This window comes from Eschrichtius robustus, chromosome 8, assembly GCF_028021215.1.
Source record: "Eschrichtius robustus isolate mEscRob2 chromosome 8, mEscRob2.pri, whole genome shotgun sequence".
NCBI classification, from domain to species: Eukaryota; Metazoa; Chordata; class Mammalia; order Artiodactyla; family Eschrichtiidae; genus Eschrichtius; species Eschrichtius robustus.
This window is the reverse complement of record NC_090831.1, coordinates 2,107,228-2,251,406: the sequence shown is the minus strand read 5'-3', so window position 1 is coordinate 2,251,406 and position 144,179 is coordinate 2,107,228. Positions and strand designations below refer to the sequence as shown.

Here is a 144,179-nt window from a genome sequence, read left to right as displayed (position 1 = left end):
TCAGGTCTGTCTCACGATGGGCTGGATGGGCTCCCTGGTCCACTGCCTGACTCTTCCGAGTTCCAGCACGTGTAGTCGGAATAGCAGCTGGATGAATTCCTCTTGTTGGTTCCATGAACTATGGAGTTATTGGAACTGGAAAGACCTAGTGGAGCCCCTAGAACTGTCCCCATCTATGAAAATAATAAACCAAAAGCAACATTGCATTTCTGGAGGGATTTAGGAGATTAATGCCATTTTCAAAGACTAGAAGGATGAAGGCTAGTGATTCCTCTCCCATCATCATGCACGCATCTCTCCGGCCTGGGCAGAAGACGGTGGACCTTGGAGAATGACCGTCCAACTCCATCAGGTGGGATTCCAGTTGCAACTTCCTTTACAGTTGTTGTTTATTTACTAGAATAAATTAAAACAGCCCCTGATACGTGGTCCACAGCTGCTGATCTGGTGAATGCTCTCATCTTTGTACTTTTAGGTAAAGTCCACCAGAAGCAGTTTGTTTTCAGCTGGCCAGCCAATAATAACACTTTTACTGTCCTACTGCAAGGCTGTGTCAAATTCCAACTCTGTCATCATCTTGTCTGCAGATAACTTGACCTTTCCACTCCACAGTGCACCAGGCTGACCCACTGTGTTAAAGGCACCGTGCTGACTGCAGTGCTAAACAGGAATTACCAAATTCTTCACACAGCTTTGTGAGACACAGACGTGTCAGAAGGTTGGATGCAAGCCCCACAAGATTTCAGGATCCTACCACCTTGGTGACATTTCTAGGGGTCTTGTGATCTGGCCCATGTTGATTTCTTTCCATGACTGTAGAAGAATTTCTTCACCTGGCTTCTTCCAGCAAGAAAGAGGTGCAAAGCCGAAGAGGGGCATTCTCTTGATTTTGGAGTCAGTATTTATTTCTACTGATGTGTTTCTCCTGCTAATTTACTAAGTACCCTGGCAAGCTGACAGTTTTGAATGAGACTCAGAGCAAGTGATGGCTCTGCAGCTGCTGCAGGCCACTGCACGAGCTGCTCCCACCACCAGCCATGGGAGTGCTGGACGGGTGTGCGTGAGAAGGGCTCGGGCGGGTCCTGAAGGCCTGGGGAAGTTGATTGTACACGATATATTGGAAGCATCCAAAAGTGGACAGTTACAGCCACGCTCACAGGTAGTCCCGTAAGAGCGGTGAAGGGAAATCTTCTCAAGAGATGGAACTTTGAGCAGTGCCGTTGTTTTTCCACTTGGTCAGAAATGAGAGTTGACTACAACTATGGAGCTGCATGGATTTTTAAGCAATAAGCAAAAGTTTAGTGGGACAAGATTGGAAATTTGGTGACAAGGAGGAAATGTTTGTGACTGCATCTCTCAGAATACGCACAGAGCGTGGAGGAATGCACACTAAAGGGAAACTCAGCTGAGAGAGCTTTGACCATCCAGTACACGAGATGACTGTTCTGTGGACAGTGGTCCGCCTCTCCTTGCCACGAACCAAGTGGCCATGGTGACAAAGATGGAGGCTCTGCCTGATATCAAGACACAACCTGGCTGCAGTCTCTTCTGAGTGCCTGATCTTCCAACAGGAGAGTCCAACAAGGAGCCCCCATTACAGCAGCATTTACCAGGGAGACAGCCAACCACCTGGATGGCAGGTCCAGCAGCATGGGACCAAGGCCATCCTGAAAGGGGCCATGCTTTGTTCATACTGGAACTGGGTGCAGATTTGCTTTCCAGTATTTCTGCCAAAACCACCACCTGCGAATTTAGCAGATGCCGTTATTGCTGTGATTATAGTCCTCACAGCATTGCTACTGAACAGGGAACTTACTTTACAAGAGGTGAAGCATGACAATAGACTTGTGCTCTTACAATTTGCTAGTTTCACCCTGCTCCCCATTACCTTGAAACATCTATAGTGACAGGATGGTGGGTTGGTCTGATGAAGACTCTTCTGGTGCCACCTGAAGAGATCACCTGGCGGCTCAGGTAATGTCCTCCTGGGTGTGACTTATGCTTTGAATCACCAACTAATAGCAATGGCCACACTCTCCTCATTGATTTTACTCCTATAGAATTACAGTGATTATCTGGAGAAGGGCATGGTGGGAGAACTGTCCCTACCTGTATGACAGTAGTATCTGGTAGTGTCACTTCTATAGTTAAGACCCACGTGCATCTCCAAATCGTGCGTGTGTTGGGGGGTAGGTGACAAGAATGGCTTCTCACGATTACACCCCAGACCAACTAGCAAACATTAGCTTCTGGTCTCTGCAATTATGGACTCTGCTAGTTTAGAGGCAGTATTTACCAAGGGAGAAATGCGTCTATTAAACCGTGAGCTGGAACTTGCATCTCACGCTCTCGAATCAATGCGTAAGAGGGAGCTGACTGTAAGGTCAGAGTGATTGACTCTAGTGTTCCAGAGGAGACTGGGTTTCCCCAGCACTGTGGAAACAGGCGGGAAGGCTGGGGTCCTCCGTGGCAAGTCTGAGCACCCCGGTGTCCTGTGGCAGAGTGAACCGAAGACCACAGTGCCCAGGATAGACAGGCTGGTGATGGCACAGGATGCGGGTGTAACAGCTGTGACAACGCGCCTTCCCCACCTTCTGCCATCAGGGGTGACTGACCGACGGACCCACGGCCGCGCTCTGGATCCCCCACTGTTTGCCCTGGCCCCGCGCTTCCTGCAGGCTGTGTCCCCCAGTGACCGAGCTCCATGGAGCGCAGAGCTCGGGCCCGTTATCCGCATACATGGGGTTTCCTGATGGGCGACTGTGACCTGAGGGCTGCCTGTCACCCAGCCTGCTCTGTCTTGGACCCTTGCTGCAGCCTCCAGCTCCACCCAGGGCCTCCCCTCCTTCCTCCTTGCCTCCTAGGGGTCCAACCTGCATCTTACCCCAGGCTCTCTCAGCCTCTTCTCTCTTTCTCCCCTTTTTCTCTCACACACATTTTCCCAAATAAGTCTCTTACACATCTAATCTTATTTTTGTGACTGTTTCTCAGGAGATCCTAACTAACCCAAGGAAGGCCAGGAGCCAGGAGTAGTCGGAGAACACAGGCAGTGAGGTGGGGCTCAGGGACTTATTCCCTGTGCAGCCAGTGGGCAGAGAGGGTGCTCACCGGTGTGCCGTGTGCTTGCAGGTGTGAAGATCTGAAGGATGAGGGGACAGTGATGCCAGCAAGGTCAGCTGTGTTGGCAGGATACTGTTGAGTCAAATGGATGCTTTGAAAAGGAATAATGAGAAACAGATGATTGAAGACCGTGGGTCAAGCCAGAGGGCCCCTTTGTAGCCACAGAAAGACTCCATTCATTGCACTGGCAGCAACCAGGAGGTTGGAGTGTGAGGGTGTTTGGTCAGAGGAACTGGAATATGAAATGGACTGTGCAGGGGTTCACTGAGCAGGACACTTTTTTGGGGTTCCCCTGGCAAGGACCCTAGGTTATGCACAGACTTACTGCTGGGGGAGCGGTGCTCTTAGAGGCCTGGGGAAAGTGATGGGCCCCACTGAGCAGAGTGGAAGTGCTGGAGCCGCCCCGGGAAAGTGATGGAGCAAGGAATGCAGACGTAGGGATACAGGAACTGATAACTGACATGAGGCTGAGAATCCCAACAGAGCACTGTGTCCCACAAGGGGGCTCAAGGGCACGCCATTCACAGGGCCATCAGGGACGTGAGGGTCTGAGCAGTACCAACATCACTAAGCACTTCATTGGTGGGTCTCCTCTGCAGGCCAGGACGGAAGGGAGGAGAGAGAGACAGAGTAATGCAGTAATAAAGCCTGACGGAATGCCTAGCTCTAGGCACAAGTTGATCACGGACCCAGAACCGCCCACTGGGCACTGAATCTGGGCTGACCCGGCAGCAGTCCATTGTTGCATGGAAGTGGTCCATTGAGGACTGAGTCCAGACAGGACCAGCAAGCCCAAGTACACTGCAAGAGCTGGCGTCCCAACCCCCATCTTATCCACAACCATTGCACCAGGGCCCTGGCCCATGCTCACATCAGTTCAACCAACTCAGGGATGAGGAAAATCCCAAGCTTGATTTATGGGTGCACTGGCTCCGTCAGTGAGCGCAAGCCAGAATTTATGAGCAGCTGCCCATTTCAGAGGTTGCAGAAAGACTGGAGAGGGGACACTCCATACCTGCTCCTTGTCAGTGGTCCACAGGCTGGCTACAGCCAGGGGCCTAGAAGGAAAAAGCCTGGAAGATTGGATACAAAAATGTCTGGAGCAGGGACCTGTGGACGGACACAGGGGCATGGGCACAAGTATGAGGACGTTGAATCTCATGTTAATATCCAGCCAGGAAGCTTGTGCCCTGGAAGAGGCCCTGAACAAGCAGGTGGGTAAAATGTCCCAGCCAGGTGACACTTGCCAGCTTTCATCACATGGATACATGGACAGAATGGCCAGGGTAATGAGGTGGAGCTACGTGTGCTCCCGATGGCACGGACCCCCGCTTTCCCGGACTCTTCCAGCTCACGCCACCTCTGAGTCCCTGGTATGACCCCCCTCCTCAAGGACACCAGCAACTGGGTAACACCTTGATGACATTCATCTTCCAACGGTCCGTCCTTTCAGGAATGGACTACCCACTGCGTAGTCAGCACCACTGCCCAGGGTGCCACTCCCAGCCTGGCCCCGGCCATGGAATCCTGCACAGAAGAGTAGCCAGCCAAGGGTGGGACCATTCCATAGCATAGAAGGTGCAGGAGTGGACCCCCACCACCCAGCAGGGCAGCAGAAGTGCCACCTGCTTCTCCACTGCTTCTGCAGGTGGAGGGCGAGTGGGAGGCCAGCTCCCCCTCAGTCTGCTGAAACCAGGGGTGGGGTACACTTTTCTGCTGGTGTGTGCCCAGGGTAGGGTAGGAATGGGCAGAAAAGTCTTCTGTTGTTTGGTCACCCTTTTCCCATCCTTTGGCCTTGCTTGGAGCACTTTTGTCTGTGCTATTGATGGGCGTGGTTTCTAGGGGAGACAGTAAGGAACCAGGGAACTCTCTGCAGTGGTCTTCCCCAAATCCCACGGAACTTAGGCAGCCCCCTGCTTCTTTGCAACTTCCAGAGTCTTCTTTTGTTTCTGTTGAGTGATGTCCAGGGTTTTTAGTACAAAGAGGGAGAATCTTCGAGGAAGGGAACTACTGTATTTTGGCAGAACCAGACGTCTCCTGAAGTATAATTTGATTATCTTAATATCTTCCAAGTCTCAAGTGACTTTGCCTCTTCCATTCCGGACATTTGTTATTTGTACCTTTTCTTTCTTTTTGTTCTTGGTCAGTCCATCAGATTTATAATTTTCACTATGACATCTCATTTGTCCACTGGGATATTTGGAATTCTATTCATTTGCAACATATGGAGACTTTTTACTTAGCTCTTCTTACTGATTTATAGTTTAACTGAACTGTTGTCAGGAATTACAATCTGGATGATGTTAGTTCTTTATAATGTGTTGAGACTTTCTTTATGGCTCAGCATAAAGTCATTGTTTATAAATTTTCCACACGTGCTTGTAAAAAAATATGTATTCTGTAAGTTTTTGGGTTTTTTTAAAATTATTTATTTATTTATTTATTTATTTTTGGCTGTGTTGGGTCTTCGTTTCTGTGCGAGGGCTTTTCTCCAGTTGCGGCAAGCGGGGGCCACTCTTCATCGTGGTGCGCGGGCCTCTCACTCTCGAGGCCTCTCTTGTTGCGGAGCACAGGCTCCAGACACGCAGGCTCAGTAGTTGTGGCTCACGGGCCTAGTTGCTCCGCGGCATGTGGGATCTTCCCAGACCAGGGCTCGAACCCGTGTCCCCTGCATTGGCAGGCAGACTCTCAACCACTGCGCCACCAGGGAAGCCCTCTGTAATTTTTTTAGGAAGAATTATGTACATGTCCACTAAGTCAACTTTGTTAATTAAGTTATTCAGGTTGGTAAAATGTCTCTGAGTATTTTGTCTCCTATTCATTTTACCAGTTATATATAAAAATATAAATTATAGTATATATTCTTATCAAGATCTAATGTTTATTTTTTACCATTTTATATCCTTATAGTTTTAAGAATGCAGTTGACATAAACATATTTTCAATCAAACGAAAACTGAAAAAAAAAAAAACACCACCAGTAGAAATTCACTAAAAGAGATACCAAAAAGTATTCTTCAGGCAGAAGAAATATGATTTGCAATGAAAATGAAAGAAGGAATAAAAACCAATAAAATAGCAGATACAGGGATATAGCTAAATGAATAATGACTATCAGAAAAATAATAGTCAAGACTTGTCGGATATAAAACACGTAGAATTAAAATACTTTAAAATAATGGATATATATAAGGAAGAAGTAAATGGAGTTAAATTGTACTATGGCTTTGCCTGTAAAGTGATAAAAGCATCAGTAAATATTACATCTTAATAAGGCAACTACTTATGTATACTACAGTCTGTAGGGTACTGTTTCTGTATATGAAATTCTAAGTTGGCATTTATTTTTCTTCAGCACATTGATGATATTCAGCTGTCTTCAGAATTCCATGGTTTCTTTTGATACCAAAAGAAGAATTATACATTCTGTCCAGCTTCTTTTGTTGCTTTTGGCAGGAAGATTTTTCTAAATTATCCAATCTGCCAATTCAAGAATGTGAAGTTCTTAGCTTTAAAAAGAAGATTTTTGGTTTTTATTTATTTTTAAAGAAGTCTTCCTCCATGCTACAGTGGAGGAAACTCTAGTGAAAGTTTGCACTTAAGGTTTATTTACTTACTGTTAAACCCTATTTCTAGTTACACAGTTTAATGAACACTGCATTTAATTTTATATATATATATATATATATATATATTCTGGCTGCACTGGGTCTTTGTTGCTGTGCGTGGGCTTTCTCTAGTTGCAGTGAGTGGGGGCTACTCTTCGTTGCAGTGCGGGCTTCTCATTGCGGTGGCTTCTCTTGTTGCGGATCATGGGCTCTAGGCACGCGGGCTCAGTAGTTGTGGCTCGAGGGCCCTAGAGTGCAGGCTCAGTAGTTGTGGCACACGGGCTTAGTTGCTCCGCGGCATGTTGGATCTTCCTGGACCAGGGCTCGAACCCGTGTCCCCTGCATCGGCAGGTGGATTCTTAACCACTGCGCCACCAGGGAAGTTCCACATTTAATTTTAGAAACAGCACAATGAAAATGTATTGTCATCACAGTCTGTACCATGAGGCAAGTTTATATTATAGATACTACTTCAGTGTAATGTCCATCCTTTATTTAAATAAGAAGTGAAAGTCATAGTACATATTGAAATAAGCCTCAAGGATTATATTTAAATAATTCAAAATATTTATAACATTTTTAGTATTTTTTAATGATACACATGTTATTATTCTTGTTTAATTTACTTTGAAAGACTGAACTATTTCAAAAGTATTCTTTTAAACGTAACTCTGTGTGGAAGTGCAAAACCCAGCTTAAAAAATAGTTTACTTTATAAATCAGCTCGACACACATACCCATGAAACAATACATACACATTGGGCCTAATCATATAAATTCAACATCACGTATAATTAAAGTATTATAAAACATTTTCCTGGCAACTATTATATATAAATAGGATAAAAGCTAAGATATTATATGTTTTAAATTTAAACATTTGAGAGGCATAGAATAGGGGAAAAATGAGTCCTAAATTAAGACATTCACTTTTATTTAATTAGAATCTTCAAAAAAAGTTTTATTATAAAATATTGACTATATTCCCTGTGCTGTACATTAATTACATCCCTGTGACTGATTAGTTTCATAACTGGTAGTTTGTATCTCTTAATCCCCTTCACCTATCCTGCCCCTCTCCCCAGCCCTCTCCCCTCTGGTACCCACAAGGTTGCTCTCTGTGAGTCTGTTTCTGTTTTGTTTGTTCATTTATTGTGGTTTTTAAATTCCAAATATAATTGAAAACATACTGCATTTGTCTTTCTCTCACTTATTATTTGTCTCTCTCACTTATTTCACTGAGCATAATACCCTCTAGGTCCATCCATGCTGTTGCAAATGTCAAAATTTCATTCTTTCTTATGTCTGAGTAATATATATATATATCTCATCTTCTTTATCTATTCATCTGTCCATATCTTGGCTATTGTAAATAATGCAATGAACATGAGGGTGCATATATTTTTTAAATTTAGTGTTTTCATTTTCTTTGGATCAATACCCAGGAGTGGGATTGCTGAATATATAGTAGTTCTATTTTTAGTTTTTTGAGGAAACGCCATACTGTTTTCCCTGGTGGCTGAACCAATTGACATTCCTACCAACAGCACACAAGGGTTCCCTTTTCTCCACATCATCACCAACACTTAATCGTTGTCTTTTTCATAATAGCCGTTCTGACAGGTGTAAGGTGATATCTCACCGCACTTTTGATTTGCATTTCCCTGACAGTTAGTGATGTTGAGCATCTTTTCATGTGACTGTTGGTCATCTGTATGTCTTCTTTGCAAACATGTCTATTCAGGTCTTCTGCCCATTTTTTTAATCAGATTTTTTGTTTCTTTGTTTGATATGGAGTTGTATAAGTTCTTTATATATTTTGGATATTAACCCCTTACTGGAAATATTCTTTACAAGTATTTTCTCCAAAATGTTTTAATTTCAATAGTCTCATATTTCCAATGTATTAAGCAGTGAACACTTTTATATGGACCTTGTGCTATGTAAATATATAAATATGATCTATTCTAGTCTGTGTGTTTTTTACAAATATTAACTCATTTAATTATCTTAAGGGTTGGTACTATAGTCTCTATTTTACTGATGAGCAGGGTGAGAGTTGGAGGTAGGTAGCTTGGACTTGATCAACATTCAGTAAGTGGTGGGACTGGGATTAGAACCAGCCTCCAATGGCCAAAGTCTTAACTGCTAAGTTACGTAAAGCAAAGAGATTGCAAACATCTATTAAGGATACATGTTCAAAGGCTGCTCTGCCCTTTGTTTCTGGTGATTTTGATTCTGTGGATGTGGAATAAGGCCTAGGCCAGGGATGGGACCCACTTGCCTATGCCTTTTCACTCCTACCATCCTCTGCTGGTCCCAGATCCATCCCTCCAACTAGCATGTTCTAGCCCTTGTTCCTAAAAGCATCATGGGCATTCCCTTTAGATCAATTTCCTCATCTCTTTTTCCCCAACAGGAATTCCCCAAGTATCTTCAACACTGAGCATGATATTCTCTATCTGTCAGATAAGCAGGAAAATGTTGGTTGGAAAATTCTTCATTATTACACTTGGTAGATAAAATCGACATTGTCTGATAAACTTGCACAGGACATGAACACTTACAGGCAGACTCGCTTTCACTAAAGGACTTTCAAAATACATCATCACTCTCAGTCTATAGGAAAACTGTGTGTAATTCATAAATGTAGTAAATACAATCCCTGCAACAGTCTGTTAAAAATGAGAACAGAAACCTATGGTTTTATATTCATCTGGTACCTTGTAAGTCATCACACATATTTGTAAATTATGCCATTTAAAATAATTTGGTTTTGTTTTCGTTCTGTTTTTTTCATTTTCAAATACTGGGTCCGTGGAATCAGTATCTAAAATTATTTTTTAAAATTAATCAAATAATAAGTAGTAAATAACACAATTAAATACATATGTGTATATACGCATGCTTATACTTATAGCTATGAGCAAACAGTAATAGACTTTATGAATTTACAGAGACAAATTAGAATGACAGAGTCCTGAGTAGCATCTCTCTCAGTCTGCTCCACACACCTTTCACTACTTCCATCTGTCTTTCTTTGATGTCAGACATCGAATTTTGATTCTTACTTCAGTGTCACTATTTGTAAGATCTGTATTTTTTATGGTACTGATTCACCATAATTAATCCAAAAGAAATGCCTACTCAGTGACGCATTTCTTCTTTTGTCTTTTGCTTGTTTTGTTTTAATCTGATCCTACTTATATTTACATTTATACTTCAGATCTCAGTGAATTCAGAGGGTAAATGTTTAACCATGTGTTTAGGTGCACGCATGTATGGGAAGAAGCTTCCAGCTGGAAAATACAGATAGTTCTGAGGGATATATTGAGGGAAATTATCTCGCCCAAAGACTACATTTTAAAATGTACTTTCTTTTTTTTTTTTTTAAGAAAGGGATTCATTATATACTGTAATTTTTGAGCTTTTAAATCATATTCCTCAATATTTTAAAGGTTTCTAACATACTTTTTAAAATCTATATTAGTCTAAATTTCAACCTTTCCATTTTGGTTCCAGATCCAAATTAATCATTCCCTTTACATTCCCCCCTTATTAGTATATAACATTATCTGTCCTTTCAAGAGTAGGTATGTTGTTTATTGTACTAAAAAAGCCCATTATGTTTCTCTTAAAGACACTTTTTTTTAATTGAAGTATAGTTGATTTACAATGTTGTGTTAATCACCGCTGTACAGCAAAGTGATTCAGTTATACCTATATATACATTCTTTTTTAATATTATTTTCCATTATGGTTTATAAGATGATATTGAATAGAGTTCCCTGTGCTATACAGTAGGACCTTGTTGTTTATCCATCCTATATATAAAAGCTTACATCTGCTGACCCCAGCCTCCCACTCCATGCCTCCCCTAACCCCCTCCCCCTTGGCCACCACCAGTCTGTTCTCTATATAAAGACATTTAGTTTTTACATAAATAGAGGACAAATTTTTATTCTTACTTCGGTGTCACTATTTGTAAGATCTGCATTTTTTGTGGTATTGATTTACCATAATTAATCCAAACCTACAAAAAGATCGATAGGAAATCATATTTTATATGAATCTCCTTTATTGCACTGATGCCTATTTTTAAGTAGGAATGCTTTCTTCTAGAGAAAAAATTGAGGGAGGGTGGGAGCTGCTGGACTGACCTGGCCAGGGTCTGCCAACTGCTGCCCAGAGGGACCTTCTCAACCCCTCAACCACTCCCACCGCCACTGGAATTGTTTGCACTGGGGACAGTCTTTGGTTTTGTTTTGAGACATAGCATGTGCTTTGAAATCACATATTTAATATCATATTGGGTTGGCCAAAAAGTGCCTTCAGTTTTTAGGTAAAAATAAAAGACACATTTTTCATTTTCACCAAGAACTTTATTGAACAGCATATTTACCTTTTTGTTCCGCTACCTTCTGCCATTTTTCAGGCAACTTCATAATTCCATCTTCACAAAACTTTTTATCTTTTTGAGCAAAGAACTGTTCCAGGTGCCTTTAACAGTCTTCCAGGGAATTGAAATTTTTTCCATTAAGAGAATTTTATAAAGACCAAAATCAATGGAAATCCGAAGGTGCGAAGTCTGGTGAATTCGGTGGACGAATCAGAACTTCCCAGCCAAGCTGTAACAGTTTTTGCCTGATCATCAAAGAAACATGCGGTCTTGCGTTATCCTGATGGAAGAGTATGCGTTTTCTGTTGACTAATTCCGGACACTTTTCGTCGAGTGCCACTTTCAGTTGGTCTAATTGGGAGCAGTACTTGTTGGAATTAATCGTTTGGTTTTCCAGAAGGAGCTCATAATAGAGGACTCCTTTCCAGTCCCACCATATACACAACATCACCTTCTTTGGATGAAGACACAGCCTTTGGTGTGGTTGGTGGTGGTTCATTTCGATTGCCCCACAATCTCTTCCGTTCCACATTATTGTAGAGTATCCACTTTTCATCACCCGTCACAATTTGTTTTAAAAACGGAACATTTTCATTACATTTAAGTAGAGAATTATAAGCCAAAATACGGTCAAGATGGTTTTTTTCGCTTAACTTATGTGGAACCCAAACATCGAAGTGATTAACATAACCAAGCTGGTGCAAATGATTTTCAATGCTTGATTTGGATATTCTGAGTATGTCAGCTATCTCCCACGTAGTATAACGTTGATTGTTCTCCATGTCTCGATTTGATCGCTGTCAACTTCAACTGGTCTGCCCCACCGTGGAACATCATCCAGCAAGAGATCTCTGGCACGAAACCTTGCAAACCACTTTTGACACATTCGATCAGTCACAGCACCTTCTCCATACACTGCACAAATCTTTCTTTGCGTTTCAGTTGCATTTTTACCTTTCTTGAAATAATAAAGCCTAATATGCTGAAAATGTTGCCTTTTTTCTTCCATCTTCAATATTAAAATGGCTACACAAAAATTCACCAATTTTGCTGTCTTTTTTAAAATGCACGCTGATATGACAGCTGTCATATACAGTCTAACAAAATTGTTTCGAATGAAGTTAAAGACAACTAAGCGCTAGTAGAGCCATCTTATGAAAAAAAAGAGAACGAACCTTTTGGCCAACCCAATATAATGTGTGAAGATTACATTTATAATTAACTTATGTGAGTTAAATTAAACTGAAGTTTACGAGAATTAAATGAAAAAACGTGTGCAGAGTATAACTAACCCAAGAAGGCACTTAATACTTTTTTAAAGTCATTGGTTCCATACAATCTTAACTTCATAATTCAATCTCTACTGTATATCAGGAGGTAGCAAGATTTTTTATTTTAAATTATAAATGACAACACTGATACAAGTTAATAACTTTAAGCAAAAGTTCAAAGTGGAATTTAATGCCATCCCTGTTTTTACTGACTTAAGGACTCTGTAGGTGTCCTAGACCAAGAGTTCCATTGGCCCAAAGGCCATACATTTCTTGGTCATCAAGGCCTAAACCATACTTGACCTATAGGATACACTCAAGAAATATCTGTAACATGATATCACTGGTTGAAGGAGGTCAGCTGATGCTCCTCCAGAAGAATACTTGATGCAGGTTGTACCACCCATTCCAGCCCTGACTGTGCCCCATGCAGGGAAGTGGGACCAGACACACGTGGCCTTGGTTCTATCACTGAAACTCAGACACGTCATCTACCACGTCTTAATTTCCACATTGAGACAGCAAAGTTGACAAAAGGAAGAAATCAGATGAGAGAATCTGAAATATCTATTGTAGTACATGTCATATAATTGGCACACAATAAATGGCAGTTTACTTCATTTAGTTTCAGGAAGGTGGGTCCTAATATTTGGTCATATTTTATAAATTTCAGTGCAAGGACCATACCTAAACAAAGACATAAAAACCACTACTGATGCTTGAATACTCTTTTAACAAGTGATCTAGATATAGTTTGGTTAGGAGTAAAAGTATATGACGAACATTTAGACTAGGGAGTCATATTTTGTGAGGAATTACCTTTCAGTCTCACAACTGTTGAGATTGCCTTAGTAGAATTAGGGGAATCTGTGGCTGTTTGTTCCCTATATTTGTGTGGATTAGAGAGGAAGAGCATTTTGGAAATGCCTGTATAATTTCTAAAGGCTTTGCTTTAAAGGCAAATGATAAGACTTCCAAGTCCCAGGCTCTGGTATAAAGCACAGTCTGTTTTTTTTTTTGTTTGTTTGTTTGTTTTTTAACATCTCTATTGGAGTATAATTGCTTTACAATGTTGTGTTGTTAGTTTCTGCTGTATAACAAAGTGAATCAGCTATACCTATATATATATCCCCATATCCCCTCCCTCTTGCATCTCCCTCCCACCCTCCCTATCACACCCCTCTAGGTGGTCACAAAGCACTGAGCTGATCTCCCTGTGCTATGTGGCTGCTTCCCACTAGCTATGTATTTTACATTTGGTAGTGTATATATGGTCAATGCCACTCTCTCACTTCGTCCCAGATTACCCTTCCCCCTCCCTGTGTCCTCAAGTCCTGTCCTGCCCCTAGGTTCTTCAGAACCTTTTTTTTTTTTTTTAGATTCCATATATATGTGTTAGCATACAGTATTTGTTTTTCTCTTTCTGACTTACTTCACTCTGTATGACAGACTCTAGGTCCATTCACCTCACTACAAATAACTCAATTTCGTTTCTTTTTGTGGCTGAATAATATTCCATTGTATATATGTGCCACATCCATCTTCTTTATCCATTCATCTGTTGATAGACACTTAGGTTGCTTCCATGTCCTGGCTATTGTAAATAGTGCTGCAATGAACGTTGTGGTACATGACTCTTTTTGAGTTATGGTTTTTTCAGGGTATATGCCTAGTAGTGGGATTGCTGGGTCGTATGGTAGTTCTATTTTTAGATTTTTAAGGAACCTCCATAGTGTTCTCCATAGTGGCTGTATCAATTTACATTCCCACCAACAGTGCAAGAGGTTTCCCGTTTCTCCACACCCTCTCCAACATTTATTGTTTGTAGATTTTTTGATGATGGCCATTCTGACCAGTGTGAGGTGATACATCACTGTAGTATTTTTTAAAATTAATTAATTCATTTACTTACTGGCTGTGTCGGTTCTTCATTGCTGCACGTGGGCTTTCTCTAGTTGTGGCGAGCGGGGGCTACTCTTTGTTGCAGTGTGCAGGCTTCTCATTGTAGTAACTTCTCTTGTTGCAGAGCATGGGCTCTAGGAGTGCAGGTTTCAGTAGTTGCAGCACGCAGGCTCAGTAATTGTGGCTCGCAGGCTCTAGAGCACAGGCTTAGTAGTTGTGGTGCATGGGCTTAGTTGCTCCGCGGCATGTGGGATCTTCCTGGACCAGGGCTCGAACCCTTGTCCCCTGCATTGGAAGGCGGATTCTTAACCACTGAGCCACCAGGGAAGTCCCCCTCGTTGTAGTTTTGATTTGCATTTCTCTAATGATTAGTGATGTTGAGCATCCTTTCATGTGTTTGTTGGCAATCTGTAGGTCTTCTTTGAAGAAATGTCTATTTAGGTCTTCTGCCCATTTTGGGATTGGGTTTTTGTTTTTTTGATATTGAGCTGCATGAGCTGCTTGTATATTTTGGAGATTAATCCTTTGTCAATTGCTTCATTTGCAAATATTTTCTCCCATTCTGAGGGTTGTCTTTTCGTCTTGTTTATGGTTTCTTTTGCTGTGCAAAAGCTTATAAGTTTCATTAGGTCCCATTTGTTTATTTTTATTTTATTTCAATTTCTCTAGGAGGTGGGTCAAGAAGAATCTTGCTGTGATTTATGTCATACAGTGTTCTGCCTATGTTTTCCTCTCAGAGTTTTATAGTGTCTGACCTTACATTTAGGTATTTAATCCATTTTGAGTTTATTTTTGTGTATGATTTTAGGGAGTGTTCTAATTTCATTCTTTTACATGTAGCTGTCCAGTTTTCCCAGCACCACTTTTTGAAGAAGCTGTCTTTTCTCCTTTCTATATTCTTGCCTCCTTTATCAAGGATAAGGTGACTATATGTGCATGGGTTTATCTCTGGACTTTCTATCCTGTTCCATTAATCTGTATTTCTGTTTTTGTGCCAGTACCTTACTGTCTTGATTACTGTAGCTTTGTAGTATAGTCTGAAGTCAGGGAGCCTGATTCCTCCAGCTCCGTTTTTCTTTCTCAAGATTGCTTTGGCTATTCGGGGTCTTTTGTGTTTCCATACAAATTGTGAAATTTTTTGTTCTAGTTCTGTGAAAAATGCCATTGGTAGTTTGATAGGGATTGCATTGAATCTATAGATTGCTTTGGGTATTATAGTCATTTTCACAATGTTGATTCTTCCAATCCAAGAACATGGTATATCTCTCCATATGTTTGTATTATCTTTAATTTCTTTCTTCACTGTCTTGTAGTTTTCTGCATACAGGTCTTTTGTCTCCTTAGGTGGGTTTATTCCTAGGTAGTTTATTCTTTTTTTGCAATGGTAAATGGGAGTGTTTCCTTAATTTCTCTTTCAGATTTTTCATCATTAGTGTATAGAAATGCAAGAAATTTCTGTGCATTAATCTTGTATACTGCTACTTTACCAAATTCATTGATTAACTCTAGTAGTTTTCTGGTAGTGTCTTTAGGATTCTCTATGTATAGTATCATGTCATCTGCAAACAGTGACAGCTTTACTTCTTCTTTTCCGATTTGGATTCCTTTTATTTCTTTTTCTTCTCTGATTGCTGTGGCTAAAACTTCCAAAACTATGTTCAATAATAGTGTTGAGAGTGAGCAACCTTGTCTTGTTCCTGATCTTAGTGTAAATGGTTTCAGTTTTTCACCACTGAGAATGATGTTGGCTGTGGGTTTGTCATATATGGCCTTTATTATGTTGAGGTAAGTTCCCTCTATGCCTACTTTCTGGAGAGTTTTTATCATAAATAGGTGTTGACTTTTGTTGAAAGCTTTTTCTGCATCTATTGAGATTATCATCACAGCCTGGTTCTTAACTCAAGCCCGTCATTCAATGGAATGAAACTTGAGCTGGTGTCTGAACTTTCTGAGCCTACATTTACTTTTCTGCAAAAAAAGAGATAATGTTAACTACTGCCTGGGGAAACTGCATAATTCTTGGCTTAAAATATGCATTTATTGATTGCCTAATAGTGGATTATTTCAAACTACAAAATAAGTAACTCTGTTATATATAGGATGCTAATAATTTCATAGAAAGACATTACTTATTGGATACTTTTCACTCGTTTTCATATTAATTGTAGGAAATACATGCTTCCAAAGGAAATAATCCCTGAAATCAAGTAGAAATAAACATAGAATTGTATTCATTTGATAATGTAAGTATAATAAATAAAGAAAATGGGAAAACAAATATTCCCATAAAGTATACTGAAAGGCAATAGGCCTGAAATTAATTCTAGGAATTTTTAAAAATAGGAAATTAATCATTAAATGTTATTGAATATTAAATAAAGTTGAGAAATGTTTGTATTTCTTGAAACTTGAATTTAAAACTTAGATGTCAATATTTACAATTGTTTTTATTCATCAGACTGCGTCAGTAATGTACTAAAATTACTGCAGGTATATCCTTTGATTTTTTTTAAATTAATTAATTAATTTATTGGCTGTGTTGGGTCTTTGTTGCTGCATGTGCGCTTTCGGTAGTTGCAGCGAGCAGGGGCTACTCTTCAGTGCAGTGCACAGCCTTCTCATTGCAGTGGCTTCTCTTGTTGTGGAGCATGAGCTCTAGGAGCATAGGCTTCAGTGTGGCACATGGGCTCAGTAGTTGTTGCTCACGGGCTCTAGGGTGCAGGCTCAGTAGTTGTGGTTGGTTGGGGCTTAGTTGCTCCCTGGCATGTGGGATCCTCCTGGACCAGGGCTCGAACCTGTGTCCCCTGCATTGGCAGGCAGATTCTTAACCACTGCACCACCAGGGAAGTCCCTCCTTTGATTATTTTTGATAATTCTGTGTCTCAATAATGTTGCAGCCACTGGCTTTATATACTTCTCTGAACTTAACGGGTAGGAGTTAAACAGAATATAGTTCTTAGACCATAAAACGCCCATGTGCCAAGCAGTTAGAGCAGATTTTCACTTACATTTTCTGAATGTTATTGAAACTCTGGTTGAGCACTCTCGGCCAGCATGACTGTCCAGTGTCACTTAATGTTCAATGGAATTTATTACTTTTAAAATTAGGCATTTGTACTTAATTTCCACATTTCTGTGTTAGGTTAGAGCAGCAGGTTCTTCACAGTTTGAAACTGGTGAAATATAGACAACCATCACTTTTTAACACTTTTCCAACAGGCTATGGAAACTTGTATTTCTGCACTGATAACTCAGTTCATTGATTAATTAATTCATCAGATACCTATTGAGGTGTTTAATTATGTTATGTAAAAAAATTAAAATATTCAGAAATACTCAAAACTGTGAAAGAAAGTCAAAGATAAGAGATTTATATTCCAAAAGTTGGAAATAATCAGTAAAGAAATACCAAAACTGTGAACTTGACTTGTTTTATCATCAGTAAGTACAAGTGTCTCCTCAGTATAAAAAATTACATTCAGCATCAGAAATTTTACACCAAAAGCCATTTGTTTCCTGACTTGCATCATAAATGGCCAATGACTGTCTCATGGCTACTCACCCTAAACTCTGCAACATTGGGGACTGGGTAGGCCGCAGGTTCCTGGCCCTGGACCTTTGAGGTCTTCAAGTCAACTGAGACACCAAGAGACCACCGGGCAGGCAAACAGTAATGGGAGCTTTGAGTTGCTCTTCAAGAAACATGTTGGCCTTAAACAAGGGCAGCAAATAACTGAATTTGTATATTGACAACAACTCAATAAACCTTTAACATAAAGGTACTGGGTGATATTCTGGAGACGGAATGGTCCATAGCCTGAATTAAAGAGATTTTAGAGTAAAGAATAGAGCAAAAATAAAATGAACTATAATGCAAAGTACAATATGATTTCAAAATCATGCTAGAATACACTATTCACAACAGCCAAGACATGGAAGCCATCTAAATGTCCATTGACAGAGGAATGGATGAAGAAGATGTGGTACATATATACAATGCAATACTACTCAGCCATAAAAAGGAATGAAATTGTGCCATTTGCAGCAACATGAATGGACATAGAGATTATCATACTAAGTGAAGTAGGTCAGACAGACAAATATCATATGATATTGCTTATATGTGGAGTCTAGAGTATGACACAAATGAACTTATCTATGAAACAGAATCAGACTCACGGACCTAGAGAAGAGATTTGTGCTTGCTTGCCAAGGGGGAGGAGGGGTGGGGGAGGGATGGATTGGAGTTTGAGATTAGCAGATACAAACTATTATATATAGGACAGATAAACAACAAGGTCCTACTGTATAGCACAGGAACTGTATTCAGTATCCTGTGATAAACCATAATGGAAAAGAATATATTAGAAAAAGAACATATATATATATATATATATATATATATATATATATGGATGACTGAATCACTTTGCTGTACAGCAGAAATTAACACAACATTGTAAATCAACTATACTTCAAAAAATAGAAAAAATAAATCATGCTAAAATAAGGTACCAAATGAATAGTATGGCGGGGTATAAAATGACCGTCCAATTAGGACTAAAGAAGCTTCACAAATAATGGCCTTTGAGTTTGATACTGAAAAGTGGTCATCTCTCCCTGCGCTGAAAAGGCAGGGGTAGGAGGTAGAGGCAGGTTCAGAGCCCAGTCTGAGACGCCCTGAACCTAAGGTGCTGAGAGCCAGCAGGGCCGGGTCAGGGTGTGGACCAGGACCCACATGTAAAGATGCTAGCCTGCCATGCCGAGGAGTCTGGCTGTTCTGTGTGCGATTGGGAGCATTCAGTCAAAATGGAAATCTATGTTTAGGAAACTAAAATCGTAGACTGGGGAGGTTGCTTTGGAGTGAGGAGCATGGAACAGTTCTACTGTGGAACCATAAGGAGTGGCAGCTGGAATGTGAAAAGTACGAACCGTAAAAATGCATTTAATCTAGAATAAGTGAGTTGCTCGCTCTAAACCAGATTATTCAGGAAAAATGACTGCATCAGCCATCGGAGTGCTAGTAAGTGGGCAGGTCTAGTAAGAACATTATGTTGCAAATTATATTGGCCAGAGAAGCCATATGCTGTCACCAATGGTGCCCACTAATTGGGACACCTGGAACTGTCCCCTTGTGCCAATGGGATGACATCTAGGTCACCTTTGTTAATTTTTTATTAATTCTAAAAGGTCAGATGTGTCCTCCAGTGCAACACAATAACATCTGACTTTTTAAAATTAATAAAAAGCAGACTTGCTCTCTTGCCTATTAAAGCAAATAGAGTGAGTTGTTAATATTTGCTAATTTGGCTTGTGTCTATACTTTTGTTTTCTCTATGTTTCAGTAATCTATATTCAAAATAATCAATGCAGTTTTCAATAATGCTTGTTGGAAACTGTATTTTTCATGTTTCAACTAATGGACACATTAAAAAGTCCATTTCAATGCTTAAAATCAAAACAAAAAAATCGAAAACATCCGAATTCTCTGAAATTTTTTGGACATTTTTTTAACATTGTACACATACAACACTTACATTGGGGGAGTGAAGAGAAGAGCTTATTAAACTTATTCATGATGCCACAAATTTTAAAATGTATAAGAATTTGTCCCTTTATGTTTTATTGCACACAGGAGATGAAAACATTGAAGGTATGAAAAGATTGAAAAGAAACTAATCAAATGTGAGTTTCAAGGCATATAAATTCCTTGAAGTCAAGCATACGCTCACACCTCCATCTGTACTGCAGACTCTGGCATGTGGCTAAGGATGCAGCTAACGTTTGTTGTGTGCAGTAGTGAAATATGAGCTTCTGTGAAATGTACAAGTACTGATGGATCCATCCACCAAGGAAAGAGCCTGTGACTGAAAGAATGAATCTAATTTGAAAATCTAAAACATCAGATTAGAAAATTCCAGAATCACTCTATTGCTTATACAAGTAGCTTCAGGTTTTCAGATATTGATATAGGTTGAATAATTTGAAATAAATTCATGTAATACATTGGTAAGCATGTTTTCCTTTTTTTTCACTTGAATAAACCATTCAACAACATTTATTAGGTACTCATGGAGCCAGCCTATTTGAATTTTAAGAATTATGGCTCTCCAATCACTTCTGCACTAGAATTTTGAGGCTCCCTTTTCAGTACTATGTCAAAACCGTATTTTGAAATCAATATCTTGGACCCATACTTTGCTCTGTTAGAGCAGTTTCATCATTAGGAATCTCAGCAAAATGTTCTATGGAAAGAGAGGAGGAAACCAAAATTTCCCCTGATGTACTTTATGGATGTGAAAGTCTAATATCGACAGCATGAAATAAAGAAACTGAGAATCACATGTTTCTCTTGGACAACAATCAAATAGTATCATAGTATCCAGGTTCTGCCTTGTGTTTGGTTATGTATCGTCCTTATGTGGAAAGAGGAGGGGCGGGGGTTACTTTACTGTAATAACGGCCCTGGGGCTCCAGCCTGGAGCATGCCTGGGACAAGGGTGGGTCACACGAGTTGAGACAATTTCACAGGATGGTGTCAGGTTCACGCTCTCTGTGCAACAAAATACCAGGTTTCCTGGAATTCTCACCACGTTTGAGGAGCCATCACCGTGATTTCCAAGCTCACTGCCCACCTGGGAGTGGTGACATCACCAAGGGGAGCAGGGAGACTCTGGGCCCCCTTGATGGGGTCTCTCTAGTTGCAGCATGTCTGCTGGGGTGAGAAGAGGCTGCTTGTGTGCTGAGACATCCCTGCTGACCCACCTCCCCAGGATGCTGGGGCCATTTGTTGACAAAATCATACCTTGATATAACCTCGGCTCATAAAAATCTTCCCTTGGATGATGGAGAGATGGCTGATTTCTAGTAGCCTTTAATACCAAAAAGTAAGTTCTGGAAAGCTGATCACACCTGAGAGTGTCTAGATGGCATTCCCCTGAGGATTTGCATGGAAAGCTGTGTGCAGAGCCCATTTGGCCCAAGCTGTTCTTGATAAACAAGATAAAAAAAATAAGCATATGTAAATTTCTTGAGGATTCAGTTAGTGGTGGCTTTGCAGTTACTAAGGTCCACAATGGGTCAACATTTTATTGATGACAAAAGTATCCATTTTTCTTGGGTATTATTCAAACGTTAATGACTAAATTATGTCTTCTGTATGGAATGAAGCCTCTCTGACCACCCTTTGCTGACCTCTAGTTCAGCCCCCACCACGATGCACAGTGATTTCTTATTTGTGTTGCACCAGAGGCCAAAAGTCCATGAAGGCAGGAAACCATGATTTATTCCTTTTTTTGTGGTCACAATAATTTGTACTTAGATGCATAATTCAAAATTTTGGAATCAATAAATGTATGGGGGAAAAGCTTTTAAAGGCATTAAATAGTGACCATAGTTCTGCCTTTTCTCCCTAAACCTATTAAAACTCTGACTACTTTTTCATCAATGTGTCAGGTGTTGATGTGATTGATAAAGGCAGAAATATTCTATAACATGCACTGATCAGATCAGCGGGATTAGCAGTGGCTTCTTTCATCCAAATGAAGAGAAGTGGAGTTGGTTTGGAGTGACCTGTAACTCCAGGAATGTTGTCTGTGACCTTCGGCACTGTTGTTTTAATATATTCAACAGAACTGCTTTCTCACTGGGCTCTGGCACAGTGACTAATGCAGGGCTCTCATTCAGGATTCGACTGTGCCTGCCATGTAGGAGAGAGGATCGTCCCCAGGAGAACCACAAGTCCATGGACTAGGGAGGTGGGATGTCCGTGCCACATGTAGGTTGCAGGTATAGACTTGTTCAGGGGTTCAGTTTCCCTTACCTCTCCTCCAGAGGAACAGGGGTTCCCCTATTTGACTGTGTGCTTCCGCATGAGGTCCCAATGATGCAAATAATCCAACCTATCCTGTTCCTCAGTCTGGGGCATGATGTAAAGTCATGCTTAGAAGAGAAAGTCAAGTAAGTGAAAATGAAATATCTGCGCGCATCCATCAATGGCCCACGACGTGGGAGCTTTGAATGAACAGAAAAAGTGTGTATTAGTTATCTTTGTACCTGCATCTCCCAAATGACTGAGAATGGAGATACTAAAAGCAGTAAGTTACAAGAAGGAAATATTATATTTGTGTGAATTCCACTGGATCTTCTAAGGATTGACACTATATATATCTCTGTAATGAAAGAGAATTTGGAGAGGATCTCAGGGAAAATCTGTTCCCTTATCTTATGATCCATTAATGGATGCACTATTCCAAGATTTGAAGGAGAATCAGCGACCACAAATAATACCACGTGATGGAATCAGAAATGCAGAAGAAATGCAGGTACGCAGCGAGGACAGTTGACAACACAGCATTTTTAATCTGTATCTATAGAAAACATTTATAGAAGCTCTCTAATAGAGGGATTATAGAAATACATTTCATATATAATAGTGTACTTTAGTGTACTTACTGTGAAAATAGCACATTTATTTAGAAGTGGACTTTTTTGCCCAAAGTTCTTGTCGATGTTTTGAAATATGTCCATTTCCTTCTCCTGCAGTTGTTGTGACCAAGAAAAGAAAAAGTACCAACAGTTTTCCACGATTCCTCATCAAAAGTCTGCTCCTTTCGTTCGATATTTCCCAGAGGCATCCAGAACGTTCAGATAGATCGGGAAAGGATCCTAGAAAACATCTGTGGTCCGTGCGGCCAGTCCTACATCTGCCGGCACTCGTGCCTGGTGCACATGGCTTGCCTCTCAATCCTCCAGGTGCCCTCCTCGTAGGTGCAGTGACAGACGGTGCACTCGTCCGTCTTCACTTCCCTCCCAGCGGGGATGACAGCGGTCTCGGCAAAGCAATTTGGGCCTGGAAAGAAGAAACAGGTTGCACTTAATTAGGGAGTTAGCTTTACCCTGAATGTTTTATCCACTCCCTTTCAGGAAGGACAGTGAAAAAGTTACCATTTCAGGACTATGAAGTGTTCCCACTTTTTTCCTGAAATGAAAGCCATGTTATTTAAAATGACACAAATGAGCTTATTTACAAGACAGAAACAGACTCATAGACTTAGAGAATGAACTTAGGTTACCAGAGGGGGAAGGGATATTCAGGGGGTTTGGAATCAAAGGACATGTACACACTGCTATATTTAAAATGGATAACCAAAAAGGACCTACTGTATACCACAGGGAACTCTGCTCAATGTTATGTGGCAGCCTGGAAGGGAGGGGAGTTTGGAGAATGGATACATGTATATGTATGGCTGAGTCACTTTGCTGTGCACCTGAAACTATCACAACACTGCTTTTTTTTTTTTTTAAATCACAACATTGTTAACTGGCTATACTCAAATATAAAATAAAAAGTTTAAAGAAATTTAAAAAATAAAATTTTTATGAATGACCATCCTGTGTTTTTCACCGACTGTGATTTTCAATTCGGGGGCCTTCTACACGGGCCGGATCTGCAATCGTTTGATTCAATTAATTCCAAGTAATCATAGAAAAACGTGATTAATGGGGACTTTCAGAGAACCAGGCTTATTAGGAGAGAGAGCAGAAACAAGCGAATTGCTTGACGTGACATAAATCCAGTGTTACTACCACACCTCTTAGAGCAGGTTTCAAAGGTCAGCTTACGGAACAACCACCTGGACGGCTCTAGAAACATTGGTTAGTGGTCCCACCACTTAGCACTTCTGACTCAGGTTTGGGCTGTGACCAGGGAATCTGCTTGGATAAAAAGTGCCCAGGTGATGGTGATGCTGGCCTGGGGCCACACTTTGAGAGGCACTGTCTCAGCATGAGCCAGGGGTACATCGTCAACAGTCTTCCTTGAGAACTGAAGACCCCTCGATTCTTGATCAACATCACCTACCAGCTTCTCCACCAACAAAGGTGCCACATGTGCATCTTATTCCATGTAAAATCCAGGACACGAAGAAATGGGTATCAGGGAGATTTCCAGGGTGAGTTTTTTCGGTTGAAACAAATGGTTTCTGTGTTACAGTTCATACCCTCAGTCATATGGGAACAACCGCTCAGCCTCCAGACCTTTCTCTGAAACGGAGACGTCGGTCCTTACCGCAGCCTGGAACACAGGGCTCTCACGCTCATCCTCCCTCCTTTGCTTCTACAGCCTTTGATAACGTGCTCACACCAAAGCACGTCCAACGACACTATCAAGTCATCAAAGAGATGAAAAATGTTCATCTACAAAATTTAAAAAAATAAATGAATCCACCAAAACTCTAGGATAAAAACTGGCTTTTTTGTAATTCTAGTCAGAATAATTCTAAGCAGAGTAAGTCATGCTTCAGTGGCTTTGTCTTCTGTGTCAGCCAAGTGGCGAGGATCAGGGCTCCTGAAGGTGGCTCTGGAGACCTCACCCCCGGGTACCACCCCTTCTCCCACCAGGAACTCCGCTTTCCTCGGGCCCCTCCACTCAGACCCGCCCTAGTTTCCCCCCCTGACCCCCGCCTGTCTCCCCAAGACCTCGAAGCATTAACAGTCATCCAGCAGAGGAGGACCCCAAACACAGATCCAACCCGGTTTTCTTTCTTGAGCGCTGCTCCTGGGTTTCCAGAGGGTAGTGGTCTCTGCAGGTTGCTGACACTCCACGCTCACATGCCTGGAACCACTGCCTCTTCGGTCCCACGTGATGGCTGTGTTGGTGGTAAAGTCACTCCTGCATCAGCTTTGGTGAATCAGGATACTTGAACTCCAGACCCTCCCACCTGTAGGCCAACAGGAGGTCCCTGATCTCCAAACCCCACACCCAGCCCACCTCCTGTTCCTCGGCCTTGGACTGTGTCCTTGGCTCTGTGAGGTCAGAGGCCAAAGGGCCACAGCAGCAGCTCCAGGTGGGACCCACCCTGTGAGCACTGGTCCCACTCAGCTCCTGGGATGCCCTGACTTTGACAGTTGACATCAGGTCTCTTTGGTGTGCTTTTTTCTTTGTTTCTTTTTATCTCTTTTTCAGAGTTTAATTTGAGGGTCCAATCGCCTTCTAATTTGCCCTAATATTTATCAGTGTGCTTTGCACATAGAGGGCACTCCATAATTGCCCAGAAAACCTGTACCTTTAGCTACAGATATTCATGGAGACTTACCTGTCTCCTCTTCAGAAAAATCTGGATTGGGACCACTACTTACTAGTTATGAGATCTTGGACTAAGGGATTTCATTGTTCTGAGCCTTAATGGCCTCATCTGCAGAATGGGAATGCCATACCTCACCGGGGTCCTGAGGATTAAACTAGAATAGATAGTACACTTCTGCCCTTAAGTTATTCAACAATTCCTATCCCTCTTGCCTGAATTAATCTATGTCATTGTAGTAGTCACTTCTAATGAGTTTTTATTAGTATTAACTTATGTCTATTTTTTAATTCACTGTAGGACTTTGGATCTTTCTTTTTCAATGATTTGCAACCACTGCAGTCTTTATTCTTTTTTACATTCAAATTGTCCCAATTCGGCTTTTGAGTGGCCCCAGCTTTAGGCCGCTCCCCTGTCCTTCAGACACACTCCCTCAGCTGCTACCAGCCTCCTCCACATCTGTGCCAACAACGCATTTTCAGCTCACTTTGCCCACATCTGGAATCAGCCTTTTCTCCGAGGGGCCCAGATTCCTTTGGTGGAGAGGAATATTGAGGATCCAAGGCCAGATTATTGCAAGTGCTCATTATTACTGGGGTGTCACTGCATCCAGCCCCTCTCAGTGGGCACAGGTGGGGACACACACACACACACAGGTTTTAAATTGTGAGTTGACATTATTAGGATTCATAATTCTTTCTTCTTAGATTTTATATGTGTACATCTTTTCTCTTACAATGAAACACTTCAAATTGAACATATTTATTTAAGTAATTGATCCTATTAACTCTCTGCTTAACTTTACTTAGATTTTAAATTATGTACCTCCTCTTCCACTGAGACTCTTGTTTATTAAAATCACCAGCATATTCACCTATTTCCTCTCTCTCACAGTTACGTAAAAGAGTTTTAAAATGACACCGTAAGTGCTATTCCTATCTAACAGTAAGATTTTCTTAGTTCTTACAGTCGGTGTCCTTTGTTCAAAAGTCACCCAGCTCTTCTCTCCGCGTGGCCGTATGAACCGTGGTGTATAGCGTGAGGCTTGTTTGTCTCACTGTGCTCTCCCACCCCAGCCGCTGTGATGACCAGCTTCACTAGCTCTTATGTATCCCCTAGTGTAACTTTCTTTAAAAGAATAAGCAAATTATTATTTATTCGTCTTTCATAAAAGGTAGCATACTCCTAACTCTACGTACTCAGCTTTTTTCACTTAAAAATATGTCCCAGAGGGTCACTTCACATCCGTACACAGGGCTCTTGTGAGGCAGCGCCCCTGTGTCCCCGTCACAAGCAAGGTCAGTGGGCATTTGGAAACCAGCTTCCCAAACCCCCCGCCGTGTATAGGAAATGCTTAAATACTGAGAGCATTTATTATCATTTGCTTCAGGCAAGGAAGAGATATGGTAAAGTGAGGCTCACAAGAAAGTGCTGGTAGTGTATTAGTAAAATCTGTATTCACAAAGAAAAGCAAAATCCAACAAAAACACCACGTATTCAACAAAAACACCTAATCCTAGAGGTAGAAAGCAACAATTTACACTTTGTCTCATATAAGAAAGTGTTTGTTTCATAAGCTTTCAAAATACTTATATATAAAGTCATCTCCTTATTACTGCTTAATGAATAGTGAGAAGAAACCCTGATTCTGGGTCTTCACTGAGCCTCAATTTTGGATTAAACTCAGGTCGAAGGTGCTACAAGCATCTGGACTGTCAGGTATTTGTCTCCCAGGCCTGTGATTAAAAAAGAGTAATTATTCCTGGTAAGAGATTTTACTATGACATAATTTGTAAAATTTTGACCGTTGTTGCATCTGGATTATGTTATAACCCCTTTCCTAACCCCTCGTAGAACTGTCTGTGTAGGCTTGGACACCACGTGGGGACACTTTCGTCTGACGTGGCAAGACTGAAAGGAGGGGAGAGGGAACTGTGTTCCAAATTCGTGCATTTTGTTCAAGTCACTTAACTCTTTTCTCTGTGTGGTTGTATCAGTGACACAGAGTTAGGCTGTACAAGTGTCGACCCTTGAAGAATTTATCAAATAAGCTTGCTTCATAGATATATAACTGAATCACTGTGCTGTACACCTGAAACTAACACAACACTGTGAATCAACTATACTGCAATTAAAAAAAAAAGAAGAAAAGTAAGCTTTCTTCATCTAAAATGATTTTAGTCTGAGTAGAGGGTTATTCACATGACTTTTAGAATTATATGCACTGTTGCTATTTTTTCCTGCTTCAAATATTTACTTATGATATAGTTCCACAAAGTTACTGCTCCTGTACTTTGTAAATTCTTTTTGAATCAAAACCACATAAAAGTGTTTGGTAAATTATGAACATTTCACTAAAATATAATTTCTACAACCTATTGATATTTCTATAACAAATTCCAATTACTGAAAATTTCTAAATCTTCCATCTTAAAAGCAATGTTCCTATAAATTAACCAAATTATGAGACTCTTGTACCCAACTCCCTCTGAATATGTGTGTGTACACACACACACACACACAATTATTTTCCTATGAACCATATTACTTTAAAAATTTTTTATTTTGAAGTTATAGATTCCAGTCAAACCAGGAATTTGGTACTACAGGGAGAACCCATGTGCCTTTCACTCAGTTTTCCCAAGTTACATCTTACATAGTTATAGCACAAAACCAGTGGGAGGAGCTGACAGGTACAGTGGGTGTGTGCACACCTGTGTCATTTTATCATATGCGTAGTTTTGTGTGACCATCACCAGACCAAGATCCAGAACCTTTCCATCACCGCTGAGATCACCCTCATGCCTCCTTTCAGAGTCACTATTATCACCCTTCCCACCCCCCCCAACCCTAACCCTGGAAATCACTATCCTTTTCATATCTATAGTTTTGTCATTAAAAGAATGTTATATATGTGGAATGGAACAGTAAGTGAACTTCTCAGGTTGGCTTTTTAAATTCAGCATAATACCCTTGGGACCCTACCAAGTTGTCGAAAGTACCAATGGTTCATTCCTTTTACAGAGAAGATGTTTCCATGCTATGGATGGACCCCACTGTATCCATGCACCTACTGATGAAGATTTTGGATTTTTTCCCAGTTTTTTGTCTATCAAGGATAAAGCTGCTATAAAAATTCACGTACGTGTTTTGTGTGAACATAATCTTCATTTCTCTGAGATGAGAGCCCAGAGTGCAATTACTGGAGCCTACAGCAGTTGTAGGTTCAGTTTTATGAGAAACTGCCAAAGTGTTTACCAGAGTAACTATGAAATTTACATTCCAATCAGCAGTCAGTTTATTTGCATTCTCAATCATAATTATTTTAAAATTCTGGTTTGATAATTCCAACATGTCCTATCTGACTCTGGTTCTGGTCTCTTCAAACTGTTTGTTTTTTGCCTTTTAGTGTACCTCGTTAATTTCGTTTTGAATGGTTACCCATGATGCACTGGGGAAGAGGAACTACTCAAAATAGAACTTTAGTAACCCTGACAGCGAGGTGGCGGGAGGGTTCTCAGTCCCATTATTAGGTCTTAATCTTTTCGTATTTGCTTCTGGATTGTGAGCTTCACAAGTGTTTCTTAGCCCCCCACCTTCCCCCTTGGTTGTATGGATGGCTCCGCGGGCTGGAGTTGGGTATTTCCCTTCCCCCACTTCAACTGCGCTTTGATGAAACCTCAGCAGGTTAGGCTCTGGTCAAGTTTCTCCTGAGATCAGAACTTTTTTAAAAGAACAGAATGTTCTGAAATATTTCAAAAAGGATACGTACCCCCTTCTTCTGTGAAAAGATGTCAAAGTTCACGTAACTGTGCAGACCCTCCATGTCTGGGGCCCCCGGGGTTTTGACTCTCAGCAATTCGTCGCGTACAGGTTAGGTTTTCCTGCCCCGGCGCTGATTCGCATGGAGGTCTCTGCTCTGGTGAGTTTGATTCTCTACATCTGTCTCTACGTGTCTCCAAATTTTCGGGAGATTCAGTTTGCTTTGTGACCTTACTTCTCTGATGGATCTGAGAACTGTTACCGATTTTTCCATTTGTTGAGCTTTTTACTTGTTTTTAGGATGGAGAGGTGACTTGAAACCCTACTGATTGATTTTTGAGCCAACTTTGCATTCCTGGGGAAAAAAAAAAAATCCCTTGTGGTCATAACATAAAATTATTTTTATATATTGATGTATTTGATTTGCTAATAAGAAATGTTAAGAAACGCTGTTTATTTATTAAAGATATTGGTTTGTACTTTTTAAAATATTGTCTTTGTTTAGTTTTGGTATCAGGGTGACACTGACTTCATAGAATGGGTTGGGAAGTATTTCCTCCTCTTGTTGGAAGATTTTATAGAAGTGATATTAGTTCTTTAAATGTCTGGTATTTTTCTCCAATGAAAACATCAGGACCTGGAGTTTTGAGGGGACTTTTAAAATTATGAATTCAACTTCCTTAGTAGCTTTCATACAAGATTATCTGTCTCATATTGGGTAAGTTGAGGCAGCTCATATTTTTCAAGGAGTTGGTTCATATCCTCTAAATTGTTAAATTTATGTGTGTAGAACTGTTAGTATTCCTTTATTATCCTTTTAATTTCTGTGGGATCTGTAATGACATCTCCTGTTTTATTCTTAATATTAGTAATTTGCATCTTCTCTATTTTTTTTTCCTGTGTCATGTTAAGGGTTGATTAGTTTTGTTGATCTTTAAAAAAACCACCTTTTTATTTCATTAATTTTCACAACTGAATTTCTGTTTGCAGTTTTATTGACTTGTTTTGTTTTTATCATTACTATTTTATTCTTTTTATTACTTTCAGTTTGTTTGCTTTTCTTTTTCTATTTTTTATAAATTTATTTATTTATTTATTTATTTAATTTTGGCTGCCTTGGTCTTTGTTGCTGCGCATGAGCTTTCTCTAGTTGCGGCGAGCGGGGGCTACTCTTGGTTGCAGTGCACGTGCTTCTCATTGTGGTGGCTTCTCTTGTTGTGGAGCATGGGCTTTAGGTGCGTGGGCTTCAGTAGCTGCAGCGTGTGGGCTCAGTAGTTGCGGCGTGCCTGCTCTAGAGCGCAGGTTCAGTAGCTGTGGCACACAGGCTTAGTTGCTCCGCAGCATGTGGGATCTTCCCAGACCAGGGATCAAACCCCTGTCCCCTGCACTGGTAGGCAGATTCTTAACCATTGTGCCACCAGGGAAGTCCCTGATTTTCTTTTGCTAGTTTCTTGAGTTGGTGATTTACATTATTGATTCGAAAATTTTCCTCTTTTCTAATGTAAGCATTTAGTTCCATAAATTTCCCTTTCAGTTCTACTTTAGCTGTGGTCTCATAAGTTTTGATGTGCGGTAGTTGTATTTTCATTTTCATGAAACACTTACTTTAAATTTATAGACTTGAAGCCCAAGAACCACTAAGAAACTTGAAAAAAAAAAACCACATATGATAACTTGATGAGCTAAAATATAAATTACTGAAGAGAATCCTGATGTACAAAAGCAGACTCTGGTCACTATAATTATTCAGTGACAAATAAAGCCATATATATATATATGACTTCATTAGTAAGTAGGGGAATAGAGAGAAACTGTTTTTAATCTTATTTAATCTAATTATAATATCTGATATTTATATGGTACTTTAAAAAATATGATGCATGCAGAAGAATTTTATAAATGGAAATGAGATTTAGAGGGAATAAACATTAGTCCAAGTCACATGGCTCATAACTAGTTATTGATACATTAAATTCTATTGCTGGCCTGGCTGTTACTCAAGGACGCTCAGGCTAAAAATGGCTAATTTCAAAATGAGCACAGCATATAATGCCTTTTTTGCCTGAGGAACAGTTGTTCAAGCAGGCAGTTGATGGGCGTTTGGTACCCTGAACTTTTCTGTGCTGCTCTGACTTCAGGGCAAGGAGTCCCCACCTGTCGTTCACATCACCTGCACAGTGACTGACTCGCAGTGTCAGAATAGCTTGTATCAGGCCCAGCCCAGGACCCGAGGTGCTGGCGGGGGACTCAACACCAAGGAGGTCTCTCATCCCTTTAGGAGCCCCACATCCAGTCTCCCAAAATGCAGAGTCTGTGTCAAGCCCCCAGTTTTGCCCTAGTTACCAGTGTGAGTGAAAAAATGTCGCTGCCATATCAGTACACAAAGGATGTTGCAGCCATCAAGCCGTCACATTACAGCTGCCCTGACGGTGAGCCCTGAGGGAACTCAGGATGGAAACAGGATGCCTGCCATCTAGCAGTCAGCCACTGCAGCCCACCCCCAATAGTGCACCCTGAGGGGACTCAGGATGAGAAAGCACAGGACACTGGCCTCAGATGGCTGAGGTGCAGATCAAAGGGATGATTTCAGTGAGCCCAGATTCTTGCACCTTCCCATTCATAGAAAAGTGCTAAATTCCTTAACTTGAGATATCTGGTTTTCTTTAATTAACAGTAATCCTTTGATGTTCCGACTACCTGGTCTTTTTTGCAAAAACCCCTATGTACCCTGGCTCCCCCCTTACCTCTTTGGAGCAGTCCTTCAGGCTGCGTCCCGGGCTTAAGTTCTCAGTGTTGTCCTCCAAATAAAACATAACTCTCAACTTTTAGGTTGTGCATTTTTATTTTCAGTTGACACCAGCACAATCCAGCCCATGATATCATGTGTCCACTGACCTGACAATAAACTGGGCTGAGGCTCACAAATTCCAAACCAAGCCTGAACCTGCGGGGACATCTGTAATTAAGCATCCCTCCTGGGTGCTCCTGTGTCTCTGGCAGAGCTGCCTGTCACAGTGCCACCCTCAGGGGCCCCCAGGGTCTCCCCGCCAGGGAGGAGGGAGGGTCATAGCGCACTGCACGCAGCACAGAACTGGAACTCAGGGCATGTACAACTGAGTTACAGTTTTAGAATTAAATAATGAATTGACAGAATGAAAATAAAACTGCCATGGCTACACAGAAGGGTAAATTGCCAACGTGCTTTAGATTTTTACACGGAATGGTGAGTCACAAGAAGACAGGGCGTTAATGAAGAAAGGCCTAAGTGGGTGCCTGGGGGCACCTCCTCCTCCCCCATCAGGGACTAAGCACTGAGGAAGAGCCCAGCACAGCAGGACGGCAGGGCAGCGAGGGAGACCCAGGCAGCCAGGAGCCCAGCATTCATCTTCTAGATCAGTGACACCCCCTTCTGCTCTGCCTCATCTTTTTAGCAAACCGTCTACTGAATTCTTAATTTGTTATTGCATTTTTCAGTTTCAACTTTTTCAGTATCGCCCAGTTCTCAGTGAGATTCTCCAACTTTTCTTCTGTCTTCTTGTGCATGTTAACCTGTTACTTTAAAAACCTTCTGAAATAGTCACCATATCTTGATAACCTGTGAGTCTCTCATTTCCTATTTTGCTTTTCTCTTGGTTTGGGGTCATTTGGTATTTCTTGGCTTGCCTGGCAATTTTGAATTAAATAACAGATACTGTGAAAGCGACATTGTACGGGCCCTGGATAGAGCCTTTTGGCTGACAGAGTACAGGAGGGCTACAGTGATCTGGCTGTGAATGGACTTGAGGCTTTTTTCGGGCTGGTCTTTTCCAGTCCCCCCTCACTCCTAGGGCACAGCCTTTCTTGAAGTCTTGGTTGAAAACTCCTGCTGTTTGCTGGGGCCCCTCCACACGCTCTCCTCAGCACTGTAGTCCTGGCAGGTCTCTGCAAGCTCCAGCCACCCAGGTGCTGCTTTCTGCTCGGGTTCTGCTTCTCTTGCCTGGCATACTGCAGCTTTGCAGTGTGCAAATGCCTTGAAGGAAAATTACATGAAGAATTTTGGCCTCACTTCTTTGTGGTTCCCTCCTCTTCTCAAATGCAGCCTCCCTCTCAGTTCCCAGCTGCCCTGGCAGCCCCAACACCAACTTCCACCTCCCAGCTCAGCCAGAAGCTGCCACCCTGGGCTACGGCTTTCCGCAGGACATCTGTCCCTGCTCTAGATCCTGCAAATGCCCTGAGCAAACACTGGGGAGATGAGTATGGAACTTAGCTCAGTGAGACTGCCTTTTCTGTGACAGCTAGACCTCCAAGTCCTTTGCACTCTGATATCTTCAAACCATTTTCTTTTTAAAAATTGCATGTATATTTTACCCAAACCTTAGAGTTGATCTCAGTGGGAGAGTTTTTCCACACACTCTATCATGGTGTGAATGAAAAATGTCACTGCCACATCAGTAAACAAAGCATCATCAAACCATCAAACCATCACATTACAGCTTCCCTGACGGTGAGCCCTGAGGGAACTCAGGATGGAAACAGGGTGCCCGCAATCCAGCCGTCAGCCACTGCAGCCCACCCCAGCGGTGCACCCTAAGGAGCCTGGGGATGAGAAAGCACAGGACACTGGTCCCAGGTAGCTGAGGTGCAGAACAAAGGGATGATTTCAGGGAGCCCAGATTCTTGCATCTTCCCATACGTAGAAAAGCGCTAAATTCCTTAACTTGAGATGTCTGGTTTTCTTTAATTAACAGTAATCTTTTGATGTTCCCACTACCTCGTCTTTGTTGCAAAAACTCCTGTATATCCTGGCTACCCCCTTGCCTCTTCAGAGCAGTCCCTCAGAGCTACCTGAGAGCCTGTCTGGGCTTAAGTCCTCAGTGTTGTCTGCCAAATAAAGCAGACTTCTCAATTTTTAGGTTGTGCTTTTTTTTTTTCAGTTCACACTAACAATTCCCAAGTGAGAAAGGAGAAGATGATAAGTAGCCCTGTAAGATACGATGTTAACCTGTAAAAATCGGTCAGACGTTTTCACTGTTTAGGCGAGTGGGGATGGTGACTCAAAGATGCTATGGATTTATTGATCTATAAAAGTCAGACAGCAGGTTATGGAATTTAGCAATCTCCTATATGCACTCCTTTCCCGGATGATTCTATGCATCCCTGTATTTGAACAGGTTCTTTTGTCTTCCTGCTGGTTCTATCCTTAGCAAATTAAACACAATTTTGCATGTGTTGTCTATCCATTTATGTAAAGATATAATTTATATCAGGATTCAGTTTCACAGTTTATAGCAAGTACATCTGACCAACAATTATTAGGAAAATTATAGGTACAGCGTAAATGTATGTGGTTCTTTATTGCTAGGAACTCTTGCTTGGCTTTGCTTACCCTCCCTTTGTTCCTACAGGAGATGCGGGGTGGGCAAATTGAGGTGGAGAATGTTTGCACCACAGATATTAGACCTGGGAGGTCTTTTATTCAGACTCCTTCAACCCAGAGATGGGAAAGCTGAAACCTAGAAACATCAAGAGACTAGAACTGAGATTGTACATTAGACTTTCTTTTGCAAAGCATGGATTTGTCTCTCAAGCGTTTCTGGTACAATCTAACATGCCAGCTGGCCTGCCTGTTTCAAAATTGCAAGTGTGAATGACGACCACAGGGCACCCATTTGCTGTTGCCAAAGGCCTACTAAGGCTTTTTGAATTCAAATGGAATATTTTTAAAACATGTAAATCACGTTTTTCATTTATTTCCAATTTAGACCATTTCTCCCAATACAGTTTTAGTGGTCGCCGTGGAAAGCCGGTGTGGGAGCGTTGGAGCTCCTGGGACACACTGCTCACTCTCAGGGTGCAAGCAGTGTCCACACGGATGCCCTTGTGTGTCCCCAGATTCCATCCAGGCTACCACCCTGCAGCTGCTTCCTGGTTTCCTCCCCTTTGATGGCTCTAGGTCTCAGCTCCTGGGACCTCCTCCTTCAAGGGCCAGTCTAATGCCCGAGCTCCCAGATTCTGCCAGCATCTTCCGCCTTCTTCTGCAGTCTGTGTTTCCCTCTGATCCCTGCACAAAAGGCACAAACATTCACCTATGTGGGGAAACACTGGCGCTGTTGCCAGACTGTTTAAATGATTCATCACCTTACTCTCGTAGTTAGACCTAGCTTTATTCAATACTACAGCACGTCATCAAGTTTAACCTTCAAAATAGAAGCCCAAGGAGCATCCTGAAAAAATGGAAGAAATGGCAGCTCCAGGAAATAGCTTTTTTCCAAATGCCATTAATATATCTGTGGACCAAAAAATGTCACCTGCCCTTCCAGTAAACAATGAATGTTGGGGCCACCAAGCCATCAGCCACTGTGGCCACCCCAGACCACAATGGGCCCTGAGGGGAATTCAGGATGAAGAAAACCAGGATACTGGCCCTAGGTAGTCAAGGTGTGTATCAAAGGAATGATTTTAGTGAGCCCAGACTCTTGCATCTTCCCATACATAGAAGAACACTAAATTCCTTAACCTGAGATAGCTGGTTTTCTTTAAATAGTAATCTTTTGATGTTCCAGCTGCCTGCTCTTTGCTGCAAAGATCCCTATGTTTGGCTCCCCCCCTTACCTCTTCAGAGCCATCCTTCAGAGCTATCTGAGATGCTACTACCTTCCAGGCTTGAAGTCCTGGGAAAGTCTGCCAAATAAAGCATAATTCCAACATTCAGGTTGTGCATTTTTTTCAGTTGACATATCTAAAAAGTCACCTGAAACATACACAAGGTCAGCAGTGAATATGAAGTGAACGTTGTGAGATCAGAAATGAGGGAACAGCCCACCATGATGCACCGGCAGCAACAAAAGGTACACGGGCCATGGACATCTGGTCTCCCTTGCAGTTCCGTGTGTGGACAGTGACGTAGCTGGCCTGTCCGCACATCCCAGCCATCCAGGCACTAGGATGAGCTTGTGAGTCACCCCCGAGGCGGTTCCTGGATTGGTCGGACCCCCCTCATATCGGGCTTGTACAAAGGCCGAGAGGGTCTCATCAATATTGAACGGTAAGCTTTGCAATCAGTAATAATGTTATGAATTAGAACAGAATCTATACTCATAATAGAATAAAATGTATTGAAACCACAGTTTTCCTAGCCTTCTTCAACACATAAATTGATATCTGAACAAGAACTGGATTTGGGAAATCAGTGAGTGTCTAAACCACAGCTGCAGAGCTGACAACATGGATCAACACTAAGTTATTGTGAACAAATAAAGAAAAGTAAACCAAGCATTGCCTATTATGTCACATGAGCCAGGATTCAACCTAAGGAGGAAAGAGAAGAAAGGAGATCTAGTGATGGTCTGGAAGGCATTTAACAACTGGCTCTCAGATAGAAAAAGCAAAAGGAAAGAAGACCCAGGAAGCAGAACTGCCAGTTATACTTTCATCAAGTCCACCCCGGAGCTGCTAACACGTGACTTTGGAAGAAGTCACAGACTTGGGAACAGAAGTGACCTCCTGGGCATGAAACCCAGGCTGCTCAAGTAAGAAAAACTTGCCCTTAGCAGGAAGGTTGTTCGATGATTTTATCTAATTCGATTCTATGGGAAGACAAAACCTACGGCACACAGGACAGAAAATTATGAGACAGTTTCAGTAGACCCAGAAATAGTCTGCTTCATTGAGAGTTTCCTCTTTTATTAATAAAAGTTCCAATTGCACAAAGTATTCTCCTATACCTTTAAATTCAACTCCACAGCTAGTATCTTCTCTTTATTTTCCCTAGTTTTATAAAATCAATGCTTTTCATCTTTTTCTTTATTTGACTTGTTAGCAGTCATAATTTTATTGATTTGGTCGAAGATAGTTTTTGGTTTTATCAATTCTATTTTTTAAAATTTTCTAACTCATTATTTTTCTATTTGTTTTACTAGCTACTAACTTCTGTGTTATTTTTGGACTTTTTGTTTTTCTCTCCTTTGGAATCTTTGCTTGATTTATTTCTATCCTTGTTTAGAAATGGAAATATTTAAGACAATGATTTCCTTGAAGGATAGTACACATTCACAGCTGACTAGCTCGATGGTTTGTTGTGTAGAATCCCTTCCTTCATTCTGCTCTCGGTGTCCCTCTAGTTCGAACTGGCCATGTTCCTGCTGGTATAATCCCCTCTCCATTCCCGGCTTCTGCTGAGACGGCTGATTAAATCCACAGCTCACCAGGATCACTTTATCAAATAGTTTTTCAGCCGCACGCCTAGTATTCTCTTTAGAACCAGCTTTCTAATTTTCTGAAACATGGATAGGCTGAGAATGTTCCAAACCTCCAAGTTCTGATTCCCTTTTGCTTAACAATTCTGTCTGCAGTTCACCTCTCTCCTGAGACCTGGCTGTCCTAACCCCTACAGCATCAAAGTGCTTTTCTCACCATCAGGCTCCGGGGGATTGCTGGCCACTGCTCTCTCCTCTGCACAGGACAGATCCAAGGCCAGTAAAGACTTTCTCTTCTTTGTTGGACTCTTTCTTTCTTTACTCCAGAAATTCAAACATGAACTACTTTATGTCTGCATACTGGACTCTTTTCACTGATGCTTGGTGAGGCATTTCCATTAACAGACTCAAAAGTCTCTTTAACTAAGAACATTTTTTTTTGTTGTTAATTTGTGTTCAATCTGTTCACTGTTCTGATGTCTCGTTTAGGAAGTGAGATTTCATGCTCTTCCTGACTTCTCTGTCAACGTTTTCCTTTCCATCTTTACACCGTTTGCCATGTCCACACCTCTAAGCTAACTCACTTCACTTCTCCACTGCAATATTTAAACACTGGAAAATAAAATTTTAGTTTTCTCATTAGCTTTCCTAATCTCCCTGAATTACTTTAAATCTAATTTCATAGATAGATCATTCTTTTCAACGTTTATTTTGAGAACCTAAATTACCTTTTATTCCAAATTTGTTTCCTCTTTCTTTTAGTACATTTCTTTCAGTGCATTTATTTTTGCACATGAGTTTCTCTTTTTGGATCCCTAGGGCACCTGGTCATGCATCCATCACCCTGAGCTGCTTCTCCACGGCAGGGCCTTGCTTTGATGTCCGGCCTCTGATCTGGGAGGAGTCTCTCTGGACCAGGTTTCTGCTTGAGGGTACGGATCACCTGACTTACCATTCTTCCCTCTCTCCTCAAGGTCAGACACCTCCTTGGCCTCCCTCTTCATTTCCTCAAAGATGTTTCTTTTTGAAAATTTCTTGCCTGTCTAATCCTGTCTTGGTATCTCTGACTCAGAGGGCCCACACTAGCACAATGAGGAAGACAAAGTCCAGGTTACAAGGTCGGGGGTGGGGGCAGGGAGGGGGTGACATAAAACACTTGAAGGCGTGTTGAGAGGACTGAGCCTTGGGGTGGCTTGCTGCTTCTGAGCAGGTAAGGGGGAGGAATATTCAGACAGGAAAGAGATGCAGATGAAGCTTATAAATTGCCTTAATTCCCTTTTAGGAATTAAAGTAGAGAATCAGATTCCTTTTAATAATTTTTTGCCTGTGCTTCTGGAATGAGACAATTCTGATCTCATGGCTTTAGGGTCCCACATTAATCTCTTCGTCTGCAGTCTGGGGGTGTGGAAGCTACAAGCTTGCCAGGAATCGACACAACGCTGTGTTCCAACACCTGTCTCATCTCTCCCTCCCTCCCTCCCCGGTCCCTCTCCACTCCTTTCCCCACACAGCTTGCAGAGTTGTATCCAAACTATTATAATGACACTCTAAATTACAGGATGTATGGGGAAAGAGACTAGAAGAGAACACAAAAATGAAAACAGTGGATGTTTTATTGATAGGAAATAGTAGCATGTTGTTCTCCTGTTTTCTAATTTATTTTTTATTGCCATAATATACTTGTAAATGTTTTAAGGCAGGGTGGCAGGGGGATGGGGGTGGGGAATGAAGCCAGGCTCTACAGAACAAATGGAACATTCCAGAAATCTATCCTACTTCTATTTGCCAACTTTGGACAACCTCCCTGTAAGGGTGGGTCACTTCCCTTAGTTTTGTTTTCTGTTCAATCAATAAAAGAATAGAACAAATATTGATTGTATCACCAGTTTGTTCTCCAGTTTTATGGCATATGTAAATCCACTCTTAAATATTTGTATACACTCATTCTCCATGTTAAATAATTTCTAAAACAGAAAAATAATCTGTGAGTAGCAGTTAAGCAGGCATGTGGTGCTTGGATGCTTACCTAGGGGCTGTTTTCCTTTCCTCTCAGGCACATGAAATGATGCGAAAATACAATTTATTTTTAAGACAAGTTTCAACAAAGAATAGAAAAACTTAATCAGTTGCAGATTATACCAAATAATAAAAACATTTATTTTAGTATTTGTTCATCCTTTCTAATATATCTGTAAATTCAACTTCAGATATATATCTCTTTAATAATACAAAAATAAATTACTAATTATTTCAGTTAACATTATTGTTATATAAAAACAATTTCAATCATTATTAAAAAAAAAGAGAAATTTCCCTTCAAAAGCTTATTTATGGTTATGCTAATAGAAATCTAACCAAAGACATTTAGGGAAAAGTGATACGTCCTAGAACAGTATCATGGTGGTATGTTTCAAGGACACAGGCAAAGCATGATAGATGCAGACAATAAGAATGTCTCAAAGAAACTGTAGAGAAGAGCAGTTTGCACCCCCCCTCCATATGTCTCTTTGGCATGAGGATTAATTTAGGCTGATTATTTTGAAGACACAGAATGTCTTACATTTTTTAAAAAATTAATTAATTAATTTAACTTTGGCTGTGTTGGTCTTTGTTGCTGCTCATGGGCTTTCTCTAGTTGCAGCGAGCGGGGGCTACTCTTTGTTGCGGTGCGTGGGCTTATCACTGTCGTGGTTTCTCTTGTTGTGGAGCATGGGCTCTAGGCACGTGGGCTTCAGTAGTTGTGGCACGTGGGCTTCAGTGGTTGTGGCTCGTGGGCTCAGTAGTTGTGGCTCATGGGCTGTAGAGCACAGGCTCAGTAGTTGTGGCACACGGGCTTAGTTGCTCTGTGGCATGTGGGATCTTCCTGGACCAGGGCTCAAACCTGTGTTCCCTGCATTGGCAGGCAGATTCTTAACCACTGCACCACCAGGGAAGCCCAGAAGGTCTTTCTTTTTACCTCCCCCTTAGCTGCCTAAAGCTTTGAGATGAAGGGACTGTCCTTGGAACAGAGTTATCAGCAGGGAGGGATTTCTGCAAAAAATTGGGGTAAGGGGTGGGGGTGGGGGGGAACTGGCAGAGCCCAGAGGCCAGAGTCCACTCTGTGTCCCACTGTCCCAGCAAATATTTGTTTACCAACATTTGCTTTTCCATCTCCACGTGAATTGCCTTCACCCCCTTTGAATTTCCAAGCCACTACTCCCAACATCCTCTTTCGTCTTTAGCTGAAGACGGTATTTAAGGTGAGGGCCTTGACCATTTTAGCAAGTTACTCAGTTTTCCTGGGTCTCTCCCATGTATACATATTATTAAATTTTGTTTATTTTCTCCTGTTAGTCTGTCTCATGACCATTTTACTCTTAGACCAGCCAGAAGAACTTAGAGGACATTTTCTTCCTCCCCAATAAAACTATGGGACACATTTTGTGGGTCTTATCACACATATCTTGTAATTACATAACTAAGTAGTTTTCTAATTATTTCCCAGGATAACCCACACAACTAAAGCCATAACAGAAGACAAAGGGATATAGAGGTATGATAGGGGTGTGGACTAATGAGCTCTTTATTTTTTAAACATTCTAATAATTCACCATTATTCCAGATTTCCTGTTACCCCAAATATAACTTCTGCCCTGGTCTTGTGAATGTCTCAAGTAGGACAAGCTGTATTGTCAGATGGGATGGAGTTGCTATGTAGGCGGGCAACACTCCAAAGATGTGAACTAGTAAAACCAAAAGAGAAACAGACTTGGAGAGCTGGGGCCAAACTGGACTCTCCTCTCCTCAAGCTCATGTACCTTCACCTCCTGGGCCACTTGCTCCTAAGGCTCCAGGACAACTGCAAGCATGTGAAACACAAAACTGGGTCCCAGGGCCCAAAAGAACCAGGACCAGGAATGGGTACTTCCGAGCAAGGCCTCAGCCCCCAAGGAATGGAAAAGGAGCCAAGAAAGGGTGAAACATTTGAATGGATCAATTACCATAGGAAAGCTGGATAAAAAGTCTACTATTCAAAAAAGATGCCAATGCCAGGTAACCTGATGGTTGATTTTAATGTAACCTTTAACCCTAGAGCTATTTAAACTATTCTGTCATAGGATAAAATAAAGAGACCCCCCCAGTAATATCATGAAGCCAGGAAAACTTTAATTCCAAAGTCTAATAAAGATGGTAATGATGTACTGAGAAATGCAAGCATGGTTCAACATTAGAAAACTTATTAACATGTTTTATACTAATACCTATAACAGCAAATCCTTTATCATGTGAAGTCATTTAATAACATTTAGCAGATACTCTTAGTAAAACACTGCAAAGACAGAAAAGCTCTGAAATAAAAGGAAAGCTGTTTAACAAAATCTAATGAGAGTTGTCCTCTTGAATAATGAGGCACTAAAATCATTTCAGTTAAAATCAAGGACTGGGGGGGGGGCGGAGTCAAGATTGTGTACGAGGAGGATGCAGAATTCGCGTCTCCACACAACTAGGGCACCTACCAGGCACCCGTGGGGGACCATGGACACCTAAGGGGATGGAAGGAACCCCAAGCAACCAGGTAGGACGTGGGGCATGGGGGGAGTGAAGGGGAAGGAGAAGTGGAGGTGGGACAAGACTGGCACCCCTGAGGGGCAGCTGGGGGAGGGGAAGGGATCCCACACCCAGAGGGGGAAATTGGGGGACCATTGGGATGGCAGAGGATCAAAAGGGAGCATGGCCAGGTTTCTCCTGCCCAGGTGGACCCCCAGGAACCTGCTGAGATCCCAGACCTGATCCTCTGCCCACTGAGGGCCCCTCCAGCCACACGGGTCCTGAAGGAGAGGGAGGGAGGGAATGGGGAGCAAAATTAAAAGCCAGACCTCTGGGACCAGCACCCCTGAGGGGTGGCTGGGGGAGGGGATGAGTTCCTACACCCAGTGGGACCCACCCACATTTAGGGGTCCAGCGGTGACGGGGGAGACCCTGGGGGAGATGGTGGGGGAGGGGCGCAAAGGAACAGAAGGGAACGGGGCCAGTGCTTTCCCTGTCTACTAAGGCACCAGGGAACCTGTTGGGCTCCCTGTCCTAATCCTGTGCCCTCAGAGCCTCCCTCCTGTCATGCAGAGCCCAAGTTCCACCACTACACACCACCAAGGGCCCCACCTCTATACTCGGAGACCCCCTCAGACAAAGGGCCTAAACCCCACCCACACACCCTCACTCAGGGCCCTACCTCCAAACTCCAGAACTCCACACTCCAGAGGCCCTCCTTTCACATGCTGCCGCTCCCCTTCTGCACAGGTCCTAAGCAGAGGCCCCGCCCCACGCTTGAAAGATGCCCTGCCTAGGCCCTGCCCCCCAGGGCCTTTTCCGGCTGCCTGGGTCCTGAGCCTAGGCCCCGCCCCATGCTCAAATGTCACACCACCACCCGCCTAGGTCCTGCCCCACCCAAAAACCCACCCCTGCCTAAGTTCCACCCCTGCCTAAACTCTGCCCCCATAGCCAAGGCTTTATTATTTTTTCTTTTTTCATCTTTTAGATTGGGGTTCTGTTTCACCTAGTGGATTCATTGTTGTTGATTCATTTATATTTTTATTTTTTCTAATAAATCTTTTACTTTTCTAATTTTATTTTATTCTTTACACTTTGTTATTGTTCTCTCCTTTTGTCTTGTTCCCTGCCCCCACCCCCCATTTTTTTTTCTCTGTTGTGGTTTTATTTTACCATGTTGCAGTTGTTTCAATTGTATTTTTATTTTTTCTAATATATTTTTTATCTTTCTAATTTTATTTCGTTTTATTCTTTGTTATTGTACCACTCCTTTTTTAATTTTTCTTTCTCTTTTTTTCTTTTTTTTGCCACACCACGCAGCTTGTGGGATCTTGGTTCCCAGGCCAGAGGTCCAGCCCCAGCTCCTATGGTGGGAGCTCTGAGTCCAAACAGCTAGACTAACAGAGAACTTCAGACCCCAGGGAATATTAATTAGAGTGAGGCCTCCCGGAGGTCCTCATCTCAGCACCAAGACCCGGTTCTATCCAACTGCCTGCAAACTCCAGTCCTGGACACCTCAGGCCAAACAAACAGTAAGAGGGGAATAGAACCCCACCCATCAAAAAAAAAAAAAAAAATGAAACGACAAAAAAATACATTACAGATAAAGGAGCAAGGTAAAAACCTACAAGACCAAATAAACAAAGACACAATAGGCAACCTACCTGAAAAAGAATTCAGAGTAATGATAATAAGATGATCCAAAATCTCGGAAACAGAATGGAGAAAATACAAGAAACATTTAACAAGGAACTAGAAGAACTAAAGAGCAAACAAACAGTGATGAACAATGCAATAACTGAAATTAAAAACACTCTGGAAGGAATCAATAGCAGAATGACTGAGGCAGAAGAATGGATAAGTGACCTGGAAGATAGAATGGTGGAAGTAACTGCTGGAGAGCAGAATAAAGAAAAAAGAATGAAAACAATTGAGGACAGTCTCAGAGACCTCCGGGACAACATTAAACGCACCAACATTTGAATTATAGGGGTCCCAGAAGAAGAAGAGCAAAAGAAAGGGACTGAGAAAGTATTTGAAGAGATTATAGTCGAAAACTTCCCTAACATGGGAAAGGAAATAGTCAATCAAGTCCACGAAGCCAGAGAGTCCCATACAGGATAAACCCAAAGAGAAACATGCCAAGACACATGCTGAGACATTAATCAAACTATCAAACATTAAATACAAAGAAAAAAATATTTAAAGCAGCAAGGGAAAAGCAACAAATAACTTACAAGGGAATCCCCATAAGGTGAACAGCTGATCTTTCATCAGAAACTCTGCGAGCCAGAAGGGAGTGGCAGGACATATTTAAAGTGATGAAAGGAAAAAACCTATAACGAAGAGTACTCTACCCAGCAAGGATCTCATTCAGATTCGATGGAGAAATCAAAAGCTTTACAGACAAAAGCTACGGGAATTCAGCACCACCAAACCAGCTTTACAACAAAAGCTAAAGGAACTTCTCTAAGCGAGAAACACAAGAGGAGAAGAAAAAGACCCACAAAAACAAACCCAAATCAATTAGAAAATGGTAATAGGAACATACATATCGATAATCACCTTGAATGTAAGTAAATGGATTAAGTGCTCCAACAAAAAGACAGAGACTGGCTGAATGGATACAAAAACAAGACCCTTATATATGCTGTCTACAAGAAACCCACTTCAGACCTAGGGACACATACAGACTGAAAGTGAGGGGATGGAAAAAGATATTCCATGCAAATGGAAATCACAAGAAAGCTGGAGTAGCAATACTCATATCAGATAAAATAGACTTTAAAATAAAGACTGCCACAAGAGATAGGAAAGGACAGAACATAATGATCAAGGGATCAATACAAGAAGAAAACATAACAATTATAAATATTTATGCACCCAATATAGGAGCACCTCAATATATAAGGCAAATGCTAACAGCCATAAAAGGAGAAATTGACAGTAAAACAATAATAGTGGGCGACTTTAACATGCCACTTACACCAATAGACAGATCATTCAGACAGAAAAAAAAATAAGGAAATGCAAGCTTTAAATGACACAATAGACCAGATAGAGTTAATTGATACTTTTAGGACATTCCACACAAAAGCAGAAGAATATACTTTCTTCTCAAGTGCACATGGAACGTTTTCCAGAGTAGATCACATTTTGGGTCACAAATCAAACCTTGGAAGATTTAAGAAAACTGAAATCGTACCAAGCATCTTTGCCACCCACAACACTTTGAGATTAGAAATCACTATACAGGAGAGAACCTGTAAAAAGTAAAACTACATGGAGGTTAAACAGTGCACTGCTAAATAACCAACAGATCACTGAAGAAATCAAAGAGGAAATCAAAAATTACCTAGAAACAAATGACAATGAAAACATGATGATCCAAAACCTATGGGACACAGCAAAGGCAGTTCTAAGAGGGAAGTTCATAGCAATTCAAGCTCACCTCAAGAAACAAGAAAAATCTCAAATAAACAATCTAATCTTCCATCTAAAGCAACTAGAAAAAGAAGAACAAAGAAAACCCAAAATTAGTAGAAGGAAAGAAATCATAAAGACCAGAGCAGAAATGAATGAAATAGAAACAAAGAAAACAATAGCAAAGATCAATAAAGCTAAAAGCTGGTCCTTTGAGAAGATAAACAAAATTGATAAACTTTTATCCAGACTCATCAAGAAAAAAAGGGAGAGGACTCAAATCAATTATACTAGAAATGAAAAAGGAGAGATTACAACTGACACTGCAGAAATACAAAAGATCATAAGAGATCATAGAAGAAATGATATGCTAATAAAATGGACAACCTGGAAGAAAAGGACAAATTCTTGGAAAAGTACAACCTTCCAAGATTGAACCAGGAAGAATTAGAAAATATAAACAGACCAAATACAGGTAATGAAATTGAAAATGTAATTAAAAATCTTCCACCAAACAAAAGTCCAGGACCAGATGGCTTCACAGGCAAATTCTATCAAACATTTAGAGAAGAGTTAACACCTACCCTTCTCAAACTCTTCCAAAAAATTGTGGAGGGAGGAACACCCCCAAACTCGTTCTACAAGGCCACCACCACCCTGATACCAAAACCAGACAAAGATATCACAAAAAAAGAAAACTATACACCAATATCACTGATGAACATAGATACAAAAAGCCTTAACAAAATACTAGCAAAAAGCATCCAACAACACATTAAAAGGATCAAGTGAGATTTATCCCAGGAATGCAAGGATTCTTCAATATACACAAGACAACCGATGGGATACACCATATTAACAAATTAAAAAATAAAAACCAAATGATCATCTCAATAGATGCAGAAAAAGCTTTTGGCAAAATTCAACACCAATTTATGATAAAAACTCTCCAGAAAGTGTGCACAGAGGGAACCTACCTCAACAAAATAAAAGCTGTGTATGACAAACCCACAGCAAACATCATTCTCAATGGTGAAAAACTGAAAGTGTTTCCTCTCAGAGCAGGAACAAGACAAGGATGTGCACTCTTGCCACTATTATTCAACATAGTATTGGAAGTCCTAGACACAGCAATCAGAGAAGAAAAAGAAATAAAAGCAATACAAATTAGAAAAGAAGTGAAACTGTCACTGTTTGCCAATGACATGATACTATACATAGAAAATCCTAAAGATGCCACCAGAAAACTACTAGAACTAATCAATGAATTTGGTAAGGGTGCAGGATACAAAATTAATGCACAGAAATCCCATGCATTCCTATACACTAACAACAGAAGATCAGAAAGAGAAATTAAGGAAACAATCCCATTTACCATTGCAACAAAAAGAATAAAATACCTAGGAATAAACCTACCTAAGGAGAAAAAAGACCTGTACTCAGAAAACTAGAAAACACTGATGTAAGCAATCAAAAAGATAACAAAAACAGATGGAGAAATATACCATGCTCCTGGATTGGAAGAATCAATATTGTGAAAATAACTATACTACCCAAAGCAATCTACAGGTTCAATGCAATCCCTATCAAATTTTCAGTGGCATTTTTCACAGAACTAGAAAAAGAAATTTTACAATTTGTGTGGAAACAGAAAGGACCCCAAATAGCCAAAGCAATCTTGAGAAAGAAAAACGGAGCTGGAGGAATCAGGCTCCCTGACTTCAGACTATACTACAAAGCCACAGTAATCAAGACAGTATGGTACTGGCACAAAAACAGAAATACAGATCAATGGAACAGGATAGAAAGCCCAGAGATAAATCCATGCACATATGGTCACCTTATCTTTGACAAAGGAGGCAAGAATATACAATGGAGAAAAGACAGCCTCTTCAATAAGTGGTGCTGGGAAAAATGGACAGCTACATGTAAAAGAATGAAATTAGAACACACCCTAACACTACACACAAAAATAAACTCAAAATGGATTAAATACCTAAATGTAAGGCCAGACACTATAAAACTCTGAGAGGAAAACACAGACAGAACACTGTATGACATAAATCACAGCAAGATCCTTTTTGACCCACCTCCTAGATAAATGGAAATAAAAACAAAAATAAACAAATGCGACCTAACGAAACTTAAGTTTGCACAGCAAAGGAATCCATAAACAAGACGAAAAAAACAACCCTCAGAACGGGACAAAATATTTGCAAATGAATCAACTGACAAAGGATTAACCTCCAAAATTTACAAGCAGCTCATGCAGCTCAATATCAAAAAAAACAAACAACCCAATCCAAAAATGGGCAGAAGACCTAAATAGACATTTCTCCAAAGAAGACATACAGATTGCCAACAAATTCATGAAAGGATGCTCAACATCATTAATCATTAGAGAAATGCAAATCAAAACTACAATGAGGTATCATCTCACAGCAGTCAGAATGGCCATCATCAAAAAATCTGCAAACAATGAATGCTGGAGAGGGTGTGGAGAAAAGGGAACCCTCTTGCACTGTTGGTGGGAATGTAAATTGGTACAGTGACTATGCAGAACAGTATGGAGGTTCCTTAAAAAACTTAAAATAGAACTACCATCCAACACAGCAATCCCACTACTGGGCATATACCCTGAAAATAGCATAATTCAAAAAGATACATGTACCACAATGTTCATTGCAGTACTATTTACAATAGCCAGGACGTGGAAGCAACCTAACTGTCCATCGACAGAGGAATGGATAAAGAAGATGTGGAACATATATACAATGGAATATTACTTAGCCAATAAAAGAAATGAAATCGAGTTTTTTGTAGTGAGGTGGATGGACCTGGAGTCTGTCATAAAGAGTGAAGTAAGTCAGAAAGAGAAAAACAAATACCGTATGCTAACACATATACATGGAATCTAAAAAAAAAAAAAAAAAAAAAAAGGTTCTGAAGAACTTAGGGGCAGGACAGGAATAAAGACGCAGACGTAGATAATGGACTTGAGGACACGGGGAGGGGGAAGGGTAAGCTGGGATGAAGTGAGAGAGTGGCACTGACATACATACACTACCAAATGTAAAATAGATAGCTAGTGGGAAGCAGCCGCATAGCACAGGGAGATCAGCTTGGTGCTTTGTGACCACCTAGAGGGGTGGGATAGGGAGTGTGGAAGGGAGACACAAGAGGGAGGGGATATGGGGATATATGTATATGTATAGCTGATTCACTTTGTTATACAGCAGAAACTAACACAACAATGTAAATCAACTATACTCCAATAAAGATGTTAAAAAAATTAGTAAACAGCTTGGAATATCATTATAAAACTGCCGAGAAGTAAACAAACAAACAAATGAAAAAAATCAAATACAAAATCTTAATATCAACCAGAGAAAAATAGAGCAAAAAGCAGCCTGAGTGTAAAGTTGAACACTGGCAATCAAAAACAATGAAAAAAAAATCTTCAGAGTTTTGAAAGAAAATGACAGTTAAAATAGAGGATACACTGAGGAAACATGATTTAAAAATTCTTTACATGAATTCAAGAAGACTTTTTGAGGTTTCACATATACCTGAGATCATGCAGTATTTGTGAAAGACCATTTCAAATGAACAAGTACTGCAGAAATTCATTACCACCAGGCCCTTACTTACAGGCAATCTTCAAGCAGAAAAATTAATTTCCCAGAAGGAGCTCAGATTGGCAGACACTCAAAAGAACAGCAGAATCATAAATATGTGAGTTAATATAAATGATCGTTGTCTGAAGAAAATGACAATATTAATGTATTGCTGTACATGCAACAAAGTTGGAGGCATCACGTTTCCTGATTTCAAAGTATATTACAAAGTTATAGTAATCAAAACATACTGGTATTGGCATAAAGAGTGACATATGGAACAGATTGAAAAGACCGGAAATAAACCCACACATATATGCTCAGCTTATCTTCCACAAAGGCATGAGAATACACAATGAAGAAAGGATAATCTCTCCAATAAACGGTGTTGGAAAAACTGGAATTACACATGCAAATGGATAAAATTTGACCACTAACTTAAGGTAAAACCTGACTTAAAGGTAAAACCTGAAACCATAAAACTCCTATAAGAAAACTTAGGTAAAAAGTTCCTTGACAGTGGTCTTGGCAATGATTTGTTAGATGTAACACCAAAAGCACCAGGGGAAAAAAAGCAAGAATAAACATTGAGAGTATATCAAATTGAAAAACTTCTACACAATAAAGGAAACAACAAAATGAAAACACAACCTACAGGGTGAGAGAAAATGCTTGCAAACCATATTTCCAATAGGGGCTTAATATCCAAAATATGTAAGGAACTTATACAGCTCTGCAGCAAAGACAAACAGATGACCCAATTTTAAAAACTGGCAGAGGACCTGAACAGACACTTTTTTAAAGAAGAAATACCAATGGCCAAGAAGTACATAAAAGTTGCTCAACATCACTAATCATCATCAAATCCATGATGAGATATCATGTCACATCTGATAGGATAGCTATTCTTAAAAAAAAAAAAGTTAAGTGTTGGCAAAGGTGTGGAAAAAGAAAGGGAACCCTTGTGCACTGTTGGTGGGAATGTAAATTGATACAACTGCTAGGGAGAACAGTATAGAGGTTCCTCAAAAATTTTAAAATAGTACTGTCATATAATCCAGTAATCCCACTTCTGGGTACATATCCAAAGGAAATAAAATCACTATCTCAAGAAATACCTGCACTCTCATGTTCACTGTATCATTATTCACAACATCCAACATAAGAATAAACCTAAGTGGTTATTGATGGATGAATGGATAAAGAAAATATGATATATATATACAATGGAATACTACTTAGCCTTAAAATAAAAGGAAATCCTGCCATTTACAACAGCATGGGTATAACTAGATGATATTATGCTAAGTCAAATAAACCAGACATAGACAAATACAGCACGATCTCATATGTGAAATTTCAAAAAGTAGAACTCATCGAAGCAAAGAGCAGAACTTTGGTTCTGCTGGAGGGGATAGGAAATGGGGAAGTGTTGGTCAAAGGGTATAAACTCCCAGTTATAAGATAGATAAGTTCTGGAGATCTAATGTAGAGCATGGTGACTATAGTTAATAATAAAGCATTGCATATTTGTGATGTATCTTAAGTGTTCTCACACACACAAAAGAAACAACAAGGTGACCATGTAAGGTGATGGATAACTTGAGCTAATGGAAGGGGAAGACAATAAAAGACCCCCAGACAGCCAAAAGAAATCAGGAAAGGAGAAGAAAATCTACTCCAAATGATATAGGATACAGGATGCTGACCCCTGTGACACAGGAATACATATTCTTTAACCACACTCACAAAACTCAGAGCACATTCCAGGGGAGGGGAAGCAGATGGGGCAGGCACAAGTGGCCACCAGTGGTGGCGGGAAATGTTGGAGGCGCCTTTGGACACCAGCGCCTGTTTCAAAATAATACTAATAAAGGCTTCCATAAAAGCAGCCGATGCCTGAAAGTGACGGTGACTCTCCAGGGTATAAGTTAGGACCAGATATGAGGTTCTCTCTGTTCTCCCTCCCTGATGGATAAATCACAGCAACTACAGACCAAAATTGTCCATCCATGAGTCTGGATTTTGTTCATGGTAAGGCCTAACAGAGGAAGGCAAAGGATGAGTGGACGAACACGTGACTCGGGGAATATCTCTGAGCACCACCTGTGTGCCAGGAAAGCGCCACGTCCTTCTTCCCAATGTATTTTCTCATTGGATATTCACACCCCAGTGACGGATGCTGGCAGCAACATCTTTCCTCCCGCTTCCTTCTGGCATCATCTCTCATTCTGGCAGAGTCTGACATTCAAATAGAAAGTTCTGCAACTCCAGGGTGTCCTAAGGAATAAACGTGGTTAAATGCATTTGAACCCGCCAAGCCTGTCAGAAGGAATTGGGCAAAACCACCGTGAAATGGGCACATCAAAAGCATCGCACTGATAAATTTAGACTTTGTGTTTTAAGTTGACTTGGCAGATTGTGTCATATTCCTTAGATATGAAGGCTGAGCAAATAACGGAACTCTACCACTGTAATTAAGAGAATCGTTTTCAAGCTGATTAAGCCATATTTATGCATACCAAATGAAGCCGTGTTGACAGGTAATGATTGAATACAGAAACAGGCTGTCAGGAGAAAGGAAGGAAGAAGGGGGATCTGAAAATGGGATAAAATGTCAAGGCTTCTGAAAAGGAAATTCTTCCCCTGACCCCGCCCTGAAGCTGCTCTTTGTTAATGCTCATATACTTTCTCCAAATAGGTATTTAGCTGAAGTTCTAAATTAAATATGAATTAGGTAAAAAGCATATCCCTGAATACACCTTGAGAATTACCTTATATTTAGATATGAGTTTGTGGTCTTAGAAGAGCTTTTACACACGTTTGATTATTTTTAGAACTCTGTGAGGCAGGTGCCATGGTCCCACTTTACAGATGTGGAAACTGAGGCTCATGGCTATTAAGTGACTCGTCAGAGGTGTCAACCAGAGGTGGCAAGGAGAAAAATCAAAATCTGGACTTTTAAGTGAAAATCATATGTATTTTCCACTGCATCAACCATAACTGCCGCCCATGTGGAAAAGTGCCTCTCCCCCCGTATTTTCTAATTTTCTTGGACAGTACATCTTAGTGTCCTTCCACATAGACATGACTTAGTCAACCACTGACCCTGGAGTCCAGGTCCTCACCGATTACTCACACCCCTGAGACAGCTTCTGTATAAATCGTGGATTATTTCCTTAGAATGAACTTCTAGAAGTAGAATCCAGATCACACCTTCTAAACGTTTCTAATACTTTACATACATTGTCAAGTGGTGTATGATTTCACATTCTCGGTGCAGAGGATGATGCCTGAGCACACACAACGCTGGTGCCTCTGCCCCTTCTTGCAGCTATTTGTTAGCTGTTGTAGAAAATGCCAAGCTGAAAACTCCGGGCGTGTGTCCTGTCCTGGTGGGTTAGGGTTAGGGTGACACATACTATGGACACCGACGACAGCAAGAGCTACTGTCGGGTGTTCTGACCTGGGCCGGGCAGGGGGCCAGGCATTAAATACATATAAGTGATCCCACCCTCATCCTGTCCCGTCAGATGCCCAAGACTCCCTCACTGTACAGAAGAGGAAGGTGGGTACAGGGGTAACGTGGTGACCCTGGGCCCCAGAGCTAAGAAGGAAAGGGGCGTGTTCCCTGCACTCGGAGTCTCCTTCCATTAATGGAATAATCGCTCAGACAGATGTCCCACCCCAGGGCGCTCCCCAGGGACACGGCTTTCCTAGACTGTCGCTAGCTCAGCGCAGGGGCCCCACATGGTGAGTGGGTTGGATCCAAACGCTTGTACCTTTCCCTGTTATTTAAGTTCATCAAAAACTTTTCTTTTCATAGAAACAATATCATAAATAGTTTCTAGTCTTGTCTCCAAAACTTATTTTACCCATCTGAAACGACCTTAGAATGATAAAACCTATTTCAACCACATCTTTGCACAATTTAAAGCTCATTTCCATAGGAAATGGGAATTCCAGGAATCTGGCTCCCTCCTACAAAAAGGGGCGGGTGGAGAGCAGGAATCTTCAGCAGAGGTCAGGCTGGAAAAGGATGGCCCACTCTCATCATCCCATGTCGCTTAGAAGGAAGGTGGCCCGGCCCAGGGCTGCCAATGGGGTCGCTCCATGTGTACAGTGAATTTATAAATCCCAGAAAAGAGAACAGAATACCATAAATGCCCTAAATCCTCCCACCCAGACCTAGCAACTCTATCAGCTTCTAATTGTTTTACGTGTATGTGTGGGTGTGTGCAGTTATTTGAGTTTGCTCTTTCCAAACTTCGGCTACAACACCCAGGGTGAGGGTCTCTTCTGCCCATGAACTCCAATCCCATTCTTTGCCCTTCCCCAGAGAAAACCTGTAGCAATCTATGCTGTGTGTGCTCTGGCTCCATCAACAAAACTACATACACACACACACACACACACACACACACACTCCAATCACAATAGTGCATTGATTTTAATCTGTTGGATTTTTACATTTAAACAAGCATATTGTAATATATATTACTATCAGAACTTGCTTTTTAAAGTTTTACTTGGTTATATGTTTGACATTTCTCCACGTTGACATAAATTCAAATTCTGTAGAGTGGTACATTATATGAAAGAATGGACCATAATGAACTTATCCATTCTTCTACTGATGGCCACTACATAGACTGTTTCCATTTTCTGTGTTGTTAAAAACAATGATTTAACAAATATACTTGTTCATGTCTCCTTGTACAAAGTCCACGAGGGCCTCTCTCTATGTACCCAGAATCAGAAACGCACAATCACTGCACATTGCCTTGCTATACACATTTACAATTTTAAAATATTCTGCCAAACGTTTTCCCAAAGCAGCTCTTCCGCTGCACGCTCGCCCCAGCTGTCTGCAGCATCGTTCCCCCACCCCAAGCCAAGTTGTCTCATTCTTCAAAATAATGGACGAGAATTAGCTTTCTTCTGTATTGTTTTGCAGTTCCCAAAAAACTACTCAGGTTGAACACTGTTCCGTATAATTCTGGTCATCAATATCTCCTTTCTGCTCCTGCCCTTTTCCCAAATATTTCTTCTTACTAATTTAGGGTTTAATTCATTTTGGGTACCAAATCCTTATTTTCATGGAATTTTTGTATTTTATTACAGAAAAATATTACATATATTTTTTATCTTGATTGAGAAAAATTTCACCATCCCTTATGCTACAGATTCTCATAGACTGAATGACTGTCTTGCACATGTGGAGTCCTAAACCACCTGGGATTGGTGTTTTCATACAGGATGAGACTCTCTGAGCACCAGGGATCAGATCGCTGGCAGCTGCCCTTATGGGCCTTTTTCTCTCTGGGTTCCAGCGGGGACTCCGGGTTGGGATGGGCTGAGCCAGGAAGTCTCTATACTGCAATATCCCCACTCCTGGCTCTTACAAATCATCATTTTGTAAATCTTTTTCTTTTGGGATGTTCCTGTGAATCTTTTCTTCCTTCAGATGCTTTTCTGGCTGAGGTACATCTTCTCTACATCTTTCAGCTGTAATCTGAGGGGATCACACGGTCTTGGTTCTTATAAATGTAAAAATGCCTTCACTTCAGCCTTATTCTCAAAAGAGAGTTTTAATCACTAACGAATTTTAGTTTACAATTCTTTCCTCACCGCACTTTCAAAAATTTAAAATGTGTGTTGCCTGTTCACGTCCATTATTGTTGAGGGCAAGATGATGTCACTTTCGATTGTTGGTGTTTTATAGGGACCTGCACTTTCTCTCTGGGGCTTTTCAGGAATTTCTCCTGCTGCAGCATCACTGGGATGCAGCTGGGTGTCCTAACCGGACACTTGGTGGACCCTGTGAAGTGAAGACCTCACATCTGTAAGCTCTTCTCAAAACTCCTTCATCAGTTGCCCCCTGCCTCTACCCACCCCCCCCTTCACTAAGGGAGGCACTTGTCACTAGGCAATTGGAGTTTTACTTTCAATGACCATATATTTCACCTGTAGCTTTTTTTTTTTTTTTTTTTTACTTCTTTCTATATCTTAACTACCTTTTCTGTTTCATAGTCTGCTGTTTTTTAGACATGTGTTATTCTTTCATTAGTTTTAGTTTTGTTTAGTTTTATTAATTTCTCCTACACATTGTCTTATTCTTTCTTGTCTCCTTCCTTCCTCCCTCCTTTTCCCCCTCTCTCTCTGTCTCTGTCTATGTATATATGCACATATATGTGTGTTTGGGGGTGTAATTTCCCTTAAGCCTGATTATAAAATGCATTCTACTTTCTGTGGTCTCTACTTTTTTTGAAGAAACCATTGATTTGTTTCAATTTTTTCCCCCTTACCTAATCTAAATCCCCTGCCTCGTATTTGCATAAACCAAGGTATCATCCTAATGTGTTTCCTTCCATAACAGTCCATTCTCACATCATATAGGAACAAAATGAATAAAAACATATAGAGGTTTTTGTTTTGTTTTGTTTTTGGCCATGCCGCGCGGCATGCAGGATCTTATTTCTCCGAACAGGGATCAAACCCGTGCCCCCTGCAGTGGAAGCACTAACCACTGGAACACCAGGGAAGTCCCTAGAGGTTTCTGTTTTGTTTTGTGCAATGCCTCTCTTAGGAAAAACAACTTTTTTAAAAATTTATTTATGGCTGTGTTGGATCTTCGTTTCTGTGCGAGGGCTTTCTCTAGCTGCGGCAAGTGGGGGCCACTCTTCATCGCGGTGCGCGGGCCTCTCGCTATCGCGGCCTCTCTTGTTGCGGAGCACAGGCTCCAGACGCGCAGGCTCAGTAGTTGTGGCTCACGGGCCCAGTCGCTCCGCGGCATGTGGGATCTTCCCAGACCAGGGCTCGAACCCGTGTCTCCTGCATTGGCAGGCAGATTCTCAACCACCGTGCCACCAGGGAAGCCCAGGAAAAACAAATTTCTTTCATTTATTTTTCTACCTAAAAACACATCATGGAAACTCCACCAAGTAACTCATCTATCACTAAGTCATCTCTTTTAATCACTCTATATTAGCTCATGAATGTATGCACCATATTTCTTTCAGTCTTTCCACTACAGGTGAGCATTCACCATAATTTCTTATTTTCTCTGATTACAAGCAATGCCATAATAATAATAATAATAATAATAATAATAAAAAACCCATGGCACAGACCTCCACATGCTGGGGTTTTCACTGCATGGTGGTCCCAGGGGTTGAACTGTTGGGTTGAAAGGTACGAAATTTCAGTTCTAGGCAACCACACTCTCCTATTTACCCAGAAGGCAGTAAGAAGTCTCATTAAGATATCAACAATAGATACCACCACTCACTTTTATTTTTACTACTCTTTTATTTATTTATTTGGTTGTGCCAGGTCTTAGTTTCAGCAGACGGGCTCCTTAGTTGTGGCATATGAACTCTTGGTTGCGACATGCATGCGGGATCTAGTTCCCTGACCAGGAATCGAACCTGGGCCCCCTGCATTGGGAGTGCAGAGTCTTACCCACTGCACCACCAGAGAAGTCCCTACTACTCAAATCTTGCTATAAATTGATATTGTATTTCTTGATCACTTTATTTTAAAAATACATTTTTCATGTCCATTTTGGAATGTTCCATTCTCTTGACATCCTTAGGGGCAAATCTCCAATTTGTTGGTTCTGTAGTTTATTTTTCACAGCTTTGTATTTTTTTAGTATGTTTTATCATTTTTGATAAAAACTCATATTCCAGAGGAGTTTTCTTCTAAAAAAGCCCAACTTATATCCTGGAGCAGTTTCATGGTCACTTTAACCTCGCACTAGGGAGTTCACCTGTTATTAATCAGTTTTTTGATAGTTTCTTGAATTAAGTTTCCCCCATAAAGATCATTATGAAAAGAAGTGGTTCTAACTTCCTGCCTTGAGGGTGACTCTTACCCAATCATGACTTACTATGCATAAGGCATTTTCACCAGTCTACATTGATGGGGGGAAATTTTCTGTTATTTCCTCATAGTACTGTCATGGTTTCCCAACTCTTGCTTTGAAAGGGGAAGCTACTCTGACCTTCTAGATGCACAGGGAAGCTGCAGCCTCAGCTCACCTGTGCAGGTGTGAAAATCTCAACCCTTAAGACATGTCCTATCCTTTATTACTTAAGTAACCGTCACCACTATCATTTACTCATCTTTTAAAATTTTTAGTTTTCTATAGAGTAGAATATACAAATGTTACAGGTTCATGAATATTTACACATGTACATACTTGTGAAGCTACCACCCTGGTCATAATATACAAGGTTTTCTATGTCCCCAAAAAGTTCCCTAATGCTCCTCACTGCTGTGGCACTATTCTCTATTCTCTCACCATCCATTAGTTATCTTGTTCTTGAACTTCAAATAAATAGAATCATAGATTACGTACTCTATTTTTAAGGTTTCTTTTATTCAGCATACTATTTTTGAGACTCAACCCCTGTCTTGCATATAAGAAGCAGTTGATTCCTTTTGATAGCTGAGTGGTTCTCTGCTGTATGAATGTGCCATAGTTTATAATCCATTCTCCTCTTGATGGGTGCCGAGGCTATTTCCAGTTTGGGGCTATTCTGACTAAAGCAGACATGTGCACTGTTTCTCTTGGGTGTGTATCTAGGAGGAGAACTGTGTGTGTGGGGAGGCATGGGGTTAAGTTTGCCACATCAGGTTAGGAGAGCGCCATCTGCTTTTCTACAGTAATCAAAACAGTACGGTATTGGCACAAAAACAGACACATGGATCAGTGGAACAGAACAGAGAGCCCAGGTATAAACCCACACACCTACAGTCAACTAATCTTTGACAAAGGAGGCAAGAATATACAGTAGAGAAAAGACAGTCTCTTCAGCAAGTGGTGTTGGGAAAGTTGGACACCTACATGTAAATCAATGAAATTAGAACATTTCCTCACACCATACACAAAATTAAACTCAAAATGGATTAAAAACTTAAACAGGAGACATGACACCATAAAACTCCTAGAAAAGAACATAGGCCAAACATTCTCTGACATAAATCATACCAATGTTTTCTTAATCAGTCTCTGAAGGCAGTAGAAATAAAAGCAAAAATAAACAAATGGGACCTAGTCAAACTTACAAGCTTTTGCACAGCAAAGGAAACCATAAACAAAACGAAAACACAACCTACGGGGACTGGGAGAAAATATTTGCAAATAATACAACTGACAAGGACTTAATCTCCAATAAACACAAACAGCTCATATAGCTTAACAACAGCAACAAAAAACAACCCAATCAAAAAATGTGCAGAAGACCTAAATAGACACTTCTCCAAAGAAGACATACAGATGGCCAACATGCACATGAAAAGATGCTCAAATCACTAATTACTAGAGAAATGCAACCCAAAACTACAATGAAGTACCACATCACACCAGTCAGACTGGCCATCATCAAAGAGTCTACAAATAAATGCTGGAGAGGGTGTGCAGAAAAGGCAACCCTCCTACACTCATTGTGGGAATGTAAATTGGTGCAGTGACTACAGAAAACAGTATGGAGGTTCCTCAAAAAGCTAAAAATAAAGCTGCCATATGATCCAGCAATCCCACTTCTGGGCATATATCCAGACAAAACTCTAATCCAAAAAGATACATGCACCCCAATATTCACTGCAGTACTATTTACAATAGCCGAGACATGGAAGCAACCTAAATGTCCATTGACAGATGAATGGATAAAGAAGAAGTGGTATATATATATACAATGGAATACTACTCAGCCATTAAAAAGAATAAAATAATGCCATTTGCAGCAACATAGATGGACCTAGAGATTATCTTGCTAAGTGAAGTAAGTCAGACAGAAAGACAAATATCATATGATATCACTCATATGTGGAATCTAAAATATGACACAAATGAACCAGAAGCAGACTCACAGACACAGAGATCAAACTCACGGTTGCCAAAGGGGAGGGGACAGGAGGGAGGGAAGGATTGGGAGTTTGGGATTAGCAGATGCAAACTATTATATAGAGAATGGATAAAAACAAGGTCCTACTGTATAGCACAGGGAACTATATTCAATATCCTGTGATAAACCATTATGGAAAAGAATATGAAAAAGAATAGATATACATATGTATAACTGAATCACTTTGCTATACAGTAGAAATTAACATAACAATGTAAATCAACTATATTTAAATTTTAAAAAGAATTTAAAAAGAGAGAGAGAGCACTCCAGCTGCTTTACATCCTTGTTATCACTTTCTATCAGCAGGCTTCTTAATTTTAACCATTGTGGGGAAGAACGTATCCTTTTTAAAGACTATCTTTTATTTTAACTCCTTTGACCAAAAGATATCGAAATAAGGATTTAAAATTTTGCAAAAGGATCGATATAAAAATCTAAGCTATTTAAAACTTAGAAATAACCACAACACAGAGATTGTAGCACCTATTTTATAGTATCTGAGACCATTCTTTTTTCCTATCTGGAATTTTCCTACCCTAGTGTAGGCCTTAATTTTCAAAATCTTTCATCTATCTGGAATACTTTCTCCCACCTTCTCCACCTGGACAGGTGAACATAGCCTTTCAGACCCATCGACCATGCCTCCCTGAGGCCCTTGGTGGCATGAGTCCTCCATCCACTGTGTTATTCACAAATGTTTAATTTACAGCAATTATAACGTGGAATTATGGTCAATGTCGCCTCTCCTCCTAAACTTCCAGATTACACCCACAACTTACTGCAGCATTTAAGCACCTAGCATTCCATGAATATTCACAGAAAAAATATGAACGAACGAGTAAATGATCCCTCACTTGTAGGGTTTTCAAAAATTCCTTGTCATTCAGAAAGATAAACAACTGCCATTTTCCTAAGTTGTAGCTTATTCTTCTGGAAATTATGTTCCTGAAAACCCTACATAAATTCAAGACAAGAAAACTTCCTTCCATATAACGCCTTTCTCTACCTCCCTACATGAGATTATTTAAATGATGCATGTGAATGCTTAGAAAAATTGGTCATAGGTGTATGATCACCCACGTACAGCAATATTTGTAGGCATTTTCTCTACTAGGTGATTCTGATGTTTTATAAAATATAAACATAATCCACTTATAGACACAAGTAGACATAGTGGCCCTGAATTAGAGGCACGTCATCTCACAAACACTAATAAAGTGTTGTCATCAGCTGATTTGTGATCAAGGAAATAAACCACCAATGGATATTTTGAAATGTGTACAAAATTAATTTGGCAAAAGAGGATCAAACCTGGTGCCCGCTTTAAAACAGAGAATACATGTCTCCTACTAATTAAACCTAATCATTCCCTAAGCTCTATAGAATCCACGAACGTTACCTCAAAAGATAAGAACACAGTTATTGTAAGGGAAATGGATTATTACCTGAGTCCTTCTCCCCTTTGATGGAATTTTCCCCAAATAAAATCCATGCTGGTGTAGGCACTAGGCACCAGAATCCACTTGGGCAGGTCTTCTGATCTTCCTGCTGCTGTACAGGGGGCTTGGGAGGATCCCCATGGCCTCAAGTTAATGGTTGATTGATAGGTGTACCTTAGGACCAGTCTCCTGTGTCCTCAGCCCAGAGCTCAGAAGAGCCAGAGCTCTGAGAAGCGAGTGCCTCGGGCTATCTGTCCCTCGGGCACAGTCCAGGCCTCTGTGAGCCTTTAGCTGTCCATCCATTCATTTATATTTTTTAAAATTTATTTTATTGAAGTATAGTTGTGTTACTTTCTACTGTACAGCAAAGTGATTCGGTTATACATATATGTATGTTCTTTTTCATATTCTTTTCCATGATGGTTTACCACAGAATATTGAATAGAGTTCCCCGTGCTTTACATTCATTTATTTTTAACAAATGAGTAGTAAGTGTCAGTACATGGGGCGTGTTTTATTTAGTGTGGTGCATCTTTTCCTGACACTTTTCTTAAACTGGGCTGTGCTCCCCCAACCCCTCCTGTCTGTGCCGAGCAGCAAATTTTGACACAAAAAAAAGTTAATGAGAACTCAGCCTGTTTCATTTTCTCCTAATTCTTCCCTCCCAGCGATCTCCAGGAGTGGAAATTCTTTAAATATGTATTTCAGTGATATCTTGGTCAATATCATTTCCCTGTGGAATTGTTAAAGGATGTGGGACAAATAAAGGCTCAATCTCTTCACAGGAAGTTGCTAAAATGAAAAAGCTTTCTTCCCACGCTCTTCTGTATCCATTGGACCCTAGAGAGATGGCTCCAGGATATTTGCGGGACCACTGGGTATTGCCATTTAAATTTCATGAGCCATCTGTCTCCCCTGTGTTATAAGAATAATGATGTCTCGGTTCTGGATGATCCTTGCTCTGGGCTAAAGGCTCACTTGGGGTCTCTTAGCAAGAGGAGGATACAGACAGACTTCTGGATTTCTCTGTCCTCAGAGGGAAGGGGCTATGCCTCCCTGGCCCCTGCCCACTGGAACCACCCCAGGCTTGTTCCTGCCTCAGGATGTCCAAGTTGAAAGGAAGCAAATGCAGATCCAATCCAGCAACAGAGGGGCCAGCAGGTCCTAAAGCAGAGCTGCACTTTGCACAGAGCCCCAGCTGCCAAGGTGGTGTTTACGACCATCCTGTGAAGTAGCGACTCGTATTTTATCCCCTCCTTCTAACGAATGAGGAAATACTAGCACCCCTGACATTGGCAGTGACTCGGAGAAAAAACGTACCTCTGCCTCCTTGGTCCCCCCGACAGGAAAGAGGTGAGCCAAAGAAGGAACTATTTGGCTTACAAGCAGAATTTAGAGCAAAAATGGGAAAGCCAGAACCTTCTGGACTTGAAAAATAAAAGTTTCACATGTCTAATACCCCCAACTGGCAGAAGAGTCTCAAAGGAAGAAATGGCCTTGGAAAAAAACATAAAATCAAGGCATGACTGTAAGGTCTTTTATGAAGACCTGAAAAGGACTTCAGGCGGTGCCTTGTGGGGTCTCCGCTGGACAGAAGGCACTGAGGGCCACAAGGACGTTGTACCCCAGCACACAATGAGATGCTGCCCACAGTAGGGGATTCCTGGGCCCTGAGACCAGTGTGGTCCTGGATGAGAATTGGGAGGAGCTGGGAGGAGCTTGTTGCTTGAGTGTTGGAGGAGGGTAAGTCACTGGTGCTGTGGCTGGACGGGGCTGGACCACTGCCGGGACTGCCTGCTCTGCCGACGCCTCTCCGGACCGCATCCCTGCAGGGTCTCCACCAATCTGCTTCTCAGCTTACCCTGTGCCTTGCTTTGGACAATGAGACAGTAGGAAGGGACGCACAGGCAGGTTGAGGGCTGTCTTCTCCTGCTGCTTTGCAGAGCCCGGAGCCCCTCATGTGAAGAAGCCTGGGCTACCTGCCTCCCTGATGGGGAAGGGCCCCCATTCTTTTGTTTTGGCCACACCACGGGGCTTGCGCAATGTGGGATCTTAGTTCCGAGACCAGGGATTGAACCCGGGCCCTCAGCAGTGAAAGCGCAGAGTCCTAGCCACTGGACCACCAGGGAATTCCCGAGAGACCACCATTCTTAGAGGTCCTATTTTTTGTTGTAAACAATTGTAAAAGGTACATGCTTTTGGTCATGTTTTCTAACTGAAACTTTTGTGTGTGTAGAAATATAATTGATGTTGTACATTGATTTTGTAAGAATATGAAGTTCAGGAAGAGGGGACTATTTTTACTGTGCACCATGAGGTAAGGAGAGACCTTTAAGAACACACGGAGAGAAGCCCCACTGCCATCGCCACCCACAGAGTCATGAGCTACAGAAAAGAAGTCTTACCTGAGCCACTGAACTTTGTGGTGGTCGGTTACGCAGCAAAAGCCAATTGCTCAGTACTCATGTCATTCCCATTTTTCAGCTGAGAAAACTGTGGGCTGAAATTTTTAAGTAACTTATCGAAGATTACAAAATGGATGGGAGAGAATCCATGATTTGATCCAAGGTAATCTGATTTCAGAGTCCAACTCATGAGTCACCACCCATGGTCCCCTCTTCCTGAACTTCATAGTCTTACAAAATCAATTACATTTCTACACACAAAAAAAATCCAGGTAGAAAACACCACGTAAAACATGTCCCACTTACAATAGTTTAAAACAAAAAATAAGACCTTTAAGAATAAATAGAGAGTGGTGTCAGCAAGATGGCAGAGCGGGCAGCTCCACAGTCCATTCCCCCACAGAAACATTGGAAAACAAGCAGGAACTGTCAAAACCAGTTTTGCTGGAACTGTGGACAACTTTCAAAGGTTTACAGCAACCAATGAATACTGAAGCCAGAAAGAGGCAATGTACAAATGGAAGAAAAGCCCTGTGGTGTCTTAACTTGCCCTCCCCACCTCAGCCGCAGTGTGGAAGAATGCAGCTCACCTTCCCTGGGTGGGAACTCAGCCCCTGGTTCCCGGGGCAGCAGAGCTGATTGTATTTGCACGTTACTGTGTGTGTCTGTTTGAAGCTGCCTGGGCCTACCTGAAGGAGACACACAAGGTCTCTGCTTCTGCTAGCTCAGAACCCACGAGGGCAGAAAAGCAGCAGACACTGTAAAGGACAATCAACCTGCAGCCACCGGGGTCAACAGATGACCCCTTTGCTGGATCAAAACATGACAGGCAACAGGCCACCTAGATCAAGGGAGTAGGAGCCTGGGAAGAGTTTACATGGCATGTTAAGGCAATCAAAAGTGCGCATGCTCAAGGGGGTTCTAGAAAACCACACACATGCCCAGGGCAAGATACATGCTCAGAAAATTCCTGAAAGGACCCTAAGCTTTCATTGCAGGCTGATCCCTAAGCTCAGCAGAAGCCCAGCTATGGACTGAAGTAGGGCCCCAGCACAGACTGAGCCAGTCTGCAGAGACTGGGGTTTCTTTTTTCCTATCTCTGTTCTCAGATAACATAGGAAATCCTGAAGAATCCACAAGAACGCTACTAGAGCTAATAATTGAACTCAGCAAAGTTGCAAGTTACAAGATCAACACACAAAAATCAGTTGTATTTCTAAACACCAGCAAACAATCCGAACAAGAAAAAAATGTAAGTTAGCAATTCCATTTATCTAAAAGGATAAAATATCTAGGAATAAATTTAACCAAAGGTATGAAAAACTTGTTCACTGAAAACTATAAAACATTGCTGAAAGAAATTCAAGAGGACACAAATCAATAGAGAAAAATCCCATGATCATGGCTTAGAAGACTTAATATTGCTAAGATGGCAACATTCTCCAAAAGAACCTACAGATTCAACACAATCTCTATGAAAATTCCAACAGCTTTTTTTTTTTAATAGAAGTTGAGAGACAAACCTTAAATTCCTATGGAATTGCAAGGGGCCCCAGCTAGCCTAAATAATCTTCAAAAAAAAAAAAAAAAAGAAACTCACACTTCCCAATTTCAGAACTTAATACAAAGCTGTAGTAGTCAAAACAGTGTGGACTACAAAAAACAATGGAACAGAATTGAGAGTCCAAAAATAAACCCACGGACTTCCCCGGTGACGCAATGGTTAAGAATCCACCTGCCAATGCAGGGGACACGGGTTTGAGCCCTGGTCCAGGAAGATCCCACATGCTGTGGAGCAACTAAGCCCGTGCACCACAACTACTTAGCCTGTGCTCTAGAGCCCGCAAGCCACAACTGCTGAGCCCGCGTGCCGCAACTACTGAAGCCCGCGCACCTAGAGCCCGTGCTCCACAACAAGAGAAGCCACCGCAAAGAGAAGCCAGCACACCACAACAAAGAGTAGCACCCACTCGCCGCAACTAGAGAAAGCCTGGGTGCAGCAATGAAGACCCAACGCAGCCAAAAAAAACAAAAACAAAAATAAACCCAGACATCTATGGCTAATTGATTTTTGACAAGGATGCCAAATCCATTCAATAGCAAAGAATAGTCTCTTCAACAAATGGCATTGGGACAAGTAGATAACCACATGCAAAAGAATGAAGTTGGACCCTTACCTCACACAGTATACAAAAATTAATTCTAAATGGACCTTTGGCTTAAATATAACAGCAAAACCCATAAAATTCTTAGAAGAAAGCAAAGGTGTATGTACATCTTCATGACCCAAAATTTGGCAGTGGATTCTTAGATATAACACAAAAACATGAGCAACAAAAGCAAAAACTAGATAAGCTGGATTTTGTCAAAATTAAAAACTTTTGTGCATCAAAGGACATTTTATCAAGACAGTGAAAAGACAACTTACAGAATGGGAGAAAATATTTGCACATTGTATATCTGATAGTGGCTTAATATCCAGAATCTATATTACTCCTATAATTCAACTATAAAAGACAAACAACCTAATTTTTAAAAATGGGTAAAGGACTTGAATAACTTCATTGTTACTTATTTACTTGTTTATTTATTTTTTAACATCTTTATTGGAGTATAATTGCTTTACAATGGTGTGTTAGTTTCTGCTTTATAACAAAGTGAGTTAGTTATACATATACATATGTCCCCGTATCTCTTCCCTCTTGCATCTCCCTCCCTCTCACCAATTTACTTGTTTATTAATCTCCCATCTCCTTTCTGCCTTTCCCATCCTGGCAAACACCCTTTTCTGAATATAAGATCCAGGAGAGCAGGGAACTCATCTGCATCATTTATCCATCTATCCCCTGTGTCTAGAGTGGGAGGCTTGCAATAAATATTTGTTGAATGAACTGTATGAATGAATGAATAAACTCTCCTTTTGTTCCTAAAAAGAACAACAACAACAACAAAAAAAACTGCAAGTCAAAAAAACTGCAAGTCACAGTATTCGGGACAGATAGCGTTACTGGTGGGCCGGGGCGGGCTGGTGGGTGGTGGGAGTTGTCCATAATCAGTTTGTCTCTCACCAAAGAAATCAAGACCATGGACAGCAACCGTGCCAGGCGGGGACCGACCTGAGATGACAGGGGTGCTCCCCCCCACCCCAGCGGCCTCGGGAGGAAGATCTAGAAGGTTCTGAGAAGGGGCGTTTGTGGGCACAGAAGGGGCACCAGCCCCAAAAGGCAGCCCTATACATCTGCACACATCGGAGGCCAGGTTAAACCGCAGGGCTTAGTTCCTCCACTGACTTGAGAAAAACATCAGCCTCCTCTTGCCGCAGCTCTGGCACTCTCACCAGATCCCTGGGCACCAGCCGGGAGTTGGCCTGCCCAGAGTGGGGAGGCCGCCCCTTGTGGGAAGCCAAGGACTGAGCTGGCCCCAGGGGACTAGTTTTGGCTGATTCGCTGCTCACCATCTGCTACCACAAGGCCCCCAGAAATGGTTTGGGAGAACTGCCCTGTTCTCCTCCAGCTCCGAGCATGAATCCTGTCCTGACGTAAAGGAACAGGATCTCCCTAAAGCCCACAGGCCCCCTTCTCTCCCCTCTCACCGTCCTGACTGGCCTTCCATCCTCACCTCCCCCCCTGGACTCCCATCCTTTTTCACTCCTGGACCAGTCAAGCCGACAACCTCCCTCAGAACCCATCCTGGGAAAGGTGAACTCCCGTTCAGAAACACTGGTCGGGTCCCTGTCAAGTCAATGTACCCAACCACTAGCAATGCAGCATCTAATTAATCTAAGCTGTCAGGGATGATGAGAAGGATCCTGAAATATCACTAAGAAAGAAACTGGACTGTCAGTAAACTGTGACCCAAGGTCTTCTTCAACCACTGACTGTGAAACGTCCCAATTTCAAAGACAGTAACATGCAAAAAAGAAAGCGGTGTCTTTTAGGAACCATGAGATATGCTCATTGCTCTAGTAAGAACTTGATGTGAGCAAGCTCTTCACAACACGATCTCACTGATTTCTATTTTCACAGCTTTACTGAGGTATATAGACATTTCTATTTTAAAATGCAGAAGCTGAGAATTCCTCCTCTCTCCCAGACACGACACAGTACCTGGCCTCGCATCTCTTAGCACAATAACTCATACTTCCTCCTCGACCCTGGGCCGGGCAGTCACTAGTGCCACTCGCTGGACAAATAACTTAACGTTTCTGAGCTTCAGCTTTCTCATCTGCACGTAAGTGTGGACAACAGCTCTCTCACCCAGCGCTGTGACAAATGTGACCTACTTAGAGCATTTAGCACAATGCTTGTCGCACGCTAGAAATATAAGTGGTAAGTAGAAAAAAAAAATGTACATAAAAGCCCTGTATAGGGACTTCCCCGGCAGTTCAGTGGTTAAGACTCCACACTTCCACTGCAGGGGACGCGGGTTCGATCCCTGGTCAGGGAAGTAAGATCCTGCATGCTGCACACGCGGCAACCCCCCCCCCCCCCAGAAAAACACCCCCCAAAACCCTGTATATAAATTCTCTCATTTAGCCTCATCATAGGGTTCAGGTGCTACCGTGATCAGGAAATGTTAGCACCGGTTTACCCACTGCATCCTTGCAACCGCGGACACCGGAGGGCTGACTGAGTTCTGGGGCCGCAATGTTCTCCCAACAGGCAGAGCGCAGACCAGCCCCGGGAATCCACCCAGGCCAAGGTCGGTTCAAGCGCATCCCCACGGGCCCTGGGGAGGACGAGGTGGGCGTCCCCACGCGGGTGCTGGCGACCAGCCGCCCACCCAGCCGTCACCTCCTGGCGGGAGGTGTGCTCCGCCGCGCCTGCGCCCCCCGACCCGCCTCGCCCCCCAGCAGAGGGGTCCCGCCTCCCTGGGCTTGCTCCCTGATTCTGCAGGGATCCAGGGCACAAGCACGGCCATCCCGGTGACTGTCCCCACTCAGAGACGTGATGCCTGCCCCTCCGCCTTGTGACCCCGTGGAGGCTGCAGCGCCGTTTGGCCCACGCTGAGTTCCTGTGGCTTTTGCTTCTGTCCTTTGTTACTGCTGTTGTTTACAGTGTGGGGAGGAAGTGGGACGGGCGTTGGATCAGAAGAGATGTGCAGTAATACAGGATTTTATGGAAGCCGAATGACGGCCCCGCGCCCACCTTCTTCATCACTGTCATGGGAGTCACCGGCGGGTCACCCTCTGCAGGCTGTTGTCTGCGCTTGTAGTTCAACGATGCCGCCACCAGATGGCGCCGCCGTCCAGGTCGCCCCCAAACACGCGTTCCATTTGGGGGTTTGCCGGACAAAGGAGGGTTCTTTAGGGCAAGTGGGGTACAAGCCCAGGTCCCCAAGGCCTGTGCCGGCCCAGGCTCTGAAGGAAGTTAATTAAGACAGACACACCGCCCCGCCCTAGACATAGATCTAGAGGAACGAGGCCCGAACCCGCAGTGACTTCAGGTGACCAGGCTCTTCGCCCTCAAACACCCCCATCATCTCCAAAATTAGATGAAAAGCAAAAAGCCGCGGAATCAGGAACAACCACTAAATACGGTTCTCCGTGGGGTTGGGCTTGAGCCCTTCCGCCCCCAAGTTTAAAACAAAAACAAAGGTTTGGTTTAACATGGAATGAAATCATCTCCCTGACGTGCTGGGCAGAGCCAAGCCCTTCAAGTCCATCAGCAGCACGTGACCCACAGCCACTGGGGACAGGAGGTCCGCAGGGCGGGCGACCTGCGATGGCCAACCCGTCCCGGGTCCTACAGAGCACACCCAGGTGCGGGATGCCCTGGACCAGGGATGCAGGGGCGGTGTCGGGAGAGGGGAGCCTGCGGGGAGTGGGGAGGGCCCGAGGGGAGCGAGGCCTCCAGTGACTCTCCAGGGCGGGTCCCGCTCGTGGATGGGAGGCCAGGCCGTGCCAGCCGCTTCCCCACGACGCTCGCACCGCATGTCTGATGAGTACGTAAGATGCACAACTGCAGGCCCGGTCCCGCTTTCCAGCCCCTCCAGCCCCCACGTGTGAGACAGGGCATCCAGCGCACCAAACGGACGCCTGTGGGATTTCTCCCCAGGGGCTGGTCCAGGCTGGTACCCGGGTCCCAGAAGAGGCCCGTAGGAGGGACCGGCTCCACCCGCCTGTCTTTATCTCCTGTGTTCTGAGGTTTGACCCTGGAGGGACAGCCCCCCCCCCCCAGGCTTGGCTAATTCCTAAACATAGTAAACAACTCCCCTGAGAGTGAGCTCCATATATAAACTAACCCATCCAGAGGCCACCCCGCTACCCCCATCTCCCCTGTGGGGCCACTGTCCCCCTGCCCTAATCCCCCCGGCGCCAGGTTCCAGACAACTAGGGGCAGCCCCGTGCCCCCAGCCCTGAAATGATTCAAAGTGCCCGTCCCACGCCTGTTCCTCCCCGGGGAGCCGGAATCAAGCCTGTGGCCCACAGCTCCTCATCCCTCGGCCTCCTGACGGACCCTGGTGCCTCCGCCCGCGGCGTGAGTGCCCCTCCTCCTGGGAATGGGATGCTTCAAGCTCTCTTGTGAACGGCAGTCGTCTGCTGATCTGTTGGTCTCATCATTACTAATCATCGTGAAACCGGCATTGTGAAGCACGTGCTCTTCACGCAGGTCCCAGGGACAGCCCAGGGCAGGGGTTCACGGACCACCGCCCGGGTCTGCGCTCAGACGTGCACTCACCGCGTGAGCCTCACGACGATTCTACAACACAGGTAACATCATGATGCCGAGTTCAGTAGGAAAAACCGAGGCAGACAGATAACATAACCTGTCAGAGCTCACGTAGCTGATAACCGATCAGAAATGGAACTTACAGCCTCATCAGTCATTATGTTAGAGAATGCTCTTTTAGTTTCTTAATATTGTGTCCCACAGAAGACTCTTATCCCCTGGCAGTGACCCTTCTAAAATTCATCTATTCTTATAGCAAAGCCATTTCTAAGGCTTGTTGTTCTTTTGAAATACTTTGCAAATAATAAGCCAACATTTTCAAAGACATCCAAGATTTGTAACACAGACCTTCTGCTCCCTGCAAGCTAGAGGGTTAAATTCTGCATGTAGGAAATTCACAGCCTCACGCTGAATAATTCACATACGCAATCTGTCAAACTGCTAATTATTCCTTCAGAGAAAAACAATCAGATATTTGTTTCATAATATTTTTACCTCATCCAGGCAAAACTGCCAAGGTGTCAGCGTGATTAAGAAACCTACTTTTCTGCCTGTCAAATGCTGCTCGGGAAATTTACATATGCATCCATACACGAGACGGGGAAATGTGCGCCTTCCTATGTTGTGAAATTATGAGTTCATTTGACAGATATGCAGTTGGGGGGACTTCTGTGTCAGCACCTCTGGGCACCTTGGATACAAGACAAAGGTCTGTCTGGAGCTCACAGCTCAGTGCAGGAAGTTAAGTCCGTAATAGTAACACAGCGTGATTAGGATCCAAGGATCGAGTCGTCTGTCCCAGACTCCCAGGCTTTCTAGGAGACAGTGCTTGTTCGGCGTTCTGCAGGGCCACGGCCACATGAGGAAGGCGGGGAGAGGCACTCCAAGCCCAGGGAAGGGCAGGTGCAAAGACAGAGGTGAGGGAGAACCCAGCTGCTCTGCAGGCATCAGAATACCCCCTGGGGAACAACAAGGTGGAGGCCAGAGCACAGAAGGACTTTAGCGAGAAGCCCCCACGTGAGACTGTCCATCCGAGATTTCCCGGCATCAGGGCACTGGGCAGGGATGCAGTCATGTCTCATCTTAGGTGATAGCTCAGCAGTCCTGTGGCTGGTGAATGGGAAAAGGAGACGGAGGCCAAAGTAATAAGGGCCTGACAGGTGGAGAAGAAAGGAGAGAGCAGAGACATGGAGGAGACAGAAAAGGCGAGGCGTGGGGCTAACTGGACGAGGGGAAAAGTCCATGAAGATTTCTGGGTTTGGGCCAGAAGAAGAGACACCTCCTGGCGCTCAGAGTGGAGGGTGCAGGGCGTCCTGGCACTCAGGCTGGGAGGGCAAGGCGTCTCTACATCACTGTGGATGATGAAGTAAGGGCCCTCTGAGGGCGGTCATTCTAACCTCTCCACCTTTCAAGCAATTTAGAACCCTGCAGTGTTACATCTGGGAAGTCTTGCTAAATTACTAGGGCCCCGTTCTCACCGCTCCAGGTAAGAAGCCCATGGGCATGGTGGGCTTTGCTCCAGTGGAGTCAGCTCACTCCAGATGTGCTTCTAAAACCTTCCTGTAAATTGTTCCCTGGGCCACCTCTCTTCCACGTTACTCAATCAGTTGTACGCCCATTAATGAATATAAATCTATACTTGTTAATAGGCCATGAAATAGCAGCAAATACAAGACCCTGAATGGAGAGAGAGGGTGGAAGAGGGGAGAGAAGTCTGGCCTCGCCAGTTTGGGGTCAAGGAACCTGGCGTCCAGAGGCCACCTCACCTGGCAAGTCCATCCTCTCCCATGTCTGCACCTTGGTTTCCTCCTTTACAAACGTTGGTGATGAAGAACGTGAATTCTAGCCCTCTACCCAGCTTTTAGAGTCTGTAATTTCTATGTAGACTTACATCTCCATATACCATCAATAACTTCCATAATATGACTTGTGATTATAACCATCAATACACTAGTAAGATAACAAACCCCTGACATGTAATGGTCTACCTACAAAAGAATGAGGTGTAGAATGGTGAGTGAATACATCTGAGAGAGAGGTGGCCACTGCATCTGTGTGAAACTGGTCAGATGCTAATGCAACACAGGATCTTTGGGGCCAAGAGGAGTTCCCACGAAACACAAGTCAGTCTTCAAAAACAGAAATTCCGAACCTCAAGACACCAACCTTCCAAGATACTTCAGAGCCAAATTACAATTCCTCATAAAAGGTCTTGGCATTTAAACAAAACGAAACCCAAGAGCACCTCCCAGTACAAAAGTGACATCAGAATGACAGGGTCCATTTCCTCCTTGTCTATGGAAGAATTTTTGGGGCCACAGACGCAGAACTTTGTCACTAGGAGAGGTACAGGGCAGCATCCAGGCAGGAAGGAGAGGGAGATGGTGTGTGAGTGTGTGTGTGTGTGTGTGTGTGTGTGTGTACACATGTACACGATTTCTCTTGGGCATGGATCAATGAAGATATTTCACTCATGAGTCCCTGAAACCAGCCCAGGGTGTATTTGGATCTACAGGCATCCTTGACACAGTCCTGAAAGAGGGATGCACCCCAGGGAGTTTACCTGTCATGGCTCTTCCCCAAAACACTTGAGGTGGCTTCCAAAAGAAGCACTCCTTTGTTTGCCAACATCATGTTGCTCCTTAGCGATACCCGTCCTGAGGATCTAGGCGAGCCCCAGAGCTCACCAGGAGACTGTCCCGGGGACACACCTGCCATGTTTCCAAGACCTTTCCTCCTCTGAGCATTGCACGAGCCTCTCCCACCACTCAGGCTCAGGACCCACTGCTGCTTCTCTGGGGGTTGTGGAAAAAATGATGGCAACCAAAGTAGCTGAAGTGCAGGCATCATGGATAAAAACCTTTCCTGCACTTGTTGAAATAATTCATTGAAGACTGATCCTTAGATTTTTTGGTTTTTGGTTGTTGGTGGGTTTTTTTTTTAGTAAAATAGGAAAACTCTTCTGGGTTAGGGGTTTGTGCTGGGCCACTGCCGACTAAGCTCCTTCATCACAGGCCCCTTTATCTCCTGAATAAGAACTGGCTCAGGAATGGAATCTCCACAAATGTGTGCTTAATAATTGCAAGACCTGTGTCTCTCTTTCACTCAGTGGAGCCTGGGGTCTGATGTTTCTGATCTGCAGCCTGATGGCTTCCTGTGCCTGGAGTTATGAGGCCCTAAGAAACGCAGCTCATCCATAAGAGAAAGAAGTTTAAGCCATAATTTGAATCTGGATTTATATGACTAGGCATGTTATTGGAATTCCCATATTTGCCACTTCTTATGGTTATAGTAAGAAAATTTAAAGGAAGAGGCAGTGGATAGCCCTATGGGATATCTATTAGTAAGCTGTGGAAGAAGGGGAAACATGACTTTTTCCTGTGGGGGTCACACTGGCCTTCATGTTAGCCAAGCTCTAGGGAAACAGTCTTAAGGCTACATGGACAAATTCACACTCCAACATTTTCCTTTATTTCAACATCTCTATGGGAATCACTGACAGTGGATTTGCACAACTTATTACATCATGCCCCATATTTATCCCCCATAACATTAATGACAATTAGATACAAGTGTACAGACTCTTCCTGACAAGAACCTTCTAACACCCACTATTGAAACCAAGCAGGACCCTGTGGGGCTCCTGGGCATGGAAGCCTTTCTGTGTCCCCTGTTTTTCATTTGTAGGGAATAGACCGCAGCCTCCATGACCTTCCCTGAGTTCCAACGGGCAGGTTCAAACAGTTGCTAATCAGGGAAGGGAGGAGATGCAGAGACAAGGGAGGAGTAGCCAGGAAACAGTAGTGCAGCCTTGGGGCGGGGTCCTGGTTCTGCCTCAAGGGACACACATACCAATATCTTTAAGCTCTTCTGCAGAACTAAAACCCCCATAAATGGAAGATGTTAGCATTCTTCATTCCAGAGAAGATAACAGTTTGATAACCCCGAGAAGCTCAACAGGGTATCTCCTGAGTCCAGACTAAAGGAATGCAGGCCCTGCACACACTCTGATCCTTAGCAGCAGCCCTGCCCTCAAACCATTGCTATAAAACTACTCACCAAGTCCCCTGGGGTTGGGTCACACAGTTTTTGAGGCATTAGACCACTGTGTCCCCTTTTGCCTGGCAAAGCAATAAAGGTATTCTTTTCTACTTCACCCAAAACTGTCTCGGAGGTTTGATTCGGCACCAGTGTGCAGAGGCCGAGTTTTAGGTATCAGTACCAAGTGATTATAGGGTGATCTATTTCAGGAAGGATCCTACAAATGAGATTCACTGTCACTGGGTGACAGGATCACTGGGTGGCCCTCCCCAGCATTAATATCCTAATCCTTATTTTGTTCTCACATGATCTCTAAGTTTTTAGAGTTTTTAGGGTTTCCCCGATAGTGCTTATAGATAGTTTAAATGGTCACACCTAGCAGGCATGCACTTAAAAATACAGTTATAGCAAATTTGTCTTATTTTTTATTCTAAGTGAGTTAAAGTGGACAGGTCATATATTTTTAGATTTCTTTTTATTTTCTGAATGATCTATTCTCATATAAACTATGATGTTGCAACAGCCATTTTTTCTGCTCATGCCTGTACACTAAAATTTAGCATATATTTACTGAGTATGAATATAATGCTAACGGCATCACTTAAAAGAGTTTAAAGGTTCTCCTCATGAGAGTTGCACACTTTCTATGAAGCATGTGAAATAAAAGTCATGTCTTATGGCAAGACAAGAAAAATTTAAACATAAAAATTTTTTCTGTCCTTTGACCTCCTCCCTCCCCGCACCGTGCATTGTGTATCTGCATTACGCATGGACCAAATCTCCCCCATCAGCAGAAATACCTGCTCAACCATAAACAGCAACATTCTCCCAGCATCAATGAGAAAACTCCTTCTTGATAACATTCCTTCCTGATAAGGGGTCACATGACCTTTAGATCTGGATTGTGTAAACTGACAATAATACGTCATTTAACCAATAGCCCTCTGTCTTCAGAAAACTTATATAACTGTGCCTTGACTTCTAATGGGCAGAACAGTTCTTGGAGCTTTCTGAGATGCTGTTCCCAGGTTGTGATCCTAAAACTTGGCTTGAATACAATTTTCCATGTCTTAGGTTGACTGATTATTTTTTTGGTCAACAAGCAGAATGTTTAATTTGTTTGGTCATCACTGAGGAATGGTGAGAAAGGAGCCCTCACAGACAGGCTCTCCACACTCAGAACCTTTGAGAGGCGAACACTGATTTCTCACAAAAACAGGCTATATGAAATATGTCTCCATAAACTGACACATTTTCAGACTTGTGGGCAAGGACATCAAATAGGATGAAGGATTAGAAGAAAAGCAGGCCTTTCTCAAACGGTCTCCACCACGGCCCCAGCTGCGTCCCACAGCCCATCTCTCCTATTAGAAGGTCTGAGGGAAAAAGCTCCACATCCAAACCATTTCTGGAAGTCTGTGACCCGTTCTAAGATCTGCAATCACACTGCTACACTAGAGCTTGGGTGTGAGCTTCCAAGGAAAAGACACCCTGCAGCTGTGTTCAAGTGAGGACTTTACATCCACATTTACACAGAGAATCCTTCCTGAAATTCACCAACATGTTTAATTTCTTCTCCCTACTCTGAAATCTTTTACTTTTGCTCTCCTACAGTACTTTGAGCTCACAGTTCTGTTTATTACTTTTGGCTGATTCTCTTACTTAAAAAAAAAAAAAAAATGATGTAGGGAATTCCCTGGAGGTCCAGTGGTTACTACTCAGTGCTTTCACTGCTGGGGGCCAGGGTTTGATCCCTGGTTGTGGAACTAAGGTCCCGCAAGCCATGCGGCACGGCCAATTAAAAAAAAAAAAATGATGTGTAAACATCTTAGGCTATTTCAGCAAATGCTAGTTTTCACAACAAGGCCACATTGCATTCTCAGTTGTGTTCATATGTGCCTGAAACAGGAGGGAAGGGGGCAGGGCACAACCTTTAAGAGAATGACATAGCCATTGAGGACACAACATAAACTGGTTAGAACTAGGTCCAAGGTGGCAGAAGATTCGACTTCCACTAGACTTTAAGCCTCATTATATGCTCACTATAATACATCAGCATCTAAATGACACACCCACAGGTGCCATGACAGTTCCAAGGCCGACCATAAAAGGTTAAAAAGGGGGCAGTGGCCCAATTCCTGGAAATCTCTGCCCCTTCTCCAAAATAGTTGGAATAATCCTCCCACTCATTGGCCTATGAAATTACCTAGCCCATAAAAACTAATCACTCCATATTTCGGGGCCTCTCACCTTCTGAGATGGCCTACACTCTGTCTGTGAAGTGTGTTTCTCTCTAAATAAATCTACTTCTTACCTATCACTTTGCCTCTCACTAAATTCTTTTTGCAATGAGACATCAAGAACCTGAGCGTCATTAAGTCCTGAGACCAGGTGTGTGATCTCAGTTAAAAGATGGTGGGTTCAGGTCCCAGTCTGGACTGTGCGGTTTCCATCTCAGGATGTTTCCGGCTACTACAGGGGCTCCCAGCTGCACTGTTGGACTCCCAGGGTGCAACATACGGAGTCCTGGACCTTCAAGGCCCGGCCACTGCACAGGGACTTTGGCCTCAGGAATGGAAACCAGGCCGAGTTTCCACATCCCAGCCCTGCCCTTACTGAAGGCAGCCATCCTTCCCAGGTCTCCTCCGGGGTAAGTCCCAGGCTTCTCTCCACCCCAGTCACAAGAATGTGAAACACAACTCAGTGCAAAGAAGAATTTGGGTGGGACTCCAGACATTTCGGAACAAGAAAAACCTGGATGTCCCTCAGTGCCAAGGGCATGAGAGCATGTGGGACAGAGCCCTGCAGGTGACAGGACGCTGCCAGTGGTAAGTTAGCACCGTCACCCGGAGGGATCCTGGCAGGAATGAAAGACCTCAGGGGACACACAGACCGAATCCACATTCGGCCTTTGCATCTTGTCTCACTCAGCTCGAGCTGCCATAACATTACATCACAGACTGGGTGGTTTAAACAACAGAAATTTATTCCTCAGAGTTCTGAGAGATAGGAAGTCAAGGTGCTGGTGATTCCATTACCCGGGGAGCCCTGGGCTGCAGATGCCACCTCCTTGTCATGTCCACACATGGTGCAAAGAGGGTGCTGGTGTCTCTTCCTTTTCTGATAAGGACCCTTATTGGATTAGGGCCCCCGTATGACCTATTTAAGCCTTATCTCCAAACACAGTTATACCAAGGGTTAGGGCTTCAACATAAGCATTTCAAAGGGAAGTAATTCAGTCCATAGCAACCCGTACTAGTTGTGTGACACTGGGCACCTTATACACCACCTCTAAGCCTTGTTTTTTGATTTGTGAAATGTACATTATATTTATTTCATAGAGTCACTGAAAGGTTTAAAGGCTATAATATAGGTTAAAAGCTCACAGAAAATCCTGGAAACTTTTGGATCTTGAAAAATACATGATAGTTAATATCATGACCATCCTAACGTTACGAGGATGTTGATTATGTTGGCTAATCCCTCCCCCAGGACTCTGCTCACACACACCCTGCTGCCCCCTGCTCCAAGAGGAGCAATTTCCAGGAGGAAGGCCTGGAACCCATGCTCCCCACTCCAATGGTGAGGGTCCCTCCTTCCCCAGCCCCTGGAAGGATGCCAGCTGTGAACATCTGCTTCCCCACGGACAAGACCTGGAGAGACAGGAGTCTGCTCAAATCCTGCCCTGGCTCACCCACCTCTGCCAAGGGCCAGACCCCCTGAAAAGTCCAACCAGTTCCTAGGAAGTGAAACCAAGGACTCATCTGCCAGAAAGACATTATTTAAAGAAGAGATTATAGGTAAATCTGATTATAAGTCTTTGACACAAGATCCTTCAGGAGTCCCGCGTGGAAGAGCGCCTTTGGGACATCCAGGCTCATCCCACAGATGCTGTAAAGTAATGCTTGGATTAACCCAACCATCTGAGACTTGCTTATCCACCCTGGGGAGCCAGCTTCTCTCGGAACTGCTTTCACTGAGCTGTGCCTGGCACCATCCCATCACGGATGTAGAAGGTGATAAGCAGATATTCAAACCTTTTGGTTGAATTTCCTGTAAGGATTTCAAAGATGTTTTTTATTATGATATATCATAAAAACTCATGGGAAAATTGCTCTCGGGCCTCAAAAAAAGAAATAAATATGCTCCTCTTCCAGCAATATGTTTTATTTGTATTATTAACACCATGGATCATGGAAGGGGTTAGATTTCTCCCCCTTGGCTACTAGAAAATGCAAAGCAAAATGTGTATTCCGTCTCCAGTAACTGTATATGACCTTCAGAAAGCATTTGGGGTGCTGATTTTGCTATTAGAGTTATGTTTTTTCTTCCTTTTCAAATTGCATCAGTTTAGATGATCAAGACGGAAAACAAAGGGCAAAATTCATTCCTGAGCATGTCTTTATTGTCTTTTTTCTCACCCTGACAGAATCATCTGAATAATGATAATCACCCCAGGATTTTTTTTTTTTTCTTGTATTGCTATTCTTGTGTAATTATTGGGGCTGCTGATACCATTCGGTGACAATGAATAATATCAAACATTCCCCATACATTTGTGTATAGGTAACAACTTACAATGTCAAGGTTAAATGAAAGGAGAAGTGCCAGTATCCATCTTAAGAGCTGCTCTTATAGTGTTTCACAGCTCCAGTCAACATGACACAAGTGCACTGTGAGGGCCTTTTCAGGGACTGCACAACAAGGGAAATAAGACCAAGTGATGTGGGAAAAAAAACTGCATCAGTTTATAAATTTTAAATCTCTTCATATTCTGTATCTTGCATGAGCCTTGTCAAGTACCTTTTCAAATGAAGTGCAGTGTAGCAGATAAAACTCCTTTTTCATGTAAGCTTCCCAACTTTGACCAAAGAACACACACAAAGCCAATGATTCCCCCAAGGTTGGGCCAGGCCAGGTAGCCTATTCTGAGGGTGGCCTGGATCCACACCCAGAACTCTCTCCACTCCCACACTCAGCCTTCAGGATTCCAAGGCAACACTTCAAGTGAAGGATCACTCTTCATTTTTAGCCAGTAAGGGGAGACCCTAAAGGTCCTCCCTGTGTCCTGGGGACACCCATGCTCCCGCCTGGCATGGCAAGCTCATATCTGAGGTTAGTTGTCGTTACTGGTGTCCTTGCATTTAATACCAGTTTTTTTGTAGCTATCTTTTTGATAGAGACAATTTTCAGCAATTATTCTAAGAATGTCGATATTTAATTAAGTCTGATTACACAAGGCAGTATGAGAAACATTTGCATGGTCCACTGAGTTTCACAGAGCTCTGGTTATTTAAATATTCCCTCACTGAATATCACAGTTGTAGTTCTTAATTTAAAGTCCTCACATCTCTACAGAATATGTTTAAAAAAATATTTGAAAAGAACTGGGTCATTTTTGTTAAGGTTCTCAACTCACTTCAATAGCTGCCACATATTTTCATCTGTAAAGCCAATTTTTAATGTCACAAACCAAATAACTGAAACTTCAAAGACTAAAGTTTCAAGTCATTAGTGACTATATTCTTTAGCAATTAATTGCCCACTCATTCTTACATCTTTTGAAATTTTGTTCACAGGCAGAACAAAGGTAGTGTGAACTTCTGACCTGGCTTCTCTCTGAGAAGGGTATACAGTATAGGTATATCTGTAACTAAACAATGGTTTGGTTTCTTTTTCAGAATATATATATATATATACATATATATATATATAATTTTTATTTTCTTGGCATATCGAAATTCTGAAACATTTTTCCTGACCCCAAGAAAAAATTTCATAAATTCTGTGCATGCCTAAGTATAGATTTTAAATATGGTTGGAAATAAAGCCATAGACAAGACATTACTTTAAGTGTAAAAATTTTCATGAATGCCATCAACCTACACGTTTATCTCTTAATTTATTTTAATTCAAAAATTTTTACCAGTTCGTTTTTCAGATATAAATATACTCCTTGAGTTACCTGGCTAAAATATTCTATCTAAATTAAATTTGATGACTTAATGCCATACTGGATTAATCTGGAAACAGCATCCCAGACTTTGGTTAAACCCAGAATGAAAACAAAATGCCTACCAAGTCCCTTCCTCCGGCTTCTGTTCATGATTATATTCAAGTTATCCTTGAATGTCTGGGAATGGATAACCAAAGAGTTGCATTTTCTCCCAAAGCAATTTAATTTACCTTCTATTGTCTTGTATAAAGAGGCTTTGTTTTTTTTGTAAAAAATTAATAAACAGAAACTCCAATTAAATAGAGCTGGGAGGCCAGCAGGAGGAGCTCTTATACCCAGAGACCACAGACCAGCCCGACAGGAAGAAGACAGACCCATCCTCTTTCCAGGCAGGGACTCAGCCAATGAGAGGCCGGGACTCTGTTTACTAAGCCCACCCACCTTCCTTTTCTTCTATAAAAGCATCCTTCTCCCCACGTGGGAACTTGCACTTGGCTCACCAGGGTTGCAGACCCTGACTTGGAATTCTCTACTGATCCCAAATAAACCCAAGTCTATTTATTTCAGGTTAACAATTTCTTCTGATTGAAAAAATGGTCATTATAACAAACTGGAAGAAATATGTTAATAAAGAAACAAAAAGTATTAATAACTTTCTAAGACAGATAGCCAATACCATTAACTAATATCTTTCAGTGATAGTCAACAAATCAATAGTCTATTTTATTACATTTTCTGATTAGTTGTTCCAGGTGTATAGGAATACTAATGATTTTTTTGTATCAACAATTTAGTGAGCTCCTTTATTATCTGTAATGGCTTATCGATAGATTCTTTGGATTTTCTACATTCTGTGTTCTGTGAATAAAACCTTCTTCCTTACCCTTGAAATTCTTATTCCCTTTATGATTACTACTTGTCTCATTATATTTATTAGAATCCTCAGTAAGGCGTTGAATTTTTAAAAAATGGTGAGAATGGTTATTCTCTTCTTTTTCTTGAAGAGAATACTTATGTTTCAGCATTAATTACAGGGTTTTTTCATACTACATTCAGGTCTTTAAACTTTGCTTTTGTTCTTATTTAAGATGATTTTTATTTTTTAGTCATGAGTGGGGGCAGAATTTTGTCATATTTTTCTATTGAATCTTTAGAAACAATCACACATTTTCTCATTTAATGTGTTAATGTGATCGATACCTCATTGATTTTCTTATTTTGAACATTTCTAAACCAGGGAATAAAATCTACCTGATCATAATGTGGTTATTGTTTCATATTGATGGATTTGGTTGGATGGTGTTTTATGTAGTATTTGTTTTATTTATGATTTTTAAGTGAGATTGAGTTACAGATACTGTCTTTTTTCAAGGTTTTTTGGCCTCATAAAGAATTGGGAGAATTTCCTATCTTTTATTCAAAGAAACGCAAGGTCCACCTCTTTGTGGAAAGTTTGATGAAACCTACCTGTAAAACAAATGGGACCTGTTTTTTGTGAACAGATTTTTTAAAACTAAATCACCGATTCTATTTCTTTAATGTTTACATTGCTATTTAGGGCTTTTACTATTTTTTTTTCTTGGGTCAATTTTGGAAATACATATTTCTCAAAAAATGCTTATTTTACTTAAGTTTTCAATATTTTTGCATAAATTATTTACTGTATTCTTTTTCTAAATTTTTATAACTTCAATTATAATTGTAACCAGGTCTCAGATCTTTTCTCCTTCTAAATATCGCTTGTCTTTTCTCTGTTATATGCTCAATCTTGTAAGCTTATTATTATTTTAAATCGCGATCCCACCTTCAGTGCAGTTTTATAGTTTCTGGGATTCCTTTATTCTGACTTGTGAAAATGCCATTGCGTGGTCTGAGCTTCCTTCTGCCAGAATTCCACACATCTAAGTGTTTGTCTGTGATCTGGGAACCCCACAGGCAGCACACAGGACCACCCACTGCAGTGCTGAGACCTGACCCTTGGTAGCCTGGCTGCCACCTGCACCGCTGTCCCTAAGACCACCCCAGGCCCTTGGTATTTGCTGAGTCTTTTGCTCAAGAAAATGCAAAGTGCTAAATGGCCCTGTCCAGCTCCAGAGCCTAGACACAGGCAGTAACTCTCCCTCACCCCTTTTCTGTCAAATTCCATTCCTCCAGAACCCCCCATCCCCTTTCTGCTCTCTCTTCTGGTCCCTCACCTCGTGTCAGTGGGAGCTGAGTTTGTCTACACTGGTCTCTCCCCCACTGCTGTTGTCTGAAAAGGATTAGTCTTGCTGCTTTTAATCAGTGCCTAGTATTCTGCTCCAGGACAGTCTCCAACCCTGTTTTATCTGCTCCGCGCCCCTTGCACACAGGAACATTTGCACCCCTGGCCCACGTGTGTGAAGGGGAGCAGAATAGGCCTCTTGGGAATAGGATTATTGGGGGCTGATTATTTTGAGTGGCTGCCAACACTGGAGAATCTCAGAAAACAGAAGTTGCCCTTTTGTGAAGGAAATTTACATTTATAAGGGAAATCTCCATTTGTGAGGGTGTCTCCCCCTCCATATCAGGAAGAGAAGAAGGATGGCTAATCACAAGAAACTCTCCTCCAAGGAGAAGGCTCCCAACTTAAATCTGCATGACAGCCTTACCCCTGTTTACTGTGCTTTTCCTTTCACCTCATAACCGGTCACCCCCTCCAACATAATTGGTCTTTTTAGTTAATAAACTTCTGTTTGTGTTTCTCTTGCTAATCTATCTGTTGTTATAGGGGGTCTCAGGCAAGAACTACAAAAGGTAGAGGAAAAATTATTTTTCCTTCCTTACATGTGTCATCTGTTTAAATATCTCTGCCCTCACTCACCATCACACACAGTCTAGTTAGAAAACTTTAATCAAAGGTTATGTTCTCGGCCTTCTGACTCACAGTGTCTACAGCCAAATTTCCTGTTGGGATCACAAGTCAATCCTTAGGGCTGCCAGCCAGTCCCAAACTCCCAGAGTCACTGTGGCACTGACTGTGATATGCTTCTGGTTTTTTACATCTCTCTTCATTTCTAGCACCTGACGATTTTACTTACTTTCTCTTCTTTCAAACAAAGCTATATTTTTCAAAAACAACAACAACAAAAATAAATATATATATATATATATTTACCCAGCATTTTGTATTTCCAGTAGGAGGGGTTTCATGAACCTCAGTTCCATCTGCCATGTTGTCAGAAACCTTTGTATTTTCTATCGATTCTTCAGGATATTTTACAGACACTTAGTAGGACTAACAAATCTGTTGAATAATCAACTTACTCATTAACTTGTTACAGGCGTATGTATTTATGTAATTGGAATCCGACTCTGATAAGCTTTGAATCTCGTTTCCAGCCTGGGCTTCTTAATGTGTGAAGAAAGCTCTGTGCCCAGATTCATCCTCCGTATAATTGAACTATTTGATTCCCACAGAGTCCCTCATGGAAATGAATTCGCCTCTGGGGATAATGAATAGAGGACAGAAGAACAGACAAATGAACTACCTCAAGTCAACCCTGAAGTTTGCCCCAAGGCCTACATAACCCATAAAATGTTATTCAGCGGATCAGAACAGCCCTGCTCAAGGAGGAGAGAAGATTGGGAAAATGCAAGCCGACCTCACTCCTAAATCCTACCCATCAACCTAGGACCACTGCTGGTCTCACCCCACCAATACACCAGCCCCCCATACAGGCCAACCTTCTAGAACCCTGGATGTGATGATCCAAAGGCCATGTCCACAGCCACGTCTCTGGCCTGAAGCCCTCCTCTGAGTTCCAGAATCTAACTCCCTACTTGATAAAACCACTTGGATTTCTAATAGGCTTATCAAACTTAACTCATCCCAAACTGAACTCCAAACCAACCTCACCCACCACCTTGCTGTGCCCACATCCCTCTTAGAATCAGCAAATATCAATCCCATCCATCTCGTTGCTCAGGGCGAACTACCTGCAGTTCACCTCTCTGTTGACCCCTCTCTGTCTTGAATGCCCCAGTTCAACCCATCAGCAAATATTACTGGTCTTATCTTCTTTGATTTCCAGCCCTCTCTCTGCTCATCCTGGTTTCCTGGATTTTGCACATTTCCAACTCAAGATATACATGGTCTATAGTTGCAATTCTGGAAAAGTTTTTCTCCCTGGGACACTTGTAGAGTATGATCTCCTTGGTGTCTGCAATTTTAACCCTGGGGCCTGGTGGAGTGCCTGGCAGGAACGTTGCAAATCACGGAGAGAAGTGAAATGACCCCTGGGAACATCTCGTTGTCAAGAAGCAATGGAACTCGACAATGCTGAGTTTCATCTGAAGGTCAAGAAATCTCCCCACCCTCTTGTGTTCTAGTAAACAGCAGGTTGCAAAGCATCTCTTCTCCATGTGACATCCCCATGCGTTTCATCTGTGAGATGAAACACACAGATGCCTGCCTGTTTACCCGGGAAAAGGTCAGACCCAGACCCTCCAATTCATGCCTCATAAACGATTAGCTGAACTGTTTTATCCCCAGGGATCAAGCAGAACAAAATGCATGTTAACCTCTCTCCCAGCCCCTAACATCATATAACATCTTCTAATTTGATTTTCAGATGGTGAGAAAATGACCCAGAAATAAATAATATATAAAATGATAATTTTCATATTAACTAAAAATTCTAAGAATAGACCCACAAAGAATCTAGGTGCATAAGCTGAACTAACCATTTATATTTTATTGTGAGGACACCATGATCAATTAAAAATCATGGTTATGTGATCTTTGGTCAAATTATTAAAACACACACATTCATACAAATGAAGGATAATAAAATCCAAAAAGAAGCCTTTCCATGAAATCTCTTGAAAATGTTTTCTTACTCCCAAACCATCTCTCAATTCCTGATGGAAGAGCTGAGCATCAACGATTGATAATTCTTTACCTTTCAGTCTGAGCAGCAGACAGCCCACCCTGCTGCCCCTAGGAGAGGCTGGCCTCAGGTAGAATGTTCTCTCACCTTCTATCCATCATCCCCCTTTCATCTCCCCCCCGACCACACACACACACACACCCAGTTCTCTCCACCTTGATCACTCCTCTCTATCACAGCAAACCTACTTGGCCAGGCTGGAGACACATGCAGGTGTTACGGGCACAGTGTTCTTGCCTGCGGCAATGGTTCCTTTCCCCACTTGCAATAATCCTTCTGAGTAAATGTCTCTCCTTACTAAGTCGGGAATTTTTTGATAGTCTGTTGCCTTGTTGAAGAACAGGATGGTATTTGTCCTTGCCCTACTCAGGACTTCCTCACTGTCACAAAGGCATGGCCACCCAGCCATCACCCACCCCCCTCCAGTGTGGGAGGTCACAGCCTCCGCAGCGTCCACCTCAGTGGGGAGCAGCCCCCGTTATTAGAAGCTTCTCTTTACACTGAGACAAAATCTGCCACCTGTTTATTCTACACACGCAGGCCCTCAGAAGCTAAGCAAAATAAATCCGGTCCCTTTCCCAGGAAATAAGTACTCAGTTATTACATTTCTCCCATGAAACCTCAACATCTTCTTTTCTCCAGGTTAAATAATTACACTAAAGACATACAACGTTTGTCATATTGCCCCTAAATCCTGCTGTCTACAGCATGGAATGATCTTCTTTATGACTGCCACTGAAAAAAAAAATTAAAAATTAAGCTATCAACAACCTAAAGCACAGGATATGATTTCACAAAAAGAACATCCATGTCAAAATAAAGTAGAATGACCCCAAAGACCGATAAGAAATTAAAAAATCAAAACCACCCATGACAAACAAGTTTGATGGAACAACAGAAGAAGAGAGGGCAGCAGGGGACAGGGACCCTCCACTCAGGAGCCAGAGCAGCTTCTCGAAGCAGAAGAATGGTTAGTCCCTGGAAAAAGCAGACAAGCATATGCTATTGCACCGGGCATGCTAAAGCAGCGAATTCCAGGTGACTCAGGGATTAATAAACTTTCCATGAGGTGAAAAATACTGAAGAGGGAGAAATAATGAAAGAGCGATGTCAGATAAACACCAGCCCAGGAAAACCATCAACAGCCAAATAGACATGAATCACAGTAATAACGAGGTGAACTCACACTTTTGAAATCGCATCCAGGAAACCCCACCTGGGATGAAATCAAGAGACCAGAGAAATCAGAGCATCCTCACAGCACAGAGCTCCCAGCACCCCGTGGAGGAGCGACTCTGAAGGAAACTGCTTCTCTTCTGTTCCAGGACTCCTACTTGCAAAGATATTTTTTAAAACTTTAAAGAAAAATTGGAGATCCTACAACGTGCCAGGACAAAAAGAAGGAGAAAGCCTCAGGTTTCTTCCTGGAGACTTTGAAAAAGGGGAAGGCTTCAGGAATGTGCTGAGCACAGTCAGAAGAAAAGGGGGCCCCCCTGAAAATGTGCGTCCCATGATGCTGACTGTTCCTTTGAAGGCAGGAGAAAAAGTCGCTGGAGGACACGAGAATAATCTGTAAACACACTCCCGACGTTGTAAAAACATCATTACAAGCAGCAATAGAGGTCTGAGAGCAGCTTAACTACAGAGAATAACACTAACCCAATGGACAGTGGGTGAGATTCACAGGAGCCACTATGACGCTCTGCTTTCAGGTCGGGTATACAAAGTCTCAAGACGCGACCGTCCCCACCCTAGGGAGAAGCAGCCGGGGAAACTATGAAACCTAGTTTGCTGTGGTTGTCGTTTGTCTAACACGCTAATCCTTAGAGAGCTGAGGACCCAGAAGGACCCAAGTGGACTAAATCCAGAAAGGGGTGAACCTGCTTCGAGACAAGAGATGCCTTCATGGCAGCAGAACGACTGGCGAGGAGAAGGCAGTCAACATGGTCACCAACTTGAATGATCGTGAGTGGACCGGCTGATGCTTAGACCCCAGGAGAATACCGGCCTTGGAGGCCAGCAGAGCAGAGAAACTCCCAAAGCCAGGGAGCCAGGACCACAGCTGGGAGCAACCCCCAGAGCGACTCAATATTTCAGAAAGCTGGCCACTGAAGTTTAGGACTCAACAAAAAAATATCAAGTCAAACTGTGTTCAAATCCCAAGCCCTGCTAGAGGGAAAGTCCGTATACCACTCTGATAACTTCTGAAGCCAGTGGGGAATGAACCCACCTGGGTGACAGCAGGGCCAGTACACACTAGGGGGGACCACCACCTACCCACCAGAAGGGCTACATTTAGAAAGTCACAAGATCAAGTGCTGGTGTAGGGGTTAGCCCCCGAAGCTCTCTTAAATTGTTGAGGGAAGTGAAAAATGGCACAAACTCTTCTTGAAACTTTAAACACAAACCTAACCCATGGCCCACTTGTTATTTATCTAAGAGTCATGTTGGAGGTGTATGTCCATGACAAGACAGGCACGGAAATGTCCATGGCACTGTGCTCAGTACAGCCCAAATGGGAGGAACCCAGATGTCCATCAGATTGTAGGATATCTGTACAATAGATACTATTCTGCAAGAAAAGGGAGCCGGAATACAAATAAGCACAGCGCCATGAAGGAATCTAAAAATATTACGTTGAGTGGAAGAAACCAGACACAAAATTTCTCTTCACTTATGTGAAGTCTAGAAACACTCAGAAATCATCTATAGAGATAGAAACCAGAAAATATGTTTCTCTGGTGAGTGGAGGGGGGGCAGTAAATGGTAATATACATGAAGGAATTTTCCGGGCTGATGGTTAGGCGGATGGACATAATTATCAAAACTTAGACTGGATGATTAAGATCTGTGCATTGTATTGTACCTAAATTATGCCTCACTAAAAGAACATAGAAGCAAACAAAGTTCATTCTGGACACATATTCGCAGAACAGCCTGGGGAAAGTGTTGCATTTCATGATGGAAAACTGAAGGACTAAGATGTGAGGAGCTGTCCAGAGGGCCTGTCCCCACCACAGAAGTCTCCTGGGAGGATGTTGGGGCACCTGGGCCATTACGTGCGGAGACCATGGACAGTTCCTTGTACAAAGCGGACCTCCTAAATGTGGTTAGTCTTAAGAATAGGATGTGATGGTAAGAATGGCAGAAAATAATGAATGCAACTTCTCTGAACATCATAAATCCTAGCAAATACATTTAGTCACATACAATTACCTCTTGTCTCATACAAAGAAAAGAGGGTACTGTTCCAATGAGTAATAAATACAGAAACAAAAAGAGACTACAAAGGCCAACAACAATGTTGAACATATGGGAAAATGAGTTCAGTATTAATAAAACACTCAAGTGGGCTGGACTGTTCCACAAAAAAGAAGATACTGCTGCATTTAAGGTGAAAAAAGCAAATTAAAGCTGGTCAAACAACTTTGCTGAGTATAAAAAAAAACAAAATCAAAATACATATTCTAAAGTTCTAGAATGGGCAAAGCTTCATTGTATTTGCATAAGTATAAAAGCTTCAGAATTGACTACCAAAACCCAAGAATATTAAAAGCTACATAAAATCTAAACAAACAAAAATGCAAGCCTTACTCAAAAATACAATTACAAGCCGAGATATCTAATTGTGTTATCAGAGTATGAAAACACCAGGCTAAGCAAAAAGTAATAAAAATATCTGAAAATTTAATAAACATATGAAAACCTGTGAAGGTAATAGGGAAAAGATGCCACTGATGTGTAAGTAAATACAAGACAAACACAAAATAATTGTGGATAAACTAGTTTTTTCTGAGTGGCTGAAGATGAAAATTTTACCTAAGAAAATATACTGAATTCACATAATAATAGATTTACCATATGGCCAATAATATATAGTACTTGCTGAAAAAAACACACATGTATATTTATATAATACACCTATTAAGTGCCAGACTCTGTTAAAGAACTTAAGCCAGCTTTTGTGATAATGTTTTTCAAACTTTCAATTAAATACTTCAGTCTGTCGATCCAGATGTCTAAGAAATCTACTAAAGACCTTTTAAATGTAACTACTGAAAATTTCCTACCAGTCTCGTAGTGTATAAAAACATTAATAATAAAAAATATCACTGGTTTTGACATGTAATATTTATTTCCATTCATCTATAAACAGTGTATAATTTCAGTATGATTTCTTCTTTAAGCTAAAAATAACTGAGAGGAGGATTTTTCTTTGTTTCATTGGAATTTCCTAGGCCATACATGCATGTACTCCCAGACACAGACTGCGGCTTGTTGATCTGCATATCCTACCCTTAGAATCACACCTGGTTTAGTCCTCAATTGAAAATCACTACTATAAATTTTACCTTTTTAAGTCCATCAATAATTCACTTGGGGCCTATTATATGATCAATTGTTTAAATGTTCTAAGATGTTTAGCAATTTATTTTCATTTTTGACCATAAGATTTTGTGAGAATACAGAGTACAGCTTGTTAAAGAATTCTCATACCTTCATCCTGAAAACTAAAAGCAGAAGATTTTGGTAATGGTGGTGGTACAGTTGAAAAATCCTCTACAGATGAAAATGATGAAAACTAGATGAAAAGAATAACAATTAGAAGGCACTGGAAAGTCACCAAAAGCAGACAAAAGCCTGAGAGACTTTGCTCTGAACAGACACTGAGAACAAAGGGTAAGAATCACGAGTTTGTGTCTTTTTGCTGATGGTGATCCCAACACCCACTTGCTACTCCAGTCACAGAAAAATCAGTGTTACTGCCTCCAGGACAGAGTCAGGGAAAGCTGGAAATTGAGGGGGGAAGTCCTTGCAGTGAAAGAGCCTCACAAAGGTGAGATGCAAAAGCTGAGCACAAAGTCTACTTGTCTCCTGGCCAACCAGTAAGCAAGCATCTGTGGCGGAGAGTCCGACAGGCTGGCCGGAAGGAGGTGTGTGAGAGGGGAGTGCATCCCAAAGGACAGAACCCCACGTAATGTCTGTGAATACGCTGCATGCATCTCCCAGCACGCGTGCGGCTCGTGCAGAAGTAGGCTGAAGCCTTCCTGGCTGGAGGTGTCCGAGGACACAGGTGTGATGGGCAGAGAAGTGGGGAGTCGGGAGAGAAACCTGAAGCAGGGAACAGACAGGCTGGGCCTGAGCACCAGCAGGGACAGCACAAGCCCGGGGCCTCCAGATGGCACAGGGAGACCCCAGGACATCGGGCTTGGGAAGGAGCAGCCGAGGCACGAAGGCCTGGGGCAGACCCCCTGCCCCGGCAGGAGAGATGCACAAGTACAGTGTGAGTCCGGGAAAGCCAGTGCCCACTGGGGCAGGACGCCAGTGATCCTCAGACAAACAACAGATCCAGAGGAGCTGCAGCATCCTATCTACACTGTACAGTTGTTTTTTTTTTTAATTGAAGTATAGTTGATTTACAACGTGTTAATTTCTGCTGTACAGCAAAGTGACTCAGTTATACATATATATATATATATATATATACATTATTTTTCATATTCTTTTCCATTATGGTTTATCACATGATATTGAATGTAGTTCTCCTTGCTCTACAGTGGGACCTTGTTGTTTATCCATTCTCTCTATATATAGTTTTTAAACAAAAATGAGAAGCCATAAAAAGAAACAACCACAAATTCGTCTACCCCAAGTTGAAGGAAAAAGGCTGTAGAAACTGACTCTGACAGGGTCTAGATGTCAGATTTGCAGACAAAGACATCAAAGCAGGTATTAAAATACGCAGAAAGAATTTTTTAAAATGTGGTCTTCATGAGTCAATGGGTAAACATATAAAGTCAAAACTGAGAAGTGAGAACTGTAAAAATACTTCTGTAACATTTCTGGAGCTGAAAGCACAATAACTGAAATGAAAAAAAAAACTTGCTAGATGAACTCAACAGCAGATTGGAGAAGGCAGAAGAAAGAGTCGGTGAACCTGAAGGTATATCAATAGAAATTATGTAAGTGAAAAACAGAAAGGAAAAAGGTGAAGGAAAAATGAACAGACCCTCAAAGCCTGTGGGACAATTTAAGAAGTTTTCACTTGTGTACTTGGAGTCCAAGAAGGATAGAAGAGAGAAAAAGAAGCACAAAAAATAACTGAAGAAATAAAGGTTGAAAAATCTCACAAAGTTGGTGAATTTAGCAAGGTGGTAAGACAATGATTAATAAACAAAAATAAAATGTATTTATATATGGAAGCAGCAAGCAACTGGAAAATAAACTGTAATAATATTTCTATTTAATATTAAGAAAAATAATATGAAGAATTGAATTAACAAAAGTAGTACAAGACCTATACAATCAAAACTATAAAATGTCACTGAGAGAAATTAAAGAAGACCTAAATACATGGAGAGAGATGCTATGTTCATGGACTGGAAGACTTAATCTAGTTAAGATGTCTATTCTCCAATATTGATCTATAAACTCAATGCAATCCCAATCAAAATCCAAACAGGCTTTTTGTAGAAACTGAAAGCTGATTTAAAATTTTTATGACAATGCAAAGTCCAAAGCAATCTATAAAACAAGATTTAAATAATTCTACAGTAATCCAGAGTCCGACACTGGCATAAGGATAAATGTGCAGATCAATGGAACAAAACAGATGGTCCAGAAATAGGCCAAACTTATATGGTGAACTGATTTTTGACAAAAAATGTCACAATAATTCAATGGAGAAAAGATAATCTTTTCAACAAATGGTGCCAGGACAACTTGATATCAATTTGGGGGAAAAACAAACATTACCCCTTACCTCTCACCATCTACACAACGTATGTACTACAGACAATGAATCTGAGACCTGAAATCACAAAACTTCTTAAAAGCAATACAAGAGAAACTTTTGTAACCTGAGTTAGTCAAATGTGCCATCAATAGGACACAAAAAAATATAACCCACAAAAGGAAAATTGATACACTAGCTGCCACCAAAATGAAATACTTCTGCTGTTTGAAAGATGCCATGAAGAGAATGAAAATGTAACCCACAGACTGAGAGAAAATATTCACTATATATCCAAAAATTTGTGTTAACCTCTTCAAGTCAGTAATAAGGATCAAATAACTCAACAAAAATTAAGCCAAAGATTTGAAAAGGCACTTCACAAAATAAACTGTGCAAATGGTCATCGGCCACATGAAAAGATGTTCAGCAGTCATAAGGTAAAAGCAAATTTACGTCTACTAGAACTAGCAGAATTTCTAAAAGTAAACACTGTCAAACCCAGTGTTTTCAAGGATATGGAGTAACTGTGTATTATGATGTGTCACGAGTGTTGTGCTGATCCAGTTTTGAAATCAGGGCTGAAATCTCTCAAATGCCCTCCATGGGCAGTTACTAAACTCCCATCCCAAGTTCTTCCTTTCTCAGGCTCTGACACTCCTGAGTTAGAAAACACACACCCCACCTACAGAGGTCCCGACACCTCCCACCCAGGAATGGCCCCCTTTTACTAGAGACCATGGAATTATTCAAAATACCCAAAATACCCAGAAAGCTCAAGTAGCCCCCCCTGCCAACTGCAGGCCACCCCCACGTACAAGGTGCCCTGGAGGGTTCCAGGTTGCTGTCATCCTGAGCCTGGAGGCGTCGCCTTTGGAGCTGTAAGTAACAGAGTTCTGCCTTTCATCATCCAAATGCCTTCTATTCAAAGAACCCAGTATCATTTAATTATGAGACAAACTGGAGCACCCATTCTAAAGGGAATGTAAAATGGAACAGCCACTTTGGGAAACTGCTGGGCAGTTTCTGGCAAAGTTAAACATACACACACACTCATATTTAGCAGTTTCCATTCCTAGGAATCTACCCAAGATATCTCATTTCTGCACGAGGGCTTACATGTGAATGCTCAGAGCAGCGCTACTGATATTTGTCAGAAACTGAAAACAACTCAAATGTCCATCAGGCAGTAGATGGATTACTTGTGGTATACTCATAAATGGAATGCAATAAAAATGTGGTTTATCCATACAATGGAATATAATAAGATGTGGTGTATCCCTACAAAGGAATATAATAAGATGTGGTGAACCCCTCCAATGGAATATAGTAAGATGTGGCATATCCATACAATGGAATATAATAGAATGTGGTGTGTCCACACAATGGAATGCTACCCAACAAGAAAAGGATGCGACTGATACATGCAACAACATTGTCGATGAATCTTAAAAACACAGCAGATGAAAGAAGCCAGACGCAGGCCCATCTCTCTGATTCCAGGTGTATGAAATTCCATAAAAAGCAAGTTACAAACACTATCATGGCAGAAAACATGTCAGCAGTTGCTTGGGAACAGAGTGTATGGGATGGGGATTTGGGGAGGGATAACTGAGAATTGAACCACACAGTCAAAAGGGGGCTTTTTGTTATATGTAACTTAAAAATGCTAAAAAAACTAAAAAAGCTAAAACTAAAGTAAAAACACTACATAATTTATACATGATAAAACAAAACTGATTGAACCATGAAGAAAAATCTGTACAAACGAACTTGTTAAACTCGCCCTTATCTTCCTAGTTACGCCATCATTTACCTACCCTTAGTCCCAAACTCCTTGTCAACTCTTGACAAATTTATGGTTTATTTGCCTAAAGGTAGAAAAGACTCCTGCTCTGATGGCTTCTTCGGATCTTCATTCTCTCGTGAAGGCTCCCACGTACGTGTAAAATTTTAATAAAGTCTGTATGCTTTTCTCCTGTTAATCTGTCTTTGTCAGTTTTCTTTTCAGACCCAGCCACGGACCCAAAGAGGGTCAAGAAAACTTTTTCCTTTTGGTATATTTCATAAAATCCATTCCATTTCTTAACTATATAATCTCATTTTTGAGAGGTTTTTTTTCCCCCCAATAGTCTTGTTATTTTAAATGTTTCATTAAATCATCTGCATTTTTTTCAGGTCACATTTTATGGTTTTATACATCTGGAATTATTGGTGCATTAAACTGACTCCTCTGAAGAGTGTATTTTTAATGGAGAAAACGCCTCTCTCTACAGATGCTGAGATGCTGGGTAAACTTAGAGAAAATCTGTTAAATGGAAAACATCCTTCTTTTTAATCACTTACTTTCATAGATATGCCAAATATTTTCACAGGTACTATCTTTATAGCACTGTATAGGAACTTCCCTTAATAAATAGGTTTGAAGACAAAAGCACCAAATAATTCATCTCTATGATTTTTTTGAGTGGTCACTGAGTTCAAATGTTGGAAAAATCATGGGCCTTCTCAGTACAAAATATCTAGAGATCCAATTAAACATATAAGCTCAATCAAAACATTCTACCCACAAACTGATAGATCCCAAAACACAGTAAGAAAATTTGAAAATTAAACTTTAAACACACATGGAGGTCCCACTGTGTCATTCCCTCAGGTGTTCTGGAGACACCCCCGCACTATCCGGTTCACAGGTTTTGTTGCAACAATGGTAACCTTCTCAAACTTCAAAAGCAGAAGATTTTTTTTTTCTATTTGTTGAATACTGATTAAGGATCTCCAGTTGATTTTGAAAGAAACATGCAGCCAAAATACAGAGAATTCATCTACAAAAATAAGTCAAAAAATGTGGCTAAGCACTTAGACTGACTTCACTGTAGTTCTTCCAAGGTTCAACCATTTCTAAAGAAAAAATCCAACTGGCAAAAGAGGCACTAGCCAAGCTGAGATTTTTTTTTTTTTTTTACTCACAAAAAGACATGCTTAGAAAACTATTTAATACTTTTGACAATTATAGCTTCTACAGTTATTTCTAGGATATCAGTTTGTTTGGACACAATTATGAATAATATGTGTACCCCAGTCAACTTCAAATGCATTTCTACCCTACTGGTTCCTTAAGTTAGGTAGGTCATGTTTTTATAATGATGCTTTGCTCTGCTAAAAATGTATTCATAGTAGCAGTCAAAAATAATTTTACTTTCAACATCGAATTTTGAAAATGCACCTAAAACAAAATTAGCAATAGCATTAGTTGTTTTGCCTTTGATTTTAATTGATTTCAATTTCCGAAAGCTTTGCTTTCATTCCAGAAACTGAATTTTAAAAAAAGACAACTGACTTTGTTTTCGAAAGTAGCTGAATTGATTTTCTATCTAAAGCACACGAAAAACTGATGTAACACTGACATTAAGTTTTTACTATGTTTTTCTACTACTATTGGAGCCAACATACTAACAGCTATGTTTTACTTTCCGTACAAATACACAAAACCCTGCAATTGAAAAGGAGTAAAGTTAATCTAGAGTAAGCGGCTCTCAGTGAGATTCCGTGGCTCAGATGGTGACAGGTAAGTCACGCTTTCTGCTGCCATGCCTGTTAAATCATTGTCTTTATTTTTTTTAAATTAAATTTATTTATTTATGGCTGCGTTGGGTCTTCGTTGCTGCGCGCAGCCTTTCTCTATTTGTGGCGAGCGGGGGCTACTCTTCATTGCAGTGCGCAGGCTTCTCATTGCGGTGGCTTCTCTTGTTGTGGAGCACGGGCTCTAGGCACGTGGGCTTCAGTAGTTGTGACTCATGGGCTCTAGAGCGCAGGCTCAGTAGTTGTGGCGCATGGGCTTAGTTGCTCCGTGGCATGTGGGATCTTCCAGAACCAGGGCTCAAACCTGTGTCCCCTGCATTGGCAGGCGGATTCTTAACCATTTAACCACTGTGCCACCAGGGAAGTCCCTAAATCATTGTCTTTAGACAGTCTTCTTAAAATGACCACCAACTTATGAACTACAAGCTGATACTTCTTAAACAGATGGATGTTTCCTAGTTTATTCCTATCTGTTTAGTGAATTCACTACAGCTCTCAGAAATGACTAGACAAAGTTGTGCAAATTACGGGCTCATCTTCAATAGCTTTGAGAAACAGAAAATCAATACTAAAGGTCTGTTAAATGTTCACTTTCTTCCTAATTTCATTCCTTTAAAAAAATTTTTTTTTGAGCTCGTTGCTAGGGAAATCATTATTTGCTAAACAGTAAAGCATTATTCAGACTTCCATGCGGGGTGGGGGAATGGGGGGCACACAGCTCAGCTGTGTATCCCTGTCCAATCACCTTTTCAGGGACTCCTGTCCCGCCAGAGTGCTGCTTCCTTGGGGAAGGATTGTCCATTTTCACCATTTTTTGGTAATTTCAAAAAGGATTTTGACATTTTGGATTTTTGCCCGTTGAGTGAGGTGCTGTAAATCCCTGTAAGTTTAATGACAGGGAAGAACAGCCAGTTTCAGCTTTCCTCTGCATTCCCGGTATAGGCACTTAAACATATTAACATGCCATCAGAACACAGAACAAAAATCACATTCTTGTCTGTTTGATTAGAATTTGTGAACAAAATATTACTAGTGAAGCATCTTACCGGCAGGTGAAAGACTTTTTGCAGGCACTGGCTTTCATTTTTACTGTTTTTTAAAAATAAATTTACATTCTCTCCAAATTTCCTCTAAAGTAAGACCAGACTGGATGAAAATAGCTTTCTTTAAAACAAATATCCTTTTATTCCCCCCCCACCCCTGCTTATAAAATCTTAATGAATGATCCCTTCCTGGAGGCTTTTCATTACTCACGGGGCCAGAGGGAAGAGTCTCACATCTTCATTATTCCGATGCTGTATTTTACATAATGAACAGCAGGCTGCCTTGGTGAGCATTGTTTCCTGGAGTCTGGGGTTTGAAGTGGTTGATGTGAGATGTTCCTGGCACTCAAAAATGGGTCAGAGCCCGAAGAGGCAGTGGGGTCAAGGGTCAGGAAGGTATTTACAAGAGCTGAAATGACAAAATTTGCTTCCAGGGTTTGGGGGAGCTTGGTATGGTCAGTCTCTCAAAGTAAAGGCAGGAAGCTTGGTCTTATCTAGAAGGGATTAAGACCTTGGAAACGTGTAAAGAAACAATATAGCTGACAGTTTATTCTAAACAGCCAAGAATGGAGGGTGAAACGAGCAAGTCCCGTGCCCTGGCCGTGGGGCTGTCCACGGCTGCACAGGAAAAAGCTGGCCGACACGGAATCACTCCTGGGGGTGGCGAACACAAAGGTCCGGGGGCCGCAGCGCTTCCTGTGATAGGAAAGTGAGGAGCACATGTAATGCGGGACACAGACATCGGCACTGGCCCTTGGAAACAGGTAGAGTTGTTGGTTCCAGAGGCTTCTGATGCCTTCCAGGTGGAGGGAGGAACTGCAGAGAAGCAGGTGAGGTGTGGCCACAGCTCTGGGCAGGTTCAGCCCAGGAAGGCTCGTGGCGGGGAGGCGGGGACCCTGTGGGCAAGCTGGGCAGCCGTGTGTGTGTTGGGCCTGTCCAAGGGGCGGCAAGGGGGCTTCAAAAATCTAATTAATAGGAGATAAATGAATTTGGGGTTTTTAGGGGGAAATGTTTGAGGCTTTTCGTAAATATTAATCACGTGTATTTTGTTTGCTAAGGCATATCCCTCCTTTAAATGATAGATATATAATAGGTTTTAATTTGCAAAGGCAAGTTCCTATATATTCTCCCCTATTTTATCTATTCCCTTTTACAGATAAGGAAAGTGAGGTCCAGATGTGGCAGCAGCAGAGGGTGGGTGGAACCAGAGCCGGCAACCCTGCCGCCAGCTCCAGGCCCCTTGGGGAGGCTCAGATCTCCCTGCCCAGTTTTTATGTTTCTCTCCACGTGCTTTAGAGGAAGGTGATACGGGGTCTTCTCTCTATTGTTCTTCAAAGAATAAGTGTTTATCTTGTCTTAACTGTTTATCTTGTTAATTTACAGAATGACTTAGTGACATAACGAAGATGAGAAAAAACAAGAAAACGTTTGAATTAACCAAAGAAAGGAACCTTGTTCTTTCTGTGCCCCCAAAGTGGATTGCTGAGTCAGGATGCCTGGGACATCCTGACTAATGTATGCATTAGTGTCAAAGAATAATCGATTTTAGCACTGAAGTGTTCTTTAAGTCATCTGGTCCAAGTTGGAAAGTACTTACCTCTGAATTGGGCTCCCCAGCCTCTGAACACTGCTGAGGAAGAGTTCTAATGGTCAGAAAAGTCTGCCTTACTTCAAAGTCCACCCATTTTTAGCCTGTCTCTTCAGAGGTGACCTGGATTCAGATATACCAGCATCTGGTGCTCTCAGGAGGTGAAGTTTAAAGTGTACCTTGGTACCCACCGTGACTTCACTGCCTCAGGTGACCAAAGGTTGCCCAAACAACTGCATTTTTATCCAGGGTTATGAGAGTCAGGTTATAACACAGGTTAAAATACAGACACTCTATTCAGAGGCCTATCATTCTTATTATCTAATGTGAGCCCTCCTAAGTAAAGAGTGGTGATGTTTTTCTCTCCTATAATAATGCTTTACTCAGTGATGGCTGACGTGCTTTCCATAGACACTCAGGGAATGTGTGATTAAAGATAAATTCAGTTCACAGCTGTCAGGATTACCAAATTGTAACTACTCTTAAGCGAAGGCATTTGTTTGAGAAAAGATGAGATGCAATTTTCAGAACCAGTGGTTTAAGGGGACCTCCTGGGGTAATGGGCTCTTTTGTACTTGGAGCTTATCTTCCTGAAAGGCAAATAAGAGGTTTGGGTTTTGCTGTTAGTGTAAGAGCAGAATGTGTCTTCTGATCAACAAAGAGGGTATTTTACATCCCGTGGACGCACCCACTGGAAGTCCTGGCTGAGAATATTCATCGCCTTGTTCTCCTGGAGATTGGGCGAGCTGTCCACGGGGCCATTTGTCTCACGCTGTCAGCCACTGACAGCTCATTTCTACCAGAATGCATCCCATGGAAGGGTTCTGGATGCAATTCAAGTTACCTCTGGTAATGGCACCATTGATCAAGCTGTGGATGGGGTGCAGGTATCTGCCTGCCTTGGATGAATGGCTTTATTGTATCTTGTGAAAATTGATTTCCCTTTTGCTGAGGACACAGGCTGAAGGTATCTGAGACCACTGGATTAATGACCAAGTGGCTTTTAACAGATGAATGATGCCAAAGGAGTATGAATGGATAATCTTCTAGAGGACAAAGGGCCTTGCTTGTGAAATACAGCTGGAAATGTGACCTCTTCTGCAGCCATGATCCTCCCTCCTAGCTGAGGCTGGGCCAGCTGCCACAGCATTTGTGGTACAGATTTAGGGTTTCCATGAAAGAAAATCTGGTGATGAGTAGTATTTTTTCTTTTTTCTTTTTCTTTTTTTTTTTTGCCACACCACATGGCTTGTGGGATCTTAGTTTCCCGATCAGACATTGAACCCAGGCTCTCGGCAATGAGAACACAGAGTCTTAACCACTGGAATGCCAGGGAATTCCCAGGGTATTTTTAAGAAGCACAACTTTTTTGTTGGTAAATATTTAAAAAAACATTTTTTAAATTGAAGTATAGTTGATTTACAATGTTGTGTTAGTTTCTGGTGTACAGCAAAGTGACTCAGTTATACATACATACACATCTACTTTTTTCATTCTTTTCCCTTATAGGTTATTATGAAATATTGAGTATAGTTCCCTGTGCTATACAGTAGGTCCTTGTTCGTTATCTATTTTATAAGAAGCACACCTTTAAGTGGGGCCCCTAGGAGGCCAAGTGGGGAGAGAGAAGAAGGTCCTGAGAAGTGACTGGGCAGCAGGCGCCTTGCATTTAATCCTCACAATAAGCCTGCCAGGTGCCCAGGGACCATCAGCCCATTTGCAGTTGAAGAAACTGAAGGGGATAAGCAAGTCCATCCAGGGCACGCGGGTTCAGCTGGAGAGTCACGTCTGTCTAGCTCCAAAGCCGGGGTTTTCCAAGATGCTTCTTCAAGGAATTTAGTCTAACTTGACAGCTCCACAGCCTGGACAAAGAGCATCTGTGAGCCGCGGTCTTTCCTCCAAGAGAGCCTAAAACCTGCCCATCTGCTGGCTCTGGGTCCCACCACCAGAAGAACTTCTTCCGTTCAAATACAAGTGTGCCTCTTCCATCCTAAAGACCCTTCTCTGGTGCCTCGAGATTAAATCTGACCCCCTAACAAGGCATAATGATCATTCAAGAGCTAGTCTGTTCCATCCTTGTGCCCCTGCCTGGCAGGCCCCAGCTCTGCTTCCACCTCCAGGCCTGCAGGGCTATCCCAGCCCACAAACAGGGGGACCTTCACCCCTCCACCGCCCAGCCACCCCCGGGGCCACAATCCTCCCTGGCCCCTTCACAGCCTTCTCCCCCCTGGGGAAATCACCCCTTCCCCTCCCATGCTCTTTCCCATTGCCATCTTATCTCCTGGCATACAGCAGAGGATCAATCAATATCTGCTGATTGAATGAATGAAACTCTTCTAAATCCATCATGTTACTTAATTGTCACAAAACATCCACAGATGTAGCTACATTTAATATGTCCATTTTCCAGAAAGGATACGGAGAAATCAGGTTACTTGATCAAGTTCTTACTCTGAAGCCCTCATTGTATAATGGGGCAGTCCAATAACTGGTTTTCACATCAGTGATTTTCAGTAATCAAGAACCATGAAAGTTCTCTTTAAAGTTATTTTGTTAACAAGGTAGAGAAGTAGAACACATTGTAGGAAAAGTAGCATCGAAATACTGTAGAGTTTTCAGGCTTAATATTCAAACAATGGGCACAATTTTCTATAAATTAAATTAATGAAAGGTTAGCAATTTTATCTTAGAACCAGAGATTTTACACTGTGCATGACCTCCTGTAAAACAACATGGCAATATGTATCAGGATGATAAAAATGTTCCAAGCCTTTGACCTAATCATCTCACTCCCGTGACGTTATCCTAATGAAATAATTCAAAAGCAAATAGAGGCCACACACATGGTGATGTTTTACTGCAGTATTACTCAGTTTTTTTCCTCTGCTTCCCTCACCACTTTCCTCATCATCCAACGAAAGCAGCAGACAGGTTATTTACAGACCACCTCCCCTCTAGATGGTGAGCTCATAAGGGCAGGAACCAGAACCTGACTCATCTTTGTATTTGATGTAAAATATATAAGTGCCTCTAACTTTTATAAAAGCAATATATAAGCACACACCCACACACATACATACACACAGACTCCTCTATAAAAATCTAAAAAAAGAACCCAGCGTTCAACAAAAGAGCCAAAAGTTTAACAAAAGAACATGCTTAATTACATCAGAAGACATGTGATTCGGGTTCTGGGTTGTGAGAAGGACCCACAGGGGAATTAACCTCCTGTAGGAAACAGGACAGAGAAGGTTTCCCAGGTGAGGACATTTGAGTGCCAGTCTTTATAAAAAGGGGGAGACTGGGAAGGGACTCCAGGCGGGTCCTCAGCAAGTTCAAAGGGCACGATGTAAACTGGAAGTGGCCAAGCCTCGTGGAGGCTGGTCTGTGACCTGAGCCCCAGATTGGTCTAAAATCCACGGCCAAATGCAACCAGACTCTAGGAAACATGCAAATAAAGCCACGGTCATACACTTTCTGCCTAGGTTCATGTGAGCACCTAACTCACGAAAGCACTTCATTGTGATAATTGGGTAGCAACGACTTCAGGGCAGTCTGTGTCTAACTTGATTTATTTCTCATAAAAATTAAGGTTTTGCCACAATGTTTGCAAACAAAAGTGTCATTTTAAGCTATTCACAAATTTGCAAAGAGGAGCTGCTAATTCAAAGATCTCCAGAGGAGTTGAAAACAAATTAAGTTCCTGAAATCAAGAGATCAGCCCCGACCCAACCCTTCTCTGTGTCTAACTTGTCAGAAGTGAGCAGAGCTGAGAGCTGTCTGCACTCAGGACACCCAGCATCTAAGCCTGGCGTGGACCTCAGCAAACCCAGAGCTGATCTTAGTTCACGAAGGAGGAGGAACACCATGGGGCATGCAAGTGCTTCTCTAAAGCATAAGTATTGACGCTTACTGGGCTCTGGGAGGATTCATGGAATACGATCTGAATCATTACTCCCACTAAACCAAAATGTAAGTAAACACACGGATAAGAAATCCGCTAGTACTTTGGAGTTAAGTTCTTGGTCTACATTGGGAAACGCTAACAAGAAGGTGAATAAAGCTTTTACATTAAAAAAATCTATTTAGAATGCCATTTGCATCAACATGGATGGACCTAGAGATTATTACACTAAGTGAAGTAAGTCAGAAAGAGAAAGACATAGCATATGGTATCACTTACATGTGGAATCTAAACTACAATACAAATCAACATATCTATGAAACAAAAACAGACTTAGAGACATAAAGAACAGACATGTGGTTGCCAAGGGGGAGGGGGGAGGGAGAGGGAAGGAGTGAGAGCTTTGGATTAGCAGATGTAATCTAGTATATACAGGATGGATAAACAACAAGGTCCTACTGTACAGCACAGGGAACTATATTCAATATCCTGTAACAAACAATAATGGAAAAGAATATAAAAAAGAATATATATATAAAACTGAGTTACTTTGGTGTACGGAAGAAATTAACACAACATTGTAAATCAACTGTACTACAATAAAATTGAAAAAAAAAAAAAAAGCACACTGAACCAGGAAAAAATATACCATATGGCTTATATCAGCAAGTTACAAAATCACTGTGATCAGATTTAAATTCTCTTCATTTTAGTTTTTTTTTAACATAAAAAATAAGGCCAATAATAAACAATTCTACACCTCCAGAGACTGTAAATTGGAATGAGAAAAAAACTTTATTTAGGTATTATTTTTTAGGAAAATTGCTTATTAGGAAGTCATTTCCTCTGGGGTGTTTCTCTGTGTAGATAATATTTATTAAGTTTCTCTTTTCTGCTTCGGCTGCTAGAAAACTTATTGTCAACTCTGCAGACCGTCTTTAACAATGAGTTGTTATGAAACACAGGGTGATGGGAGCATGTGTCTGTACTAACCTTTTCTCACTTGCCATTCAACAGTCATTTTCTCTCTGCCCTGAGATTTCAATTTTTAAAATATTACATACTACATATTTCTATAAACTCTAAAATCTCTAGAAAAACAACAAAAATGCATCAAAATCTCAAAAAGATCTCATTCATGCCTAAAGCTGCACAGCCCCACTGTGTGCTTCTCTTATTAAACTTGACTGGGAGGAAAAATTTTTTAAAAAGTGAGAAAATGAGCACCTCAAAGCAGTGGTTCTCCAAGGGTGGTCCCAAGACCAGCAGCACCAGAAACACCAAGGGAGGCACATATTAAAAATGCACATTCTCAGGCTCCAGGCCAGACCAACTGGATCAGGAACTCAGGGGAGGGAGTGCGTCAGTGAATCTGTGTTATAACAAGTCCTGGAGGTGATGCTTACCAGAGTTGAGCTGGGTGAACCCTGCCTCCTGGGCTCTGGGATCCCAGAAGAGCACGATACCTGCATGAGATCTGGATGTACCCAGCGACCTCCAGTCTCCCTGCATCTGCAGCCCCGTGTCCTGCAAAGTTGGGTCATCGTGAGGGAGAGTCTAGAATGACACGGGGGAGTGCAGCACTGAAGGGGGCAGAGACGTGTCCACACCGCGAGGGAAGAATACAGAAGAGGGGTTTGTGTGGGCTGCATGTCTGTGTCATGCACGGGGCTCCAGAGCACAGGAAGTCTAGAAAACCCCATGGGCCTCTATGGGTTTGTGTGTCTGCAACCCTCTATGGCATCCTAGCTCTTCAAGGTACGTAACGGTATATACTTAGAAGGGCCTCAGTTTCTACAGGCTTAATGAAAAGATTTCAGAGTTATCAAAGGCACCAGTACAGGGTTTGAAAAGGCACTCTCTCAGGGAAGATGAAAAGATGTGTAATCAAGGCTGGCCTTAGAAGTCAATCAAAGGAAATTACAAAAATTTCACTTGTCTATCTTTTAAAGAGACTACCCATATTTTTAGCAGCTTTATCGAGGTATATTTTAAACACCATAAAACTCACCCCTTCTAAGTGTACAACTGAATGATCTTAGTAGTCAACCCAGTTAATAAACATTCTCTCACCTCAGTAAATTCCCTCCTGCCCATCTGTGATTAATTCCCCTCTCTGATCCTAGCTCTAGGCCACTACTGAGGGGCTTTCTCCTTGTGTAAATTTGCCTTCTCTAGACATTCCAAATAAGTAGAATCATACAATATGTGGTCTTTGCAACTAGCTTCTTTCATTTAGGATGTTTTTGAGGTTCATGCATTTTGTAGCATATATTTATCATTTGCTGATCTCTTTTTATTGGTGGATCTCTATTGCGTGGATATAATCACGTTGTTTGTCCATTCACCAGCTGATGGACATTTGGGTTATTTCTATTTTTTTTTGGCTATGAAAGATAATACTGCTATGAATATTTACCTACACACCTTTGCATAGACATGTGTTCAGTTTCCTGGGATTGAATTCCAGGATGGAATTGCTAGGACAGATAAAATTTTTTGTTTCACTTTTTAAGAAAATGCCAAACTGTTTTCCAAAGCACATGGACCATTCGCACCAGCAATGCTTGAGGGTTCCAGTTTCTCCACATCTGTGCCAACACCTGATGTTGTCTATCTTTTTTATTAGAACCATTCTAGAGGGGGTGTACTGGTATCTCACTGTGCCTTTAATTTTTATTTCCCTAAGGACCAAGGAGGTTGAGCATATTTTTATGTGCTTATTTACCATTTGTTTACCTTCTTCGCTGAATTGTCTGTTCAAATCCTCTGTCCATTTTTTATTGGGTTGTTCATCTTCTTATCAAGTCTTTTGATCTTTGAGACAGTACCACAGTGTGTTAATCACTTTTACAGTATACATTTTACAGCTTTGTTGTTCTTCTTCTGTATTTCACTGGCCAGTTTTTAACTTGTCTTTCCATGTGGATTTTAAAATCAATTTGGTAATTTGCACAAAAAAAATTGTATTTTTTTTTTACTGGAATTATGCTGAATACATAGATTTTATTTATTTAATAGAATAATTTGAGGCTGCTGACATCTTTACATTAGTGAGTTTTCCAATCATGAATATTGTCTATCCTTCCATTTACTGAGGATTTCTTTAATTTCTCTCAATAAAGCTTTAAGATTTTTAAGGGTGGCAATCGTCCAATTTTGTTAGATTTACTTCTAATTATTTGGTATGTATGATGTTATTTGAAAGAGTAGTTTTTAATTCATTTATATTTGTTTGTTGCTGGTATCTAGACATACAGCTGATTTTTACAAATTGATTTTGTAAAACAAACTTGGTATAATCAAGTATTAATTCTGATATTTGTAGCTTCCTTTATTTTTTTTATGGACAAGATCATGTCATCTTAAATAATGATCAAGTGTTTCCACAAGATTGGTATTATCTCTTTGGTAAAAATTTTGTAAAAATGTAATGTTGAAGCCATACAACGGGAGTAGGCTTTTCCTTGTGAGAAGGATCTTGATATGAATCACACACACACACACACACACACACACACACACATCATTAAGTGCTGTCCAACTCACTACATGTGGTTTAATTATGATCTTATCCTACTGTCTGAAATATACAAGAGAAAAACAAAAACAACCATGTCTAATTCTTAGTGCTTCTCACATGTTTTCCATGAAAGTGCTTCTAATAATTTGAAGTCTCCATATTTATCTTAAAAATTTCATAAAATTTTTCATTTTCCCCCAAAAATAGCCATATTCATTTTCTGGTGGAAATAAAATTCTAAATAACTACCATCAAGTAGTACTGAATACTTCAGGGAGATATACAATCTCTATACTCAGTGCTTTTGTGCTTTTGGTGTTCATATTCCCCCTCGGGTATAGTATTCCACGTTGGAGAATCAGCGCTAATCCCAACAAGGCCCTCGTATTTCAACATCAATGTCTTACATTTGTCAGTTTCCTTCCTTTGAATGTTTAAAGTAAGGTAAGGTGCACACATGCAGGATGGAAGTCTTCTGATCTCCGGCTTGAAGGGAATGTGTGCTGTGAACGTGAGGCTCATCTGAGGTATACCAGCACCAGAGAAAACCTGAAATCCTGAAAGTCAATAGAACACTCACTGTTTGTATCAGTAGGAAAAATCCGAAAACCAGTCCTGAAGAAAAGAAAATCCTATACAAATCAACAAAGTGACTATTTTAAGTTGTATGTGATTTGTGATCATTTATTTATATTCCAGGCATTCTTGATTTCAAACTTTTGTTCCTTTGATGCAAGTGACTTTGGCAGCTTGCAACTGAATCGTGATTTTCCTTTCCATCCAAGCTAAGTCTATCCAAGCATTTAATTTTACAAGGCGTCACTTTTGATGTCCTGTAATCTGTGATCTATCAGATGCATAACTTTTTCTTATTGAAAACATTGATTTTTGTGCACAGCAGTAGGATGATGCACTAATGTCAATTATTCACTAATCTCAACCAATTATTACAGGACATTCATTTCTGATAGAAACTGTTCTTATTTTTCAAGCAAATTTTTCAGTAAGAATTCCGAACACCATTTGCCCTGTCAAGGTCAGAATACCCTACAGCTAGAGACAGATGAAAGACAGATTATATCTAGTGAATACGTTATAACAAAACTTAAGAGTACTTACATGATTAGACATTTAAATTTATTTCTGGGTGTATTCCTGAAAATAAAAAGTTGTTGCTGTTTCGATATAATTGGATCAAACCTTTGAATACAAATCCTTTTGTATCCTGTAATCTTTCTTAATCTAGTTTTAAAAAACCATATTTATCCTCCTTCTAAGAATCTTTAATACAATACCCCCAATCCTGCCTTATTTCATTCTATGCTGTCTCTCAAAGTGTAAAGGCAATGGCAGAACACTTAGAAGTTTGCTCTCAGGGCAACAACCATCTCTCTCCCCAGACCATCAGTGCAACATTAAAACATTCTGTGAATCTCTGACTATACCATATTTATACAGGTTTTACTTTTGAACATTGTTTGATTATTCAAACAATAACATTATATCTTAATGTTAAAAACTGAATCAAACAGAAATGTCACTTTAAATCTTTATAAAATTTTAACGTATCTACACATGATAAAGAATTAATTCAAATAATTTCTAAATTCTCTAACTCTATACCCTAAGTGGGATATATCTTAAGGGCAAAAAGAACTGCAAAAAAATCTTGAACTTTAACCAGTAGGTTTCATGCTGGTTGTGGTATAAATAGAAGGTATCCTGTGTGTATCATGAAAAAGAACAAATAAGCAAATGTATTGACAGTGTTGGGTTATATACAGAGATAGGGAGAGATGGGGACAGAGACAGAGCTCAAAAGAGATAAAACAAATAAAACGGCAAAATGTGAATAATAGGTAAATACAGCGAAGGGTATACCTCTGTTCTTTGTGCTATTTATCAACTTTTCTGTAGGTTTGAAACTTTTCTAAAGTTTCGGGGATTGAAAAAATCCTCAAGGATGGAAATCATGTCTTTCCGTCTTTTGTAAACATCGAAGTGAGGATTCCCTGATTGTCTAAGGCCAAAACTTTGTTGTTGTTGTTTTGTCATAACTGACAAGAGCGACACAATATCTTGCATACTTAAGATGCCAACTATTTGAGCCACTTATATTCAAGCCATTCACTGAGTATCACTGACTCGGGAAGGCTCAGTCATGCCGCCGCGTGCAGCGTGCTGCAGCCTGGACCTCAGTCCTTGTGGTCTCCTCACCGACCCCAGGCACCAGCGCCCCCCTCCCCACACTTACTTCACTCCACACCGTCGGTGGAGATGCTGCCACCGTCCTGCTTCCACAGAAGCTTCACGTCCTCTTCTATTGATTCCTTTCAAGACTTTTAAAATTTCCCGTGGTGAAATCTGGGTATCTGTGTGCACTTGGTGAAAGGCATCCGTGGAACCTCACAGCCCACACAGTGGGCATGACTGCAGAATCTCAGAATTGCCACAGACACTAATAGCGGCCCCGTGTAACCATCAGCCACTGACAAAGCCCACACCACACGGCCTGATGTCCAGCAACCCCACAGATGACGAGCTGGTAACCTCACAGGTGAGCCCCTCCCGTCTCTGAAACGCTCAGGCCATGGAGTTGCCTTCATCTTTTTGAGACATTCTGCCCTGGCTTCGTCCTAGCACCGTGGCCTTGGGGCCACACAGAGACGGCCCAACCCTCTCCCAAGGCAGGACCCTCATGTACTTGAAGATGTGGTCTTATGTCCAGAGTCCGCTCTCTTCTAAGCTGCGCTTAACTGCTTCATCCAACCACCATCCTGAGCCGCGGGTCTTCATCCCATCCTCCCTGGGAACCCACTCTTCTCAACACCCTCTTAAAGTGACGCCCAGATGCACGCAGCATCCCAGGTACAAAGTACTGATCCTTTAGGATGAGGAAACACCCTCCCTTGCGAACCAAAGCCATCCTGCCATTTTCTTTCATAAAGCAGACAAGGCTTTTGATCTCCCCCAGCCTCTCACTTGGAGTAAGAGGGGGTTCTCTTCCTGCCGAAGTTGCTTATGAAAAATATTCAACGATGTTTCACATTTAATCCACTTAGTAATGAAAAGTAAATGAGTCCAACAGGCATGTTTGATTTGTCTCGGAAAGAGAGAAACTGCTTTGCAAGAACAAACAAAGTTAAATTAAAATAAGCGACTCTCTTCAAGAGTGGAAATTGAATTTTCCCCCGAAGAACTAAACGTGTGTAAAACACTGTGCTGACACCGATAAGAGAGAGCAGGGCTTCCTGGAGCCCAGCTCCCGCGGGTCCCCGGGGCCCAGAGGGCAGGAACCCGCGTGCAAGGGCGTGAATGCAAATACTGAAACTCACATGCACCCTGCAGTGCCTTCCGCACTGCATCCCGTGCTTCATCGGCGGGAAGCGCGCAGGGACCCCTGCGTGATCGCGGGCCGGACGCGCGTCCACCTACCGTTTTTGCAGATTGGGCAGCACTGGTCGGGCTCGTACACGGGGTCCACGCACTCGGTCTGTGGACACGCGGACACCGCGCACAGCACTTCCCCGCTGGCCTCGCAGCGGCACCGCTCGCACGGCGACACCTGCAACACAGGCCACGGTCAGGGCGGTGTCTCCATCCTTGGCCCTGAAAGTCACACACTCACCAGCCCCGGGGTCCCAGAGCGTGAGGACGGGGCTGGGGCAGAGCAGGCTCCCCCGGGGGGAAGGGGGGGCACACCGATGGGGCCTGGGACGCTCACTCCCTCCCAGCTCCACACCTGAGCCTCTGTATTTTTATCAACCCACACAGTGAGCTTCTTTATAAGCTTTCTGTTAAAGAAAGGGTTTTGTTTCTTAAAAAATTAAATAACACGTCATACTGAATTCTTGCCCACCCAGGCATCCTGCAGGTGAACCCCTTTCCCACAGCTCTGCCCAGGGCCACCCACCCAGCCAGCCCGGCCCACGCCCAGCATCTCTGCTGTGAGAAGACAGCAGAACAGGGCAGGAAGGGCGGGGTAAGGGAAGGAGAAATGGGGGGCTTCTCAGGGCCGGGGACCCGGCCGGGAGCCCTCCCAACGTGATCTCATGTCAGTCTCATGTCAATACTAAACACCTCTACTAACATGATCACCCTAGTTTCTGGTGAGGAAACTGAGACCCAGAGGCATCAGGCCACCGGCTGTGGGCCGACCTTTCATCAGAGACAGGGCTCCAGCTCGAGTCCAAGGCCTCTCAGGGGTCATCACCCAGTGTCACCATGGCCTTCATCTCCAGGCTCCAACTGGCCTCGCTGCACTTTCCAGCCACTGGCCCCAATTCTACCTTTCTGGATGGCTCCAATCAAGCATAATGGCCATTCCTGGCAATGCTAGACACTGCCAACAAATCCTCCTGTAGTAACTCAGGCAGGTCGTGATGGCGATGATTTTTTTTTTCTGGAAACCACCCACAGAGTGGTTTTTCATCTGGGTTGACCCATGACAAAGCAGAAACAGCACATGTGGACCCAGCAATCAGAAGCTGTGATGTGGGAATACGTGCTTTAAAGGACAGCGCGGATGGGACGGGGGGTGCCAAACAGTTTTCTGGGCAGGGAGGCCCCACTCGACTTTTGCGTACAACACGAGTGGCACGACCAGCACTACACAAACAGCACTCTTGATGCCCCCTTGGTCTATACTGTGCAAAAACCCCAACTGCAGTCTCCACCAAGCGGCCTGGTTACTGCATGAAGCAAACGCTCAATTTGTACTTAAAGGCACTAGACCACTGTCTGGCTGGGAGTCATGACTTAGGTGTGTGTGTGTGTGTGTGTGTTCAAAAGAAAGAAAACACTGAAAAAAAAACTTTAGAGTGGCCCGGGACAAAATCTTGACCTGGTCTGCATTATAGCCTTAGAAGTTAAAATCAATCTTACAACAATGTAAAGGCACGTTTTTGAGAAGCAGTACTGGCACAAGAAGGTTCTCTCGCTACCCTAACAAGCGTCTCTCTGCCCCCGCTCTCCTCCTGTCCTTGTCTCCTACCAGTTCTCTTTTCAGCCTGTAGCATCCTTGTGTCCAGGGTGGGTTTACTCAGCAAGCAGGATAAGAAAAGGATTCGGAATTTTAAAAGCAGAGACCCTCAGTTGCACAGGATGTAACCGAGCAGGACCCCATGGGTCCTTCCCAGAATAGACCCTCACCCATGTCCTCAGCCTGTCTTTTGTCTGTAGAAAAACTTTAGCCAAAGAGTAAATTTAATCAGAGAAGTGAGAAAATGCAGCAAGAAAGGAAAACAGTCAAGCAAGACAAAATAATACTTTAGCCGTTAAACAAAGTCAAGGACCTTTATTTTAGTTCCTCCTCAAGGCTTATAGACAATATTCTGAGCCGTGTCCTTTGAGCTGTTTTGCAGACACTGACATCCCCACCGGGTGGGAGAAGTTAGCTGCAAGCTGCCCACTAGCACGGAGACCCCAGACCAGCTGGAACCAGGAGGTTGATGATGCTGACTCCTGATGACCTCACCAGCAGCCAATCAGAAGAGTGTCCACGAGCTGACCACGCCCTGCTTCTGGAACACTGTAAGACTCCTCACTACCCCCTCCAGGGCGGGACACACAGTCTGGAGGGCACTCGCCCGCTGGGTCAGACGGTGGGAAGGCAGCCCCTGCCCCGGGTGAGGTGAGGACAGTCGCATCTGGAGGGCTGGATAGTCAGGAAGGAGCAAGAGGGCCGGGGATGACTGAGGTCTGTCCTCAAGAAAGGGGCACGGCCCTTCCTGTTCTGGAAGGCTGTGGGCAGACTCTTCATCAGAGACAGGGCTCCGGCTCGAGTCCAAGGCCCTTCCCAACCCCTCCCTGTTCTGCAGGAAGCAGGAAAAAGCCCCACTTCGGTTTGGAATTTGAAAGGCAAGAAGGGCCCTTCTGTCCTGTCCCCGGCACAGAGCTTCAGGAGAACAACAAAGGTGCAACTTCAAATCAGAAAGGCATCATCACAGGCCCCGAGGAGCCCCTCCTGGCCGCTTCCTGGGCAGGCCTGCAAACTAAACCCTCCTTCCTGCTCTGGGCCTGAAACATGGCCCTCTCCCACCACAGAGCCATGCTCAAACCACACACGCAGCCGGGACTGCTAATTTCTGAAAGGTCTGCAACGTGATCAAAAATTGAACTGTGGGTTTTACTATCACTACACATTTGGAAATCCTGCTTCAACTCTGTGGGGATTTGTTTACTTCTCAAAAATCAGAGCTGAGGCTTAGAGTCGGGGTCACGAGTGTGTGTGTCCCTCCCCGGCCTCAGCTCCCGGCCCTGCTCTGCCTGCCCCAGCCCACTCGTGTGGCTGGGATCCACCCCACACCCCATGGTAGCAGATGGGGCAGCCGGCGCCGGCGTCTGGGGCCCTGGTGGGAGGTCGGCCTGCCCAGGCCCTGATTGGATTCCACATGCTGCTCTGATTCCAGGCACCAGGTCTGAGCACCACCCAAGCCGAACAGCCCTCAGATACCAGCTCAAGCACCAGAAGGCCTCCTGTCAACCCATGTTCTTTGTCCTTCTGTGCAAACCAAAGGTAAGAATGCCCAGTGCATTGCTGGATCTGCGAGCAGGAACATGAGCTTCTAAGGTGTGTTTCTGCAATCCCGCCTGCTAGCAATAGCCACCTACACCTTGTATAACACGCCTAATGACAGAAATGCCGTCCTCTGCAATCTTCCAGTTACAAATCAAGTTCTGTACAGAACTTAGATGAAGCACCTAGCGGAACACCGGGCATTTGAAGAAGAGGAGCCATTCTCAAGGTACCCACTATGGGCTGGAGTAGTCAACCGTTGTGCTGGAGAAAAAGAGCACAGTCTTGCAGAATTGGGAGTGAGAGTAAAGAGGAGCTCTGTGCTATTCATTCATTCATCCCAGTCCTGAGCCCAGACTGATGAGACCCACTTGTGCTAGTTCCAGGAAGGTGGGAACATGGGTGATGGCTGGGGGGGCGGAGGGGGAGGGGTTAGGAAGGCTGGCAAAGGGCCAGCGCCTGGACCAGCCTCGGATCCAAGTACGGATGCTGAGGGCTGCTGCTGAGGGCTCTCACTGGCCCCCTCTTCTTTCAGAGCCACCCCAGCGACTGTGGCTTATGAACGACAGTGCTGCAAAGTGGATCTAACCTGAAGCAAAACCATGAAGAACAGACACGTCTGAGCATGTTTTCCATGAAGCAGCCATGAATACAAAGTGCACAGCAGAGGCGAAAGAAAGATCTTAACTTGATGGTAGCTAAAGTATTTGCATAACTAGTTAGACCCTTAGCATGCTCAGTAATGATATACATGTCTGTATCACATGTACATGGGCAGTAAGGACTGTAAAACACATACTGAGCCTGTTTCTAAACAACTAAGTAGGAACAAGCAATATAATTTACATGGGAAACAGTTCTCAGATGTAGAATGAGGCCTTCCTAATGGATACTGCTTACATTCAGGGCCTCATACATAAAGGATCTACATGAAGTAAGTGGTGGTTTGGGAGGAGCTTCTATACGAGTTGTTTGTTAACAGTTGTATTTTATCTCATATATTTCACATTTATGGACTCGGGTGCAGTTAGATATCTATCTATAAGGAGCGTTGCCTTGTGTCATTTCATAACCATGAGAAGGACCAGGCTCTGAAATACAGCAGAAGGCAGGTTGAATTTGAATCCCACTCTTGTCTGTGTCCCAAATGTCTTTCCACTCTGGAAGGCAGAAACTTATTTCCTACATGTACTTTCTTGTCTGATTTCTTTCACTCAGCATAGTTATTCTGAGTTGTGTCTGTGCTGTATCCTGTCATTCCTTTTTGACAATATTCCATTGTATAGACACGCTACAGTTTGTTTATCCATTTACTTGTTTATGGACATTTGGGTTGTTTCTAGTTTGGGGCTGTTACCCATAAGGCTGCTATGAAAATTCATGCACAAAAAAAAGAAACTAATTTCCAGACACTTCCTCCTGCTCTATCCTGCCTACACAGCTGCACCTTCCACCACCCAGCAGAATGCCCACCTACTTGGGAAGGCCAACATACTTTTCTTAAATCCAGCTTCAACACATCTTTCTGTCCTGTGCTGCCAGAAAAGGCCAGTGGCCTGGGTGAGAACTCAAAGATGCCTCGTGTCACCTGAATCCTGCTCTCTGACGAGCAACCACCGTTATATTTCCAATCTGGAACTTCATCCTGTGGCTGCTGGCGTGGGTGCCATGAAACCCCACTAATTCCAGGCTGAATGCAGATGCCTCCTCAGGAACAGACAAATGAGAGGCATGAAAATCCCAGCACAGCTTCCCAAGGAATTGTAATGTTTTCATAGATGCGATTAATTTATGAGCTAAGAGGTGTCAGCCCAGACCTTTCCCAGTTAAACCCATTCCACCTAAAATAAAGTCTTCTCTCCATTTCTCTATTTTGTGCATCACCAGAGAGGTTCCGTTTATGTTTCTAACCCCCATAATGTTGGATTCTACAAGGACACAAACTAAGATTAACAGGAAAACAAAGAGAAACCCTGAAATCCGGGCTTCCCTCTCCCTCCTCTTTCCCAGTTCCTCGATCCTCCCCCCTTCCTTCGAATCTGCATAAGCCCTGGACCCCTTGAATTCCTCCGGGTGTGTTGGCCAAGAGCACTGTCTCCTGTCACTGAGAGCCCGGCTCCCAGCCTGCAGTCAGCTGCCAACTAGATTCAGTGCAACTCAAGGGCCAGGGCGTGTCATGTCTCTGTCACATTCAGGATGACTATAGCAACTGAGCTGGTGCAAAACGCTGCACAGGCTCAATAAATATTGACTGAGTCAAGGAAGAAACCACTGAAAGACACAAGAGCTGAAACTAACTTGCACAGCACATGAGGAGAAACATAAAAAATGAAATCTACAGCTTTGCTTCAGGAAGGGCTGCTCACCACCAGTAAGGAGCTGCTGGAGGATTAGATACCCACACACGAGGCAAAGGAAGAAAGAGAAATCTTTCCATTATGAGGGATCAGGATGTGGATTACACATTTAATCCACAAATGTAAGAGAAGACACAGATGCTAGGATGATATAAACACGAAAGCAGAGGCTTTACAGAAGGGATCCGACAAGTGCATAAAGGGCATGGCTAGAAACAGGGTCCCTAAGGGCACAGCCTGAGATCAGGAAGCAAAACCTCGAGATTCTGGAGCAATCCAGTCCTGCACGTGGGGAGCAGGTGTCACACCACCCTCTGCCTATTACATCTTTCCTAACTATTCTGCTCTGTGTGTCAGTGTTTCCTATATATCGCTAACATTTATAAGGAGTAGCTGAGGACTCATACTCTCTTACTTACCCAGTGGACAAACTTCAAATCCAAAAGTGGAAGATATACGATGTGGACACACCCACCCTGCAGGCTGGGGATCATGCACACGTGGTTCCAGGGCAGCGATAGAAGAGCAGGCTTCTCAGACCAACCACCAAGCCCTCCACCCTCCACTGACCAATCCCATAGGCTCACAACCGAACAGAATCCTGTATTCTCGCAGAGAGATACAAAGACACACCCAAGTCGCTCACCTCTGTGCCCAGCCTGGCTGGGGAGCTGACACATGAAAAGAGAAACTAACAGAAAAGCAGGCAATGGCAGATGGCAGCTGAGCTGTGTGCATATTACGGCTTTGAAAGGCAAAGCTGTCTCTTTGAGTGGGAGGGAGAGGAAAGGGATCAGACTGGAATGTGGATAAGTCAGCTGGGGAGGATAAAGCAGGTGGAGAGGGGCACCATTGAGACAAGGAGGGGCCTCGCCGGCTCCAGGGTTCCCTCCTGGGGCTGAGAACCAACCCCAAAGAGGCTTAGAAATCTAAACTGGAAAGCATAACGTTTCCCACCATCAGCAGAACTAAAAGAATTGTTCTAAAACTAAAGAACAAGATCTCAGTGTTTGTGCATTTGAGTTTTTTTACACATTATGACCCTCTTGTATAATTATTCTGAAAACTTCCAATTAAGAAACAAGTTGCCGTGTACAGAGATAAATACGAATTTTAACCTTTTTTTCCAGGAGTAATTTTTCAATAGTTCTCAAAATAAAAATCTAAAGTAAGTGTTTTAGAGTTTGGATACTATATCGTTTTATCATTTCATTTTTTTCTTTACCTCCAAAACAACAATCTAAGTTAAAGTTTTGCAATCAGATAATCTTCTTAAACCAAAAAAAAGAGAATTCCTCTGTTTAAGCATATCTTCTCTCCCCAAAAAGGATGGTAACTTCTTTAATAACCTCTCTTTATTTTTCTGACGTTACATTTTAACAGGATAATGTTCATTTTATTTTAACAAAAATTTAATGTGATGAAATCAAATGATATCTGAAACTAATAAAAACAAAGAAAGGAAAAAAAAAACAAGAAAAAGAAGAAACAAGAGGCAGGAGCTAAAATCGCCCTTCGCTGAAAGCAGCCCTTGGCTCGGCCCTGGATGACAAGCATCCTCCCAAATCCACTGTCACACTTCTGTCACCAGATGGCGAAAGTGTCCTTCCAGCTGCTTAGTGTCTTCCCAAAAGTGCCCAGAGTCACACTCCTGCGTGCGATGCACTTAAAGGGAATCCCCTTCTACTTAGACCACAGGTCTCATTAGCTTCTGATAACCCGGAGCTGTGATATTTTGGAGCTGGAAGAAAACGCAGGAGCAATGCTTTTCAACTCTGCTTTTTTATGGGGTGCACACACACCCAGGGGTCGGGTGAATTGTCAAGAAACCCACACAGCAAGGCAAGGCAGCGGCCAGAATGCAGGGTCTGGTCAGGCCACTGGGCTCTGTTCACGTACCATCTTCATGAGTATGTCCTGGCCACCCTGCCTGCTCTGACCACCCTCCCCTGACTCCCTGCAAGAAGCCTGGCAGATGCTATGCAGGTCCCAGCTTTCTTTTCAACAGTCACCTCAAACTAAATCCTTTCCCAACCCTACTCAAGTTTCCTCAACCTGAAATATCTTAAACTAGAGCAAGGCTCTGTCTCCACCCTGGGAAGCAACAGGGTCCTGCCCAGACACAGACGTGCCCACCCAGCAGCCCATGTCTCCCAGGCTCCGCCCGCTGTCTGAGCTCCCCTTGTCCATCAGGGCCGGCAGGGAGGGCTCCAGCCCCTCCGTCCCCACCCCCCATCTTCCCTCCCATGGGAATAGCAGCCCCGAAGTGACATGAACTTGATCCACGGCCACCTTCCAGCCTCCAGCACAAGCCAATGGCCACGGAGCTACAGCAAGCTGCTGCTTCCTAAGCCTTCAGAGAAGATTCTGGTTTTGTTTTGTTCTTTTTGTCTTTCCACTGGCTGTCAGAGAACGGATTTGCACACAAAGGGACTTAATTAAGAACTGTCCTCAGGAGCTGTCAGCTTCCAGTCTCAGGAAGAACACGACTCTACCACACACACACACACACACACACACACACACACACAGAGCAGATGAACAGAACAACAGTCTGACAACCCGACAAGGCACTGCTTTCTTCTCAGGCACCAAAGACTGACTTTTATAGTTTAGCTTGAGGCAGGACCCCTTAATGTCTTTCAAATTCTCTTGTGAATAAAATTCCCTCAGATAAATATGGATCATGCAGGAACTCACTTATGAGGGGAAAGATGCAGGCAGTGTTTACATGGTGTATTTCACTTGGTGGCAAACAGATGAAAATGAAGAAGGGTGCTTCTTCTGGGCTGAAGACCTGGGGAATGTCCTGGAAGGGTGCTGACCTAACAGATCACACAGTCCGATCACATGCAGCAAAAACCTGCTGGCCTCCTGTTACAAACTGAATGTCCCCCCTAAATTCATATGGTGAAGCCCTCACCCCCAATGCAATTGTCTCTGGAGGTGGAGCCTTTGGGAGGTCATATGGGTTAGATGAGGCCAAGGTCACAAGGGTGAGGCCTTCGGCGGGTGGGATTAGTGTCCTTGTAAGGAGAGGAGGAGGGCCCTCTCCCCACCAAGTGAGGACATGGTGAGAAGGCGGCCGTGTACAAGCCAGGAGGCGGGTTCTCAGCAGAACCAGACCCTGCAGACACCTTGATCTTGGACTTCAAGCCTCCAGAACGAGAAGTAAATTTCTGTTGTTTCGGGCACCCAGTCTCGTGCATTTTGTTCTGGCAGCCTGAGCTAAGACAGCACCTGCACCCCCATTTCCGTGGTGGAGGCAAGTGTGTGCCCATGGTGGACCCGCCCCTGGCGCCCAGCCCTGGCCTGCTGCAAACAGAGCCGTGCAGAGAGGAGGAGGAAGGGCCAGCAAGGCTCAGAGTAACTCCAGGGCCACAGACAGATAGGCTTGGAGTGCTACCCTGGACCCTGGGCCCAGTCTCTCCTCCCACTTGGGAGTATGGGTGATGGTGAGATTTTTTTTTTAATTAATTAATTTATTGATTGATTTTTGGCTGCGTTGGGTCTTCGTTGCTGTGCACGGGCTTTCTCTAGTTGCGGCGAGCGGGGGCCGCTCTTCATTGCGGTGCGCAGGCTTCTCATTGTGGTGGCTTCTCCCGTTGCAGAGCATGGGCTCCAGGCGGGTGGGCTTCAGTAGCTGAGGCACGAGGGCACAGTAGTTGTGGCTTGCGGGCTCTAGAGCACAGGCTCAGCACTTGCGGCACTCGGGCTCAGTTGCTCTGCGGCATGTGGGATCTTCCCGGACCAGGGCTCGAACCCACGTCCCCTGCATTGGCAGGCGGACTCTCAACCACTGAGCCACCAGGGAAGTCCAATGGTGAGATTTTGATGGAGTAGCTCTAATAGATACTTTGCCTATTCACAGATTTCTAAATTAAGACCTTAACAGAATGGATGTGATGCCAACTGGGCGTGACCACCTACACACTGGGGCTGAAGGGGGGGTGGGGAGGCCCTGGGGGCAGTTTTGTTAAAGCCAAACTCCTCTTAAAACATGGGAAGCTCTAAACCCTTTTTTTTAGAATTAGTATAAAAGATTAAGGATAAGTCATCCTTAGCAGAAAGAAGCAATGAAAAGGAAATGGTTTTCCTTTAACATATAAATGACTAAAAGTAACTGTCTTCCAAGAGTAGGCTTTTAAAAGATGGGTGTGAGGTGTGACGTGGGGATTGGTTCTCTCAGGGATCACAGATTCAGATTCTTTCAGGGATTCGTCATGTAAGAACACGAGGCAGCGAACTAGGTGCATAATAGGGAGTGGTGGGGACTGCAGCAAACGGGGAAAACACTTAATGCATTGAAACCCATGTGCATATCTCTTCCTAATATAGACACACACACACATTCGCACACGAAGAAAACAAAACCATGCTGCTCCCTTTTGTCATTCTTCATTTGAGATGGCAGTAATAACGTTTAAACGCTAAGCAGGGAGCAGTGAAGGTGACCAGAGTGTAACTGAGCAGGACCCAGTGGGGACTCCCCAGGACAGACCCCTCCCCATGTCCTCTGCCTCTGGCGCCTCTCTGAAGTACCCAGATAACAGTATCTGATGCACATTTCCTGAGTTGTTTTGCAGATGCTAAAACCCTCACCAAATGGAAGATGTTAACTGCTTGATGACCGTGAGCACGTAGCCCCAGGGCCTCCTGGAGCCTAAGGACTGATCATGTGAACCCCTGTGACCCTGCCCTGTTCCCTCACCATCAGCCAATCAGAGAACTGTGCACGAGCTGATCACATACCCTATGACCCGCCCCACTCCCTCACCTGGCTTTTAAAAATGTTTGCTGAAACCCTTCGGGGAGCTCGGGGCTTTTTACGGCATGAGCCACCAGTCTCCTTGCATGGCCCTGCAGTAAACCTTTCTCTGCTCCAAACTCCGACGTTTCAGTTTGTTTGGTCTCACTGTGCGTCGGGCACACAAAATTGTGCTAACGAGAGGAGAGCTGACCCAGCTCTGGGAACAAGGCTCACCATCGCCAACTAGGACGTGGCCACCTGGACACATCTGAGGTCGGAGCCTGGCTCCCATCAGCCTGCCTCGGCTGCCAATCACCCAGCAAGTGCTGGACCAGGGCGGGAGACCGGGGCACAGGCATCCTCGGCTCACACCTTTGGCCCCTGCACTTCCCCTTGAAGCTGAGCCTCTTCCAAAGCATCCTGACATTACAACAGGCCAGCCCAGCGGTTTCTCCAGTTAATGAGGTCCCTTTCCACAGTTAATGGAGTTTAAGAGACTGCGGGGCTCACTCACAAGAAAGGGATCCATCTCTGAGCTCAGATGCACCCCTGAGAGCTGACCACTCAATTGTGTCGGCCGCTGCGTGGTGTCACCCTGGAGCAAGATGAGCTTATCTCTTTGACTCCCTGGAGGGCACAGGAGGCCAGAGGGGACTCTGCTGCAGGAGGTGACCTGAGCTGAGGGGTTGACATCACAGCACAGTTTATCCCTCAGGCCACCCGCGTCCCCTGTTCCTCACAGGCCCAGGGAAAGGCAGCAGCCTTGTCAGAATTCTTTCTTTTCCTACCCCACACTCCCTGACATTTCTGCCAAGTGTGACATGGCTGAACTACCAGCCTATTGAGGCAAAGGTGCTCAGGGGGGCCCTGCTCCACATGGGAAGGGACTGCCAGCATCCTGGCCAGCTGGGGACTCCCTGCACTGCGGCCCCAGGGGAGAAAGCTGCCACGGTGACAGCCGTCCACTGGCCAAGGGCCCTGTGTCCCCAGAACATAACTGTCAACAATGAGAGAGCATGACCAGGGACAGAGCTACGGCTCCTGACACCTTAACAGGAATGAATAAATATGAGTCCTGGCTTGCTTGAAACTAATTTCATATTTTGTTTCAAGCCTTCTGAAACAAAAATATTGAGATACTTTTTCAAAAAATGTATGAAATTTAAAAGTAAAATGTAAGTAAGAAATTGTTTGTAAAGTTGGACCAGGGAGATAGATATAAATGAGTGTAGCATGTCAACCTTTGACAAAAGCAAAGACATGATACAGAAGGGCCAACCTGTCTGGTACGGTGTATGTTAGTATTTATTTCTGAGCTGCTTCAGGAGCAGGGGGCATATCACTTAGAAGTGGTCTGAATTTTCTTCCAGGAAGGGCAGAACAGTTGGCCATGGCCTACTGGAGCTTGGTGCCACCTGTGACCTGTAGTCCTGGACGACAGAAGGAGCCTTTGAAAATGTTCACCTATTTCAGAATTTGGCCTAAAGCTGCACCAGCTCCCCAGCGATCATTTTTTTCCAAGAACATTTAAAAGTTGTATTTAATGGCATCTCCTGTTTAAGGATAAATTTCACAGCTCAAAATTCAGTGCAGGACACACCAACCCCTGCAAGGCATGGGAACGTGAGCTCCACCACCAGCTCGGCTGTCACCACCCTGGAGACCCCCACTTTTGTAATCGGCAGTCGGGGTTCTCAGCCCCAGCACCCTTGATATTGGTTGTTGGGCTGTTCTGTACCCTGTAGGATTCCAGCAGCCTGTCTGGCCTCCGCCCACCAGATGTCGGTAACATCTGCCCACCCCAGTTATGACAACCACAAACACCTCCACGTGTGGCCAAAGCTCCCCCGTAGGGACAATGTGGACCCCAGTTGAGAACTACTGATCTGCAATTTAGTGAAGGATGGGTTTTGATCCCTTCTTTCTTAACTCTGTGCCTCTGCTTCTGGGATCCTGTTTTGCTTCCTGGATTTCAACCTTTAGATTGCATCTGGAACTTCCTTTAGTAAAGGTTTTTTGGTAGTATGCACTCTATTTTTGTTGAAAAATATTTTTGTTCAGGCTCATTCCTGAAAGATACTTTTGCCACGTACATAAATTGAATTAATGCTTATTTTCTCTTTGTTCTTTAAAGATGTTCTTCTACAGCTTTGGGTTTTTTATTCCTTTTTTCTTGGCCACGCCATGTGGTTTGCAGGATCTTAATTCCCTGACCAGGGATTGAACCCATGGCCCCTGCAGTGGGAGCATGGACTCTTAACCACTGGACCGCCAGGAAAATCCTGGCGGAAATTTACTATTCTTGACGAGATGTCATGGGTCAGCCTAGTTACTGTTATTTTGCAGGTAAAGTCTTTGCTCTGTGGTCCCTTTTAAAATGTTTCCTTTCTCTCTGGTGTTCTGCAGTCTCACTAGGTGTGGTTTTATACATATACATACATATATATATATATATACACATATATGTGTATATATACATACATATTTTATATATACTTAATATATGTGTGTGTGTGATATATATACACACACACATACATATATCTTTCTTTAGATTCACTGGGATTCCTGAATCAGGAAATAGGGGTCTTTCAACTGGAAAGTCTCCGGCACTATCTCTTCACCGTCTCCACATTCTTTGCTACTTCTTTCAAAATTCTAACTGGATGTATGTTAGACCTTCTTTCTCTATCCTCCATGTACCAAAACATTTCCTTCCTATGTTCCATCCGTGCACCTGTGTTTCATTCTGGGCAACTTCTTCAAATCTACCCCCAGATTCACTAAATTATCTCACAACCTGCACCTATCATCCTGTCAAATCCTCCCCTTGAAGATTAGTTCCAATTACTGTAGCATTCCTTTATACAGGCTCTATGTGATTCCTTTCCAAAGCTGGCAAGTACTTGGTATATACTGATGTGGTTAACCCATCCACTTGATTCCTGCATTTATTTCTCTGTGCATAAAAAAATATTCTCGTTTGTATCCCAACATCTGGGTCTGATCTGACTGCATTTGTCTCGGCTGACTCTTGTTTCTGATGCTCTTTCTTCTTGTGTGTAATTGTTATTTTGACATCACATTCCTTGGAACCTTATTTGTGGGGATTCTCTGTGGCTGGAGAGTGTTTGTCAGATACCTGTGGGCCCTGCCAGCCTGGGATCACTTTAAATAAAAATATTACACATGGATTATCCAGAGCACTCAGGGAAGCATGACTAGGGGCTCCACATCCACAGCAGGGCATGTGCAACTGCTGAGAGGGAAGCCTCCAGCTCTGCCCAGTGCTGAGGCCGTCCAGGGGGTGTGTCTACACTGCCCTCTTGCAGGACAGGCTCTTCTGGGGAGTCTGCTTTTATGAGAGGTACCCTGGTCTGACTCTCCCTACCTGGGGCCCTGGACTTGTGACGTGGCCCAGCCTGGCCTCGAGTACCAAGGGTCCAGGCCCCGGGCATCAGTGGACACCCTAAGACAGCCTCCCCTGAACGATTGACTTTCCTCTCTGGTTTCAAACATCCACCTCTATGGACTAATTTCTCTTATTTTTTTGCCATTCCTGCTGTGCTTTTGAGAAGATGTGTTTTATTGTATGCGATCCAGGATTTCATGAGTTTTCTAAACAGTGGGTTTTCAGCCTATGAGTCTTCCATATTCCCAGGTAAAATCATTTCTGCCATGAGGGGAAATGCACAGAGCCACACGGCATCTTAATTTTCCATTGCTATGCATTTCCACGGGCCTAGGGCTTCCCAGAGAGCTCGCAGGGCCACGGGCAGATGTCTGACATCATCCTTTTCTGCATCCATTCGAAAGGCACCCTCTGTCCTGGACGCACCCCAGTGCCCGACAGAAATAGAAGGAGAAGTGAGATCCAGCTGGCAGGATCTCAGCCTTGGAACAGATAAGCAGCAAGAAGGATTTCCGGCTACATAATCAGAACCGTGCCTTGAAGGATGGCTACAGGGGATGCAGACTTGAGCGGAAAACCGTATCCTTTACTCAATCTCACAACTGCGCTATCTGAAACAGGCTCTGGTCTTTTCCCTAGAAAGCTGCCCCAGGATTCTTCTTCCTCTGTCATTTAAACACAAAGCATTAACAGCACTGGGATCTAGGTGAGGGGCCTCCACCTGCCTACCCTGCAGACCACGACCCCACCTGACCAACCTCTGGGCACATCACTCTCTATAGGGTCACTGCCCCTTGATTGGAGGGACCTGATGGTTTGTCACTGTATATCCAGGATGTAGCCCAATGCCTGCAAATATTTATTCAAAAAAGTATTTTTGAATAAATAAATGCAAGCATGAGCTTTCTGTTGGGACTTATCAGATCTGAGAAGGAAATACTTCTGGGAACACACAGTCCCCTAGAGTCACTCTCTAACGGTGAGGAAATTCACAGGCCATCTTGCTGGAGACCAAGCGCCGTGCTGGGGCAGGACTGTCGCTGAGATGCACAACTCCCCAGGCCACAAGAGCAGCAGGCTTTTGTTCTGCTGTTTGTGTGGAGCTCTGCAGGTTCTCATCTCTCTCATTTCCTTCTCATAACGAGAGAGACAGCAGCACCCTCTCCACGTTTTCCCGCCCGCTAATAAGGAGGTTCTGAGTATTGCCCACGGGCACAGGGATGAACCAGAACACAAGCTCACGTCTTCAGAAGGTAAGGACTCTGTGCTCAAAGTTCTAGAAACTGACTGTCCACCCCAACTGAAGGACAGGACTGGCGAGCATGGCCAGGGTCCCTCCCTCCTCTGATGCCGCCAGCTTGTCTGATCTTGAAGAAGGTAGCCATTTTCTAGGGTGAAACTTATCCACTTGCGAACAGAGAGCATGACAAAGCAACATGGCTGCAGGACCCCGGGTAAGTCACGCCAAGGGAGGAGGTGGTCAGCTGGGGAGCCAGTGCCCTTCTCAAGGAGCAGCTTGGCCCTGGCAGACGGCTGACGCCTGGGGCTCACCCCGTTCTCACAACAAACCAGCAATTGGAGTATTTGTAAGAACCTCTCACTTGTTAAATGTCTGCTCTATCACACAAACATCTGATGTGCCTTGAGCCAAGCAGAGCACCTTCCTGGGCCGGAGCTGGCTGTTGGGCCATCAGTCTGCCCCCGCGTGGGCCTGATGACCTCTGAGGTCCTACCCACGGTCGAGATCTGGTACCCGGTCCACTGCGTGCTGGAACCTCCCTCCTTGCCCTCAGGGAGCTCCTGGGATCAGTGCTCTTCTTCTCCTTACAACTCAAGATTTTATACTTTGAAGGCCACAGATACTCATTTTGTCCTCAATGGCTTGAGCAAAACACAACATAAGTCCACATAAACAAACACTTACCCAAATTGATTCAGCGTTTACCAGACACAAAGTGGGCCAGGCACTCCAGGCCTGTATAAGCCTTCCCTTTCCAATTACCAGAAATTCTCCCAGCCACACACAAAATGCCCCTCCATCCCCATGGGATCAGGAAGGTAAAGAGGCAGAGTTGGAAGGAAGTGTCCAACAGACGAGGATTCAAATCCTGGCTCCCCCATCACTAGCTTGATGACTTCAGTCAAGTTACTTAACTGTTTTGAACCTTAGTTTCCTCTCCTTTAAAAAAAAAAACATACCACCAGCTCATCAGTCTACTGTGTAAACCCCGCCCCCCCAACATATAAAACATATAAGCAATGGATGAATGTTGGTTTCCTTCTTCCCAACATAAAAGACTAAACGTTTAGGTTAGCAGGTATTGGTCCTGTCTAAAACTTCAATCAGACATTTGGTCCACACCCAAAGGTCCTTGAAATTCGGTCCTATCCAAAGAGTCCATGCCAAATGGCTTTGGACAAGACCAAATATCAAGGACCTTTCTTCTTTTTTTATTACGTATAGTTGACTTACAATGCTGTGCTAGTTTCTGGCGTACAGCAAAGTGATTCAGTATTATATTATATTAGTGTATATACTTTTTCAGATTCTTTTCCATTGCAGGTTTTTACAAGATACTGAATACAGTTCCCTGTGCTATACGGTAGGTCGTTGTTGATTATCTATTTTATATATAGTGGTGTGTATGTGTTAATCCCAAACTCTTAATTTATCTCTCCCCCTGCTTTCCCTTTTGGTAAGCATGAATTTGTTTTCTATGTCTGTGAGTCTATTTCTCTTTTGTAAAAAGTTCATTTGTATCTTTTTCTTGGATTCCACATATAAGCGATATAATACGATATTTGTCTTTCTCTGCCTGGCTTACCTCACTTAGTATGATCATCTCTAGATCCATCCATGTTGCTACAAAGACCTTTTGCTATGGACCAAATATCTTATGTAAGTTTTGGACTGGACAAAATGGTCTTGCAAATATCAAGGACCTTTTGGCAGAGATGGAATATCTTATGGACCAGAGGTTTTATGGAAGTTTTGGATAGGACCAAATGTCCTGTGGGAACTTTTATAGCATTTGTCTCATACATGCAAATAAAGTACTGCATGGAACATGTAAAACAGCAGTCATTCACGTTAGGTTTCCCCTACCTGAGTTAGGGACACATCTGAAAAGTCTAGGGAAACCATATGTACTCTCCTTTCTTTAAAAAAAAAAAGTTAACATTTAAATGGCATTAAACAGAAAGGCAGAAACAAAGAAGTCCAGAATTTGCGAAATCTTCCTAGAAGCCAAAACAAACTCAGTCATAGCAATAGCACACACATGAAACTGACTTACAGGAAAGAACATCGACTTTACACAACTTAGTTCATTTTCCTCGGCAAAGGAAAATAATAATGGTATTGTTTTGGTTTAAGTAACATCAGCGAAAAGAATATAAATACTATTAGACTGAAAAATATGGAGAATTGTGTCTTTCTCTTTATTGGCACTTGCTCATAATTGCAGTAGAAATCTATTGAGATGGAGCTTTTGATTCCAAATTTCATGTAAGTTGTTTTTCATTAATAAACTCCGAGAAAGGAGATTTTGCAACAAGTCGGCTGCTGAGGCCCCAGGAGAGGCTTGTGACTCAGTGGTCCCGGGTCATCTCACCTGTGACTACCTCGTTCACTGATCTTCTGTCCAACAGTCCCCGTGCTTTGCAAGACAGCCCAGCAAGCAGCACGTATCAATAATTCATTTTCTCTTTTTCTTCTAAGACTTAATACAATTGCCAATCAGACCTCCTGATCGGCTACGGTAACCAACATGGACACACAAAACTGATATCATCCCAACCGAAAGCAAAGTGAAATTTCAGTTCTCTTGTATCTCAGGGAGTCGCATGCATTCTGTTAGGTTCTACAAAACACGGAAACAAGCTTGCAGACCCTGTTTCTGTCTTCACAGTTCCCCAGAAATCAGGATTCCCAGGAGGGGAACAAGTTCTTTTGTTGCTCAAAATGGAATCGTGTTCTAATTAATGAATTTCAAATTTGACTTGCTGCTGGCCTGTATGGTAGCTCTCAGGGGCAAATTTAAAAGTGAGGCCCTGATACATATCATACAAGGACCCACTGACATAAGTAAGTAGCACAGTAATTCCTGAAGTGGAGCTCAGAATGGAATAGACACTAAGTCACCATGATCTGGGTGGGCAGCTTAATTATGTTTATCAGGCATTCTGTGTATTACCCATCACTCTGTGCCTTCTTTACAAATTCTTTCTTCCAGTCATACTTGCTGATGCATCCTTGCCCCACTGCATTCCCTACACCTCCTTGGACCCAGGCCTACGAGGTCAACTCTGGTCACTGACCCTATGTTACAGGCTGCATTGTGTCCCCTCTCAAACTCAGGTGTTGCAGTCCTAAACCCAATACCTCAGAACGTGACTGTATTTAGAGACAAGGTCTTTACAGAGGTAATTAAGGTAAAATAAGGTCATATGAGTTGGCCCTAATCCAATATGAGTGGTGTCCTTATAGGAAGAGAAGATCAGGACACAGACATGCACAGAGGGACGACCATGTGAGGACACAGGGAGAAGGCGGTCCTCTACACGCCAAGGAGAGAGGCCTCAGGAGGAACCAGCCCTGCCGACACCTTGATCTCAGACTTCCAGCCTCCAGGGCTGTGAAGCTATAAGTTTCTATTGTTTAAGCCACCGGGTCTGTGGTACTTTGTTATACAAATGGCATGCCCCAGGAAGCAAGAGAGCACATGAAATAGCATTCATGTATAAAAAATATAAACGAATAGACCAGCTTCCTTACTCAAAGTTGGAGGCCTGCTGGTGTAAGAACAGGACACTTGGTATAATTTCAGAGGCAGTGGAGGACATTCTACTAGAAACTATGTTTTTATTTGAATATACAAACTAAACTGCAAACATCCCTGGAGGGATGAGGGTATTACTCTAATTGTTATTAGCAGCTTAACGGTATTTCACTAAAGGTCTTCTGCTGACATCTGCCTGAGATCAACCAGGCTGTAAGGAATGGGAGTTTGAATGGGGTAAAGAGCCTTGGTGAGAAGGGGAAAGACAGGACTGAAGCAGAGAGAACTGGACAGAGAGTGAAACCCAGCAGGACCCTGTGGGGCCCTCCCAAGTACACAAGCCTTTCTGTGCTTTCTATTTCTTGTTTGTAGGAAAAAGGTTTCTGCCTCCAAGACCTTCCCTGAGTTCCAAAGGGCAGATTCAAACAGTCACTAATTAGGGGAGTGAGGAAATGCAGAAAGAAACAGTAGGGCAGGATGTGGGAGGGTCCCAGTTCCTCCTGAGGGATGGGCACAGATATCTGATACATATCCCTGAGCTCTTCTGCTGGAACTAAGGCCCCCATCCCGGTGGAGGATGGTGACTTCAGGCTGAGCACAGATCCCCGGAGCACCGCCCTGTGAACTCACCACCAACCAATCAGAGGAGGGTTACACACCCTGAATCCTGCCCCCCAGGTTTTGCCTATAAAACCTTCTTCCCTGAAACCCACGGGGTCTTTGGAGCATGAGCCAGCCATTCTCCTGACACGGCCCTGTGACAAATAAACCTTTCTCTGCTCTGAACTCTGACGTTTCGGTTTGTTTGGCCTCACTGTGCACCGCGCACAGGGACTGCAGACATATACCCAGGACAGAGAAGCACGAGAGGGCAGGGAAGAGACACGCTCTGTCCAGAACACGTGTGCAATGGCATCACAGGCACAAGGATCCGGGGTTCCACCTTCTCAGGCACCCACCACGAGCTCCCAGCCTCCCTCAGTAACCTACTCTCTCTCGGAAAGCAGAGAACAGAAAGCGCCTGCGTGCCTCCCAAAGAAAGAGGACCAGAACCGGCCTGCCTTTCACCTCTCCTGACCTGGCCATGATCAGGAGCGTTCCAGACATGACCCTATGGCACCACAACCTCCACTGAATTACATTTTTTTTCAGAGAAGCGCAAAGCGCTTCAGATGTAAAATGCTTTCCTTTCCTGTCTTCCATGTACTGTGTGCTGTGCAAACTGCAGGTCTTGATGGGTCTCCTGGAAGCCTGGAGGACCCAGAGCAGCTACAGGTGCAGTTGTGCCCCACAAACCCCTGGACTCACAGCTGACCCTATACCCCTCCACACTTATCCTCCCAACACTCCCAGAAAGCACCGCACCCTCTTTTGTTCATGGAATGAAACTTGCACAAAGCCACACTAAGTTAGGGAAATGCCTACGAGTGTTCCTGATACTAACAGAATGAACAAGCATGATATATACAGCGCAATCGTTATGCAGTTGTACCTATCATAGGAGCAGGAATATAATGAAAATTTTATAGCAGCTGGGCACAGTGTCATCCTAGCAGCTGGTAATGATTGGATGAAAGTTAAGAACAAAGGATCACTTGAAGATAAAAGATGCGCTTAATACTCTAAAAATAGCTTTATTGGTATTTTAATTCTTACTGAGATTATAATCTTTCCAATCTCCCTTTAGTTGCTATCATCTCCCATCTCAGAGTGGGAAACACATTCTACTTATGCACCAATTTTTGAAAACAGGAATCCAATACAAGGCATGTGCGTATATACACTACCAAATGTAAAACCGATAGCTAGTGGGAAGCAGCCGCATAGCACAGGGAGATCAGCTCGGTGCTTTGTGACCCCCTAGAGGGGTGGGATAGGGAATGTGGGAGGGAGGGAGACACAAGAGGGAAGAGATATAGGGATATATGTATATGTATAGCTGATTCACTTTGTCATAAAGCAGAAACTAACACACCATTGTAAAGCAATTATACTCCAATAAAGATGTTAAAAAATAAAAAAAATTAAAAAAACGATTCCCCACCCCCATACACACAGGCAGCTTCATGGCATCCAGCACTTAGCAATGAATAACCAGAACAGAAGTTTGAATTCTTCCTTCTACCTGTGATGGCTGCTCTGGGATGCGTTTGGGCTTTTGAGATCAAAATGCTAGTAATTCCTCAGCCTACCTCATGGGACACTTATAAGAAATGACTAAAAAAAAAAAAAAAGAAAAGAAATGAATATGGAACTACACACAGTGCAAACAATAAATAGTATTAATTAAAAACTAATTCCTTGTCTTTGATCTTGTAACACTTAGATTTTCCTATGAATCTAAAACTCCAGAGAATCGTTTGGCTACAGCCCCGTCCCAGGCCAACATGGAAGGCCCCTCCTCTGGGCTCCACCAGCTCCCATGGCCAGCTTTACTTATGCACTTCCAGGCTGCACCCCAGAACATCTGGGGAGGCATCTGCCCAGCTCCCCAGTCCTCCAGGAGCATTTTGAGGGAAGGGTTCCAGACTTACTTCTGTAGTATGGCCAGGGCCTGGTTCCTAGTAGGTTCTCATCAAAGCTGTCTGTCTCTCCAAAGGGCTGAAGCCAAGAACTGTCTTAAACAGGTTTGCCTGGAGATAAACCCTGGGTGTCAGGTTGTTAGAACTCCAAGGACCCTCAAGGAATGTAGGGCCCTTACCTTACAGATGAGGAAAAAGAAAGCCAGAGGGGAGATGTGCTTTGTTCCATCATGCAGCCGATTAGTGGCAAAACCAGAATGGAAACTCATCTTTTCTGACCAAATCCCAGCATCTCCACACTTTCTACATTACCTATAGATCTGTCCTTCTCGGCTTTTATATTACTATTTCTACAACACTCAGGAATTCATTCCTAAAACTCACTACACGCTGTCACATCCTGGGCACATTCTCAACTTGCAGATCTCAGAGGCTATGGTCTGGGCACCCTGAAGGATTCCTTCGCACCTGCCTCCTTGTTCAGCTTTGGGGGCTGGAGGTGCCAGGATGCCCTCTGCTGCCCAGGAAACCTCTGGCATGCCAAGTCAACTGGCCAAGTCCAGTTGGACTGAGCCGACCATGGGGGACTGGAATGACTGAGCAGCTGTGCAGTTGTCTCCCAGGCTCGGTAGTGAAGAAGCAGGGCTTTCGGGCGGAGTTCAACTCCGGCCAGCACAAGCGCTGGATGGCATCTCCATCCATGCCAGTGCCCCTGTGCAGCTGGGCTTTTGGTTCAAATAAGAGTGTAGGGGGTAAATGCATGCTTGACACATGAATCTGCTTCTTAACAGCTGTGTTGCCTTCGACACCTTTTAAAAATATTCTGTGTCTCAGTTTCCTCTTCTTTGTCATCTGGAGATAGTAGATAATAATCTACTTTACTGCGTGGTTTGAGGTTTAGCTAAGTTAATACAGGTGAAAAATGCAGCCTAGAGCCTAACATACAGTACGCATTCAGGAAATAGCGCTACTAATATTACTACCAGTACTCACCTAAAATAAAACCATTTTTAACCATAACCTGGACTTCTGGTTTTTGCTGTCGACTATGTTTTGGCATCCATTGAGCAAGCATTTTTTTCTTTTAATTTCTAGAACATCTGCCTGATACCCAGCACATAATCTAGGGAAACGGCTTATTTATGTGAATAGTCTCCCTTAATGAGCTATTAGCTCAAGAACACATCCCAAACAGCAGGGTAAATTACCCTGTGTTTGAAAACAGGGCGAGCATTTCGGCAGCAACACTTTTAACTCAGGAGCAGCCAATTAAGGTTAAAAGTACAGCCAGTGATTTTGCTCGGGCTGTTCGCCTTAGGGCCACGGGCTTCACTCTAAGGAAACCCTTTTATCGTGAAGACCGAGCGAATGCACGTGGACTGAGCACACGGCTTGCAAAAATTACCTCTGCCCTGAAAAAGAGGGGTCTTGCTGAGGGGACGCGGCCACAGCGCCGCCCCCCTCTGAGAACCACAGAGCGCCTCTTCTCCAAAGTGGGGACTCAGAGCCGGATCACCCTCTCCTGGGACGGGCAAAGTCGCCCGGGCGCTCGCCTCTTACCACGAACTCCTCCAGGGTCTGGTAGGTCTTGCCCCGGAACTCGCAGTAGTTCTTCCTCTCCTTGCACTGCGGGCAGCACTGGCTCGTGTCGACGTGGATGCAGCGTGGGTGCAGCCGCGGGCACTCGGGCTGCGCGCACAGCGGCCCCTCCTCGGTGCACAGGCATGGGCAGGCCGAGGGGCCCGGCGCGAACTTCTCCCCGATCGCGTACACGAAGCCGCTCTCGTCCACGCAGCCCTTCCCCCGGTAGTCCGGGTACGCGTACTCCTCCGGCAGCTCGGGCGTGGGCTCTGGGTCTGGGTCCGCCGCGTCCTGGGCGGCGGCGGCGGCGGCCGGGGGCTCTTCGTGCGGGGTGTCCCCGCGGGGCCGCCCCTGCAGGTCCCCGGCCCCGGCGCCCCCGCCCTGGGCGGCCCAGGCCTGTTTCTGCCTGCTCCACGCCTCCCGGCCGGCCAGCCCGCGGCCGCCCTTGCCCTTCCAGTCCCGGGCGCCGCCGCCCTCGTCCCTCGCCGGGCGCCCGAGCTCGCTCACCCGGCCCGGGCCGTCCCGAGACGCGTGCTCGCGCTTCTCCTGGCCCGGCCGCTCGGGCGCCCGGGCCAGCTTCTCCAGCGGGATGCTCGGGCTGCACAGAGCCACCATCAGGCAGCAGGTGAGCAGGAGGGAACCGGACAGCGCGCCAACTGCCATCGCAGTGGAGCTCGGCAACCCCTACCGCGTCCCGGCGGCCGGGCGGGCGGGGAGCGAGGTCGAGGGGCGAGTCGCATTCACAGCCCGGGGGCGCGCCGCCGCCAGTCTGGAGCCGCCGTCCCTGCGGAGAGAAAGCAGCACAGCTGAGTCCCGAGGCCCGCGCGCCCCCGGCCCGGCGGCTCCCGAAATGGACGCGCCGGACCCCGAGGGCAGGGGCGGCATGCCCGGCGCCGGGGCGCGGCCCGGGGTCCTACACATCCCAGACTGTGGACACGGACACGGAAGCGAGTCCCAGAAAAGCACCGGCCCGCAGTGTTCCCCGTGTCTTCGTGACTAGCGGGTGGCGGAGCAGCGGCGATGCGGCTAGCAGGGCCCGCGCCCCCTGCAAGGCTCGGATGGAGCCACAGAACTCCGGAGCCCGGCGCCCTCTCCGGGTCCCGGCCACACTTCCCTAAAGGCTACTCAGTGGAGAATTCCGCAGTTGAGCGGTCGCTGACGGCCGTGCAGGAAAATAAGAGGGTAACCCTTCCTCGCTTGCCCGAGGGTGTTTGGGGAAGAAGGGCGCGAGGGGGGTAAGAAAGCTCCCAGGACCCGGTGACTCATCCTAACAACTTTGCAAACGCCACCAGTGCGGGGCGCAGACGCCCCTTCCGCCCGAGGCCCGGTTGCCCAGAAGGTCCGTGACTGTCCCCCAGCCCAACCCCCGTTCCCGGTCGCGGGTCGGGGCTTTCGGAGGCTTTGGCTCCTCCACCAGCCACCCGGCAACCGCTCAGCGACTCGGGGCGCAGACCAGAGACCCCTGCGTGGGCCGCAACGCGCAGTCGCCTAATTTCTTTCACCCAGGAGGGGTCTTGGCGGTGGAGCAGGGGGGCTCGGCAGCACTAGGGTGTGCGGTGGAGGAGGCCGGGGATGGCGGGCGCCGGGCGGGGCGAGCCCCCCTCACTCTGCCTGTCTCCGAAAGCCTCTCTGGTTCCCAAACTTTATGCCGCCCAAAGGGGCCGATGGAACCCTAGACGCCGCAGGATGCTGGCCACCCAGCCTCTCTCCACCAAGCCCTCCAACTCCCCTCGCCCTCCAATTCAGCGCGCCTCCGGGTGGCTTCCTCCCCCTCATCCTCACCCCCCTCAAGCAGGCTCGGGTCGTCTGTGCCCTCTGCCCACCCCCATCCCCGGCCCGGCGGACTTTAGCCCGGGCGATCACCCATATGTACAAACTTGGGCTTGGGTTAGGGGGGGCTCCTCCCGAGCAGCAGGGAGGCGGAAGCGCGCCCCGGGCGCGGACACACAACATGGACCCTCACCCCCCGGGGGCGGGCGCCCCGCCTACGTACATGAGCACAGGGCGCCGGCCGGACGCGGGGCTAGCAGCGGGCGCTGGGGCAGCAGCGGCGGGCGCGGCCCCGGGGCGCCGGCGCCCATCCTCCGGCCGGCGGGGGCCCGGCGCGGGGCGCACCGCGGAGAGCGCAGCCCCACCTGCGCGCTTCGCCCGGCGCGTGCACCGGCTAGGGCGTCTCCGCTGGCAGGCTCATCGCACCGCCGGCGGCCGGGAGCCGTGGCCCCAACTCGCGTCAGCGCCCGGGCCGCCCTCCGCCGCTCATCCTCAGGTCTGGTCCCCGCGTCTCCGCGACGAATCGTGCCCCGGGGCCTCCCCGGCTCGGCCTCGCTCCTCTCCTCCGGCAGGCGCGGGGAGCTCCCCGGACCAGGCAGCCGGAGGCTGGGGTATCCGCGGCGCGTCGGAGGCAGAAGAGACGCCCGGAGCGCGGCGGGCGAGTGGCGCCGAGGCCGGAGTGGGAGCCCGCGCGCCCGCCTCCCGCCCCGCGCGCTCCCCGCCCCTCCTCTGCGGCCCGGGTGCGGGAGGCGTCGCCGCGGCGGCCGGCGCTGCCCAGGGGTTGGAGGGCCTCCCGCCCACCCGCCCCCTTCCAGGCCCGAGACCCACCTGTCAGTTTGCAGCGCAGCCGCCTCCCCACCTCCGCCCCCGGCTGCCATCCTCCGGCCTTGTCACTCACTCTCCGCTGGACCTTTCATCTGGGCTTTTTCCTTTCCTTTATTCCTCCCTTTAATTTCTTCCTTCCTAATTGGCCCCCTCTGGCTTTCCTCCCCGTGGACGGCTTGGTCTTGCGACTGTTGAAAAACCAGAACCAAAGTGTGTTCAATATGGAATTCGAAGGCCGTGTTAGCTTAGCAGCCTGTGGGAGCGTTTTTTTTTTTTACCTCTTTACATTCAGAAACCCGGAGGTATAGGCGTGTAAGAGTCAGAAACTCATAAAAACCCGTTCAGCGTGCTTTCCGACTCTCTACCCATCTCTCCCCGGTCTATCCCTATGTCCCCCCTTTCCTGCCCACACTCTCCTGTCACCGAATAGAAACATTTCGGGTTAACTTCGCTGGAACGCTAAACTGTCAAGCAGAGGCCTGTGTGATTCAGACTTGTTTTTACTCTTTGATCTTGATCAATGGACATGCTACTTTTCTTGGATAAAGGAGAAAAGGAAACTTCACATTAACCCCTAAAATGGGATTTTTATTCTAGAGATGTCCATTCCCAAGGCAATGGTTCCTACCCTGTCATCTTAGAATCACTGAAAATGCTCAGATGTATAAACACACAACCTTTCCCCTACAAGGTCAGGCCCTGGGCTGGGGTGGGTGCTTTGAGACCAATTCCTGTTCTCTCCCACCTCTTGATAGGGGACAAACCAGATTTAAATGAACTGCAGAAAGGCCCTCTCCCAGCCACAGAAAGACTGGGCAAGAAGAAGCTTCTCCTTATCTACCAAAACAAAAACAAAAAAACAAGAAAATGAAAAAAAGGGTTGGGTGGAGGGTTTCAATGTCCAGAAAGATTTAAGCCCTTCTGCCTTTGCAGTCCCTACCCCCCTTTTCTTCCTGTCACTTCGAGGCAAGCAACGGGTCGCACTTGCCTGTGGGACAGAGCAACCTGGCCCCCCAGTCATTACATATCATGTTTGTTTTTGTTTTGACAAGAAGGCCTCTCAGAAGGTTACACTGACATAGCCCCAAGTAGATGTGACGGATCAGAATAAAACACTAATAGTATGTGCAGAAGATTCTACTTCTGGCTGACAAGTTGGTTGGGGGTCCGAAGGAGAGAATCATGAAGTCTCTTCCGATCCCACCTCAATCACGGGGCCCTTGAATCAGAAAACCTCTGTGCCAGCGCGCGTGGGCGCAGTGGAGAGCCCTGAGGATGAGACCGTAGGGCCCCCCAGGAAGAGGCCTGACGGAATGAGGGGCTAATCATGCTGCCCAGTGTCCCAACCTCTTCATTTGGGCAGTGACTCTCAGAGACAGTGTGGTAGGTCAGACGAGATGAGGGGAGAAGTAATTTTAGAAGGATTTCTGTCCTTAGTGGCGAACAATGCCCAAGCCGCCTTGATTAGTTGAGAGCTTCAAGGAAGCAGCAGGGACTTTGCAGGTATCGAGGGAATCTGATCCACTCCCCACCCTCCACAATCCCTCGCTCCCTCTCTCTCTCTCTTTCTTTCTCTTTCTTCTTTCCTTCCTTCCTTCCTTTCTTCCTTCCTTCCTTTCTTTCTTTTATCTACATTCTTCTCAGGCTGCAGAGTAAGAGGTGGCAGCAGAAAGATCTCTGGTAATGGAGTAAGGTGACATGGGTCTCACTGGGCTCCACTAGGGGACAGTTTTGTGACCTCGGACAGGTCAACTGCTGTTTCAGGGTCCCCATTTTCTCATCTTTAAAAGGAAGAAGAAAAAAATCTCCAAGTGGATAGGAACCCCAAAGTGCTCTGGGACTATGGCATGTTTCTGCCCCCAGCCCTGTTTTAATCTGCTTTATTAGTCTTAAACCAACCAGCAGAAGCCCCTGAGTCTGCGAGTCTGTGCTCAGCCCCAGGCCCATCCTGAGCAGCAGGCAGGGCAGGTGGGTTCCAGGCCAAGTTCAGAGTTGCCTCCTCCTCACCTTTTCGGTGCCCTGAGGCATAACTCATTTACCTTCGTCTTCACCAAGGCTTGTTTCTGTCTCTGTTTCAGGTCTTGTAGCCTCGGACTGTGTCTTAGCTCCATGGAGTCTGCACCCACCTCTGAAACAGTGGCTTATTAGACAAGGGGCTGGAGCTGTGCTTGATTCATCTTCCTGTGCTTACAGCCCAGGAGGCAAATGAGGAGGGAGGGAGAGAAGAAAAAGGGAAGGAAGGGAAGACGGAATGGGGGAGGGAGGGAGGGAGGGAGGAAGGAAGAAGAGAAGGAAGGGAGGATCGGACAGAGGGAGGGAGGGAAAACTGGGAGAACAGTGCTTGTGCCTCACAGAGTCCTGGGCCCATTCATAGCATCTCACTTATTTCACACAGTACACCTGGTCTTGGGGACACCATTATTGTTTGCCATTTTGCCAGTGGGGAACCACACCTCAAGGAAGTTGTGAGTTGGCTGAGGTCCCAGCTCACAGGGCAGGAGCCAGGTGACCCTGGAACCTCAGACTCTTAACTCCAGGGCTTCTGGTCCAGTACCACAGCGCCCTGCCTCGGCGGCGCTCTGTCCCTGACTTACTGTACATGACACGAGGTTCTCCCCAGCTTCCCAATCCAGCTGATCCCACGTGACTTCACATTCTGGGCCCTACTCTCCTGAGAGCACAGAGAGGCAGAGGGGATGGGAACGACCTGAGCTGTCAGTTCCCGGGAAGTCCCTGTGGTCACATGTTTAGACCAGACCAACCTACCCTAGGGCTCAGCCTCTGTCCGCCGAGGAATCGGGGACAGAGTGATACCTGCAATACTGAGGGAAGGTAACTCCTTGGAGGATAAAGTCAAACCAGGTGCCCTGGGAAGGGAGGCACATCAGAGGATAAAGTGGGAGGAGATGTCAGGAAACTTGGGTCTGCCCCCTGCCCCCGGGGGATGAGACAGGGTTGTCTGTGGGAATCGAAGGGGCAGAGGTGGTGTTTGTGGCTTGAGAGTAGAAAAGAGACTGTGGGATAAAATACGGCATGAGGTTAGGAGGATGAAAAAAAAAAAAAAACAGCTGCGAAACAGAGGGCCTGGTGGAGACTGGAAAGCAGATGCTAGGGGCCAAGCGCCCTGTGCATTTTCTCCACGAGTGAAGAGCTGCTTGTGGCTGCAGGAAGAACTTCTCCAGGGCTGGCCATGGACGGGGAGGGCGCTGCCAGCACTGCCAGCCTTACAGGGAGGGGATGTAGAGCGGCTTCTGTGGGAAGGAAAGCCTTCTGGAAACTCTTGTTCCAGGTAAAGATGGGGCAGAAAATGCAAAGCCTCGAGCCTCTCACGAAATCCTGCTGTTCCCTGATTGTCTGGGCCCAATGCCTAAGGGTTGCTTTTATTTAGTTCACACCTTTGCAAAGCCGCATTTACCTTGAATTCTGGACTTGGGCCAGAGAAAAGGAAAAGCTGTAAAGTCTTCATCTTTCCGGGTTAGAGGGAATAAAAGCCACTCGCACCTGAAATCAGGGTCAGCAGGATTTTTGTGGTCAGGCAGAAGGCAGACCACTAACTCAACGTAATGAGTGAGAGAAGCCACCTGAGGTGCTCAGGTGGCTTTTTATGATGTGCACAGAGCAAGCTGGCTACTAAAGCTCGGCTCTGGATCGGGCTACTGGTCAACAGAGGCGACAGCTCCATCCGGATCAGCCTTTGATCCACGGCTGGGGTGGAGAGTTACCGCTCCCGTGCTGGCCCTCTGCACAGGCTGCCTGATTACACCACACCTCGGGGACTCATCCTTCCTGCTGTTCTGCCCAAAGTCAGCAGCATCTGTTCAGATAATCGAATGGATGACTCACAGATAATTCTTCTAAAATCAGTGGCAAAAGCATGTTTCTTGAAAGGAAGTGGCCAGGGATCCATTTCGAATATACTATAACGGCCTGCACTGCATTAACATCCAGACCCCCAGACCACATACACGTGGACCAATACAGAAGTTTCCAAAACAGTCCTAATGGAACCCGGGCCCCTCAGCATGGATTGGCCTAAGAAGGATAGCACAAGGCTTTGGGCTTGTGCTGGCACATGCCGTGCCCTCGGAGGAGATGGTCTGTGTGCATCGAGCGAGGGAGAAAAGCCTTGGGTGACACCATTTAGGTCGTTTTCCTCCTCCTTTTGGACAGCTCCAAAGGAGGCAGCCTGGCAGGTGCTGGGCGCCATGCTGACCCCGGGCAGGGTTTTCCTTGGTTGATAAAGGGAGCCTGGGGTCCACTCTGGAGCACTTCTGAGATGGGATGTGTTTTCTAAGGACTGCATCTCTGGCTCCTGGTCTTCCCAGGAGTCATGGACCAGACTGGGCAGTGGCACAACCAGAGACCTAGCTTTGTTTGTACTCTGCTCCCAGGTCCCCCAAAGTGGGCCATGGCACTGCACAGCAGAAGGCAGAGTACGGGGCAGAGCATATTTCCAGGAGGACCCACAGCACACGTGGGTGGCACACATGTCTGCTGGAGAGTCAGGCAGTGTATCTTCCTGGGATGGCTTCTCCCCCAGGCCCCAAACTGACTGGCCTCTTGACCCTTCCCTGGTATGCCGAGGACACTTTGAAGTTCTCTGGGGGATCTCCAGGCTCTCCAGATGTCACCAGCTCCTGGAGCAACGCCAGCACCAGAGGAAGGAGAACCTGGCCCGGGACACTGCTTGGGCTCAGGCCCTGGGCTTCCGACATGACCATGTGCCTCACAACGATCATAAAAAGTGCTTCCTTGCCGCAAACTACTTCTGCATAGACCCCAAACGTGGGACCATCCAGACATCCAGAACTTAGGGGGACGGTGTCTGAGTCATAAATCTGAGATACAGCTTGAAGGAAATGGTCAGTGGTTTGTGCATAAACCAGGAGGAATCAAGGACCAAGGGAGAGTGTGGGAAGTGTGTGATGGACAGGATGTCAGTCAATGTCATTCATCACGTATCTCATGTTAACCATTCCTCCCGTTCCTGCTGCACACAGAGCCTTCCGTGGAGTCCATGTCTATGGTCCTCCCTGGGTGGGGGTGGTGATGTGGACCTGAAAACCAGGACAAGGCTGACACCATCAAACTGCCCACACAGCCAACAGCCTTTTATTTTCAAATCCACACCACTGAGCATCTGTAAGACAGTGTTACATATACTTGCTTAATGAGTCCTCTCACCTTCCATGCCCCAACCTCCTTACCGTAAGTCACTCCTGTATCCCTAGCTCCTGTGGCCTGTGCAGTATGTAGCTGGGCCATGACAAACGTTTATCAGATGAATTAGGGAAGAATGCAGACAGCATGATCTTTGAGGATCTCACCTTGCCTGCATCTCCAGCTCCTCCCCGACCTCCACACTGTGCTTGGTCACACACTGAAGTCCTGCAGGTGCACTTGGGGGTCTCTCGACTTCCTTCTGCCCTCTGCAAAGCTCTCTTCACTCTTACTCTTCTTCTCCTCACTCAAAAATATGCAAGTTAGGTTTTATCTCTAGCTCTCGAGAGAAACTTCTTTCTTCCAGCACCAGGCATAAGGAAGCGTGAAGCTTCTCTGTAGTCTTGAGCCAATAAGTCTTGTCCACTGCTCTGTCCATGCCCTCTTCATCCTGTTATCCCTCACTTTCTTGCAAGATTCAAGAAAGAAATCCTTTGAGGAACTGATTGAGGGTTGAGGGATTCAAAACCTGGTCACCACCACTGGTCAGTGAAGAGTTACTTGGGTCTCCACTGGCAAGGGTTCTCCATCATATACTTGTAAGTTGGTCCTCTGTACACAATCATCAATCTTCATTTTATTCTTTACATCAAGTTATTCAATTTGGTCCATTATTCTCGTGATCCTCATTCTATCTTCCCATAAATTAACTCACCAGCCAAAGTTTATTTCGTCCAGAGATGTGATGAGCACAGCTTCGTGTTTCTGTGGCCAAGGGTGGGTCTTCTCAGGGTACCACTGTTGTTTTGCTTCCAGGTGGAAACCAATTCACTAATAAGTATTCTTGGAATAAATTTTTTCAAACAATTCCAAACCCACCTTCTATGCTGCATTCAAAACATATTTATCCCTTGTGCCCCAAAGATACTGTTATTATTTCATTCATTAGAGGTTTACTTATTTATGCTCACACTGATTTTACTGGATGTTTGCCATCCAATATCCGTTCTCTTTCTTCTGATAACAAACATTGACCGTTTTCCTCTAGAGAACCAAGCCCTACTCCATCCTCAACCACCTGCTTCTCAGGCAGAGCTGTCAGATGGGGCGAGGGACCAGGTCTGGCCGGGGTCACCGTCCCTCGGCCACGGTTGCATCAGGGATGGTCGCGTGGTCCTGCTGAGGCTGTGAGAGTAAGGTCTATCACTTTTGCTTGAATCATCTGAGAATTGAAGTTTTTTTCTCTTTCTCATTGACTGGAGTCTTGTAAAACTTAAGGCTGGACCTACCAGGGGCATCACTGGTTGTAGACTCTACCTGAAATGGAGACAGTACCAAAGAAAGTCGAAGCAAGAAGAGATGACAAATTTAGTCCTGAAAATATATGTGAGATCCTCACAGCCTCAAAGGAGACTGGTGTCTTCAGTGGTCAAAGCCAAGGCATATCTTTTTTGCCCAAGTCTATTTGAATTGGAGTTTTCTATCCCTTGCAAACTCACAAGCCCGGGCAAATATAATGGTTCATTGATGGAATTCAACGATATCATAATTCAAATAGCGGTGCCCAATAAATCTGCAGACACCAAAATCCCACCATAATGGTTAGACTGTCAACGGTTTTAGTCCTTTTGTCAGCATTCGCAAAAGTGCCCTCTCACTTAGAAACGAAGCCACTGCTTTTTCTGCACAAGAATTCCTTTCATGCCATCCCAGCAAATCCGCCTCTGTGTGCTCAGAGGCAGAGCTGTTTCTGAATTGTGCAAAGAGTTACCATTGCCAACACTGCTACATTTTTTTTCTGGCAGCCCCAGCATTCAATCAAGATTTCTGGGTCTCTTCCAATTATAACACCATTTAGAAATACTCAGCAGCTCCCAGCCTTGAATAATGTATTGATCCCTTTAAAAGGAGAAATATTCTCACAGACCCCCAATGTTTACTTCAATTCTTTTTACTGTAATTTTACTTAAACGTATGCGAATATTAAACACTACAAACTCTTAGGCCTTTAGCTTTTAAGCACCTATAAAAGTAAATTTACAGATCAGATAAAAACTAAACTACGAACCCAATAGAACTGCAATGAACCATATTAGTTTGAGGAGACAGAGGAGGACCACCCCTGAAGATCTGTGGGCAGTGTCGGTGGCTGTGTCCTCATTTACATAGGTTCTGAGCTCAGCATGGTGAGAGGGTTCGTGCCTGATGGGGTCTGGATCCTCCAGCATTTTCCTGTATTCAAATTGCTTTAATGAGCGTGGCTTCCTCTAAGGTCATTGGCCGCTACATATCACAACTACAGCATTTATTTATGAAGTCCCACTGCTGATTTATTTTTTCAATAACCATTTTTTAAATTGAAGTATAGTTAATTTACAATGTTGTGTTAGCTTCAGGTGTACAGCAAAGTGATTCAGTTTCATATATATATGTATGTACACAGAATATTGAGTATAGTTCCCTGTGCTATTCAGTAGGTCCTTGTGCTTATCTATTTTATATATAGTAGAATGTGTACGTTAATCCCAATCTCCTAATTTAGCCCTTCCTCCCCCTTTCCCCTCTGGTAACCATAAGTTTTTTTTCCTATGTCTGTGAGTCTATTTCTGTTTTGATAATAAGTTCATTCACGGCTATTTCTTATTGAGTCTGTGAGTATTAAAATTGTACCAAGTGTGGTGTCAGCGTACTCATGATCGAAACTGAGTTGTGGGAATTGAATCATGTCACCATCTTCCGTGAGGCGGTCACCTGGGGGTCTAGATCAGGATTATTACATTTCTCACCAACTTTATTGAGGAACAACTTACGAACAGTAACTTGCATAGACTTTGTATACTGCGCTACACTTTGACCAATGTGTGTACCTGAGTCACCACACACCAATCAAGATGCACATGGTTACACCTCAGAAAGTGTCCTATTAACACCTTCAGTCAATCCCTTATCTGACTACCAACTCCACCCCTCACTCCCCAGTCCCCAAAAACTTCTTTCATTTTGCTGGTTAAGGATTTCCTCTACCCGGAATCATGCAGCACCTTAGAGCCTTCTGTGCTTGGCTTCTTTCAATGTGTCTGCAATTCCTATATATGTTATGGGGACCAGGAAGATGCTCATTCTCATTGCTGACTCATGTTCCTTTGTATGGCTCTGCCATAGCTTGTTTTTTCGCTTGCCTGCAGATGGACATTTAGACTGTTGCTGGCTTTTAGAATAAAAGCTGACATAAGCATTCTTATATAAGTCTTTTTGTGGATACACGTTTCCATTTTTTTCCAAGTAAAATTGCTATGTCTGTGATAAGTGTGTACATAACTTTATAAGTAATTACCAGGGGACTTCCCTTGCAGTCCAGTAGTTAAGACTCTGCACTTCCATTGCAGGCAGCTCAGCTTCAGTCCCTGGTCGGGGAACTAAGATCCCACATGCCACACAGCACGGCCAAAAAACAAAAGAATAAAAAAGAAAAAGAAAAAGAAATTACCAAATTACTTTCCCAAATAGTTGAAAATATTGTACATTTCTACCAGCAATATGAGTGTTCCCACTGTCCCACATACTCATCAACAAATTTGATCAAAGTTTTAAAATTTTAGCCACTCTAGTGGGTGAGGTGGAATCTCAGTGTGGTTTTAATTTGCATTTGCAACGTTAACTATTAACTATTAACTAAGTTGGATACTTTTTCATGTGCTTTTATGGGCTTTGGTGTATCTTACATTTTGAAGACTCTGTCTGAAATTGCCCTTTTTAAAATTGGTTTTCTATCTCTTATTGAATTTCTGGAGTTTATACATTTTCAATAGAATTCCTATAAGTATTATGAATGTTTTCTCCCATTTTCATTGTTTTAAAAATCTTTAAAAGGTTGCATTTTCAATTTTTAACAATGAAATGAAAATAAAGTTTTAAAAGTTCATAGTCTCATTTCTTGAATTGTCTCCTGAAGAGCAGTAATTTTTAATTTTCATAAATAGCCTATCAAAGTTGTGTTTCATTCATTAGTGCTCTTTTTTTGTGTGTGTACGTGCTTTGTAAGATATCTTTGCCTACTCCGAGGCTGAGCACAGTTTCTTCCCTGTTTTCTTCTGGATACTTTATAGTTTTAGCTTTTATGTTCAGGTCAATATAATTTTGTGGTTTATCCAAGGTTAGAGGTCAAGATTTATTTCTTTACTTTTCACATAGATATCTAGTTTTTCCAGCACCACTGTTAAGACAACTTTTCTTTCAGAATTGTCAAAATTCTATCAACCACCATGTGTATTTCTTGGATCTCTTGTGTTACATGGATTTATACAAACATCATTATGGCAACAGCTATCCTGCCCTATTTAAATAGCTTTATAGTAAGCCTTGAAATCAATTAATGTAAGTCCTTCCAACCTTTTAAAAATTTGACTAGCTTTAATAAGTCTTTTGGGTTTCCATGTGAGTAGCTGAACCAGTATGTCAATTTCTACAGAAATGCTTGCTGGGATGGCATTGAGTCTTTAGATTCATTTGGGGAAAACTGACAACTTAGTAACATTGAGTCAGACTTCTAATCCATGAACATAGTATATCTCTGTATATGTTTAGCTCTATTTTCTGTGTGGAATTTTTAATGTAAAAATCCTACGCATACTTTCTTAAATTTACTAGAAAGAATACTTTCTGTTTTTAGATGTTATTGTAAATGATACTTTAAAATTTTATTTTCCAATTGTTTATTGCTAGTATGTAGTAATGCAATTGGTTTTTACATACTGACCTGGGTAAATTCACTTATTAATTCTAATAATTATTTTGTATATTCCTCAGAATTTTCTAAGCAAAAATTTATATGGGCTTCAAACAAAGACAGCTTTAATTATTTTTCAATCTTTATTATGTTTTTTTTTTAATGCTCCACTGTATTCTTTAGGGACCACCAACAAAATGTGGAAAAAAAAGATTCAGAGCCTTGTCTACTATCCCACATGGAAAGCATTCAAATTACATGATTAAATATAATGTTGGCTGTAGGTTTATTTGTGTATTACCTTTATTAGATTGAAGAAATTTCTTCTTATTTTTTTCTTTGCTGATTGTTTTTATGGTGAACAAGTGTTGAATTTTGTCTATTTTCTGCATCTGTTAACCTGATCGCATGATCTTCTCTTAATGTGTGAATTATACTGCTTGATTTTTGAATGTTGGACAAATACTGCATTTCTGGGAGAAACCCAACTAGGTCACAATGCTGGATTCAATTTTCTAATATTTAATGATGACTTTTATGTTCATGTTCAACAGAAATATTGGTCGATATATATTTTTCTTGTAAGAGCTCTATCACATTTTGTTGTTAGTTAATGCTGGCTTCACAGAAGAAATTGGGAAGCATTTTCTCATCCTCTCTTTTCTGAAAGAGTTTAAGATTCATATTATTTTTTCATTAAATGTTTGCTAGAACTCACCAGTGAAGCCATCTGTACTTGGGGGCTTCCTTGTTTTTGGAGGTGGTCATCGAGAGGACGTGACTGCTGGTTGACCCTTGAGCTGGACCCAGGCAACAGGAGGCTCCTCACCCCTCACCGTCCTTGGAAGGTGCCACCTGTTTGCCTTCCCCAGGATAGAAGCTGCCTGAGGAGTAGAGTGTTGTTGAGACCACTTGGATGGTACATGTGACTGAACCCAGGTAAGGCCCCCTGGGTTTGAAATCTTAAACTTTAAGATTCTGGCAGGCAGGTGCTGAGATCTACTCATCTTGAGGTGCCCAAGACAAGCCTCAAGTAAGTTCCCTCCTTGTTAAACCTCCCACCTGCCCATCTGGAGACTGCCTTTTTCTTCATTCTCTCCCTGCCCCCTGAGTATGGGGACCAGTTTCAGATCTTACCTGGGAAGCTCCTGAGGTTGCAAACCCAACATTTGTGAGTAG

General features: G+C 43.6%; 1 protein-coding gene across 1 annotated transcript; it reads right to left on the bottom strand.

Moving 5' to 3' along the window:
* Positions 1–22,999: 22,999 nt before the first annotated feature.
* On the bottom strand, positions 23,000–131,194 carry VWC2 (von Willebrand factor C domain containing 2). The gene is made up of 3 exons (XM_068550124.1): positions 130,499–131,194; positions 108,035–108,164; positions 23,000–23,151 (listed from the first exon to the last, which is right to left on the bottom strand). The coding sequence occupies exons 1-3, from the start codon at positions 131,180–131,182 to the stop codon at positions 23,000–23,002; spliced, it is 966 nt and encodes a 321-aa protein (XP_068406225.1). The 5' UTR covers positions 131,183–131,194.
* Positions 131,195–144,179: the final 12,985 nt, after the last annotated feature.

Excerpts from the sequence above, each read along its gene's own strand:
- VWC2 (XM_068550124.1), bottom strand. The coding sequence starts at position 131,182 with ATGGCAGTTGGCGCGCTGTCCGGTTCCCTCCTGCTCACCTGCTGCCTG. Across the intron at positions 108,165-130,498 it reads AGACCCTGGAGGAGTTCGTG|GTGTCGCCGTGCGAGCGGTG; the intron begins GTAAGAGGCGAG and ends CCTGTGTTGCAG. Across the intron at positions 23,152-108,034 it reads CTGCCCAATCTGCAAAAACG|GCCCAAATTGCTTTGCCGAG; the intron begins GTAGGTGGACGC and ends TCTTCTTTCCAG.